The sequence below is a fragment of the Oncorhynchus tshawytscha genome, linkage group LG08 (assembly GCF_018296145.1).
Source record: "Oncorhynchus tshawytscha isolate Ot180627B linkage group LG08, Otsh_v2.0, whole genome shotgun sequence".
NCBI classification, from domain to species: domain Eukaryota; kingdom Metazoa; phylum Chordata; class Actinopteri; order Salmoniformes; family Salmonidae; genus Oncorhynchus; species Oncorhynchus tshawytscha.
The window spans coordinates 6,923,667-7,067,845 of NC_056436.1; the positions used below are offsets into that span (position 1 = coordinate 6,923,667).

General features: G+C 45.3%; 7 protein-coding genes across 14 annotated transcripts in view; 2 read left to right on the forward strand and 5 right to left on the reverse strand.

The window, feature by feature from the left end:
• Positions 1 to 14,297, forward strand: part of LOC112247870 (atlastin-1) — a 20,891-nt gene extending 6,594 nt beyond the window's left edge. Inside the window, exons 3-15 of one of the 2 annotated variants that reach the window (XM_024416678.2) lie at positions 217 to 351; positions 1,678 to 1,782; positions 2,684 to 2,734; positions 2,914 to 2,970; positions 3,492 to 3,584; positions 4,748 to 4,886; positions 6,199 to 6,326; positions 6,590 to 6,646; positions 6,730 to 6,801; positions 7,203 to 7,355; positions 11,098 to 11,376; positions 11,917 to 11,931; positions 12,600 to 14,297. In XM_024416678.2, coding sequence (XP_024272446.1) covers positions 217 to 351; positions 1,678 to 1,782; positions 2,684 to 2,734; positions 2,914 to 2,970; positions 3,492 to 3,584; positions 4,748 to 4,886; positions 6,199 to 6,326; positions 6,590 to 6,646; positions 6,730 to 6,801; positions 7,203 to 7,355; positions 11,098 to 11,376; positions 11,917 to 11,931; positions 12,600 to 12,725 — 1,410 coding nt within the window. In that variant the 3' untranslated portion in view covers positions 12,726 to 14,297. The remainder of the gene's footprint in view (positions 1 to 216; positions 352 to 1,677; positions 1,783 to 2,683; positions 2,735 to 2,913; positions 2,971 to 3,491; positions 3,585 to 4,747; positions 4,887 to 6,198; positions 6,327 to 6,589; positions 6,647 to 6,729; positions 6,802 to 7,202; positions 7,356 to 11,097; positions 11,377 to 11,916; positions 11,932 to 12,599) is intronic. The other variant, XM_024416680.2, reaches the window with a different exon arrangement.
• A 7,681-nt stretch (positions 14,298 to 21,978) lies between these two features.
• LOC112247872 (protein salvador homolog 1) lies at positions 21,979 to 36,424 on the reverse strand. 2 transcript variants are annotated; one of them, XR_006083857.1, is made up of 6 exons: positions 35,872 to 36,424; positions 34,822 to 35,331; positions 24,595 to 24,865; positions 23,894 to 24,049; positions 22,381 to 23,129; positions 21,979 to 22,082 (listed from the first exon to the last, which is right to left on the reverse strand). XR_006083857.1 is itself a non-coding variant. In XM_024416681.2 (5 exons), the coding sequence occupies exons 1-5, from the start codon at positions 35,963 to 35,965 to the stop codon at positions 22,907 to 22,909; spliced, it is 1,254 nt and encodes a 417-aa protein (XP_024272449.1). In that variant the 5' UTR covers positions 35,966 to 36,424; the 3' UTR covers positions 21,979 to 22,906. The 2 variants fall into 2 exon arrangements, 1 of the variants encoding a protein (XP_024272449.1); XM_024416681.2 differs by having other exon boundaries at positions 21,979 to 23,129.
• A 786-nt stretch (positions 36,425 to 37,210) lies between these two features.
• On the reverse strand, positions 37,211 to 39,663 carry LOC112247869 (extensin-1-like). Its single transcript, XM_042326228.1, has 2 exons — positions 39,637 to 39,663; positions 37,211 to 38,167 (listed from the first exon to the last, which is right to left on the reverse strand). The coding sequence occupies exons 1-2, from the start codon at positions 39,661 to 39,663 to the stop codon at positions 37,211 to 37,213; spliced, it is 984 nt and encodes a 327-aa protein (XP_042182162.1).
• Positions 39,252 to 94,907, reverse strand: LOC112247868 (ninein-like). 3 transcript variants are annotated; one of them, XM_042325153.1, is made up of 30 exons: positions 94,890 to 94,907; positions 82,441 to 82,650; positions 78,867 to 78,966; positions 75,700 to 75,866; positions 72,853 to 72,898; positions 72,466 to 72,641; positions 71,800 to 71,946; positions 71,260 to 71,418; positions 70,698 to 70,834; positions 68,774 to 68,914; positions 67,670 to 67,832; positions 64,754 to 64,864; positions 64,454 to 64,543; positions 63,831 to 63,969; positions 63,210 to 63,334; positions 60,251 to 60,487; positions 59,647 to 60,096; positions 58,904 to 59,604; positions 58,280 to 58,378; positions 56,623 to 56,692; positions 55,582 to 55,770; positions 54,465 to 54,581; positions 54,101 to 54,214; positions 53,394 to 53,540; positions 51,447 to 51,605; positions 51,136 to 51,267; positions 50,779 to 50,871; positions 47,999 to 48,097; positions 41,299 to 41,415; positions 39,252 to 40,791 (listed from the first exon to the last, which is right to left on the reverse strand). In XM_042325153.1, exons 2-30 carry the CDS (start codon positions 82,627 to 82,629, stop codon positions 40,564 to 40,566), a joined length of 4,842 nt encoding a protein of 1,613 aa, XP_042181087.1. In that variant the 5' UTR covers positions 82,630 to 82,650; positions 94,890 to 94,907; the 3' UTR covers positions 39,252 to 40,563. The 3 variants fall into 3 exon arrangements, with proteins under 3 accessions (XP_042181087.1, XP_042181086.1, XP_042181089.1); XM_042325152.1 differs by having other exon boundaries at positions 58,904 to 60,096; XM_042325155.1 differs by lacking the exons at positions 39,252 to 40,791; positions 41,299 to 41,415 and adding an exon at positions 44,442 to 45,801 and having other exon boundaries at positions 58,904 to 60,096.
• An 8,391-nt stretch (positions 94,908 to 103,298) lies between these two features.
• On the reverse strand, positions 103,299 to 126,852 carry LOC112247874 (glycogen phosphorylase, liver form). 3 transcript variants are annotated; one of them, XM_024416683.2, is made up of 21 exons: positions 126,542 to 126,851; positions 123,259 to 123,360; positions 122,660 to 122,738; positions 121,568 to 121,671; positions 118,438 to 118,569; positions 117,868 to 117,979; positions 116,388 to 116,470; positions 115,529 to 115,666; positions 115,355 to 115,447; positions 114,435 to 114,581; positions 113,423 to 113,586; positions 112,931 to 113,045; positions 112,708 to 112,809; positions 111,318 to 111,465; positions 111,087 to 111,145; positions 110,394 to 110,535; positions 106,268 to 106,475; positions 105,687 to 105,821; positions 105,277 to 105,343; positions 103,762 to 103,946; positions 103,299 to 103,455 (listed from the first exon to the last, which is right to left on the reverse strand). In XM_024416683.2, exons 1-21 carry the CDS (start codon positions 126,782 to 126,784, stop codon positions 103,350 to 103,352), a joined length of 2,664 nt encoding a protein of 887 aa, XP_024272451.1. In that variant the 5' UTR covers positions 126,785 to 126,851; the 3' UTR covers positions 103,299 to 103,349. The 3 variants fall into 3 exon arrangements, 2 of the variants coding, with proteins under 2 accessions (XP_024272451.1, XP_042181090.1); XM_042325156.1 differs by having other exon boundaries at positions 103,299 to 103,946; positions 126,542 to 126,849; XR_002953144.2 differs by lacking the exons at positions 103,299 to 103,455; positions 103,762 to 103,946; positions 105,277 to 105,343 and having other exon boundaries at positions 106,212 to 106,475; positions 126,542 to 126,852.
• A 9,437-nt stretch (positions 126,853 to 136,289) lies between these two features.
• LOC121846984 (vegetative cell wall protein gp1-like) lies at positions 136,290 to 137,526 on the forward strand (the record flags this gene model as incomplete). The annotated part of the gene is made up of 3 exons (XM_042326229.1): positions 136,290 to 136,566; positions 136,810 to 137,043; positions 137,330 to 137,526. Coding segments are annotated over 3 exons (708 nt in total), but the record flags the coding sequence as incomplete, so codon positions are not given.
• Positions 137,527 to 138,574: 1,048 nt separating this feature from the next.
• The window catches only part of LOC112247873 (E3 ubiquitin-protein ligase TRIM9), an 88,133-nt gene continuing 82,528 nt past the window's right edge, over positions 138,575 to 144,179 (reverse strand). For both annotated transcript variants that reach the window (XM_042325158.1, XM_042325157.1), the window contains 2 exons: positions 142,093 to 142,255; positions 138,575 to 139,585 (listed from right to left, as the gene is read on the reverse strand). In XM_042325158.1, the coding sequence (XP_042181092.1) occupies positions 139,508 to 139,585; positions 142,093 to 142,255 (241 nt within the window). In that variant the 3' untranslated portion in view covers positions 138,575 to 139,507. The remainder of the gene's footprint in view (positions 139,586 to 142,092; positions 142,256 to 144,179) is intronic.

Genomic DNA, 144,179 nt, shown 5'->3' on the forward strand with positions numbered 1-144,179 from the left:
CCCGGCTGTGACCCATCCCTCAGCATGTAAGAGACGGTCTGTAATTAAACGGTGCGACACTGTTGCTGCATTGACATAATGTGATTAAGGTTATGATGCGTCTTACTGTTGTAAAGTTTGTGACTAATATGGTAGCAGCAGGATTGGTCCAAGAAGCTTTGATCTGTGTTGTATTTCTCTCCTGAATTAGTCTGTATCTAATCTAATGGTCCCCAGGCGTCTGAAGAGTGGTTGGGGGAGGCAGAGGCGCCTCTGATAGGGTTCTCCTGGAGGGGTGGATCTGAGAGGGAGACCACCGGCATTCAGATCTGGAGCGAAGTGTTCCTGGTGGACAAGCCAGATGGACGCAAGGTATCAGATCCTCACCTTTGACCTGTATTCAAGGGTGTGCGTCCCAAATGGGCCCCTATTTCCTACATAGTGCACTACTTTAGACCCTATCCCCTACATAGTGCACTACGTTAGACCCTATTCCATACATAGTGCACTACTTTAGACCCTATTCCCTATATAGTGCACTACTTTAGTCCCTATATAGTGCACTACTTTAGAACCTATTCCCTATATAGTGCACTACTTTAGACCCTATTCCCTATATAGTGCACTACTGTAGACCCTATTCCCTATATAGTGCACTACTGTAGACCCTATTCCCTATATAGTGCACTACTGTAGACCCTATTCCCTATATAGTGCACTACTTTAGACCCTATTCCCTATATAGTGCACTACTTTAGACCCTATTCCCTATATAGTGCACTACTTTAGACCCTATTCCCTACATAGTGCACTACTTTAGACCCTAATCCCTACATAGTGCACTACTTTAGACCCTAATCCCTACATAGTGCACTACTTTAGACCCTAACCCCTACATAGTGCACTACTTTAGACCCTAACCCCTACATAGTGCACTACTTTAGACCCTAATCCCTACATAGTGCACTACTTTAGACACTATTCCCTACATAGTGCACTACTTTAGACACTATTCCCTACATAGTGCACTACTTTAGACACTATTCCCTACATAGTGCACTACTTTAGACACTATTCCCTACATAGTGCACTACTTTAGACACTATTCCCTACATAGTGCACTACTTTAGACACTATTCCCTACATAGTGCACTACTTTAGACACTATTCCCTACATAGTGCACTACTTTAGACACTATTCCCTACATAGTGCACTACTTTAGACACTATTCCCTACATAGTGCACTACTTTTGACTCAGAGCCCCATGGGTAGATTCTGTATAACGACTACAGTTAGAGACCCAATCTGTGATATTTACAGATGTTTGTTGGTCCATCTTAATCGGGGATGAGCCCACTCAGCAGAACTCAGTCGGGGTCTGAACTTACTGTTGTGAGTTATAATAGTAGAAAACACCAGGTGTAATTTCTAAATGTGGTTGTGCATCAGCAGGTTTTCTCTTGTTATGTCAGTTACTTAATTAGCTCGTATCATCAACATGTTTTTGATTGGTAAATTAATCTAGCGGCCAGCTATCTAAACCTGTAGTAATTATGCAAATATTTCTCTCCACCCCATGGCAAAATGTGTAGAATGGCAGGAAATTAACTTGTTAATCTTCAGTTTTGTCTCTCCAGTTAAACTGTAATATCATTAACACGGATGAAGAGTTCTGTTCTCCCGTCTCGTCCTTCAGGTGGCTGTTCTACTGATGGACACCCAGGGAACGTTCGACAGCCAGTCAACGTTGAGGGATTCAGCTACTGTGTTTGCACTAAGCACTATGATCAGCTCCATGCAGGTACAAAACAGTGGCTTTGGCCCCTAACGACCCCACTGTCTTAACAGATACAGTGGCTTTGGCCCCTAACGACCCCACTGTCTTAACAGATACAGTGGCTTTGGCCCCTAACGACCCCACTGTCTTAACAGATACAGTGGCTTTGGCCCCTAACGACCCCACTGTCTTAACAGATACAGTGGCTTTGGCCCCTAACGACCCCACTGTCTTAACAGATACAGTGGCTTTGGCCCCTAACGACCTGTCTTAACAGATACTGTCTTAACAGAACAGATACAGTGGCAGTGTCTTAACAGATACAGTGGCTTGGCCCCTAACGACCCCACTGTCTTAACAGATACAGTGGCTTTGGCCCCTAACGACCCCACTGTCTTAACAGATACAGTGGCTTTGGCCCCTAACGACCCCACTGTCTTAACAGATACAGTGGCTTTGGCCCCTAACGACCCCACTGTCTTAACAGATACAGTGGCTTTGGCCCCTAACGACCCCTGTCTTAACTGTCTTAACAGATACAGTGGCTTTGGCCCCTAACGACCCCACTGTCTTAACAGATACAGTGGCTTTGGCCCCTAACGACCCCACTGTCTTAACAGATACAGTGGCTTTGGCCCCTAACGACCCCACTGTCTTAACAGATACAGTGGCTTTGGCCCCTAACGACCCCACTGTCTTAACAGATACAGTGGCTTTGGCCCCCCCTAACGACCCCACTGTCTTAACAGATACAGTGGCTTTGGCCCCTAACGACCCCACTGTCTTAACAGATACAGTGGCTTTGGCCCCTAACGACCCCACTGTCTTTGAACATGAATAATGACATTGTTTAGAGACCTCGACAACGGTAGATCTTCTGTGCCGAAAACATGTTGGAGTAGAAAAGTTGAATCTCGTTTCGCAGGTGTACAACATCTCCCAGAATGTCCAGGAGGATGATCTTCAACACTTGCAGGTACAGTAGAGATTACATCACCTACAATATCACTGAGGTCTTTCCCTGTGGAGACATTCAGATAGATGACGACTCTAAAAATGTGCTGTTTTTCTTCACACTTTTAAAACTCCTGATTGTGATCAATGTTGATTTTGTTGTTGTTCTCTTTCTTCTCCTCTGTCTTTGTTGTTTTGTAGCTCTTCACTGAGTATGGCAGACTTGCTATGGAGGAAACGTTCCTTAAACCATTCCAGGTAGGACGTTCTCTCCTTCCTGTTATTCAGTTTTAGAGGCTTGTGCTTCCAGACTGACCACTGTTATTCAGTTTTAGAGGCTTGTGCATCCAGACTGACCACTGCGCTGACGTTCGTGAAACAGAATGTGAGCTCGCGAGATCAGGGTGGTTTACCGAGGCCGATTCAGTTTACCAGAAGGCTGGTTTAACAAGATGATTCAGTTTACCAGAAGACTGGTTTACCAAGATGATTCAGTTTACCAGAAGGCTGGTTTAACAAGAGGATTCAGTTACCAGAAGGCCGGTTTACCTCAGACTGGTTTACCAAGATGATTCAGTTTACCTCAGGCTGGTTTAACAAGATGATTCAGTTTACCAGAAGGCCGGTTTACCTCAGGCTGGTTTAACAAGGCTGATTCACCAGAGCAGGAATGATTTAGGTCCTATTTACTTTGGTAGCTTCTTGCTGTCAGAGACTTTCCTTGCTAATGCTTTGCCACTGCGCCGTAACTTAGTGAAGCCATGTCTGTACTGTTCCAGTCCATGATATTCCTGGTCCGGGACTGGAGTTTTCCCTACGAGTTCGGCTACGGGCAGGAAGGAGGCATGAAGTTCCTGGAGAAAAGACTCAAGGTCAGAGGTCACTGATGAACAATGATTATAGTGGTTCACATAAAGATAACAACAACAAGAGTTATGTTTACACCGTGTCATTACCAGAAACTAAAAGGCTGCTATTTATGCGACATGATCATGTCAGTTATAATAATGATAATGGTGATAATGGTAATGATGATAATACCGATACTGATAATAATGATACTGATAATACCGATTATGGTAATAATGACAATGGTAATGATGATAATACTGATACCGATAATAATGATACTGATAATACCGATGGTGATAATGGTAATGATGATAATACCGATACTGATAATAATGATACTGATAATACCGATGGTGATAATGGTAATGATGATAATACCGATAATGATAATGGTGATACTGGTCATGATAATACCGATAATGATAATGGTGATAATGTAAACGATGATAATACCGATACTGATAATAATGATACTGATAATACCGATAATGATAATGGTGCTAATGGTAATGATGATAATACCTATACCGATAATGATAGTGGTGATAATGGTAATGATGATAATACCGATACCGATAATAATGATACTGATAATACCGATGGTGATAATGGTAATGATAATAATGATACTGATAATAATGATACTGATAATACCGATAATGATAATGTTGATAATGGTAATGATGATACCTATTATGGTAATAATGGTAATGATGATAATACTGATACTGATAATGATACTGATAATACCGATAATGGCAATAATGATAATGGTAATGATGATAATACTGGTAATGATAATGGTAATGATGACAATAATAATAATGATGACAATAATGGTAATGATGACAATAATAATGATAATGATGCTAATAATGATAATAATGATGATAATAATGATGATGATCATAATAGAAATAAAGATGATTATTATAATAATGATGATAAAATTAATAACGATTATAATAACAATGATTATAATGATTTAAATGATAATGATAATAGTAATATAAGAAGACACTTTAATCCAAACAAACATACAGATCCCTCTAATCCTCTGCAGGAATTGAACCCATGACCTTGGATGTGGTAGCAGTACCCTATTACCAACTGAGCTTGTGTTTGTGGTTATGTGGTTGTGTGTCTGTGGTTGACTGTTTGTGTCTGTGGTTCTGTGTTGTAGATCTCAGAGAACCAACATGAGGAGCTGCAGAACGTCCGTAAACACATCCACTCCTGCTTCACCAACATCTCCTGCTTCCTGATGCCCCACCCCGGACTCAAAGTGGCCACCAACCCCAACTTCGACGGCAGACTCAAAGGTACAATACATATGTTGTCATCTTGGTGGTCTTCAAACAAACACAACACACTTTGTGATGACAAAACAACAGACTAATCCCATTGATGAATTTAAACACAACAGACTAATCCCATTGATGCATTTAAACACAACAGACTAATCCCATTGATGCATTTAAACACAACAGACTAATCCCATTGATGAATTTAAACACAACAGACTAATCCCATTGATGCATTTAAACACAACAGACTAATCCCATTGATGCATTTAAACACAACAGACTAATCCCATTGATGAATTAAAACACAACAGACTAATCCCATTGATGAATTAAAACACAACTGTAATGCCCGGGGTGTAGTGGAGGAAGGAGTCAGACGCAGGAGACAGAGAGTTCAGAGTAGCGCTACTTCTTTATACACCGACCAGGTGAAAACAGACGTCACTCAAAACAAATACCCCAAAACACAGGGGATTAAAAACAACTCCAAAACACAGGGGATTAAAAACAACTCCAAAACACAGGGGATTAAAAACAAAACCCCAAAACACAGGGGATTAAAAACAACCCCAAAACACAGGGGATTAAAAACAACCCCAAAACACAGGGGATTAAAAACAACCCCAAAACACAGGGGATTAAAAACAACCGTGACATACATGCGTGTACACATAAAACGATCCCGCACACCCAGCAGGCGGGCCGGCTGGCTAATAAAACCCAACTAATAAACCTAATTAACAACAGGTGTAACTAATAAACAGACAAGGAGGGGTAGGAAAAGATCAGTGGCAGCTAGTAGGCCGATGACGACGACGACCGCCGAGCGCCACCCGAACGGGAAGGGGAGCCACCTTCGGTAGGAGTCGTGACGACAACAGACTAATCCCATTGATGAATTTAATGCACACAGCACACTATAGTTTGAGGCGGCAGGTAGCCTAGTGCTTAAAGCGTTGTGCCACTAACCGAAAGGTTGTTGGATCGAATCCCTGAGCTGACAAGGTAAAAATCTGTCGTTCTGCCCCTGAACAAGGCTATTAACCCACTGTTCCCCGGCTAGGCCGTCATTGTAAATATGAATTTGTTCTTCTCTAACTTGCCTAGTTAAACAAAGGTAAATAATAATTAAAGTTCATTTGATGCGATTTCATTTTACAGGAACATGACTGAAATTGTCACATGACAGGAAGTGTGTTTTTGTTTAGTCCTCCTACTTGGTTAATGCAAAGGGTCGCTGGTTCAAGCCCAGCTCGAGGCAGGCAACATGGTTACGTACCTACCCTACCCCTTTTCCTAATCTCACTTCTCCCTAACCCGTGTGCAGAGATCGACCGTGAGTTCATCAACAACCTGCAGATCCTGGTCCCGTGGCTGCTGAGTCCCAAGAACCTGGATGTCAAGGAGATCAACGGCAGCAACATCACCTGCAGAGGCCTGCTGGAGTACTTCAAGGTCCTGGGGGGTCTTCGATTTTTAGCCTGGTCCCAGATCTGTTTGTAAGTCCTCTGGTTGTTGTCAGAAGTTAACAAGACAGCACAAACAGATCTGGGACCAGGCTACTCAAATTTGGTACGGTTAAACAATGTGCATCAACCAATATTCACAATGGAGTGAATGCTTCAACCAACCAGTGAAAATAATGATATTGAAATTGTTGTTAAGTAATGTAGGTGTTTGTTGATGACGATTTCCCCCCTCCCACCACCACCACCCAGGCATACATCAAAATCTACCAGGGGGAGGAGCTGCCACACCCGAAATCCATGCTGCAGGTACCAATGTCTTGTGTTGTATCTTCCTTCCATCATTATAATGCGTTATTACCTGATGAATATAACCGTGTGGTGTTCCTCAGGCCACAGCAGAGGCCAACAACCTGGCAGCAGTGGCCGCAGCCAGGGACCTGTACAACAAGAAGATGGAGCAGGTGACAAGGCAGGACTTATCTGGGCTTATCTCCGATTATAATGCTGCTGAGACCTGCTGTTGTCCTGAGACCTGCTGTTGTCCTGAGACCTGCTGTTGTCCTGAGACCTGCTGTTGTCCTGAGACCTGCTGTTGTCCTGAGACCTGCTGTTGTCCTGAGACCTGCTGTTGTCCTGAGACCTGCTGTTGTCCTGAGACCTACTGTTGTCCACCCCTCCCCCGACCAATAGTCATTCTCCTGAAGAGTGAATTCTCAATTTCCCCCCTTCCTCCTCCTCTCTCCCATCCATTCCTCCTCCTCTCTCCCATTCATCCTCCTCTTCCTCTTTCTCCTCCTCCTCCTCTCTCCCCTCCATTCCTCCTCCTCCTCTCTCCCCTCCATTTCTCCTCCTCTCTCCCCAGGTGTGTGGTGGGGACCGGCCCTTCCTGGCCCCAGCAGAGCTCCAGGCCAGACACAGTGACATCAGAGAGGAAGCCCTCCAGGTGTTTCGGGGGGTCAAGAAGATGGGAGGGGAGGAGTTCAGCCGACGGTACCTGCTACAGCTGGAGGGAGAGGTATGTCACAGGAAGCACAGGTGGGATCTGAACCCCCTGTCTCTCTCTCGGGAAACCAACATCTTTCTTATAACCATTAACCCAATAGGAAATTCCCACTTTGGTGGTCTGTCACAGGTGGAATCTGAATCCCTGTCTTCCGTTTGGGTTGTTGGGATAGCTCTCTACCTACTTTCCTCACCTTTGACCATTTGTTTTTTAACAAAACTGTTCAAGCTCGTTCAAGTTCCTGGCAGAGCGTTGATGGACAGCAATCTTCAAGTCACGCAATATCTAAGTAATTTATTCCTTAGCCACTCCACTGTAGCTTTGACCGTGTGCTTCGTTGTCATGCTGAAAGGTGAACTTCCGGCCCCGTCTCAACTTTCTCGCAGAGAGGGCAGCAGCTTTTCCTCAAGGACTTTTCTATACATTGCTACATTCATTTCCTGTTCTATCCTGATCAGAAACTTCTCCATAACATGGTGTTGCCACCACCATGCTTCACAGTAGGGATGGTGTTCATTGAGTGATGTGCCATGTTGGATTTGCACCAAACGTGACGCTTTGCATTTAGGCCAAAAGGTTCAGTTCTTGTTTCTTCATACCACTAAACTTTTTGCCATATAGCTAAAGTGTTGTTTTTTAAATTTTAGTTTCATCCTTCAAACAGGATTCAAGGTAGGCTTTCTTGAGTAATGGCTTTCTTCTGGCCACGCTACTATAATTGGCAGACATTGTTGTCACGTGCACACTGTGACCAGTCGTGGAAATAAAAGCCTGGCCTTAACACAACGCAACACAACACAACTTTGTCCTGGAATTCTTTTGAACGCTCCTTGGTGCTCATGGTTGAAGTGTTTGCTTTGCAATTCACTACCCAGCAGAGGGAACCTTCTTCTTCTTTGGTATTATGGCGGTCAGCAAGCAAACAAGATGTTATAACCCTGTTTCCCATTAGAACTTCCCCACTAATAGAAGGGAACCTACAGGAACTGCTGAATATATCCTGAAATCATGTAAATCACTCAAATGTAATACAGATGGATGGTAATTCACTTGGTGTGTGAAGGTGATTGGTAAAAGTGATTGGTGAAGGTGATTGGTAAAGGTGATTGGTGAAGGTGATTGGTGAAGGTGATTGGTGAAGGTGATTGGTGAAGGTGATTGGTGAAGGTGATTGGTGAAGGTGATTGGTGAAGGTGATTGGTGAAGGTGAGGGTGATTGGTGAAGGTGAGGGTGATTGGTGAAGGTGAGGGTGATTGGTGAAGGTGAGGGTGATTGGTAAAAGTGATTGGTGAAGGTGATTGGTGAAGGTGAGGGTGATTGGTGAAGGTGAGGGTGATTGGTGAAGGTGAGGTGATTGGTGAAGGTGAGGGTGATTGGTGAGGGTGATTGGTGAATTGGTGAGGGTGATTGGTGAGGGTGATTGGTGAATTGGTGAGGGTGATTGGTGAAGGTGATTGGTGAAGGTGATTGGTGAAGGTGATTGATGATTGGTGAAGGTGATTGGTGAAGGTGATTGGTGAAGGTGATTGGTGAAGGTGATTGGTGAAGGTGATTGGTGAAGGTGATTGGTAAAAGTGATTGGTGAAGGTGATTTGGTAAAAGTGATTGGTAAAAGATTGGTGAGGTGAGGGTGATTGGTGAATTGGTAAAAGTGATTGGTGAAGGTGATTGGTGAAGGTGATTGGTAAAAGTGATTGGTGAAGGTGATTGGTGAAGGTGATGGTGATTGGTGAAGGTGATTGGTGAAGGTGATTGGTGAAGGTGATTGGTGAAGGTGATTGGTGAAGGTGATTGGTGAAGGTGATTGGTTACACCCAAGCTAATTTAGGACTGCTATTACAATATTACAAGGGGGTGGACACTTATCCAACCAAGGTATTTATGTTTGTTTTTTATTGATATAAATAAATCTGAATATGTTTTTCACTTGGAAGTTGTCGGGCAGGATGTGTAGATCAATGACAAAAATAATATATTTTAATGCATTTCAATTTTGGTCTGTAAACCAACAAAAGGGGGAATATTTAGAAAATGGGTGTAGACCTTGGATAGGCGCTGGAAACATTCGGGGCAGTTCGCTGGAAACAGATTAAGTTTATCTTGGACTATAAAGCATTTTTAAATGGAGATTCTCTAGAGTTATCTTTTTCGTCTGGGTTTAGGGCTCGATTCAATCTGTAGCGCTGAAGAGCCGTGCTTACAGTGCGATTTAGAAATTTTAAAGGCGGAGTCTGTGTACAAACACCTGTAACAGTCATCAATATGCAGATGACACTGTTTTGTATGCTATTGGCCCTACGGCTGACCAGGCTGGGCTTCTGGATCAACAATAAATGTATGTTTTAAGTTCGTTAAGAAGCTAAGAGTTACGGTAGGCTTATTCTATAGAAATAGATCCTTCCCTAAACAGCAGGAAGTAGATTGTAAGTCAACCTTCCTTGCCAGTTCTTTACGATGGTGACATCATTAATGGGAATGCAGCAGTCACTCGTCTTAAACTGATGGATGCCATCAACCATAACACAATCTTTTTTCATCACAAGGGACAGTTTTAATACTCCTCACTGCTTCCTGTATGAGAACGTTTGTCTGGTTCTCATTAATGTCCTGTCGATCACTTCATTACGCCTTCTTTGTTTACAAAGCTCTACAGCACAAGCTTCCGACTTAACCCCACTACGTTGTTGAAGTATAAATACACGAATTACCAAACACTTTCACAGGGTTGGTTTGAACTCTCGAGGTTCCTCAGGTCTCCACTGAATTGTGTAGATACCGTCAATGGGATTTATCTGTTAATTGAATGATTTGAATATTCTTTCAGTTTTGAAGTGGGCCCACTTCTGGAACAATCTACAGATCTCATTAAAATGGGATGTTCTGGTGCCGCACAGGTAGTTAAAGTGTTTGAGAACCTAGTAGCTGAGAAATGTAACTTCTTTTTTTTTTGTGTGTATATTTCAACATGTGTAGTTTTAAATGTGTAGATATTGTATGTGTATTGTGTTTCACAGGGCTCACCTGGAAATGAGACCCTCTGTCTCAATGTTGACTTCCTGTTGAAATAAAAGGTCTAATATGTAAATAAAATAAAGACTACGGGTCAATCGGAAATGACCTTTTTTTAAAATTAGAATTCTGCTGTAGCGCGGATCTTCAGAACAGATTGAATGGACCCTGTCACGAGAATTTTCAATCCCGATGATGATAACTCAACAATCACAATAGCTTTGACAAATTCCCAGAGGTTGTAAGGCCCTGGTTAATATAATAATTAAGACAACATCCCAGTCTGCAATAGATCAATACGTTATATCAGAGAGTACTCTGACTTCATAATGAGAACACAATCCTTTTTATCACACACACACACACACACACACTCACATCAGTAGAAACTCTACCTTTCTTTAGGTGGGCTGTATTTTCTTCACAATACTAACACATAGTTTCTCATTATCTTCTGCAAGCCTAGCCATTCCTAACAGTTACTCCCCTACCTAGATCACAAGTCGACAGTTCAGTTGGCCTTGACTGTCTCAACTATACCCAGCTCATATTGCGAAATAGTAACACAATGGCCTAGTCACACACATTATTAAACTATGACTCTAACACATTTCATACAATTATGATTTCAGGGTGGAATACTTTAGTCATTACTTTAAACATATAAATTCCTTCATCAGACCCCCCCCCCTTATTTCTAGAGTAACACAGTGGTAAATCCCCATATAACCAACTCTGTTCCAGGTGGACGAGGTGTTCAACCAGTACATCAAGCACAACGACTCCAAGAACATCTTCCACGCCGCCCGCACCCCGGCCACGCTGTTCGTGGTGATCTTCATCATGTACGTGGCGGCGGGGATCACTGGCTTCGTGGGGGTTGACATCATCGCCAGCGTGTGTAATATGATACTGGGCCTGACGTTGATCACCCTGTGTACTTGGGCCTACATACGCTACTCTGGGGAGTACCGAGAGCTGGGTCAGGTCATCGACCAGGTGGCTGGAGCACTCTGGGACCAGGTAAGTCCCCACACCTGGGCTATGCCCAAATTCTAAATTTGTATTTTATTCAATATTTTAGTGAATAGCCAGGGGTATGGTGTCCATTTTTAGGATATCCTCAGTCTCATACCTCACCACATCCATTGTGTTAAATCTCACTCCTTCTTGAAGGAATTGACTCAAAGGAGGAAAAGGAATGACTCAAGGAAGGTTTGAGGCTGAGGATGTCCTAAAATGGACATGGTACATGCGCTCTATGACAATGTGCGTTATCATATCGATGTGTGTACCATAAAGTGATTCAAAGTTTATGGACTCCTAAACCAGAAGGATCCTCACAGTTTTAACTAGAGATGTTGTGTATAAGTAAGTGTGAGAGCATCTAAACCACTAGGTGGCGACATAACACATTTTACTGTGTTGAACAATCTGGAAATAATTGCAACGTGTTGTCTTTAAGAGTTTGAGCTGAAGACAACATTTCAAACATGTAAATATTTTATATTACATTTAATTTGTCTAAGACCTGTGTTTTTGTTTTTCTATGTTCTGCACCAGGGAAGCACAAATGAGGTGAGTGGGGAGTTGTGTTCTCAATCAGTCAGCGTTAGGCCATAGAGATAAAAAGAGAACTCCAGATGGATAGAACTAGTTTATCCATAATGGCACAGATACTAAGATAAGTCCTCTTTCTTCTCCAACTCTATGGTATAGGCTCACTGAATGTATCAGTCCATCTCTATGGTGTAGGCCTACTGGATGTATCAGTCCATCTCTATGGTGTAGGCCTACTGGATGTATCAGTCCATCTCTATGGTGTAGGCCTACTGGATGTATCAGTCCATCTCTATGGTGTAGGCCTACTGGATGTATCAGTCCATCTCTATGGTATAGGCCTACTGGATGTATCAGTCCATCTCTATGGTATAGGCCTACTGGATGTATCAGTCCATCTCTATGGTATAGGCCTACTGGATGTATCAGTCCATCTCTATGGTGTAGGCCTACTGGATGTATCAATAACTATATCCATCTTGAGCATTCCAATATTGGTTAGTCTGAAATGCACCCTCTTCCTCTCCTGTTGTTCGCAGGTTCTGTAGAAGGCTAAATGTTGCCTAGGAAGTACTGTTTCTGTATCTAGACACATTTTGGACCAACGATCTTGAGCATTCAGACAATGATTTATTTAAATGCCCTCTCTTCTTGGCCAGTTACGATCCCTCTTCTCATTTCTCCAGGCGCTGTATAAGCTGTATAACGCTGCAGCCAATCACGGGCACCTGTACCACCATGCGTTCTCTGGTCCCCAGGCCCGCGAAGAGGGGGCGGAGGCCCCCGAGAAACCCACCAGGATGAGGAACTGACTGGGTGACCTGATTGGCTAGAGCACAGCAGGGACTGCTGGGTACCTCCTTAAGTAGCATGATGGACAGAGAGGAGGCGGCGTGGGAAGCATCCTCATCCGCAGGGCACTCTTTTACTATGGTATTGGCTGGAACAGTCCAGCGACGCGTTCACTATTTTAAATCCAAATGTGGACAATTGTAATGACCCAGAGGCAGTGGCACAAGCTCCCTTTGAACTGGGGTTGATGCCCTATCAACAATGGGGATTTTCACTTATCATTGTCCTTCATTTGGAGAACATAGGGTGGCAGTAGAGTCATTTTATAGTTTACGGCACATTTAATTGTCTTGCGTCAGATTGCGTGCCGAACGGCTGTCTGCAACTTGGTAGTTTGGCGACGCGTTCCCCTTTTAGAAAAACGATGCCATCTGTCGTCTGAAGACAATCCTGTTGATTTTCACGAATAGGAGTTCACCTGATTATGCCGTTTTTGAGGAGAGAGGTTTAATCGAAGTTGACCTCTGACCTCTGTCCTTGTAACTGACTGGTGGTCCATGTATATTGATGTTTGATCGAGTTTAGTGTTTTTATCTAAGAAACGTCCCAAATGAGGTGGCAGGTAGCCTAGTGGTTAGAGCGTTGGACTAGTAACTGGAAGGTTGCAAGTTCAAACCCCCGAGCTGACAAGGTACAGATCTGTCATTCTGCCCCTGAACAGGCAGTTAACCCACTGTTCCTAGGCCGTCATTGAAAATAAGAATTTGTTCTTAACTGACTTGCCTAGTTAAATAAAGATAAAAAATAAAAGGAATAGGGTCCCTTTTGGTTAAGCATCTTTGCGTAAAATATACACATTTTCATCCGCATGGTAAATCGTTAGTGTCTACCATTTTAGGCTCTCCAGTCTCATCTCCAGTCTGGTATATTTGTCACATGTTTAGGGCTTGTACTTACTTATCCTGGCACTTTAAAAGGAAAACTCCACCCAAAGACTAATCTTTTGGTATCCGTTTCATTAGTTCACTGTTGACATAGTCCTAAAAAAAATGTTTTGCTTATCAACGATCACATTTTCAAAATATATAACTTTAAAAACACAGGGATGATATCTGTATTTCATCATACGGGGGATGTTTGTTTGTTAGTTATTGAATCTATGGGTACTGTGTGCCAATATAGTGCATCTACAGTTTCGTGCAGCCATTGTCTTCCTTCGTATGTGGCTGCCACTAGTTTACATGACGTCAGAGCGTCATACTGTGCACACAGAATTAAATATATGTTATTGTATCTCAAAATGGTCACAAATTTAGACTGGAAAGGAATTCACTGGCGGGGGACATGATAGTTGTAATTTAAGTAGTGGAAATACTCCCCAACATTGAGTTAGTTACGGGAGAGTTCAGTAGACATGAACCAGAGTGTAATTTGTGATGTGTTCAAAGAGCCTTCAAGTAATGCCACAGGTAGAGAATGATTCTCAACAGTTCAAAGTTCACACTATCTATTATATGTATCTATCACTTCATATTGGTCTGCTTCCTGCTCAGTTTTGGTAAATAAATACATTTCAAAAAACAGAAATTGTATGATCCTTTGAATTGGTGTGTGACCTTTTTTTTTGTGGGTGGAGGGATGGCTGGGGAAAACAGATGTTTGTCCATTGTACAGAAGAGAGAGAGAGACCATTGTTGTTGGTACACATGGACTGTTCTAGCAAAGCACTGGAACACACAGAATCCGTTCTAGAATGAGTTTACTGGTCATTTGTCTAGGAAGCCTGGTTATGAAATATCTTCATGGTTTGTACAGTCTTGCCAACTCCTGTAGTCCTCGTCATGCCGCTGTGACCATTGTGTCGTCTTGCCAACTACTAACGTTTGGGATAGACGTCCATACATCTCCCCTCTATACTTCTTTAGGCGATCTGTCTGTCTGGACTACTGCATGGTAAAGATAAAAGGAAGCTGCCCTAGAGGGGGTAAACCCACAACACAGGTTGTTGATAACTGTTGATTTTCTGATTTCATTAGATTCTCCAGTACTTTAGTATACTTTATAGCCCAGTAGTTCTGAAAAGTAGAGCCCACGAGCCAAAAGTACTGTCACCCTAACCCTTTATAGCCCAGTAGTTCTGAAAAGCAGAGCCCACGAGCCAAAAGTACTGTCACCCTAACCCTTTATAGCCCAGTAGTACTTTTGGCTCGTGGGCTCTGCTTTCAGAACTACTGGGCTATAAAGGGTTAGGGGTGACAGTGGGCTCGTGGGTTTCTGCTTTCAGAACTACTGGGCTATAAAAGGGTTAGGGTGACAGTACTTTTGGCTCGTGGGCTCTGCTTTTCAGAACTGTCACCCTAACCCTTTATAGCCCAGTAGTTCTGAAAAGTAGAGCCCACGAGCCAAAAGTGCTGTCACCCTAACCCTTTATAGCCCAGTAGTTCTGAAAAGTAGAGCCCACGAGCCAAAAGTACTGTCACCCTAACCCTTTATAGCCCAGTAGTTCTGAAAAGTAGAGCCCACGAGCCAAAAGTACATTGTCATGTACAGTATGTGCACCACGTCATTGCCCTCTCTTTCTCGCTAAGTCCACTGAGCTGTTGGGCCCGCCCTGCAACCTCATTGGATATACCTCAGGGCAGGCCTCTAGCTAGGGGGTCACTCAAATACGAGGGGCTCATTGGCTAGAACTCTAATTGCTATGGGGCTGGCCCTTCGTGGTGGGGGGAAATGTAGGGAAAATGTCACCGCACAGCTTTAAGAAAAGTTGCTTTCAAACTAGGGATTTTTGTAGCTAATTGAGGTTAAAGTTATTCTGCAAGTATAAATTATACTTTCACTTATCCAGTGGGAGGTACAAAAAAAAACTTAGTCGCCAAAGTACCGGAGCATGTCTTAAGAAAGCTAAACCTGTTTTGGTTTAGTCCATTTAGATCATGCTCATTTAAAGCTCATATTTCTTAAAAAAATAAAAATAATTCAAAATGTTTTGGCAATTTAGCGGGCTAACTCTGATCCTGTTGGGTAGTACACCTTTCTGATGAGCTAAACCTCTGTCTCCCAAACGGCTTGGGCCTGTTAACCAGTGGTTGTTATTGGTCGGAAAACGCTTTTCAGGTTTAAAAACAATGTCAGTGGACTGTTACATTTGTAGATTGTATTGCGTAGAATTTGAGAACAAGTACAGTACTAGTCAAATGTTTGGACACCTACTTACTCAAGGGTTTTTATTTTTTACTATTTTCTACATTGTAGAATAATAGTGAAGACAAACTATGGAATCACGTAGTAACCAAAAAGTGTTAAACAAATGAAAGTATATTTTAGATTCTTCAAAGTAGTCACCCTTTGCCTTGTCAGCTTTGCACACTTAGCATTCTCTCAACCAGCTTCACCTGGCATGCTTTTCCAACAGTCTTGAAGGAGTTCCCACATATGCTGAGCCCTTCTTGGCTGCTTTTCCTTCACTCTGGTCAAACTCATCCCAAAACATCTCAATTGGGTTGAGGTCGGGGTGATTGGAGGCTAGGTCATCTGATGCAGCACTCCATCACTCTCCCTTCTTGGTCAAATGGCCCTTTCAACAGGACACCTCCAGGCTGTGTAAAACAAATGATCGTCCCACTAAGCGCAATGCACCATCACACCTCCTCCTCCATGCTCCATGGTGGGAACCACACATGCAGAGATCATCTGTTCACATACTCAGATGAAAAAGACTGGTGGAAATCTGTCCAATGTCCATTGCTCATGTTTCATGGCCCAAGAAAGTCCATTTGTTCTTTAGTAGTGATTCATTTGCAGCAATTTGACCACGAAGGCCTGATTCACTCGATGTTGAGATGTCTGTTACTTGAACTCTATGAAGCATTTTACTTGGGTTGCAATCTCAGGTGCAGTTAACTCTAATGAACTTATCCTCTGCAGCAGAGGTAACTCTGGGTCTTCCTTTCCTGTGGCGGTCCTCATGAGAGCCAGTTTCATCACAGTGCTTGATGGTTTTTACGACTGCACTTGAAGAAACATTGACTGACCTTCATGTCTTAACGTAATGATGGACTGTCGTTTCCGTATGCTTATTTGAGCTGTTCTTTTACCAAATAGGTCTATCTTCTGTATACCCCCCCCTACCTTGTCACAACACAACCGATTGGCTCAAACGCATTAAGGAAATTCGACAAATTAACTTTCAACAAGGCACACCTGTTAATTTAAATGCATTCCAGGTGACTACCTCATGAAGCTGGTTGAGAGAATGCCAAGAGTGCAAAGCTGTCATCAAGGCAAAGAGTGGCTACTTTGAAGAATCTCAAACATTTGTTTAATGCTTTTTTGGGGGGCTACTACATGATTCCATGTGTTATTTCATAGTTTTGATGTCTAAACTATTCTTCTACAATGTAGAAAATAGTAAAAATAAAGAAAAACCCTTGAATGAGTAGGTGTGTCCACTGGTACTGTATATTAATACATTAAGGATCATGGATCAAAGCCATTGAACATTTTTTGGGGGCCATTTTGTTCTATGTTAATTTACATGTCAGGTTGTTATGGTTATAAGAGGTTTGTATTGTAACAAGAGTTCCGAGTCCCGAATGGAACCCCCTTCCCCCTATATAGTGCACTACTTCTCTGGTCAGAAATAGTGCACCATATAAGAATCAGGAAGCCATTTGGAATCACACAGACAAATACATAGCAGCACGGTGATTTGTTCTTCGTCTTCCACACTACAAGGCTTCAGCATCATCGATCTTTAACATAGTGATTTAATATCTAAAAAAAGGAGATCATCACTTCCATCTGTGTCGTCGTTCATTAGGAACCAAACGGAAAGATAACAGGGACTGGGAGGCTACCAGTAGACTGCACTCCAATACTAAACGCTCACTAGTTTTTCCACCCCCCCGAACACCACCTCCGTGTCGACTTGTTAAAAAAAACAATGTTGGTCAGATTTTGTAAGTTTCTGCCAGAATGGTGTTACAAATATGAAACAAGAATTTAAAAAAATAAACTCAATAGGTTTAAATAATTTATTGATAGTTGCTTTTTCAAAAAGACAATAGTTACAATTACAGATTAAAGAAATTGACTGTACATAAGAGGATTGTGTATTACTTGAGTGCATCGTTTGGGGTTTTGAATGAAAAACAGGCATCGGTTGGAGGAAAAAGACAGACTAACTGTTTAGTCTCCCCCCCACTTCCTTTTCCACAGGCTTGAGAAAAATTGTTTTCGCAGCAAACTATTGCTTTTGTCCTGCATCTGCACCCCATGAGGTTAAGCATCATCTGTATGGCGACATCATTAAGAACAGATGGGTCGTAACGAGCTGTATGGTGTTATAAAGAACAGATGGGTCGTAACTAGCTGGGTCGCTGTATGGCGACATTAAGAACAGATGGGTCGTAACTAGCTGTATGGTGTTATAAAGAACAGATGGGTCGTAACTAGCTGTATGGTGACAATAAGAACAGATGGGTCGTAACTAGCTGTATTGGTGACAATAAGAAGAGGTGGGTCGTAACTAGCTGTAAGGTGACAATAAGAAGAGGTGGGTCGTAACTAGCTGTATGGTGACAATAAGAAGAGTTGGGTCGTAACTAGCTGTAAGGTGACAATAAGAAGAGTTGGGTCGTAACTAGCTGTAAGGTGACAATAAGAAGAGTTGGGTCGTAACTAGCTGTAAGGTGACAATAAGAAGAGGTGGGTCGTAACTAGCTGTATGGTGACAATAAGAAGAGGTGGGTCGTAACTAGCTGTAAGGTGACAATAAGAAGAGGTGGGTCGTAACTAGCTGTAAGGTGACAATAAGAAGAGGTGGGTCGTAACTAGCTGTATGGTGACAATAAGAAGGATGGGTCGTAACTAGCTGTATGGTGACAATAAGAAGATGTGGGTCGTAACTAGCTGTAAGGTGACAATAAGAAGATGTGGGTCGTAACTAGCTGTATGGCGACATCATTAAGAACAGGTGGGTCGTAACTAGCTGTACGGCGACAACATTCTGAACAGGTGGGTCGTAACTAGCTGTACGGCGACATCATTAAGAACAGGTGGGTCGTAACTAGCTGTAAGGTGACAATAAGAAGAGGTGGGTCGTAACTAGCTGTACGGTGACAATAAGAACAGGTGGGTCGTAACTAGCTGTATGGTGACATCATAAGAACAGGTGGGTCGTAACTAGCTGTACGGCGACATCATTCTGAACAGGTGGGTCGTAACTAGCTGTATGGCGACATCATTAAGAACAGGTGGGTCGTAACTAGCTGTATGGCGACATCATTCTGAACAGGTGGGTCGTAACTAGCTGTATGGCGACATCATTCTGAACAGGTGGGTCGTAACTAGCTGTATGGTGACACCATTCTGAACAGATGGGTCGTAACTAGCTGTATGGCGACACCATTCTGAACAGATGGGTGTAACTAGCTGTATGGCGACACCATTCTGAACAGATGGGTCGTAACTAGCTGTATGGTGACATTAAGAACAGATGGGTCGTAACTAGCTGTATGGTGACATTAAGAACAGATGGGTCGTAACTAGCTGTATGGTGACACCATTCTGAACAGATGGGTCGTAACTAGCTGTATGGCGACACCATTCTGAACAGATGGGTCGTAACTAGCTGTATGGTGACATTAAGAACAGATGGGTCGTAACTAGCTGTATGGTGTTATAAAGAACAGATGGGTCGTAACTAGCTGTATGGTGACACCATTCTGAACAGATGGGTCGTAACTAGCTGTATGGTGACACCATTCTGAACAGATGGGTCGTAACTAGCTGTATGGTAACATTAAGAACAGATGGGTCGTAACTAGCTGTATGGTGACATTAAGAACAGGTGGGTCGTAACTAGCTGTATGGTGACATTAAGAACAGGTGGGTCGTAACTAGCTGTATGGTGACATTAAGAACAGGTGGGTCGTAACTAGCTGTATGGTGACATTAAGAACAGGTGGGTCGTAACTAGCTGTATGGTGACATTAAGAACAGGTGGGTCGTAACTAGCTGTATGGTGACATTAAGAACAGGTGGGTCGTAACTAGCTGTATGGCGACATTAGGAACAGGTGGGTCGTAACTAGCTGTATGGTGACATTAAGAACAGATGGGTCGTAACTAGCTGTATGGTGACATCATTCTGAACAGATGGGTCGTAACTAGCTGTATGGCGACACCATTAAGAACAGATGGGTCGTAACTAGCAGTTACTGCATAGCTTGGTAGCGGTGGTCTCTCCCAGAACAGAGCTGAGACAGTCACCATCACTCCATTACAACATAATAAGGCATTACAAAACCCACATCCGGAAAATAACCAATTATCAGAGGCGACTTCCCAAACGGCACCCTATTCTCATAGTGCAATACGTTTGACCAGAGGCCATAGGTCTAAAGTAGTGCACTATATAGGGAATAGGGCTCTGGTCTAAAGTAGTGCACTATAAAGGGAATAGGGGGCCATTTGGGATCCAGCCAGAGTACATTCAAATACAGAAGATCATCAGGAAATGCACTTCAGATGTTTGTTTTGGCAAAGCTAAGGCATCTTGGGACATCTGAACCATTAGTGTTATATAGGTAGTGCCCCAAATGGCATCCTATCCCCCCTCCAGTACCCCCAAACCCTGGTCCTCCAGTACCCCCAACCCCGGTCCTCCAGTACCCCCAACCCCGGACCTCCAGTACCCCCAACCCCGGACCAGGGTTGGTGTACTGTTGAGGGTACTGGAGGACATACTGCCCTATGTAGTGCACTACTTTTGACCAGGGCTCATAGGGAATAGGGTGTAATTTGGGCTTCAGATATGTTTCTATAATACACAGGTCATATTATAATAAGGATATTGTGATTTAATTCATTAATGATGATGTATAGTTGATGCACAGAGCCAAGTTCCTGACACGTAACGCTGTAGTGTATCCTACAAAGCGTCAGGTCTTCATGAAGACCTATTCCATACCAGAATTTCAAATTCTTCTGTTAAGACAATTACATACGTTTTAGATGATTGTGTCAACAAAAGGAAGTATTGATGACAATTACAATATATATATATATCACATTAAAATTGTTAAAAAGTTCAATAATATCCTTTCTGTTTAATATGGGGCGAGATACAATTACAAAAACATTCGTGAAGCAGAATTCATATGGAAACGAGTTCCTAAGGCAACACTGCTGGTCCTGCTCTCCTTAAATGGAATTGTTTTAATATAATTTTACAAAGCATAAAAAATAAATAACAAGCAAGTGCTGCCATTGATGAAAAGGCACAATCTCAACCTGTCATCTTATTATAGTCATTTATGGACATTCAAACAAGCAGATCTGTCAGCCTGTAATCTTCCTGCCTTTAGAAAACAGAGCCAGAGGAGGACTGTAGAAACCTACCGCTGCCAGTCCCCTTCCTACAAACCTCAGGGGACAAGGACAAAACCTCGGAGGAGGACTGTAGAAACCTACTGCTGTCCGTCCCTCCCTACAAACCTCAGGAGGAGGAGATCTCTGTGCTGTAGTAACCTCAGGAGGAGGAGATCTCTGTGCTGTAGTAACCTCAGGAAGAGGAGATCTCTGTGCTGTAGTAACCTCAGGAAGAGGAGATCTCTGTGCTGTAGTAACCTCAGGAGGAGATCTCTGTGCTGTAGTAACCTCAGGAGGAGGAGATCTCTGTGCTGTAGTAACCTCAGGAGGAGGAGATCTCTGTGCTGTAGTAACCTCAGGAAGAGGAGATCTCTGTGCTGTAGTAACCTCAGGAGGAGGAGATCTCTGTGCTGTAGTAACCTCAGGAGGAGGAGATCTCTGTGCTGTAGTAACCTCAGGAGGAGGAGATCTCTGTGCTGTAGTAACCTCAGGAGGAGGAGATCTCTGTGCTGTAGTAACCTCAGGAGGAGGAGATCTCTGTGCTGTAGTAACCTCAGGAGGAGAACTCTGTGCTGTAGTAACCTCAGGAGGAGATCTCTGTGCTGTAGTAACCTCAGGAGGAGATCTCTGTGCTGTAGTAACCTCAGGAGGAGATCTCTGTGCTGTAGTAACCTCAGGAGGAGATCTCTGTGCTGTAGTAACCTCAGGAGGAGATCTCTGTGCTGTAGTAACCTCAGGAGGAGATCTCTGTGCTGTAGTAACCTCAGGAGGAGATCTCTGTGCTGTAGTAACCTCAGGAGGAGATCTCTGTGCTGTAGTAACCTCAGGAGGAGATCTCTGTGCTGTAGTAACCTCAGGAGGAGATCTCTGTGCTGTAGTAACCTCAGGAGGAGATCTCTGTGCTGTAGTAACCTCAGGAGGAGATCTCTGTGCCGTAGTAACCTCAGGAGGAGATCTCTGTGCCGTAGTAACCTCAGGAGGAGATCTCTGTGCCGTAGTAACCTCAGGAGGAGATCTGTGCCGTAGTAACCTCAGGAGGAGAGATCTGTGCCGTAGTAACCTCAGGAGGAGAGATCTGTGCCGTAGTAACCTCAGGAGGAGAGATCTGTGCCGTAGTAACCTCAGGAGGAGAGATCTGTGCCGTAGTAACCTCAGGAGGAGATCTCTGTGCCGTAGTAACCTCAGGAGGAGATCTCTGTGCCGTAGTAAACTCAGGAGGAGATCTCTGTGCCGTAGTAAACTCAGGAGGAGATCTCTGTGCCGTAGTAACCTCAGGAGGAGATCTCTGTGCCGTAGTAACCTCAGGAGGAGATCTCTGTGCCGTAGTAACCTCAGGAGGAGAGATCTGTGCCGTAGTAACCTCAGGAGGAGAGATCTGTGCCGTAGTAACCTCAGGAGGAGAGATCTGTGCCGTAGTAACCTCAGGAGGAGAGATCTGTGCCGTAGTAACCTCAGGAGGAGATCTCTGTGCCGTAGTAACCTCAGGAGGAGAGATCTGTGCCGTAGTAACCTCAGGAGGAGAGACCTGTGCTGTAGTAACCTCAGGAGGAGAGATCTGTGCTGTAGTAACCTCAGGAGGAGAGATCTGTGCTGCAGGGGTGGGACAACAGTTCACCAGGGCTGAATTCCGTATGAACAGTGAGTCATTGAAGTCCAATGTTGAGCACAGAGTCCATTCCTCCGTCCAGTCAATTTGGGGTTGTATTCATTAGTGCACACCGTAGCAAACTGTTTAGCAACAACCAACTGGTTTATTATTGGACAAATTCAGGTAGGTCCTTCTTTGTTTTCTCCCCGTTTGCTTCCTAGTGAATTTACGACCCAGTTCACATGTTCCCTGTGAAGTTCTTGCCCGACTGCTGCTGGGCCTGAGTGTACCACTGCTGCCTCGGTTTCCTTTGGTCCACCTCAGACAGCAGGGCCTGACGGTAGGCCTCGTAGGACTTGACGATGCGCTCCAGTTCCTTCATGAAGAGCAGCTTCAACATGCCCTGGTACGTGTCCAGATCCACCAGCTGGAACAGCTCCCACTTCAGGATGTGGTCATACCTGGTGGAAGAGAGAGGTAAGCACCTGAACATCCTGTCTGTCCATATCCTTATACCTGAACATCCTGTCTGCCTCCTCACGGTCTACATCCTTATACCTGAACATTCTGACTGTCTACATCCTTATACCTGAACATCCTGTCTGCCTCCATCCTTATACCTGAACATCCTGTCTGTCTACATCCTTATACCTGAACATCCTGTCTGTCTACATCCTTATACCTGAACATTCTGACTGTCTACATCCTTATACCTGAACATTCTGACTGTCTACATCCTTATACCTGAACATCCTGTCTGTCTACATCCTTATACCTGAACATCCTGTCTGTCTACATCCTTATACCTGAACATCCTGTCTGTCTACATCCTTATACCTGAACATCCTGTCTGCCGCCTGAAAGTCCACATCACAGGGAAGTGTAATCATAATACATAGGATTTTAATAATGCTTGTTTAAAACCCAAAGTCCCTTTTACAGTAACGCAGCCACGGTAAAATCCCTTTTACAGTAACGCAGCCACGGTAAAATCCCTTTTACAGTAACGCAGCGACCGGTAAAAGGTGACGAGAACCTCTAACGTAGCCATCACTAAATCAATAAACACGAAAACCTGTTCCAGGATATTTATGCAAGTTGTTAAGTTATGAGAAAGAGTACAGTATCGAGCCCCAGGCTTTCCCCACTGCCTCAGCCATGGAAACAAGTACGGGGGTAAATCCCCACAGATATATGGGAGGAAAACCAGGTGGCCGTTACTCACTTGAGCGGGGCGCGGGCATACACCTGTAGCCAGTCAGGGATCTCTGCCGTGTGGTACGGGTTGGCTGGTACCAGTACCGGATGGTTCCTCTCCGAGGGGCGAGGCTGGTACACTACCGGAGGGGGCAGGGGAGGGGGCTGGTCATAACGAGGCACGCTGGAGCAGATGGAGAGGGGGGGTTGGACAGTAAGTATGGACAAAGGCAAGGAGTTGAGTTTATCATCATGTGAAAAACAAAATGGTTGAAAAAAATAGAACAAAGAAGAAGTCTACATTTCCTCCCCTACCTAGGAGCACAGGGGTGGAGTCTGTCTGTCTACCTAGGAGCACAGGGGTGGAGTCTGTCTGTCTACCTAGGAGCACAGGGGTGGAGTCTGTCTGTCTACCTAGGAGCACAGGGGTGGAGTCTGTCTGTCTACCTAGGAGCACAGGGGTGGAGTCTGTCTGTCTACCTAGGAGCACAGGGGTGGAGTCTGTCTGTCTACCTAGGAGCACAGGGGTGGAGTCTGTCTGTCTACCTAGGAGCACAGGGGTGGAGTCTGTCTGTCTACCTAGGAGCACAGGGGTGGAGTCTGTCTGTCTACCTAGGAGCACAGGGGTGGAGTCTGTCTGTCTACCTAGGAGCACAGGGGTGGAGTCTGTCTGTCTCTACAGCCTACCTAGGAGCACAGGGGTGGAGTCTGTCTGTCTCTACAGCCTACCTAGGAGCACAGGGGTGTCTATACTGAGCCCTCTTGTTGAGGTGGTCCACGTAGTAGGTCCCAAACTCAGCTGACTCCACCTTCTCCCAGCCAGGGGGCAGACCCTCTCTCTCCAGGGGGTGGGACCAGTGGGTGGTGTTGGTGTTGTGGTCGATGTAGTACTTCCTGCCTCGGATGGTCCAGTCTACCGTCCAACCACGGGGCAGGGGGAGGTCCTCGCCGCTCGGACTGGACAGGTTCCCCAGAGACTTAGCCTGCATCCGACCAATACCTGGGGACCCAGAGAGGAGGAGAGCAGAGGAGGGAGAAGAGGAGAACAGTTAGGCTGTGTCCCACTCCCAAATGACCCCCTATTACGAGGGTTTCCCAAACTCAGTCCTGGGGCCCACTGGGTGCACGTTAAGGGTTTTTGCCGTAGCACTACACAGCCGATTCAAATAACCAACTGATCATCATCAAGCTTTATTTATTTGAATCAGCTGTGTTGTGCTAAAAATTCTAATAGTTCGCCTAATTTCAGTTTGTGACAAAACAAGCAAAATATAGTGTAGAGAATCATTGTACCATCCACACCACTGAGAAATATGGTTGACCGATTAATTAGGGCCGATTTCAAGTTTTCATAACAATCGGAAATCTGTATTTTTTGGGGCGCCGATTTGCAGATTTAAATGTTTTATTTTTTATACCTAGGCAAGTCAGTTAAGAACACATCCTTATTTTCATTGACGGCCTAGGAAAGGTGGGTTAACTGCCTTGTTCAGGGGCAGAACGACAGATTTGTACCTTGTCAGCTCGGGGGTTTGAACTTGCAACCTTCCAGTGACTAGTCCAACGCTCTAACCACTAGGCTACCCTGCCGCCCCATTTGGGACGTTTCTTAGATAAAAACACTAATCCAATCTTGCAAACTTACAGTTAACTAGTCCAACGCAATAACGACCTGCCTCTCTCTCGTTGCACTCCACAAGGAGACTGCCTGTTATACGAATGCAGTAAGCCAAGGTAAGTTGCTAGCTTGCATTAAACTTATCTTATAAAAAACAATCAATCATAATCACTAGTTAACTACACATGGTTGATGATATTACTAGATATTATCTAGTGTGTCCTGCGTTGCATATAATCTGACTAAGCATACAAGTATCTAAGTATCTGACTGAGCGGTAGTAGGCGGAAGCAGGCCCGTAAACATTCATTCACACAGCACTTTCGGGCGTTTTGCCAGCAGCTCTTCGTTGTGTGTCAAGCATTGCGCTGTTTATGACTCCAAGCCTATCAACTACCAAGATGAGGCTGGTGTAACCGAAGTGAAATGGCTGGCTAGTTAGTGCGCGCTAATAGCGTTTCAAACGTCACTCGCTCTGAGCCTGTGGTTGTTCCCCTTGCTCTGCATGGGTAACGCTGCTTCGATGGTGGCTGTTGTCGTTATGTTGCTGGTTCGAGCCCAGGTAGGAGCGAGGAGAGGGACGGAAGCTATACTGTTACACTGGCATTACTAAAGTGCCTATAAGAACATCCAATAGTCAAAGGTTAATGAAATAAAAATGGTATAGAGGGAAATAGTCCTATATTAACTACAACCTAAAACTTCTTACCTGGGAATATTGAAGACTCATGTTAAAAGGAACCACCAGCTTTCATATGTTCTCATGTTCTGAGCAAGAAACTTAAACGTTAGCTTTCTTACATAGCACATATTGCACTTTTACTTTCTTCTCCAACACTTTTTTTTGTGCATTATTTTAACCAAATTGAACATGTTTCATTATTAATTCGAGGCATTATATTAAGTTAAAAGTCTTCATTCAGTATCGTTGTAATTGTCATTATTACAAATAAATAAAATATATATATAAAAAATTAAAAAAATTGGCCGATTAAATCGGTATCGCTGTTGAAAAATCATAATCGGTTGGCCTCTAATCAAAACCATTGTATTTTCAGCTGGTGTACAAAACCGAAAGTAAAAAGACGCAAATAAACTAAACTTAACAGAAACGGGACCCCTAGAAATACATTAATGACAATTACCACAAATATCTTGGAAATTGTCAGGTTACTCAGCAAAGGTACATATTGCAGCGCATACTCTAAAAATGTATTTAAAAAATAGCCTTAGTGTAATTTAAAAAAATATTCTAATGTTACTGTCACCACTACAAAAAAAAACCCATTTTATTTTGTTCTTTAACATTTAATTGAAATACTGTATAACTAATTCCATTCATTCCTATGAAGGATCACTCCGACAAAAGCCTCTCAGTGGCCAATACATAGCATCAGCAATCCAGGGGTTTACGCACACACACCATTGGTTGGTGCTCATGGGTCCGTTAACATGGAAATTAAATCAAATAAAATTGTACAAATGAGAACTGTAGCATCAAAAAGATAGAGAGCAGATATTTTCAGCACATTTGGCAGCTGGAATCTGATCAATTCTGCCTGGGAGTGATGGACGACGACACGATTACTGCTCTTAGCCAGCTCGTGAGTGAAGGACTGGAATGTGCACGCGTTCCACAGAAACACACTCCTCTGTCCACAGAGAGGGAAACATTGGTTCAGTCTGTTACAGAGCATTGTCTGAGAGGAGAAATTAACTGGGACAACTACTAAATCCCCAAAAAGCTTCAATCTGTACTAGTAACAGCACTGGGAGTAGCCGGCCACCTAGAAAAAGGAGACAGTCCAGACCTTCAAAACATTTTTCCAAACTATCAATATTTTTGGTGGCCTCTGGTACATTCTAATGACTCGATTCCATCCAAAATACACAGCAAAACTATTAAATACTTCATTAAAAAAATGTTTTTTTACCTCCACAGATTAGAAACATTAGTTGTGTTATTGAGTGTAAAATGACTAGACTTTACCATTTAAAACGACTGAAAATGTATGAATTCTGTCAATTTAAAACAAAAAGGTAGGGGAGTGTATCAGAAAACCAGTCAGTATCTGGTGTGACCACCATTTGCCTCATGCAGCGCGACACATCTCCTTCTCACAGAGTTGATCAGGCTGTTGATTGTGGCCTGTGGAATGTTGTCCCACTCCTCTTCATTGGCTGTGTGAAGTTGCTGGATGTTGGCGGGAACTGGAACACTCAGTCATACACGTCGATCCAGAGCATCCCAAACAGGCTCTATGGGATTCTCTGCTGAGTCACTGGCTTACTGGAGCTCTTTCATGCCGTTCCTAGGAGGGGTGCGTCACTTGAGTGGGTTGAGTCACTGACGTGATCTTCCTGTCCGGGTTGGCGCCCCCATCGGGTTTGTGCCGTGGGGAGATCATCGTGGGCTATACTTGGGCCTTGTCTCAGGGTAGTAAGTTGGTGGTTTGAAGATATCCCTCTAGTGGGGTGGGGGCTGTGCTTTGGCAAAGTGGGTGGGGTTCCTATCCTGCCTGGGGGTAAAGTTGATTTATATGGTGAGTATGCAGGCCATGGAAGAACTGAGACATTTTCAGCTTCCAGGAATTGTGTACAGATCCTTGCGACATGGGGCCGTGCATTATGCTGAAACATGAGGCGATGGCGGCAGATGAATGGCACGACAATGGGCCTCAGGATCTCGTCATGGTATCTCTGTGTATTCAAATTGACATAAACAAAATGCAATTGTGTCCGTAGTTTATTCCTGCTCATACCATAACCCCACCATGGGGCACTCTGTTCACAACGTTGACATCAGCAAACCGCTCGCCCACACAACGCCATACACGTGGTTTACGGTTGGTTAGACATACTGACAAATTCTTTAAAACGACTTGAGGCGGCTTATGGTAGAGAAATGAACATTAAATGCTCTGGTGGACATTCCTGCAGTCAGAATGCCAATTGCATGCTCCCTCAAAACTTGACATCTGTGGCATTGTGGCCTTATTGTCCCCAGCACAAGGCGCACCTATGTAATGATCATGCGGTTTAATCAGCTTCTTGATATGCCACACCTGTCAGGTGGATGCATTATCTTGGTAAAGTAAAAATGCTCACTAACAGGGATGTAAACAAACGTGTGCTCAACATTTGAGAGAAATAAGCTTTGTGTGTGTAAAATACATTTGTGGGATGTTTCATTTTAGCTCATGAAACAGACAAACACTTTACATGTAGAGTTTTGATGGATTCTGAGTTCTGACTCCTAACCTTGGAATAGTGTTAATTATTATTATTTTATTTAACTAGGCAAGTTAAATTATCATGTTATCCAATTGAAATATTGAGTGCCATAGTCTGGTTTCTACACCAGAAGTGAATGGGTATGTGCACGAGGAATGTATATGATGGAGGCAATTAAACTGGAATGTACTGAGTGAAGGAAAGATAATCCCATGGTTGGCAGGCACTGATAAGGGTGGAGAGATGTGGGTTAGTGAGGAATGGAGATCCGGTCCGGTCACATTAAGGGAGAAGGAACAGTTTATTGCCCGCGTCACTTAATTTCTTGCCTAGTAATAAATATGTAATGTTTAGAGAGAAGGAATATATATATATATATTACCACTGGTGGAACTGTGTCTTTCTGTGCAGCTGTATGGCCTAATCAGTGAATTAAACTTGGTTTGAGCTTTACTAAATCGTCTGTGAAATTTTATAAAAGGTTCATTTAGAACCTAACAGTTTATATTTGTGTTCAGTGTAGTTGCTCCACAATACTAACCTAATTGACAGTGTAAAATGAGGGAAGCCTGAACAGATTACCAATATTCCAACAACAAAAAATGCATCCTGTTTGCAACAAGGCACTAAAGTAATACTTGCAAAAAATGTGGCAAAGCCATTAACTTTTTGTCCTGAAAACAAAGTGTTGTTGGATTTCCCCAAATATACAATATATTGAGTACCACTCTCCATATTTTCAAGCAGAGTGGTGGCTGCATCATGTTATGGGTATGCTTGTAATCGTTAAGGACTTGGGGAGTTTCAGCATAGAAGCGGAATAGAGCTAAGCACTGGCAAAATCGTAGAGGAAAACCTGGATCAGTCTGCTTTCCACCAGACACAGGGTGATTAATTCACCTTTCAGCAGGACAATAACCTAAACCACATGGCCAAATCTACACTGGAGTTGCTTACCCAGAAGACAACAGTGAACGTTCCAGAGGGACCAAGTTTGGACTTAAATCTATAGCAATACTTGAAAATGGTTGTCTAGCAATGATCAACAACCAAATTGGACAGAGCTTGAAGAATAAAACAATTAAGTTTTTAAAATGGGCAAATGTTGCACAATCCAGGTGTGAAAAGCTCTTCGATATTTACCCAGAAAGACTCTCAGCTGTAATCGCTGCCAAAGGTGCTTCTAACATGTAGTCTCAGGTAAATGAGATATTTCTGTATTTCACTCTAAATAAAATGTGCAAACAATTATAAAAAATAAAATAAGATTTTCACTGCCATTATGGGGTATTTATTATGGGGTAACGTGGAATTTTTATTTTAACCTTTATTTAACTAGGCAAGTCAGTTAAGAACAAATTCTTATTTTCAATGACGGCCTAGGAACAGTGGGTTAACTGCCTTGTTCAGGGGCAGAACGACAGATTGGTACATTGTCGGCTCGGGGGTTTGAACTTGCAACCTTCCGGTTACTAGTCCAACGCTCTAACCACTAGGCTACCCTGCCGCCCCGGAATAAGTTACGGGGTCTGAAAACTTTCTGGAGGCAAAAAGTATTCATACTTCAGGAAAGTATTCAGACCCCTTGACCATTTCCACATTTTGGGAAGTTACAGCTTTATTCTAAAATTGTTTTAGAAATTGCTAATGTACAAAAAAAAAAAAAAAAAAAAAGGAAATATCAACTTTTACATAAGTACCGTGCTTCTACTTAGTACTTTGTTGAAGAACAATTGGCAGCGATCACAGCCAAGTCTTCTTTGGTGTGACGCTACAAGCTTGGCACACCTGTATTTGGGGAGTTCCTCCCATTCTTCTCTGCAGATCCTCTCAAGCTCTGTCAGGTTGGATGGGGAGTGTTGCTGCACAGATATTCTCAATGTCTCTCGAGAGATGTTTGGTCGGGTTCAAGTCCAGGCTCCGGCTGGACCACTCAAGGACATTCAAGACTTCCCCACAGCATGATGCGGCCACCACGCTTTCCCGTAGGGATGGTGCCAGGTTTCCTCCAAATGTGACGCTTGCCATTCAGCTCTAGGAAGAGTCTTGGTGGTTCAAAAATGATTCCATTTAAAAATTATGGAGGCCACGGTGTTCTTGGGGACCTTCAATGCTGCAGAAATGTTTTGGTACCCTTCCTCAGATCTGTGCCGACACAGTCATGTTTCGGAGCTCTACGGACAATTCCTTCGACCTCATGGCTTGGTTTTTGCTCTGACATGCACTGTCAACTGTGGAACATTATATAGACAGGTGTGTGCTTTTCCAAATCATGTCCAATCAATTAAAAATTAACCACAGGTGGACTCCAATCAAGTTGTAGAAACATCCCAAGGATGATCAATGGAAACAGGAAGCACCTGAGCTCAATTGAGTATTATAGCAAAGGGTCTGAATACATAAGGCATGTTTTTTTTATTTGTAATAAATTTGCAAAAATATCCAAATACCTGTTTTCGCTTTATCATTATGGGGTATTGTCTAGATTTAAATTTTATTTTAGAATAACAAAAGGTGTCTTGTCACAAGACAACTGGATTGGCTCAAACGCATTAAGGAGGAAAGAAATTACACAAATTAAAAAGAAACACCTGTTAATTAAAATGCATTCCAAGTGACTACCTCATGAAGCTGGTTGAGAGAATGCCAAGAGTGTGCAAAGATGTCATCAAGGCAAAGGGTGGCTACTTTAAAAAACCTCATTATCTAAAATATATTTTGATTTGTTTAACACTTTTTTGGTTACTACATGATTCCATATGTGTTATTTCATAGTTTTGATGTCTTCACTGTTATGCTACAATGTAGAAAATAGTAAAAATAAAGAAAAAGCCTTGGATGAGTAGGTGTGTCCAAACTTGACTGGTACAACGTCAATTATTTTACACATATTTAACCACTGTTGTTGCTGTTGTGTTGGCACAAAACTACTAAACATACTCCCAAACATGTTTAAAACTGGTACCGGGTTACCTTAAAAAACAGAACACCATTTGTGTTTGTGAGAGTCTCCCCTTCCCACAGTAGGGTCATATTAGTTTGTAGCCCGAACAGTTTTGGCTACAGACAGAAGTTGACACGTCGATGGTAGCGACTTCAGACAGGTCCTATGGCGCTTGTGGAGGGGAGGGGGGGGTCGTATACGTTACACATGTTTGTGAGAAGACCAATTTTCAGGATGTCTCCTGGTCTGACATACAGAGCCATAAAAGCTCTGCCATTTTACACTGCGGATGGGAAGACAGACAAAAAAGGCAGACAGACGAAAAAGGCAGATGCGATGTATTGAGACGACACGAACAGTGCGTCAAATCGACTCTTAAGGATTACTGTACACACAGAGAAAGACTCGTAGAGTAAAACATTTGAAACGAAGCAGTCTGGGATTGAGGTATTTGACTTGGGGCGGGCGGTCCCACTCAGTCTGCAAATTACTAGTTTGCAGCCAGACTACATTTTGAAGATCCAAACAGTGAGGTTTAACTGAACCGGCACCACCCCTTTCTCTTAAGGCTTTATCCAAACAACAAAAAAACAAGGATCTGCTAGCTGAGTACCCGGAAGAACGGTATAGCAGCTAAGACAGACTTCTACACCTGTTTATAAGCTGTGTCAACTAGTTACAATAAAGCTTCATGGCCAATGCATTCATGCTCATACAGAAGACTGGCAGTCCAGGAATTAACCATTGAATATTTTTTATTTTATTTTACCTTTAACTAGGCAAGTCAGTTAAAGAACAAATTCTTTTTTTTTTTCAATGACGGCCTAGGAACAGTGGGTTAACTGCCTGTTCAGGGGCAGAACGACGTACCTTGTCAGCTCTGGGATTTGAACTTGCAACCTTCCGGTTACTAGTCCAGCGCTCTAACCACTAGGCTACCCTGCCGGTTACTAGCCTACTCGCCACATCCAATGAGCAGCCTACTGAGCAGCCTACTCGCCACATCCAATGAGCAGCCTACTGAGCAAAGCAATGTCAACATATTACTTCCCATATCATAGCGGACACAAGGCTGTTTGGCTCATCTCAGTCACAAAGAAAAATTACTTTGCAGCTGTTTCTGAATAATAAACAAACGCGTGCTGGAGGTTGGTAAACATTAAAATAAAACCCAGTCCTAAAACGAAAACCTAAAATAATTTGTATGTCATATCATAGGAATCACAGATTTGTAGTGGGCAGTTCAGATGTGTCACTTCAAGCCCAAATACATGATACTTGACTAAAATGATGACTTAAATCGGTGTACAACCTCATGGCTAAAGCCCTGGCCATTGTCTTTCAGCTGGGAAAACGTGGCGTTTTACTGCTGTGTGCATTTAAGGCCTCAATCATAATTTTCTTCTTGTTGACTAAACTGCAATACTGAGTCATAGCTTTCATTAAATATGTATCAAATTTCAAAAAGGTGTATGGTAACAGTTGAATAAGTTGAGAGAGGAAAAAAATAAACCCGCACACTGCTCTGGCTAGTGTCACTGCTCTGGCTAGTGTCACTGCTCTGGCTAGTGTCACTGCTCTGGCTAGTGTCACTGCTCTGGCTAGTGTCACTGCTCTGGCTAGTGTCACTGCTCTGGCTAGTGTCACTGCTCTGGCTAGTGTCACTGCTCTGGCTAGTGTCACTGCTCTGGCTAGTGTCACTGCTCTGGCTAGTGTCACTGCTCTGGCTAGTGTCACTGCTCTGGCTAGTAGTGTCACTGCTCTGGCTAGTGTCACTGCTCTGGCTAGTAGTCACTGCTCTGGCTAGTAGTCACTGCTCTGGCTAGTGTCACTGCTCTGGCTAGTGTCACTGCTCTGGCTAGTAGTCACTGCTCTGGCTAGTAGTCACTGCTCTGGCTAGTGTCACTGCTCTGGCTAGTGTCACTGCTCTGGCTAGTGTCACTCACTGCTCTGGCTAGTGTCACTCACTGCTCTGGCTAGTGTCACTCACTGCTCTGGCTAGTGTCACTCACTGCTCTGGCTAGTGTCACTGCTCTGGCTAGTGTCACTGCTCTGGCTAGTGTCACTGCTCTGGCTAGTGTCACTGCTCTGGCTAGTGTCACTGCTCTGGCTAGTGTCACTGCTCTGGCTAGTGTCACTGCTCTGGCTAGTGTCACTGCTCTGGCTAGTGTCACTGCTCTGGCTAGTGTCACTGCTCTGGCTAGTGTCACTGCTCTGGCTAGTGTCACTGCTCTGGCTAGTATCACTGCACTGCTGGCTAGTATCATCACTGCTCTGGCTAGTGTCACTGCTGCCCTGGCTAGTATCACTGCTCTGGCTAGTATCACTGCTCTGGCTAGTGTCACTGCTCTGGCTAGTATCACTGCTCTGGCTAGTGTCACTGCTGCCCTGGCTAGTATCACTGCTCTGGCTAGTATCACTGCTCTGGCTAGTGTCACTGCTCTGGCTAGTGTCACTGCTCTGGCTAGTGTCACTGCTCTGGCTAGTGTCACTGCTCTGGCTAGTGTCACTGCTCTGGCTAGTAGTATCACTCACTGCCCTGGCTAGTAGTATCACTCACTGCCCTGGCTAGTAGTATCACTCACTGCCCTGGCTAGTAGTATCACTCACTGCCCTGGCTAGTAGTATCACTCACTGCCCTGGCTAGTAGTATCACTCACTGCCCTGGCTAGTAGTATCACTCACTGCCCTGGCTAGTAGTATCACTCACTGCCCTGGCTAGTAGTGTCACTGCTCTGGCTAGTAGTATCACTGCCCTGGCTAGTAGTATCACTGCTCTGGCTAGTAGTATCACTGCTCTGGCTAGTAGTATCACTGCTCTGGCTAGTAGTATCACTGCTCTTTAAGCTTTACGTATCATCCTCAAGGCCTTCCTCAGGTCTTTTCAAAGACAAAAAGAAAGAAAAAAGCTCTGACTAAGGCCGATACGTAAAGCTTAATAATGAGCAGTGATACTAGCAAGAGCAGTGTACGGGTTTCTTATTCCCCCTCATCATATTGTATCCAATTGAAATGGGTTCAACTGATAAAAAAAAAAAAGTATTAGGTAAGACTTATTTGGGGTGGTTTCTGGGATAGTTTAGATGTATTTAAAAAAAAATTAAAAAAATCCAGGACTAAGATTAATTTATGTCTGGGGAAACCACCACTTTATGCTTACCTGTTGGCGGTCTGTTTGGGGTCGGCGAAGTGTGTTGTGGTGGTGGTAGTCTTTGGAAGTTTGGATGTTCGTTGTGTTCATAGTATCTATAGTCCTCATGGAAGCGTTCAGGTGCTCTGGGCTGCTGGGGCCTGGGCTGAGGCCGTCTCTGCTGCTGCTGGCTGTCGTAGTAAGGTTCTGGAGGCGGGGGGTAGTAGTAGCGTCCAGCGTCACCGTTCTCAGCCACGGCACTCACGTCCGTGAGGAAGGACTGTGAGGAGCCTCCGTACTCGTGGGTTATATCCCCCAGGCTACGTGGTAGGTACGGAGGGGCTGACATCCTATGGCTCTCCCTCCGAGCCACCTCGTGGGGTGGTCTCTGCACAGGGGCGCGCAGGAAGCTCTTGTTGCGGACCACCACAGGTTCAGGGCTGGTTCCCACAGGGTAGGCTGAGGGACCAGGCTCCGGCAGAGGGACCTCGGTGCGTCTGGGAATAGTGGGTCCATGTCTGATGAATGAGGGCATGAGATCTGAAACAGACCAACAGGTGTATGTGTCAAAAACATTAGGGAGGGGAGACGGACTACAAGCTTGAAAAAGTTGGGTATTCGACAATAAATTTACCAATCCACTGAATCGTATCATTGACACAAAGACCCCTGGAATCAGTCTCTACATTCTGAACATTCAGATTAGAGTTCTGACTCGTCCGCGCTCTACCAACATCTTTAGTTAGTAACTAAAGCCTTTCACTCAACAAAATCATGTTTGGAAATCAACAATGGATGTATTAATGTAACGTTCGGGACCAGAGCTAGCTAACAAGTTAGCTGAATAGCGCTTGGGACCAGAGCTAGCTAACTAGTTAGCCGCATATAGAAATCAACCTTTGGCAAACGCTGGCAAGCTAGCTACTAGTTAGACATGCAGAAGACACAGTAACTATTAAATATTACGTTTACCAAACTTCTTATGATTGGGTATCAACATATGACCAAAAACTCGCGACTTGTAAAAAGTGAACGAAGAGACATTGCTAACCTAGGTAGCTAGTTAGCCAACCAACTTACTTCTCAGGACTGGTGAAGTCTCCTTCTTCACATATTTCCCGTGTACTTCCGCTGGTTTCGACGCCTCGCTTTTACTTTTCTTTCTTGAAAGCATAACTCAAAAAGGAGACATCAATGCAATGTAATAAACTCGTGGAAAGTTCCCCAAAAACTACGAGCGTCCCTTCCAATCTGTAGTGTGTACATTTTAGCTAACTAAAGTTAGCTAGCTAGCTAGGCTAATTAAACTACAGACTTGGCTAACGTTAGTTACCTTACGCATACCTTTTGCTAATAATTCTGGCAATTTAGACAATCAGCCAAAATAGAACGATTGCTTGTATCAATTAATTCTAGCCAGTTTTGCTGAAGTAAACTATTTTCGCCCGGGTTAAATCACAGTTTTTCTTCTCCAAGCCAGTTGAAGTCGAAGTAGCTTTTCCATTCAGTGGAGTTCTCCAGCCCATGTCATCAGCTCCACACAAACTGCTCACCGCCTCCTCACTTCATTCCAGCCCGCGGAGGGTTGTGGGATACCACAGTGAAGTCATACCGTAGCTACATATGCTCACAGTTTAAAATACAATAGGGAGGGAAAAAAAGGGGGGTAAAAAATAGGGAGGAAAAAGGGGGGTAAGAATAGGGAGGTAAAAGGGGGGTATTTTTTATTTTTTTAAATACAAAAATTAACTTATATTTTATTAACTTTTTTTTTTGTTTTTTTTTTTGTAGTTTGAAGGATAGCACTTGTTTGTAGCCAAATAGACCACTGCACCATCCCAAGTAGCCTCTTGTCAAAGTCTGTTTTGAAGGGATGGCCCAACTGAATAAATACCTACAAATATCCTCACATCCCATATGAGAATGGGTTGTCATTCCTTATCAGGAATGTTCTCTGGTACAGTGGTTTAGTATCATGGTAAAAAAATATAAAAAACTTCGCTCATCGTCAGTGACAACTTTTGTGATCAACTTAACATTCTTTGAGACAAACAATTATTATTGGATACAAATAAGTTATATGCAACATATTTCCTAATATTATATTGAAAGATGAATGAAAAACCTTCAAACAAAAAGGTACTGTATTCTAGAGGTAGGTATGTGACATACACTACAATGTGTAAATATGTAAATAACTGACAGTAAGTGAACGTCAGAATAACCCTCAGAGCTGTCCCGTAGCTAGTACGATGAGAATGAATTAAAATGCTCCAAAACTGGAGATTAAATTAAAAGTTAACTTGATATGCATGGAAGCTGCTATGTAAGCACGAGTTTTCCACTATAAAACAACAGCACTTTGAAACGTTTCTAAATGTCATAATTCAAATAAAAACATCTGCAATGTTTTCATACTTTAAAAGACTAAGAAGATGCGGGCTGGTGTTGGACTGGTGTTGGACTGGTGTTGGACTGGTGTTGGACTGGTGTTGGACTGGTGGTGGACTGGGGGTCGACTGGGGGTGGACTGGTGTTGGACTGGTGTTGGACTGGTGTTGGACTGGGGGTGAACTGGGGGTGGACTGATGGTGGACTGGTGTTGGACTGGTGTTGGACTGGGGGTGGACTGGTGGGGTAATACTAGTTGGACTGGTGGTGGGCTGGTGTTGGACTGGTGTTGGACTGGGGGTGGACTGGTGGTGGACTGGTGGTGGACTGGGGTGGACTGGTGTTGGACTGGTGGTGGACTGGTGTTGGACTGGTGTTGGACTGGTGGTGGACTGGTGGTGGACTGGTGTTGGACTGGTGTTGGACTGGTGGTGGACTGGTGTTGGACTGGTGTTGGACTGGGGGTGGACTGGGGGTGAACTGGTGGTGGACTGGGGGTGGACTGGTGGTGGACTGGTGTTGGACTGGCGTTGGACTGGCGGTGGACTGGCGTTGGGCTGGCGTTGGGCTGGCGGTGGACTGGCGGTGGACTGGCGGTGGACTGGCGGTGGACTGGCGTTGGACTGGTGGTGGACTGGCGTTGGACTGGTGGTGGACTGGTGTTGGGCTGGTGTTGGGCTGGTGGTGGACTGGTGGTGGACTGGTGTTGGACTGGTGTTGGACTGGCGGTGGACTGGTGTTGGACTGGTGTTGGACTGGCGGTGGACTGGTTTTGGACTGGTGGTGGACTGGCGTTGAACTGGTGGTGGACTGGTGTTGGACTGGCGGTGGCTGGTGTTGGACTGGTGTTGGGCTGGTGTTGGACTGGTTTTGGACTGGCGGTGGACTGGTGTTGGACTGGTGGTGAACTGGTGGTGAACTGGTGGTGGACTGGTGTTGGACTGGTGGTGGACTGGCGGTGGACTGGTGTTGGACTGGCGGTGGACTGGTGAGAACAGGACCACTACAAAGCAGGATCAAAGTGTCAGATTGCTAAGTTGCCTAAATATTCTATTATGACGTTTTATTTTGTAACAAAGATGAGCTTGAAAATGGGCATGGCCTCATTTATTTAAAAAACAAAAAAATACATTTATAGGTTTATCTTTCTCTTTTTTTAATCAACCATAAAATCAACAGTTATTTCTGGTTGCTTATCAAAGTTAGACGGCGAACTCAAAGATCCTGCTTTGTAGTATATCGCTCCGAGTAGATGATAATGCTGTAATGTACAAGTATTGGGCCTTGGGTATGCCAGTAGGTGGAGTGGTAGTGTAATGCTGTAGTTCCGTCCAAAGACACACATGGTTCCATCCATGTTCAGCTCACACCTGTCTCGCGCACACACCTGTCTCGCGCACACACCTGTCTCGCGCACACACCTGTCTCGCGCACACACCTGTCTCGCGCACACACCTGTCTCGCGCACACACCTGTCTCGCGCACACACCTGTCTCGCACACACCTGTCTCGCGCACACACCTGTCTCGCGCACACACCTGTCTCGCGCACACACCTGTCTCGCGCACACACCTGTCTCGCGCACACACCTGTCTCGCGCACACAACTGTCTCGCGCACACACCTGTCTCGCGCACACACCTGTCTCGCGCACACACCTGTCTCGCGCACACACCTGTCTCGCGCACACACCTGTCTCGCGCACACACCTGTCTCGCGCACACACCTGTCTCGCGCACACACCTGTCTCGCGCACACACCTGTCTCGCGCACACACCTGTCTCGCGCACACACCTGTCTCGCGCACACACCTGTCTCGCGCACACACCTGTCTCGCGCACACACCTGTCTCGCGCACACACTGTCTCGCGCACACACCTGTCTCGCGCACACACCTGTCTCGCGCACACACCTGTCTCGCGCACACACCTGTCTCGCGCACACACCTGTCTCGCGCACACACCTGTCTCGCGCACACACCTGTCTCGCGCGCACACACCTGTCTCGCACACACCTGTCTCGCACACACCTGTCTCGCACACACCTGGCTGCTACATTAGGACCAGTTGATAGGTAATAAATCAAATTTTATTGGTCACATACACATGGTAAGCAGATGTTATTACGATTGTAGCGAAATGCTAGGGGACTGGAGGTAGGGCACAGGTAGGGCGTAGGTGGGCTCAGGTAGGGCACAGGTGGGCTCAGGTAGAGTGTAGTCTTTGGCGGCCACTCCATCCTACTGTCCTTCTGGACCCCTCACTTTCTCCCCCCAACAAATAGGTTTGCAAAAAAAAAAAAAAAAAAATTCACCTGAGAAACATGTTCTCTCCAAACCTGCTGGTTACCTCCCTCGTCACCTACCGACTCGATGACTGCAATGCCCTCCTTGATGGTCTCCCCTCAAAAAGCATCCACAGGATGCAGATTGTGCAGAACAGTGTCACACAGGAACCTGGAGATCTGCCCCCATCACCCCCATTCTAGCCTCCACTGGCTACCCACCCAATTTAAAACCAACTTCAAAACCCGCCTGTTACTCTTCAAAAACCCTCAATGCCTCTGGTCCCTAATAACTCAGTGAACTCCTCAGCCTCAAACAGTCTTCAGGTTCACTCCGGTCAAATGCTCAAAGACTCCTTTGCAGTCCCAAAGAAACGCAGAGAAACACTTCTTCAAACGGTGTTTCAGTTTATGTCATCTATGTTGTGTTGTCTGTTTCAAGTTGTATGGTTCCGTCCTTGTGGCCTCCTTTACTATTCCGTGTGTCTTGTGTATGATGAGATAGATGTTGTTCTTCTTTGTTTTCATATCTCGCTGTAATACTGGGTTCAACCGTGTTGGATCGTGCCTGGCCATCTTGTTTCAAGAGGACCACAATGGAAATAAGTCCCACACTTTATTGTGTGTTACTCTCCATGATTTAACTCCTGTGCATGTATGGCTTTTTTCATGTTGTGTGTGTGCTTGTTTTTTTTGTTGTGTTTTTTTATTTTTTTTAAATTTAAAATGGTTGAATTAATAAAGTAAAGCATCTTAACTTCTCACCTAATGTTTTTAGTCCTTTCACTAAAGCTTTTTTTCTTTGAATGATTTCTCTGTAAAGAGCTTTGGGATTTACGTCTGGAAATGAACAGCGCTCTACAAAATGTAATGTGTTATTATAGGAAAGGGTCAAGTGGTAGGGAACTGGGGGTAGGGGATTAGGTGTAGGGGTGAGGGGACTGGGTGTAGGGGTGAGGTATAGTCTTAGGGACCGGTCAAGTGGTAGGGCATTGTGGGTAGGGGATTAGGTGTAGGGGTGAGGGGACTGGGTGTAGGGGTGAGGTATAGTCTTAGGGACCGGTCAAGTGGTAGGGCATTGTGGGTAGGTGTGAGGGGCTCAGGTGGAGTGTGAGGAACAGGTGAAATGGTAGGGCATTGTGGGTAGGGGTGAGGGGCTCAGGTCTCTGACTATCTTGTTGAGGCTGGAGATCTTCTCATCCAGTAGATAGTTCTTCTTCTCTGCTACTTTCTGTCTCCGCTCGGTCATCTCCAAGGCCTTCAGCAGCTGGGTGTTCTCCACGTACAGGTCCTTGATCAACGTATCAGCTTTTCCGTTCTTGTGGTGCTAGAGACAGAACAGAGTGAGAACATCAACCAACCGCATTTATTTTAAAAAGCCCTTTTTACAACAGCAACTGTCACAACAGCAAGTGTCTAACCTTGATACTGTGTCATCAAACATTTACACTGCATCGATTCCATACATGTATTTTATAACAACTTGTCAGAGGGCTCAATAAAACAACTCACGTGACATTATCCAAGTCCCAATGCTAGGTAACCTCACTCAGTAAAAACCAATATAGAAAAAGTGATAACAGATCCTGAGATAACATAGTAAAGAGACCACTGACTGAGGGCTTTAACAGGGGCAGCAGTAGCAGAAAGGTTGTGGGCCAGTAGCAGAAAGGTTGCTGGTTCAGAGCAGACAAGGTGAAAAATCTGTTGACGTGCCCTTGAGCAAGGCACCTAACCTTAATCGCGCCTTTAAAAGTTGTTTAGGATAAAAGCCTGCTAAATGACTATAATGTTAATAGTAAATCCTATATTTGGCCTATAGATTAAACTGTACCTGCTCTTTCAGTTGAGAGACCTTCTCTTTGAGGAGCAGCTTGACGTTATGCAGCGACAGTTCGATTTCCCTCATACGCTCCTCCATCTTCATCATTGTCATCATCGACCTCTCATCCTGGTGATGGAGAAGAGGTATACAGATGTTTAACCATCAGTATGTAACATCTGGCATGTTGAACCATCTTTATGTACCATCTGGCATGTTTAACCATCTTTATGTACCATCTGATATGTTTAACCATCTGTATGTACCATCTGGCATGTTTAACCATCTGTATGTACCATCTGGCATGTTTAGCCATCTTTATGTACCATCTGGCATGTTTAACCATCTGTATGTACCATCTGGCATGTTTAACCATCTGTATGTACCATCTGGCATGTTTAACCATCTGTATGTACCACCTGGCATGTTTAGCCATCTTTATGTACCATCTGACAAGTTTAGCCATATGCATGTACCATCTGGCATGTTTAATCATAGTTTAGCCATATGCATGTACCATCTGGCATGTTTAATCATGTTTATGTACCATCTGGCATGTTTAATAATCTTTATGTACCATACGGCATGTTTAACCATCTTTATGTAACATCGTTATGTACCATCTGACGTGTTTAACCATATTTATGCATCATCTGACATGTTTAACCATCTGTATTTACCATCTGGCATGTTTAACCATCTGTATGCACCATCTGGCATGTTTAACCATCTGTATGCACCATCTGGCATGTTTAACCATCTTTATGCATCATCTAGCATGTTTAACCATCTGGCATGTTTAACCATCTTTATGTACCATCTGGCATGTTTAACCATCTGTATGTACCATCTGGCATGTTTAACCATCTGTATGTACCATCTGGCATGTTTAACCATCTGGCATGTTTAACCATATTTATGTACCATGTTTATGTACCATATGACGTGTTTCACCATATTTATGCATCATCTGGCATGTTGAACCATCTGGCATGTTGAACCATCTGTATGTACCATCTGGCATGTTTAACCATCTGTATGTACGATCTGGCGTGTTTAACCATCTGTATGTACCATCTGGCATGTTTAACCATCTGTATGTACCATCTGGCATGTTTAACCATCTGTATGTACCATCTGGCATGTTTAACCATCTGTACCATCTGGCATGTTTAACCATCTGTATGTACCGTCTGGCATGTTTAACCATCTGTATGTACCATCTGGCATGTTTAACCATCTGTATGTACCATCTGGCGTGTTTAACCATCTGGCATGTTTAACCATCTGTATGCACCATCTGGCATGTTTAACCATCTGTATGTACCATCTGGCATGTTTAACCATCTGTATGTACCATCTGGCGTGTTTAACCATCTGGCATGTTTAACCATCCGGCATGTTTAACCATCCGTATGTACCATCTGGCATGTTTAACCATCTGTATGTACCATCTGGCATGTTTAAGTACCATATGACGTGTTTAACCATATTTATGCATCATCTGGCATGTTGAACCATCTGGCATGTTGAACCATCTGTATGTGCCATCTGGCATGTTTAACCATCTGTATGTACGATCTGGCGTGTTTAACCATCTGTATTCACCATCTGGCATGTTTAACCATCTGGCATGTTTAACCATCTGTATGTATCATCTGGCGTGTTTAACCATCTGTATGCACCATCTGGCATGTTTAACCATCTGGCATGTTTAACCATCTTTATGCATCATCTGGCATGTTTAACCATCTGTATGCATCATCTGGCATGTTTAACCATCTGTATGCATCATCTGGCATGTTTAACCATCTGTATGCATCATCTGGCATGTTTAACCATCTGTATGTACCATCTGGCATGTTAAAAATGAAAAGAAAAATAAACACGTATGGTTTAAAAATCACAAGTAAATAATTAGGAGTACTGTACTGCATGTCTGGCTTTAAGCAACTGGGTGGGTCTAATCCTGAATGCGGATTGGTTAAAAGCGCATCACCAGCATGTGTCTATTGCACAAATTGCCACCAGCTAAGTCTTTGGACGTTAATAAAATATTTACTCTGTTCCATTTGCCTGCGCTATCCACTGTCTCATCAGCCCAGGCAGGGAAGATCAACTTGATCTCCACAATAAAAGCATCTAGACATCCAATTTATTTTTAGACTAGCATTTAGTTTTCAACAGTGGAAATTTGCATAAACCGTATGGCCTCAGATATTTGCAACATTGTTTCAATATTCTAATTCAATCTCCAACTCCAACAAATGCATCTACTGTTGTTATTCTGGCTGCACTGTTTGACGTGACTGTAAATTAGCCGTCTTTGGCTAGCTAGCGAGCAAGGAATAATAACGTTTCCTTCCAGTATGGCAATGGAATACTTAAAACGACTGGGTCGCGTCCGTAGATACAGAACATAAGACTGAACGACTGGGTCGCGTCCGTAGATACAGAACATAAGACTGAACGACTGGGTCGCGTCCGTAGATACAGAACATAAGACTGAACCGTAGATACAGAACATAAGACTGAACGACTGGGTCGCGTCCGTAGATACAGAACATAAAGACTGAACGACTGGGTCGCGTCCGTAGATACAGAACATAAGACTGAACGACTGGGTCGCGTCCGTAGATACAGAACATAAGACTGAACGACTGGGTCGCGTCCGTAGATACAGAACATAAAGACTGAACGACTGGGTCGCATCTCTGGCAACGGAAAGGAACCTAGGAATAACCAGACGGCTTGGGTAGCAACCATAGATTTGTTTCGGGACTACATCTTGTGGAAGGATGAAATGCTATGAATAAATTTATCAAAATAACATTAATGAAAATCGGTAAATCATTATTTGAATATGTTGGTAACCCGTTGTCTAAAAGTAATGCCCTCGAAGCCAGTGTTTGGCGGATATATTGGCACGGTTTGCTGGCTCTGCACTTCCTCTCGGGCCTAACACCCGTGCCATTTAGTACCTACAAACTACGGCTTCTTGCTCATAGCTGGCAAATAAGTGTAGAAAACTGATTGGTCTTCTATGTGGTAATATATTCATACAATAGCAAAGATGTGTTTCAACAGGACAATCAGAGAGGAAACTGTCAGAACATGTGATATAACGCCAAGAAAGGCAGCCACGGAACAAAAAATAAATAAAAAACTAAATGCTTTATTTCTCTTGCTTCTTTCCAGTGAAATACATCGTAGTGCATTTATTGAAAAAGTGACATCACAGCTAAATAAAATGGATAAAAACAAATTAATAAATATTAAATTATATTTTCCAACTTGTTGGATCCAGAAACGTAAAAAAAAAAAAAAAACATTCTACAAAAAGTGAAATACAATACGCGAATTTAAATTAAAAAATTAACTAAAAAACAGAAGCACACAGAGCAATAGAGAATAAAACTGGTTTGACATTATCTAGAAGACCCTGATACCACCGGGATCTTATTATTCTGAGTTCAGTCTGGACTATCAAAGATCCCGAAGAACCACAGTGACAATACTAACATGGTTGCTACATGAATCAAAGCACTCTGATAAATATCATGAAAAAATATATACATTTGTTTTACAAATCAAAATACATTTGAAATGTCTTCTTTTTGAACTTGTGGAATGTTTACTATTCATTTTTGTTGACCTATTTCACTTGCTTTGGTAATGTAAACAAATGCTTCCCATGCCAATAAAGCCCCTTAAATTTAAATTGATGGAGAGAAAGAAAAAGAGGGGGAGGATAAGAGAGAGAGAGAGAAAGAACGAGACAGAGACAAAAAGAGAGCAATAATATGACGTTTGAAATATACCCGTACCTGTAGTGAGAGGTGAACATGTTCACCAACAAAAGTTTATTAAAATCCTATGTGACAAAGATAAACAAAAATCAAAAAAATCAGTTGATATTGGTGATGTGGGTTTAAGTGCAAAAAAATATCAATATGAAATACCGCGAAAAATATTTCACATAATACATTGTTGGAACAAGGAATCTACTGCAATCAGAGCATATTTCATGAACCTTTGACTCAACAGTTCACCTACTGTTAAGAGCTTAAGAAAGCACTTTGATTTGAGGAAACTAACAAAAGACTAGCCTGTTTTACTCTCATACGCCACCTAGTGGATGCATACACTCATTACACTGAGCTGTATCTAACACCCCATTCAGATCACTGGTCATCTCCTATAAGGACGGAAGGCAGAGTAACAAACGAAGTGGGATATGGGGAAATTCAGGGAATTCCTGGAGGATTAGGTTGGGCTGGGGTTAGGTGAGGAGGACAGGTTTGGAGGGAGTTAGAAACTACCAGGTAAGGGGAATTAAGGAGAGATGAGTCTTGGAGAATCAGGTGGGGCTGGAGTTAGGTGAGGAGGACAGACGGAAAGTAAGGAAACCAGAATAGGGGATGTTTGAAACTGCCAAGCTGCTGTCAGTCAGAGTCCACCGATCCTCCGGTAGCTGTCTGCATGAGCGGCCCTCTGTTCTGGCATTGCAGCACCCTGGAGAGAGAAGGCAGGTACACTTCACCAGGGCTCCCCCATTTGTTAAGGAACCAATTTTTTTTTTTTTTGCCTATTCCCTCAACACTCGCTCTCTTCACACAAAACATGTAAGCATGGCGACGCCGGACCGACAGCCCATCATAACCACGTCAATAAATTAGAACAAAAGCCGAACGTCGTAACACTTGACAGCAAAATGGATGTGGATGACGTGAACATACTGGAAAATGGGCGAACGCTCCGGAGGGGGAAGTCAGATCTGTGGAAGACAATCGACTTAAGTTCATGAAACTACTGGTGATCAAGTGAACAGAGGGTAGAGGAGGAAGCGTTGTGTGAGTATTTGTGTGCCAAACAGTTGCTGTTTAGATTACAATATTTTCTCTGACCATCTGGTCCATTGTAAACACTAAGAGAACTTCTATTTGTGACGCTTGACGCGTTGCAAGTCCCGCCTCTACCATCTCATTGGTTTTTAGGAGCATATACCCACGTGGGTGATTGAACCGAGGTCCACACTCCAACCTGCGTGTCCTCATCGCGTCTGATGTGGGTGAACAAACTCAACATGCGTACGATGGCGGACGCGCGAGCGGTCTGGGCAGGATGTTAGACTGATTGATTCTAGAACAAATTAAAATTGTGATTCTCTCTCCTCAATTTTTTTTGACAATTCGGCTAAGGGCTGATTCCTCGTGTCCGCTGCTGCCGCCTCCTGTTCTCAATCCCAACATGCTGCTTAACATGGCAACAAAGGGAAAGTCGTCAATTTTACGGCGCACTGAATATTATGTTCCAGAAACACGGACAGCGAGAGGGAGAGAGAGCACATGTGTTATAAAAATAATATTATTTATTAGTGTTGCACCATTATTTTTTTTGACATAATATAACCATATACAATTTCTTAGAGTGATGGACTGTACCATCCCAGTGGCCTTCGCAATGGATTATTCCACAGGTGTTTGGTGCACCATGAAAACAAAAAATATATTGCGACTGCTCGACGAAAGAATCTCGGTTGACCAACAGCCTATCAACCAGTCGACTAAATGGGGTCAGCCCTACTACAAAACACACACTAGAAAACACACTACTACAAAACACACACTATAAAACATGAAGATGGCAAGGCAGTGGGTGTGGTGATGAAACCAGGACAAAATGTCACAGCTACAGAACCCCCCCCCCCAAAAGCGGCATTTCAATCCTCACTTCTATTTTCAAACATTTATATTCCCCAAAGTGAAAATGGAGGGACATTTTCTAAGGTGTCTGTGGTTCAGTTCCTATAATAATGTAATCAAGGTGTCTGTGTTTCAGTTCCTATAATAATGTAATCAAGGTGTCTGTGGTTCAGATCCTATAATAATGTAATCAAGGTGGCTGTGGTTCAGTTCCTATAATAATGTAATCAAGGTGTCTGTGGTTCAGTTCCTATAATAATGTAATCAAGGTGTCTGTGTTTCAGTTCCTATAATAATGTAATCAAGGTGTCTGTGTTTCAGTTCCTATAATAATGTAATCAAGGCGTCTGTGGTTCAGTTCCTATAATAATGTAATCAAGGTGTCTGTGTTTCAGTTCCTATAATAATGTAATCAAGGTGTCTGTGTTTCAGTTCCTATAATAATGTAATCAAGGCGTCTGTGGTTCAGTTCCTATAATAATGTAATCAAGGCGTCTGTGGTTCAGTTCCTATAATAATGTAATCAAGGCGTCTGTGGTTCAGTTCCTATAATAATGTAATCAAGGCAGATCAGAGGAGTCAGGTATTCCCATAATCAACAGGATATGATGAAGAGCTGTAGAATAGACAGTGTATAAAGTGTGACAGTAGCAGTAAATAGCTGTTGAACACCGTGAGGGTGAAGATACTGTATACTAAGTGCTAGATTGTAGATCACCAGATATGCCAGCTGCATTGATTGATTCAAAGAACTAGAAGAAGATCTGAGGATAGATTTCCAGTTAGAGGTGTGATTAGCCTGCTACAGGAGGTGATTAGCCTGCTACAGGAGGTGATTAGCCTGCTACAGGAGGTGATTAGCCTGCTACAGGAGGTGATTAGCCTGCTACAGGAGGTGATTAGCCTGCTACAGGAGGTGATTAGCCTGCTACAGGAGGTGATTAGCCTGCTACAGGAGGTGATTAGCCTGCTACAGGAGCTGATGGGGTAGCCCTGATCTCTCCTACCTGTATGTTCTCTGGGTTGTGGTCGTTCTCGCAGTGTTGTCCTCTCCACTCACCAGGCATCCTGCGAGGGGAGGGGGGCAGCAGACCACCCAGCTGGGCCTAGAGAGACAAGGATGATTGTTAGGAGAAGAAGAGATAATGAGGAGTCAGGAGAGAGAGGAGCGACAGACAGGACAGATACAGTCAAGGAAAGAGATGGAGGATTTGATAGGATCTCATTAGCGACAACTAGTCTTATTTGGGTCCGACACAACGAAAAAGACAGACAAGACTTGACAATTTACATAGTGGTTAAAAAAGTATTTAGTCAGCCACCAGTTGTGCAAGTTCTCCCACTTAAAAAGATAACCTGTAATTTTCATCATAGGTACACTTCAACTATGACAGACAAAATGAGAATTTAAAAAATCCAGAAAATCACATTGTAGGATTTTTAATTAATTTATTTGCAATGGTGGAAAATAAGTATTTGGTCACCTACAAACAAGCAAGATTTGGCTCTCACAGACCTGTAACTTCTTTAAGAGGCTCCTCTGTCCTCCATTCGTTTTTTATTTCACCTTTATTTAACCAGGTAGGCTAGTTGAGAACAAGTTCTCATTTACAACTGCGACCTGGTCAAGATAAATGTAATCTACAGTACCCCCCCCTCCCTGTCGTTACCTGTATTAATGGCACCAGTTTGAACTTGTTATCAGTATAAAAGACACCTGTCCACAACCTCAGTCACCGTTCTTGTACCTTTCTCATGGTCTGGGAGTCCTTTAGGGTGCTTTTGACAAACTCCAAGCATATCATCGTATGCCATTTATTGAAGAGTGTCTTCCGTCTGGCCACTCTACCATAAAGGCCTGATTGGTGGAGTGCTGCAGAGATGGTTGTCCTTCTAGAAGGTTCACCCATCTCCACAGAGGAACTCTAGAGCTCTGTCAGAGTGACCATCAGGTTGTTGGTCACCTCCCTGACCAAAGTCCTTCTCCCCCTATTGCTCAGTTTGGACGGGCAGCCAGCTCTAGGAAGAGTCTTGGTGGTTCCAAACTTCTTCCATTTAAGAATAATGGAGGCCACTGTGGTCTTTGGGAACCTTCAATGACTCATAATGTTTCTGGTGCCCTTCCTCAGAGCTCTACGGACAATTCCATCTTCCTCATGGCATTGTTTTTGCTCTGACTGTACTGTCAACTGTGGGACCTTATATAGACCTCCTCCTTTCCAAATCATGTCCAATCAAATTAATTTACCACAGATGAACTCCAATCAAGTTGTAGAAACATCAAGGATGACCAATGGAAACAGGATGCACCGGGGCTCAATTTCCAGTCTCATAGCAAAGGGTTAGAATACTTATGTAAATAAGGTATTTGTTTTATAAATATGCAACATTTTCTAAAAACCTGTTTTTACTTTGTCATTATGGGGTATTGTGTGTAAATTTTTGGAATAAGGCTGTAACCATAAAATGTGGAAAAGGGGAAGGGGTCTGAATATTTTCCGCCTATACTGATTATTGATTTCATGAACCTTATTTCTAAGGCTACATATATTAATTTGGGCTATTTTTTTTAGACCTTTCCTGGGTAGCTGATCAGAAACCAAATGGAAAAGAACAAACAAGGCAATAGAAAAAACATACATTAAACAATTGGTGTGTGTGTGTGTGCGCACTGCGGGATTGAAGCCATAGGCTTGGTTCTCTCATTCCTTCCAGGCTTCTGGGAGGTCGGGTGGACAATGAGTCTGTCATAGAGGGTGTAAGTAATGTCTCCATTGGCAGCTTTCATGTCTGGGATCAGTTCTTTCCTCTTCTGGCGCACAGCTTCAGGATAGTCCTCGTTGAGGAAGATGTACGTTCCTCTCAAGTTGTCGTCTCTTTCCAGAACAGCTACCTTGTCCTTGAACCTCAGGAACTTGACCACTATTGGCCTGGGCCTGCCACCTGGGCCTGCCACCTGGGCCTGCCACCTGGGCCTGCGGTGGGTTTTCCAGTCCTGTCAGACCTCCTCAATCTTCCTGTGGTCCACCTTCAGTGTCTCCAAGATCATTTCCCTCACTTTGTTCTCAGACTCCGTCCAGGTCTCATGTGGAGATTCTGCAATTCTGTCCACAACCATGTTGTTCTGCCTTGATTGTCCCTCGAGATAAAAATTGGATTTCTCTGTCATTGTTGTCATGGATTCACATACAGAACTGATGTCCTCTCTCAATGACTTACATATTACTGTCATCCTGTTTAAACTCATCGAGCTGACCCTGGGAGAACTAGAAACTGTTCTTCACGTCCTGGACCTCTCTGATCAGGACATCCATTCGTATATTAGTTGAATCCACCAGTATCTGGACAACTCTTGAAGCTATTTTCTTGTTGTTGTAACAACTGCTTGTGGAACTATTTTTAGTTTGAGAGTGACAGTCGGGGGAGAGAGACGGAGGGAGGAGAGCGAGTCGGGAGAGAGACATGAGAGAAAAAAGAGATTGGGAGAGAGTAGAGACAGGGGACATAATGTAGGGTGGGAGGGATAGACAGAGAGGGATAGCCCTCCTGGATAGAGGCTGTGTTAGAGGGGACAGGAGGCACCAGTGCTCGGAAAACTTTTATAGTGTTTCTGGAAAATTGTTGGTGTTAAAAACATTTATTTTTACTGTTTATATAAGAGATTACAGAACAGTAAGGAAAAGGGAGAAAGGTGACATTTAAAAAAAGAGGACAGGTGTTTGACAGGTAGACTAAAGTCCAGAGTACAAGTGAGAGAGAAGTTAGGGAAGGTTGGCAGAGAACTGACCTCCAGAAGCCAGGCCTGTAGTGGAGCCTGTTGAGTCTTCAGCCCCTCATTCTCCTGACGTAGACTGTCCAGCTCTCGCTGAACCTCACACACCTGTAAACCACACCATCACGCCGGGCACACAAGACCATCAGATAACAAGGAAAGACGCATCCTTTACAAACAGACAAATGTCAAAAGCTGACTGCTTCAGGAATACAAGTTTCTTGGGAATTATATGTGGAGGTAGGCTTTCCTTTTCTCCACAGGTTGATACTATTGATGGAGAGGGAAAATGTAACTCAACCAATACAATCAGCTAGCTAGCTAGCCAACCAATCAGAGCAGGTGTCAGAGTAGCTCCTCCTATTAGATGACCTTGTTCTGAGCAGAGAGTAGCTCCTGATGCATCACGTCCAGCTCTCTCTTCAGAGCAGTCTTCTCCTGTTCCACAGTCTTCCCCACGCTGGACTGGCCCTGCTGCTTCACGGTTAAGATGGCTGCCTCCAGCTGTGAGAAGATGATACAGGGTTTGAAAGAGTTATTCATACGCAGGGTGTACCGCTCTCCTCTAAGCCTCAAACTTAAAAAGATCTTGAGACATCAAGTCAGATCTGATTATGTTGATATTTTGTCAAATGGATGAATGAGTCTGTCACATCTATCCATCCCTTCCTCTGTAATCTCACCTTTTCCCTGGTGTGGTGGAGCTCCATGGTCAGCCTCTCGTTCTCCTGCCTCAGCTGCTGCTGTTCCTGTTCCACCAGCCTGGCCAGCTCATCCTGGTACAGCTTCTTTTGCTGGCTCTGGTATCCGCTGGAGTGCAGGGCCATCTCCAGAACCTGGTTCTGATTCAGGAAAACCCATCAGACGTCACAATAACAAATCAGCTGAGAGACTTGAGCATTCTCTGACCCATAGAAATATACTATAAGGGACCAAGCTGCTCAGACCGCATCAATTTGACTGGATGGCCGTTTTAGTATTTCTATAGCAACCGAACCAGCATTCGTTATAGTGATTAGAGAAATAGAATGATTAGAACTGACCAACCTGAAGCCAGCCAGCCAATCAACCAACCTGAAGCCAGCCAGCCAACTAACCAATCAACCAACCTGAAGCCAGCCAGCCAACTAACCAATAAACCAACCTGAAGCCAGCCAACTAACCAATCAGCCAACCTGAAGCCAGCCAACCTGAAGCCAGCCAGCCAGCCAGCCAGCCTGAAACCAGCCAGCCAGCCAACCAGCCCGAAACCAGCCAGCCAGCCAACCAGCCCGAAACCAGCCAGCCAGCCAACCAACCCGAAACCAGCCAGCCAGCCAACCAACCCGAAACCAGCCAGCCAGCCAACCAACCCGAAACCAGCCAGCCAGCCAACCAACCCGAAACCAGCCAGCCAGCCAACCAACCCGAAACCAGCCAGCCAGCCAACCCGAAACCAGCCAGCCAGCCAACCCAAAACCAGCCAGCCAGCCAGCCAACCCGAAACCAGCCAGCCAGCCAGCCAACCCGAAACCAGCCAGCCAGCCAGCCAACCCGAAACCAGCCAGCCAGCCAACCAACCCGAAACCAGCCAGCCAGCCAACCAACCCGAAACCAGCCAGCCAGCCAACCCGAAACCAGCCAGCCAGCCAGCCAGCCAGCCAACCAACCAACCAGCCAACCAGCCAGCCAGCCAACCCGAAACCAGCCAGCCAGCCAGCCAGCCAACCCGAAACCAGCCAGCCAGCCAGCCAACCAGAAACCAGCCAGCCAGCCAACCAGAAACCAGCCAGCCAGCCAGCCAACCAGAAACCAGCCAGCCAGCCAGAAACCAGCCAGCCAGCCAACCAGAAACCAGCCAACCAGAAACCAGCCAACCAGAAGCTAGCCAGCCAGCCAACCTGAAGCCAGCCAGCCCGAAACCAGCCAGCCAGCCAACCAACCCGAAACCAGCCAGCCAGCCAACCAACCCGAAACCAGCCAGCCAACCAACCCGAAACCAGCCAGCCAGCCAACCAACCAACCAGAAACCAGCCAGCCAGCCAACCAGAAACCAGCCAGCCAGCCAACCAGAAACCAGCCAGCCAGCCAGAAACCAGCCAGCCAGCCAGCCAACCAGAAACCAGCCAGCCAGCCAACCAGAAACCAGCCAGCCAACCAACCTGAAACCAGCCAGCCAACCAACCTGAAACCAGCCAGCCAACCAACCTGAAACCAGCCAGCCAACCAACCTGAAACCAGCCAGCCAACCAACCTGAAACCAGCCAGCCAACCAACCTGAAACCAGCCAGCCAACCAACCTGAAACCAGCCAGCCAACCAACCAACCTGAAACCAGCCAGCCAGCCAACCAACCTGAAACCAGCCAGCCAGCCAACCAACCTGAAACCAGCCAGCCAGCCAACCAACCTGAAACCAGCCAGCCAACCAACCTGAAACCAGCCAGCCAACCAACCTGAAACCAGCCAGCCAACCAACCTGAAACCAGCCAGCCAACCTGAAACCAGCCAGCCAACCTGAAACCAGCCAGCCAACCTGAAACCAGCCAGCCAACCTGAAACCAGCCAGCCAACCTGAAACCAGCCAGCCAACCTGAAACCAGCCAGCCAACCTGAAACCAGCCAGCCAACGTGTCATCATAGTAGGCCTCACCTTGTCGTTGCCGTTCTGCAGCTGTTTGTGCAGTGACATCACTTCCTGTTTGAGGGCGTCCTTCTCTTGCTGTGACACGCGGAGGTCTGACTTGAGACGGGCGCTCTGGAGGTCAACAGACTGCAGGCTTTCCTCCAAAACCTGGTTCTAAAAGAAACCACCTTGGTCAAAATTCCCCTAACTTTCCTTTAAATTCCCCTAACTTCCCTTTAAATTCCCCTAACTTCCCTTTAAATTCCCCTAACTTCCCTTTTAAATTCCCCGTTTTTCCAGAAATCCTGGTTGGAGGAGGAGTCCGGATTTCCTGATTATTCCCTTGTGGTTCAGGAATCTTCCAACCAGGATTTCTTGGAAACTTGGGAACTTTACATGAATACTGGCTGACACTGCAAAGCATATTGACTAAACACACAAATCAACAGGAGTCATAAAATTAGTGAATTTATGCATAATTAATTAGAAATACTTAAATTGTCCTTGCAATGTTGAAGTGTGTCTTTGGCTTGACACACGCAGAATATACTGTACGTTATAAATGATGATGATATTGAATGAAAGTAGTAACTATTTTAATTGTAGATCATTACTGTGTCATAAGTGGTTGAAGAGGGTATGTCCCAAAAGACACCCTCTATTCCCTATAACAGTGCACTACTATTGGCCAGGCAGTGTAAAAGGTTGCCCCGACTGAACCAGAGCACCCTTACCCTCTCCTGAGACTTGGCTAGCTGGTTACGTAATCCCTGGGTTTGTTTTTCCAAAGCCTTGCGCTCTTGCAGGAGGGAGGAGAGCCGGCACTCTACAGCCCCCATCTTAGCTACCTACAGGTGGACACAGTGAAGAAGAGTGTGGTTTTATGTACCGTATAACCACTTTAACCATAATGTACCGAAACCCCTGCATCCATGTGTAACATACTGTATATAATACAGAAACTGCAAGTAGGTCATTCTTGCAAAATACTAAACTAACCTGGATAAATAAAAGTTTAATACAAATTTAAAAAATAGTGAGTTAAATTATTATATTCGATTTTTACTACATAATGTTTATCATCTGCTCACATCTCACCTTATCTCTGAGGGTATTGAGTTGTAGCACCAGCTGGGCCTTGCCCTCCTCTAGTAGTACAGTCCCTTCCACAGCGTTGGTTAGCTCCGCCTCCAGGGCAGTCACACACACTGCCATCTGATACAGGAGAACAAGTCGTTAGCCAATAGTAGTACAGTCCCTTCCACAGCATTGGTTAGCTCCGCCTCCAGGGCAGTCACACACACTGCCATCTGATACAGGAGAACAAGTCGTTAGCCAATAGTAGTACAGTCCCTTCCACAGCGTTGTTAGCTCCGCCTCCAGGGCAGTCACACACACTGCCATCTGATACAGGAGAACAAGTCGTTAGCCAATAGTAGTACAGTCCCTTCCACAGCATTGGTTAGCTCCGCCTCCAGGGCAGTCACACACACTGCCATCTGATACAGGAGAACAAGTCGTTAGCCAATAGTAGTACAGTCCCTTCCACAGCGTTGGTTAGCTCCGCCTCCAGGGCAGTCACACACACTGCCATCTGATACAGGAGAACAAGTCGTTAGAGAACAAGCGATTGGGGTCCTATTTATCCAGTCCTCTATCCTCATTTCCTCCTTAAAACGGATCGGAGAGGAAAACCAGAGAGCAGGGAAATGTTGTAATCTTGTCCAACAAATTTTTTGAGGAAGAAGAACAAGGAGGAATCGAGCAAAGATGAATTAAGAAACAGGACGTGATGACAATCAAAAGCCTTAAAGGGATAGTTTGGGGATCTTGTCAATAAAGTACTTGATCAACTTCACCAGAGTGAGATGGACTCGTGCCATTTTTTACTCTAGATAAGCATTTGCTTGTTAACCTACTTCTAACTTCTACTGGACTCAGACATCACTCCTCGCATCAGACCCCCGGAGCCAACCGTCAGACCCCGGAGCCAACCGTCAGACCCCCGGAACCGCCCCCCCGGAAACCGCCCCCCCGGAGCCACCCCCCCCCGGAGTCAGACCCCGGAGCCAGACCCCCCACCCGGTGCCAACCGTCAGCCCCCCCCCCACCCGGGACTGCCCCCGGGTTTTTTGCCACAACTTCACCCGACTCTGGGAAGTTGATAAGGGCTTCACTACAAAAATCCTGAACCATCCACCTACTCATCATTTACCTTCATCCTCTCATCCTCTGGTACGGTACGTTGCTGGTCTCTGACAGCTTCCTGTCTCTCACTCTGTCTGAGCAGTTCCCCCAGCTGCTGGCTCAACCCCTCCACTCCTGCTGCATTCTGGGCGTTCTTCTCCGACAGCAGTCCGTTCTCATCCTCCAGCTGCTGACTGCGGAGACGAAGCACTGAGATCTACGGGGGGGGGTGGTGGTGGTGCAGATTTAGGGGTCGTCCCAAATGGAACCCTATATAGCACCCTATTCCCTGGTCAAAAGTAGTTCACTATAGAGAAAAATGGCATGTTTCTGACACTGATCTAGACTTATTAGAGTTGCCGTGTATTGGCCGTGTTCGCACAAAGGAACAACGGTCTTAAGTGCAATGCACAGCCCCTAGAACCAAGACAAAGGTGAACATTAATATCGCTAATAAAGTCAGTTGGTTTACTCCCGTCCTACCCGTCTCGTGAGACTCCCGCCCTACCCGTCTCGTGAGACTCCCGCCCTACCCGTCTCGTGAGACTCCGCTCTACCAGTCTCGTCTCGTGAGACTCCCGCTCTACCTCGTGAGTCTCGTCTCGAGACTCCCGCTCTACCCTCCCGCTCTACCAGTCTCGTGAGACTCCCGCCTACCAGTCTCGTGAGACTCCCGCTCTACCAGTCTCGTGAGACTCCGTCTCGTGAGACTCCCGCCCCTCGTACTCCCGTCTACCCGTCTCTTGAGACTCCCGCCCCCGTCTCTTGAAACTCCCGCTCTCCCGTCTCTTGAAACTCCCGCTCTACCCGTCTCTTGAGACTCCCTCTACCCGCTCTTGAAACTCCCGCTCTACCCGTCTCTTGAGACTCCCGCCCTACCCGTCTCTTGAGACTCCCGCCCTACCCGTCTCTTGAAACTCCCCCCTACCCGTCTCTTGAAACTCCCGCCCTACCCGTCTCTTGAAACTCCCGTCTCTTGAAACTCCCGCCCTACCCGTCTCTTGAAACTCCCGTCCTACCCGTCTCTTGAAACTCCCGTCCTACCTGGCTCTTGAAACTCCCGTCCTACCTGTCTCTTGAAACGCTCTGCCATCTTTTGCGCAGAAATCTTCTCCTTCCTGAAATGCTCCAGTTTGAAGCTAAGATAGGGGGAGAAGAAAAGTGCAAGTTCAACGACCCAATGAAATGTAAAATATAAATTGCACCATACTACGGGGCTTCGATACTCTACAACAGTGTTTCAGTCCTGGTCCTGGGGACTTAGTGGTACACATTTGAGTTTTTGCCCTAGCACTAACACACCTGCTCATTCCACTAATCAAAGGCTTGATAAGCTGATTAGTTGAATCAGGTGTGTAAGTGCTAGCAGTGATGTAGTGGTTAACCTCACTAGGGTAGGGGGCAGTATTTTCACCTCCGGATGAAAAGCGTGTCCTAAACTGCCTGCTACTCAGGCCCAGAAGCTAGGATATGAATATAATAAGTAGATTTGGATAGAAAACACTCCAAAGTTTCTAAAACTGTTAAAATAATGTCTGAGTATATCAGAACTGAAATTGCAGTCAAAAAAACCTGAGAGAAAATGTTTTTTGTTTCTAGTTTTCCATTGCCTGTCTATACGGATTCCATTGACTTAGGATTCAAATTGTACTTCCTATGGCTTCCACTAGATGTCAACAGTCTTTAGAAATTGTTTCAGGCTTGTATTCTGAACAATGAGGGAGTAAGCCTTTGTTTTCCTTTTATATTGACAAAGCTTTTAGTCCGGTTGAAATATTATTGATATTATTGATTATTATGACTAAAAACAACCTGAGGATTGATTATAAACATCGTTTGACATGTTTCTACGAACTTTACTGATACTTTTCAGATTTTTCATCTGCCTATTTTGACTACCTTTGAGCCTGTGAATTACTGATCAAAACGCGAACAGAGGTTTTTTGAAGGGACTTTATCAAACAAAACAAACATTTCAACGGGAGTCTTGTGAGTGCAACCATATGAAGATCATCAAAGTGATACATTTTATTGCTATTTCTGACTTGAGTAACTCCTCTACTTAGCTGGTAACTGTTTGTAATGGGAGCGGCAGGGTAGCCTAGTGGTTAGAGCGTTGGACTAGTAACCGGAAGGTTGCAAGTTCAAACCCCCGAGCTGACAAGGTACCAATCTGTCGTTCTGCCCCTGAACAGGCAGTTAACCCACTGTTCCTAGGCCGTCTTTGAAAATAAGAATTTGTTCTTAACTGACTTGCCTAGTTAAATAAAGGTAAAATATATATTTTTTTAAGTAATGATTTGTCCGCTGGGCGCTGTTCAGATAACCGCTTTCGCCATAAAGCCTTTTTGAAATCTGACACTGTGGTTGGATTAACAAGAAGTTAATCTTTAAACCGATGTATAACACTTATATGTTTTAAGAATTTTTATAAAGAGTATTTCTGTTTTTGAATTTGGCACTCTGCAATTTCACTGGATGTTGGCCAGGTGGGATGCTACGGTCCCACACACATTTTTTATTTATTTTAAAGTGGATAAACCCTGATCGGCAGTTAGTGAAGAAAGTTGTGCTCCCTATACTTTCAATGCATTTTTTTGGGGCAAAAGGTGAGTAACCTGCATTTACTTGCGTTTAACCTCCACTACACCAGGGAAGATTGTTAGGGTAATTAAAATTAAAATGGTCCCCAGGAGCAGGAAACTGATGTCCATGAGGTTTCTTACAGCATCTCCTTCTGGCTGTCTTTCAGGTACTCTTCCTTCAGCGTTGACATCTTCTGTGTGAGTAAAAGGTTCTCCTCTACTAGGCGACCCACCTCACGCCTACAGCCAACAGAGGAAAACAAAGTCAGGAACAGAAGATCTGTACTATGAAACAAAGTAAAAAGCTGTGGAGCTTAAAGGAAATTTGGAGCAAAAAGGCAAACTCAGCACCATGTTTCATTACAAAACCCACTGATATTGCAAACTACTTTAATGATATAGATATAGATATATATAGATATATATATATATATATATCCTGGCGAAGCGGTTTCATACGCTGACTAAATGGAAGCTGACAATGACCTTTTTACATCGTTTGTCTCAGGAAGAAATGACTAGTCCACACTGTCCGAGACCAAGCCAAGTACAAATGTATCCGACACAGAGACAAGACCGAGACACTCACTATGTGGTCTCCAGACAGGTCTCTACTACTACAACACTGACATGAAGTAAACATGCTTAAGGTTTTTTATCAAGAATGCAGGTTTGTAATGGACAAATAGTCAATGCTGGGACATAAACCCTAAACAATGTAACAAAGGAAATTGTTTATAAGCCGATTCAATTAGACAGTCTTACCTCTTCTCAGCGATGTCCTCCCGCAGTTTATCCAGTAGACTGCTGAGCTGTTCCCTCTCCTCATGGTGTTTGGCACTCAGTTCCTGCATGGCCCATCTGTGGGCCTCCTTTAGGCTCTGTCTCTCCTCCTGCAGCCGCTCCTGAAACACCCCCTCATATTCCTCCTCCAGCTGGAGTCTCTCCCTGTCCCAGTCTTCCCTCAGCCTCCTCTCAGTCTCCTCCTGCTGCTTCAGGTGCTCCTCGGCTAACCTGGTGAGGAGAGCCGCCTCACGACACTGCTGAAGCCGAGCTCGTTCCAGCTCCCACTGCTCAGTGAGCCTGGCCTCCCTGTTCTGCTGCTCCTTGACTAGTCGTAACATCGCCTCCTCTAACATGGTCTGCAACGACTCGTTACTCTGCTTGTTCAACTGAGCCTTCTCCCTCTCCCACTCCTCCATGAGTCTCATCTCCACCTCCTCTATCCCAGCCTTCACTGTCTCCTCGTGGCTCTGCTGCAACTCCAGCTTCTCCCTCTCCCACTCCTCCAACAGCCTCATCTCCACCTCCGCTCTCTCCGCCTGTAGCTTCCCCCGCTCTTCTTCCATCCTGGTCAAAAGGATCTCTTTGTGCTCCTCGTCCAGCTTGTTGAGTTCCGCGGCATGTAGTTTCCTTAGCTCCTGCATCTCTGTGTCCAGGCCCAACTCACCTTTCGCCTGTTGTGCCTCTAGGAGCTGCTCCTCCAAGGAGGCAGCCTGGGTGTGGGCCTCTAGGAGCTGCTCCTCCAAGGAGGCAGCCTGGGTGTGGGCCTCTAGGAGCTGCTCCTCCAAGGAGGCAGCCTGGGTGTGGGCCTCTAGGAGCTGCTCCTCCAAGGAGGCAGCCTGGGTGTGGGCCTCTAGGAGCTGCTCCTCCAAGGAGGCAGCCTGGGTGTGGGCCTCTAGGAGCTGCTCCTCCAGGGAGGCAGCCTGGGTGTGGGCCTCTAGGAGCTGCTCCTCCAGGGAGGCAGCCTGGGTGCGGGCCTCTAGGAGCTGCTCCTCCAAGGAGGCAGCCTGGGTGCGGGCCTCTAGGAGCTGCTCCTCCAAGGAGGCAGCCTGGGTGCGGGCCTCTAGGAGCTGCTCCTCCAGGGAGGCAGCCTGGGTGCGGGCCTCTAGGAGCTGCTCCTCCAGGGAGGCAGCCTGGGTGCGGGCCTCTAGGAGCTGCTCCCCGAGGCTGCTCACCTAATATAATCAAATAATGGAATATACGCCATTTACCAGACTTATCACTGAGCGCATACATTTTTGTATGGGTGGCCCCAGCAAGAATCGAACCCATGATTCCCCCCGCAAGTGCCATGCTTTAACCAACTGGGTCACACAGTCCTCTACTCACTTCTTCCTCTTGCTGTTGTTCCAGCTCTTCCATCTCCCCAGCCTGCCTCTGCTCCAAGCCAGCCCGCTCCTCCTCTGCCTGCTCTAGCTGGGCCTGGAGCTCCAGGGCTCTGTTCTGGCTGCTGGACATCTCACCGTGTAGAGCCTGGATCTCCTCCATGTAGTGCAGAGACAAGGCTGCCTTCTGGGTCTCCAGGTCCATCTTCTGCTCCTCCACCTTCTGGTCAAATTCAATCACCTGTAATGGCACGGGGATAAGTCAAAGGGGAGACACCCTGGACCCAAACTGTTACAGACCTATATCCATCCTGCCCTGCCTATCTAAGGTCTTCGAAAGCCAAGTCAACAAACAGGTCACTGACCATCTCGAATCCCACCGTACCTTCTCCGCTGTGCAATCTGGCTTCCGAGCCGGTCACGGGTGCACCTCAGCCACACTCAAGGTACTAAACGATATCATAACCGCCATCGATAAAAGACAGTACTGTGCAGCCGTCTTCATCGACCTTGCCAAGGCTTTCGACTCTGTCAATCACCATATTCTCATCGGCAGACTCAGTAGCCTCGGTTTTTCGGATGACTGCCTTGCCTGGTTCACCAATTACTTTGCAGACAGAGTTCAGTGTGTCAAATCGGAGGGCATGCTGTCCGGTCCTCTGGCAGTCTCTATGGGGGTACCACAGGGTTCAATTCTCGGGCCGACTCTTTTCTCTGTGTATATCAATGATGTTGCTCTTGCTGCGGGCGATTCCCTGATCCACCTCTACGCAGACGACACCATTCTATATACTTTCGGCCCGTCATTGGACACTGTGCTATCTAACCTCCAAACAAGCTTCAATGCCATACAACACTCCTTCCGTGGCCTCCAACTCCTCTTAAACGCTAGTAAAACCAAATGCATGCTTTTCAACCGATCGCTGCCTGCACCCGCATGCCCGACTAGCATCACCACCCTGGATGGTTCCGACCTTGAATATGTGGACATCTATAAGTACCTAGGTGTCTGGCTAGACTGCAAACTCTCCTTCCAGACTCATATCAAACACCTCCAATCAAAAATCAAATCAAGAGTCGGCTTTCTATTCCGCAACAAAGCCTCCTTCACTCACGCCGCCAAGCTTACCCTAGTAAAACTGACTATCCTACCAATCCTCGACTTCGGCGATGTCATCTACAAAATGGCTTCCAACACTCTACTCAGCAAACTGGATGCAGTATATCACAGTGCCATCCGTTTTGTCACTAAAGCACCTTATACCACCCACCACTGCGACTTGTATGCTCTAGTCGGCTGGCCCTCTCTACATATTCGTCGCCAGACCCACTGGCTCCAGGTCATCTACAAGTCCATGCTAGGTAAAGCTCCGCCTTATCTCAGTTCACTGGTCACGATGGCAACACCCATCCGTAGCACGCGCTCCAGCAGGTGTATCTCACTGATCATCCCTAAAGCCAACACCTCATTTGGCCGCCTTTCGTTCCAGTACTCTGCTGCCTGTGACTGGAACGAATTGCAAAAATCGCTGAAGTTGGAGACTTTTATCTCCCTCACCAACTTCAAACATCAGCTATCTGAGCAGCTAACCGATCGCTGCAGCTGTACATAGTCTATTGGTAAATAGCCCACCCATTTTCACCTACCTCATCCCCATACTGTTTTTATTTATTTACTTTTCTGCTCTTTTGCACACCAATATCTCTACCTGTACATGACCATCCGATCATATATCACTCCAGTGTTAATCTGCAAAATTGTAACTATTCGTCTACCTCCTCATGCCTTTTGCACACATTGTACATTGTATATAGACTCCCCCTTTGTTTTCTACTGTGTTATTGACTTGTTAATTTGTTTATTCCATGTGTAACTCTGTGTTGTCTGCTCACACTGCTATGCTTTATCTTGGCCAGGTCGCAGTTGTAAATGAGAACTTGTTCTCAACTAGCCTACCTGGTTAAATAAAGGTGAAATAAAAAAATAAAAATAAAAATAAATCATATTCAGCTGTAACAGAACAAAACAATGCAGTGTGGTCTGTGTGGCCCAGGTTTGTGGTTAGAGCCGCTGAACCTGGCGTACACACACCTAGCTATACCCAATCTGTCTCCGATAAAGGAGTGGGGACTGCCCCATCTAGCTACACCCAATCTGTCTCCGATAAAGGAGTGGGGACTGCCCCATCTAGCTACACCCAATCTGTCTCCGATAAAGGAGTGGGGACTGCCCCATCTAGCTACACCCAATCTGTCTCCGATAAAGGAGTGGGGACTGCCCCATCTAGCTACACCCAATCTGTCTCCGATAAAGGAGTGGGGACTGCCCCATCTAGCGACACCCAATCTGTCTCCGATAAAGGAGTGGGGACTGCCTAATCTAGCTACACCCAATCTGTCTCCGATAAAGGAGTGGGGACTGCCCCATCTAGCTATACCCAATCTGTCTCAGATAAAGGAGTGGGGACTGCCCCATCTAGCTACACCCAATCTGTCTCCGATAAAGGAGTGGGGACTGCCCAATCTAGCTACACCCAATCTGTCTCCGATAAAGGAGTGGGGACTGCCCCATCTAGCTATACCCAATCTGTCTCAGATAAAGGAGTGGGGACTGCCCCATCTAGCTACACCCAATCTGTCTCCGATAAAGGAGTGGGGACTGCCCCATCTAGCTACACCCAATCTGTCTCCGATAAAGGAGTGGGGACTGCCCCATCTAGCGACACCCAATCTGTCTCCGATAAAGGAGTGGGGACTGCCCCATCTAGCTATACCCAATCTGTCTCCGATAAAGGAGTGGGGACTGCCCCATCTAGCTACACCCAATCTGTCTCCGATAAAGGAGTGGGGACTGCCCCATCTAGCTACACCCAAACTGTCTATGATAAAGTAAACATGGCACAGTGAAATATGGATTGCTTTAGGAAATTCTGTTGAAGCGCAGCTAGATATTTAAGTGTCACCTTGCTCTCCAGCTGAGCCTGTAGCTCCTCCATCTCTCGGAGGTGCTTCTCTTTCAGCCTCTCCAGCATCATCTCTGCCTCCAGACTCATGTTGAACAATGGCTGGCCCTCCTCCAAGCCCAGGCCTGAGGACAATCAAATGCATTTTTTCTCCCCATCAGCAGTTGTAGTTTTTTTTTTTATTATTTTTTTTTTTTTACAGATACCCAGCATAAAACCTCAAACAAGCAACGCAGGATGTACAGGGGCCAGGATAAACTCCCTCGAAGGAAGGAAACCTAGAGGGGAACCAGGCTCAGAGGGATGGCCAGTCCTCTTCTGGCAAACAGACAGGTGAGGAAGGAACTACTAACAAGCTCTCATGTTCTTTAGCTAATCAATGTGTTTGACTACATAGCTGTTGTTCTGGGCAAAATCACTGATCAAAAAAAAACATCTTGCCTCAACATCTTGCCTTGCTCAAGCAGCATCTCTATGACCTTCAGATACCCTGCAAACGTCTACTCTGACAGTCCCCTATGACCTTCAGAGTATCTAAAAAAGGATCTATAGACGTGCACTACATAGGAAATAAGGTGCCATTTGCCCCCCCCCCCAAACCCACGTTCTGCTTCAATGTACCTGGGTCTGACTCCATGCCAGGACTCGTACTCCCCAGCTCCTCGGAGAGCGAGGGTTTGAGACAGGGCTGAGAGGTTCGGCCCAAGTTGTGGTACTCCTGCAGTTCTGCTTGAAGCTCGTCAATACGATCCTGTAGCTCCTGTCTCAAAACACATCCACAATAAATATCAGTCAAAATAAATATTAGTATTATTTTATTTTTTTAATAAATAGGCAACCTACCTCTGAAGTAGTATGTTCACAGTTAATTGATGGATCGACTGATAGTTTTAATGATTAATTGGTTCCAGCGTGCCCCTGCCTGCCCCAGCGTGCCCCTGCCTGCCCCAGCGTGCCCCTGCCTGCCCCAGCGTGCCCCTGCCTGCCCCAGCGTGCCCCTGCCTGCCCCAGCGTGCCCCTGCCTGCCCCAGCGTGCCCCTGCCCCCCAGCGTGCCCCTGCCCCCAGCGTGCCCCTGCCTGCCCCAGCGTGCCCCTGCCTGCCCCAGCGTGCCCCTGCCTGCCCCAGCGTGCCCCTGCCTGCCCCAGCGTGCCCCTGCCTGCCCCAGCGTGCCCCTGCCTGCCCCAGCGTGCCCCTGCCTGCCCCAGCGTGCCCCTGCCTGCCCCTGCCTGCCCCTGCCTCTTACCCGGCACTGTTCTTCATAGCTGCTGCGGAGCCGTCCGAGACGCTCCTCCTGTAGGAAGAACTCTGCACTGCTCGGTTCCAGATCCCCAAACTGAGGAAAACAGAACCAGAACTTCTTACAGACAGATACTTCAGAATAGATAGTCTCATTCCATTAGGAAGAACTGAAAAATGTGTGACAGATTACTATGGACATCTACTACAGTAACATGTATATTATTGAAATGGGTCCCTTTGCGACTGCTATCCCCAAAAGCAGTTAATGTCAATACACAATACTGCAGGAGAGAAAGGTCTTTACCTTCTCCTTCAGGATGTTATCCAGGTTCTTCTGCAGTTCGCTGACTTGGCTTTCTGCCACCAACAGTTTCTCAGTGCTGACCAGCAGCTCCATCTCCAGACACCTACTTTCCTGAAGTTAGAGTGAGGGTTAACCGTGAGGAGTGAGGGTTAACCGTGAGGAGTGAGGGTTAAGTGTGTGGGTTCAAATAAAATGTGTATATTTGTTATCACATATTTAGCAAACAACAAGTGTAGACTAAGAGTGAAATGCTTACTTACGGGTGATTTGCCAATGATGGAAAGTTTTAAAACAATGCCACGGCTATATACAGGAAGTACCGAGTAATGCCACGGCTATATACAGGAAGTACCAAGTAAATGCCACGGCTATATACAGGAAGTACCAGCTAATGCCACGGCTATATACAGGAAGTACCAAGTAATGCCACGGCTATATACAGGAAGTACCAGCTAATGCCACGGCTATATACAGGAAGTACCAGCTAATGCCACGGCCAGCTAATATATATACAGGAAGTACCAGCTAATGCCACGGCTATATACAGGAAGTACCAGCTAATGCCACGGCTATATACAGGAAGTACCAGCTAATGCCACGGCTATATACAGGAAGTACCAGCTAATGCCACGGCTATATACAGGAAGTACCAGCTAATGCCACGGCTATATACAGGAAGTACCAGCTAATGTCACGGCTATATACAGGAAGTACCAGCATTGAGTTGATGTGCAGGGGTACGCGGTAATTGAGGTGGATATGTACAGTTGAATTTGGAAGTTTACATACACTTAGGTTGGCGTCATTAAAACTGTTTTTTCAACCCCTCCAAACACTATAGTTTTGGCTAGTCGGTTAGGACATCTACTTTGTGCATGAAAAGTAATTTTTCCAACAATTGTTTACAGACAGATTATTTAACTTATCTTTCACTGTATCACAATTCCAGTGGGTCAGAAGTTTACATACACTAAGTTGACTGTGGCTTTAAACAGCTTGGAAAATTCCAGAAAATTATGTCATGGCTTTAGAAGCTTCTGATAGGCTAATTGACATCATTTGAGTCAATTGGAGGTGAACCTGTGGATGTATTTCAAGGCCTACCTTCAAACTCGGGGCCTCTTTGCTTGACATCATGGGAAAATCAAAAGAAATCAGCCAAGACCTCAGGAAAAATTTTTGTTCATCCTTGGGAGCAATTTCCAAACGCCTGAAGGTACCACGTTCATCTGTACAAACAATAGTACGCAAGTATAAACACCATGGGACCACGCAGCCGTCATACCGCTCAGGAAGGAGACGCGCTCTGTCTCCTAGAGATGAATGTACTTTGATGCGAAAAGTGCAAATCAATCTCAGAACAGCAAAGGACCTTGTGAAGATGCTGGAGGAAACAGGTACAAAAGTATCTATACCCACAGTAAAAACGATTCCTATATCGACATAACCTGAAAGGCCGCTCAGCAAGGAAGAAGCCACTGCTCCAAAACCGTCATAAAAACAGCCAGACTACGGTTTGCAACTGCACATGGGGACAAAGATGGTACTTTTTGGAGAACGGTCCTCTGGTCTGATGAAACAAAAATAGAACTGTTAGGCCATAATGACCATTGTTATGTTTGGAGGAAAAAGTGGGAGGTTTGCAAGCCAAAGAACACCATCCCATCCGTGAAGCATAGGGGTGGGAGCATGTTGTCGGGGTGCTTTGCTGCAGGAGGGACTGGTGAACTTCACAAAATAGATAGCATCATGAGGAAAATTGTGGATATATTGAAGCAACATCTCAAGACATCAGTCAGGAAGTTAAAGCTTGGTCGCAAATGGGTCTTCCAAATGGACAATGACCCCAAGCATACTTCCAAAGTTGTGGCAAAATGGCTTACGGACAACAAAGTCAAGGTATTGGAGTGGCCATCACAAAGCCCTGACCTCAATCTTATAGAACATTTGTGGGCAGAACTGAAAAAGCAAGGAGGCCCACAAACCTGACTCAGTTACACCAGACCCAAGTTAAACAATTTAAAGGAATGCTACCAAATACTAATTGAGTGTATGTAAACTTCTGACCTACTGGCAATGTGATGAAAGTAATAAAAGCTGAAATAAATCCCTCTCTCTCCTATGATTCTGACATTTCACATTCTTAAAATAAAGTGGGGATCCTAACTAAATTAAGACAGGGAATTTTTACTATAATTAAATGTCAGGAATAGTGAAAAAAAAGGAGTTTGAATGTATTTGGCTAAGGTGAGTGTAAACTTCTGACTTCAACTGTATAGGTAGGGGTGAAGTGACTAGGCAACAGGATAGACAGAGCAGCAGCAGCAACAACAACGTGTGTGGTAAATGTGGCGTCAGTATGCATGTATGGGATATGTTACGTTGAGTGAGTGTATTGGGGTGTCATTGTAGCAGTGTCATGGCTTGGGTGTAGAAGGTGTTCAGGGTCCTGTTGGTTCCAGACAGTAGCACGGAGAACAGTCTATTTATTGGGTGGCTGGAGTCTGAATTAGTTTGTACCTTCCTCTGACACCCCCTGGTATAGAGGTCTTAGATGGCATGGGAACTCAGGCCCCAGTGATGTACTGGGTCATGATCACCATCTGTCGTGCCTTGCCGTGGGCTGCTTTTCAGTTGCCGTACCAGGCGGTGATGCAGCCAGTCAAAATGGTGCAGCTGTTGAACTCTATGAGGATTTAAGGGGCCGTGCCAAATCTTTTCAGCCTCCTGACGGGGAATAGGTGCTGTCGTGCTCTCATCACGAGTATGTTTGTGTGTTTTTGACCATGATAGATCCTTATTGATGTTAGTTACAGTGAGTGAGAGGTGGTCTGTGTTAGTTACCGTGACAGTGAGTGAGAGGTGGTCTGTGTTAGTTACTGTGACCGTGAGTGGAAGGTGGTCTGTGTTGGTTACCTTGACAGTGAGTGAGAGGTGGTCTCTGAGGAAGGTCTCGTCGTCTCTGATCTTCTCCATCTCTGCCTCCAGTTTCTCTTTCTGCTGCTGAATCTGGTCCATCTCTTTAATGAGCTCTGACCTGACAGACACCAGCTTCTCCCTGTGTTCCTGCTCCAGCTTCCTGCAGAACAAACACAGGGGGAGGGGAAAACATTCAATTTGATCCCATTTCATTTGACTCCATTCCTTAGATTCATCCCAATTTATTTTGCTGTCATTTCTACCCCCTTTTCGTGATTACGATCTTGTCTCATCGCTGCAACTCGCCAACGGGCTCCGGAGAGGCGAAGGTCGAGTCATACATCCTCCGAAACATAAACACCCGCTCGCTTAACCCGGAAGCCAGATGCACCAAGGTTGTCGGAGGAAACACCGTTCAACTGATGACCGCTGTCAGCCTGCAGGCGCCCGGCCCGCCACAAGGAGTCGCCAGAGCGCGATGAGCAAAGTAAAGCCCCCCCCAAACCCATCCCCTAACGACGCTGGGCCAATGGGACTCCCGGTCACGTCCGGTAATGACGCCATAACACTTCGATGCTGTGCCTTAGACCGCTGTGCCACTCGGGAGGCCCCATTCGATTCAACTTTATGTACAAAATCTTCAATTATCCCCTCAGGGACATTCAAGAAAGACATTGCCAGGTTACAAGTACCATACATACAATACAAATTAAAACAACAGCCATCAATGAATGAATGGGTCGAAGAGGTCACGGAACGCTAACAGAGGTTGAGGTCACGGAACGCTAACAGAGGTTGGGGTCACGGAACGCTAACCGAGGTTGAGGTCACGGAACGCTAACAGAGGTTGAGGTCACGGAACGCTAACAGAGGTTGAGGTCACGGAACGCTAACCGAGGTTGAGGTCACGGAACGCTAACCGAGGTTGAGGTCACGGAACGCTAACCGAGGTTGAGGTCACGGAACGCTAACAGAGGTTGAGGTCACGGAACGCTAACAGAGGTTGAGGTCACGGAACGCTAACCGAGGTTGAGGTCACGGAACGCTAACCAAGGTTGAGGTCACGGAACGCTAACCAAGGTTGAGGTCACGGAACATTACCTGAGGTTGAGGTCATTCATGCGTTCGATGGCAGAGTGATGCTCGTCCACCTCAGCAGCCAGCTGGGTTTTTAACTTCTCGGCTTTGTCCAGGTCAGAGCGAATCTTCTCTTTCTCTCTGCGTTCATGATCAACACGCTCGCTGGGGGGGAGACACGGAAGCTAATCAAAACACGATTCAACCATTTAGAATGTTACAAAACCTAGTGTTACGTCATAACTGATCCCGAGGACACCTTCTCCCTGAAAAACAAAAATCGGCAAGTTAATCAAAAGATCTAACTCCAACACTGATCTACTATTTTGAATGATATGAACCTAGGAGACAGAGAAACTGTCTTTATATTCCACTCAGATTAGGAGCCGTGTAGATTTCTACTGGTCACAGTAAGCGTCTGATTATGTTGCATCTGTGTGGACATGTGTATTCCAGTATGTCTATTGTTTATGAGCAATAAGGGCTGCAAAATCAACCATTAAAAATATTATTACTGCATTGTTGGAGCTAGAAACACAAGCATTTAGTTAGATACTACTGCACTGTTGGAGCTAGGAACACAAGCATTTAGTTAGATACTACTGCACTGTTGGAGCTGGGAACACAAGCATTTAGTTAGATACTACTGCACTGTTGGAGCTAGAAACACAAGCATTTAGTTAGATACTACTGCACTGTTGGAGCTAGGAACACAAGCATTTAGTTAGATACTACTGCACTGTTGGAGCTAGGAACACAAGCATTTAGTTAGATACTACTGCACTGTTGGAGCTAGAAACACAAGCATTTAGTTAGATACTACTGCACTGTTGGAGCTAGGAACACAAGCATTTAGTTAGATACTACTGCACTGTTGGAGCTAGGAACACAAGCATTTAGTTAGATACTACTGCACTGTTGGAGCTAGGAACACAAGCATTTAGTTAGATACTACTGCACTGTTGGAGCTAGGAACACAAGCATTTAGTTAGATACTACTGCACTGTTGGAGCTGGGAACACAAGCATTTAGTTAGATACTACTGCACTGTTGGAGCTGGGAACACAAGCATTTAGTTAGATACTACTGCACTGTTGGAGCTGGGAACACAAGCATTTAGTTAGATACTACTGCAATGTTGGAGCTGGGAACACAAGCATTTAGTTAGATACTACTGCAATGTTGGAGCTGGGAACACAAGCATTTAGTTAGATACTACTGCACTGTTGGAGCTGGGAACACAAGCATTTAGTTAGATACAACTGCACTGTTGGAGCTGGGAACACAAGCATTTAGTTAGATAGTACTGCAATGTTGGAGCTGGGAACATAAGCATTTAGTTAGATACTACTGCACTGTTGGAGCTAGGAACACAAGCATTTAGTTAGATACTACTGCACTGTTGGAGCTGGGAACACAAGCATTTCACTACACCTGCGATAACATCTGCAGAAATAGGTGTACGCGACCAATACACTTTGATTTGAAAATCCTGGTAGTTTTCCCAAAATTAACATGATTTCCAGAAATCGTTGGAGGATTTCCTGCCTTTCCCCTCCTGATTATGGGAATTTTCCACATCGGCATTTCTGGAAAACCAGGACATTTTGGGGACGTTACTGCAAACCTACACACCAGTGTAAAAATCTCCTCATACTCACAGTAGGTATCTGATCTCAGCCTTAAAGCTGGCCAGTAGGTGTCTGATCTCAGCCTTAAAGCTGGCCAGTAGGTGTCTGATCTCAGCCTTAAAGCTGGCCAGTAGGTGTCTGATCTCAGCCTTAAAGCTGGCCAGTAGGTGTCTGATCTCAGCCTTAAAGCTGGCCAGTAGGTGTCTGATCTCAGCCTTAAAGCTGGCCAGTAGGTGTCTGATCTCAGCCTTAAAGCTGGCCAGTAGGTGTCTGATCTCAGCCTTAAAGCTGGCCGGTAGGTTTCTCCTCATACTCACAGTAGGTATCTGATCTCAGCCTTAAAGCTGGCCAGTGCAGCCTGATGGATCCCATTCTTAGTGACGAGGAGCTCGTTCTCCAGAGCCACAGTCAGCTCCCGGAGGTTCACTTTTCCCTCCAGGTCAAAATCCAAGGCCTACAGAACAGACATAACTCAGTGTCAACATATCAAGCCCTCGAAATAGGGGATAAAAATAAATACACTCAAGTGTAAAAAAAACAACAACTTTGACTCAAGTGTGAGAGTTACAGTGTGTATTGGGAAGGAGACTGGACACCATTATGTTCCAAACAGAGCATTATGGGTACTGTAGTATATCATACAGACCAGGCAACAGTAAACCCCGCCCATCCAACTCCGTAAGAATGTAAGAATGTACATATTTTCCCATTAATAAAAACGATATCTTAACATCCAATATATTTCAACATTTTTTAAAAACACATCAAGACTCCAAACCAAGTTAAAAAAAAACATTTTTAGACTTAAGAAAACACTCAAAGTATCTGAACACACTCTTTCAACAGAGGTCTGATAGGCTAAAATTAAAATGGTGTGACCTGTAGTATCTCAGGGCTGTTCTCTATGCCTTCCTCCATCCAGGCATCCAGGACATCCTCGGCAGGAGTGGACCCTGTCCCATCGTCCAGAGTGGAGAACAGACACATCCTGATGGAGCTGGTCATACAGCTGGTCCTACGGCCCGTCTCATCAAACGGCTGTCAGGATGGACAGAAGGGGAAGGTCAAATTGTCTAATAAATATATTGACTCGGTCATTTGTGTGTTCGTTCATGAGTGACTCAAAAACAGGAAATTGTAATATGATTTCCTCCACAAAACATTTTTTAAAGTAGACAAGAGTAGACAAATCCCCAAACCATGTTAACCAGAGGCAAGTGTATCTATATCCATATGGCTTTGATGGTACAGTAGCCATGTCAGGGCACAACATGGATTAGAAGGTGAGGCACGCCCTTATAAAAACATAGTTTATTATACTGCAGATCCATGGTTAAAAACATAGTGATGTTTCGGTCAGAGAAGTTCAGAACGGAGGCCACAAAATGGGAATTAGACCCGAGATGGGTTTCACTGTACCTGTGAGGAGTGTAGTCTTTTGAGCTGTCTGTAAGGTGTGGAGGCAGACGGGGTGGGGGGCTTGGCTTGGTTCAGAACCCAGGAAGTAAACGCCTGAACGCTCATGACCTCATCACCACTTAGAAACTGGAGGACATCTTCCGTCACCTGGAAACAAAAATAAACAACCATGAGAAATATTTCCCAGCGTCTACTCAAACCTCCACTTGGGATATGTCCAAAATAGCACCCTATTCCGTTATAGAGAATAGGATGCCCTTTAATACCCTTTCCCCTTGAGGCTCCACCATATTACTTCTACCTTACAGATCTGCTAACATGGAAGGGGTTTAGGGGCCAAGAGGAAGGGGTTTAGGGGCCAAGAGGAAGGGGTTTAGGGGCCAAGAGGAAGGGGTTTAGGGGCCAAGAGGAAGGGGTTTAGGGGCCAAGAGGAAGGGGTTTAGGGGCCAAGAGGAAGGGGTTTAGGGGCCAAGAGGAAGGGGTTTAGGGGCCAAGAGGAAGGGGTTTAGGGGCCAAGAGGAAGGGGTTTAGGGGCCAAGAGGAAGGGTTAGGGAGTGAATTGAGTCCTCCAAAGCAAAACAGGTTGAATCCAAATGCCACCCCATTCCCCATCTAATGCACTATAAGAAATGGGGGGGGGGCATTTGACACACACTCTTTCCTCACCTCCAGGCCCAGGTGGTCACAGAGAGCCAGTAGCTCATGGTGGCTGGCACATCCATCCCAGGGCATAGCCAGCTCCTCACAGGCCTGTCGTAACCTCTCCTCCAGGCGATCTGACAGGGGCACTGTGGAGCCCCGCGGGGTGGAGGGGTCATCAGGGTTCCACAGGTGCAGCTGGCCTACAGACAGACACAGATATTTTAAGATTGTTTTACTATGGTCAGACTTGCCTTAAGACCTTGACTCCTGTAAGGAACAGAGGCCCTTGACAAAATGTCCTCCGCCTCTCTCCTATGATCAGTAATGTAGTCAATTCTACTTGAAATTGACCCCAAACCTGACTTTCTGGGCATCTATTGAAGATAATAAGTATCACAGCTTTCCACTCACCATCTGCCTCGTACTCGTCCGTACTGCTTTCATGAGCGTTCCAGCGCTGTGGAAGAAACATAACGTTACGCAAATGACTCAAACTCAGAAAAATCAACACAACTTAAAAACATACAGACAAGACAACCCACTTTCTCATGTGCAGGTCAGGTTGAGACAAGATGGGTGGGGGTTGCAGCTGGGTGGGGTTAGGGTGTGTGTGTGTCCAACGAAAAGGACAACAGAGCTATTGTGACGGCACGGACCCCTCTGAAGGTCAAAGGTGAGCCCAAAGATGGCGATCATATCAGAGAATTAAAGAGAGAACGATCCATGTTGACAGAGCCAATTCAAACCTTCACTTCTCCAACTGTCTCGCTCTCTTTTAGGTCCTTTCAGTCATTCTATTTGTATATAAAAAAGTGAGCCAACACTACCAAAAAAGACCTTAGAAATGTATAAATAGCAGGACACTTTAAAGCAAAATAATTTAATTTTGTTATAATACACATGATAAACAGAATAATAATTTCCTCGTTTCATAATTAGTGTCTTGTCCTAAGTGTGAGATAGATCACTATGCTCCGATAACCTGTTTCCTATTGTGTTGCAGCCCAGGCCAGTACACAAGGGTCTATTGTCTGGGAGGGAACCACAGTGAAGGAATTTAGAACAGATGGGTCTCTACAACTCTTTATTCTATCACTGGGGGGGGGGTCATTGTTCCTCTGTCAGAACCCCCCCCAAAAAACTCCCAAATCAGGCAGAGCCCCCTGACCCGTCCTCTGGTGCACCAGGCTGGAGGATGGAGAGTATTCAATACAACCCAGGCTGTTTCCCGAAAGGCACCCTATTTCCTGTCAAATCAAACTTTATTAGTCACACGCGCCGAAAACAACAAGTGTAGACCTTACCGTGAAATACTTACTTTACATGTCCTTAACAGTGCAGAAAGAGTTACAAAATAAATATAAATAAATAAAATAACAATAACGAGGCTATATACAGGGAGTACCGGTACAGAGTCAATGTGGAGGCTATATACAGGGGGTACCGGTACAGAGTCAATGTGGAGGCTATATACAGGGGGTACCGGTACAGAGTCAATGTGGAGGCTATATACAGGGGGTACCGGTACAGAGTCAATGTGGAGGCTATATACAGGGGGTACCGGTACAGAGTCAATGTGGAGGCTATATACAGGGAGTAACGGTACAGAGTCAATGTGGAGGCTATATACAGGGGGTACCGGTACAGAGTCAATGTGGAGGCTATATACAGGGGGTACCGGTACAGAGTCAATGTGGAGGCTATATACAGGGGGTACCGGTACAGAGTTAGTGTGGAGGCTATATACAGGGGGTACCGGTACCGAGTTAGTTGAGGTAATTGAGGTAATATGTACATGTAGTTCGGGGTAAAGTGACTGTTTTGATAAATAAAAAGTGAGTAGCAGCAGCATAAGAAAGGGGGTGGGGGAGAGGGGGGATAAATCAATGCAAATAGTCTGGGTAGCCATTTGATTAGGTGTTCAAGAGTCTTATGGCTTGAGGGGTAGAAGCTGTTAAGAAGCCTTTTGGACCTAGACTTGGCGTTCTGGTACCGCTTGTCGTGCGATAGCAGAGAGAACTGTCTATGACTAAGAGTGGCTGGAGACTGATAATTTCTTTCCTATGACACCGCCTGGTATAGAGGTCCTGGGTGGCAGGAAGCTTGGCCCCAGGGATGTACTGGGCTGTACGCACTACCCTCTGTAGTGCCTTGCGGGCGGAGGCCCGAGCAGTTGTCATACCAGGCAGTGATGCAACCAGTCAGGATGCTCTCAATGGTGCAGCTATGGAACTTTTTGAGGATCTGAGGGCCCATGCCAAATCTTTTCAGTCTTGAAGGCACGACAACACCTCTTCCCCCTCATGACTGTCTTGGTGTGTTTGGACCATGATAGTTTGTGGACACCAACTTGAAGCTCTCAACGCGCGCCACTACAGCCCCATCTATGAGAATGGGGCGTGCTCGGTCCTCCTTTTCCTGTAGTCCACGATCAGCTCCTTTGTTCTGATCACATTGAGGGAGAGGTTGGTGTCCTGGCACCACACTGCCAGGTCTCTGACCTCCTCCCTATAGGCTGTCTCATCATTGTCGGTGATCAGGCCAACGACTGTTGTGTCGTCAGCAAACATGATGGTGTTGGAGTTGTGTTTATCCAAACAGTCATGGGTGAACATGGAGTACAGGAGGGGACTAATCACGCACCCCTGGGGAGCTCCAATGTTGAGGATCAGTGTGGTAGATGTGTTGTTGCCTATCCTTACCACCTGGGGGTGCCAAGTCCAGGATCCAGTTTCAGAGGGAGGTGTTTAGTCCCAGGGTCCTTAGCTTAGTGATGAGCTTTGTGGGCACTATGGTGTTGAACGTTGAGCTGTAACCAATGAACAGCATTTTCACATAGGTGTTCCTTTTGTCCAGGTGGGAATGGGCAGTGTGGAGTGCAATAGAGATTGCATCATCTGCAGATCTGTTGGTGCGGTATGCAAATTGGAGTGGGTCTAAGGGTTTCTGGGATGATGGTGATGTGAACCATGACCAGCCTTTCAAAGCACTTCATGGCTACAGACGTGAGTGCTACGGGTCGGAAGTCATTAAGGCAGGTTACCTTGGTGTTCTTGGGCACAGGCACTATGGTGGTCATGTAGGTATTACAGACTCAGACAGGGACAGGTTGAAAATGTCAGTGAAGACGCTTGCTAGTTGGTCAGCGCATGCTCGCAGTACACGTCCTGGTAATTTGTCTGGCCCTGCGGCCTTGTGAATGTTGACCTGTTCAAAGGTCTCATAATCGGCTGTCAATCTCAATTGTCAAGTTTTTACCTCACGTTTCCTCGGTACGGTGGAGTCATGGTCCTCTGGCTCCTGCTGCCCTGTAGCCTCTGAGCTCACCACCTCTGAGAAGTCTGCGATGGTCTCGATGAACTCTGGTGTAGAGCGCCGGCCATAGCGTTTACTACCCCGCACAAACTTAGCTTGGACTGGTGAGTCTGTTGAGAAGGAGAAGATGAATAAAATCAAAATTATAAAATGTCAACAAAAAAAACTAGCGATTGTCACTTCTCCAGAAGTAATTCAATAATAAAATAATTTGCGCACATTTGGAACGAAAATCCTGATTGGAAAACTGAGCAGTGTTAATTTTATACTTCGTTTTAAACTTTTGTTTTAAACTTTAAACTTCGTTTTCAACTTAAATCGGAGTCAGTTAATAACTAAACTATCAGTTGACAAAAATACTGGACAATATGTGTTTAAGTAATTTTAGTCCGTGCATTTTTCCCCTTACTTTCATCATGTGCTCCTTCAGATTCACTTGCCCAACTAGGCCTGCTATCCCCTTATATACCATGGCAGGCAACATGAATTAACCATATAGGATAGAAAACCTACAGCTAAACAATGTAGTTCTGATTTTCTCCTCATCAGAACTGTGTGTGTGTGTGTGTGTGTGTGTGTGTGTAACAAAATAACCGGAATTAGAAACAACTGAAGTGTCCTGGCTGCGCATCAGTTCAAAAAAGAGACAGAGACGAGTGATTGAAGTGACCAGGAGCTGTGTGTACGCGAGAGCGCGCCAGATCAACCCAACCGCAGCGCAACAGAAAGACGTATTTATTTATTTTTTTAAACGGCCAATGAGGATGAAATATTCTGCATGCGTGCTTATGATTGGACAAAACAGATTTTAAAAAAAATGCGCTTCATGTCAAATTGAACGTCCATTAGTCTCATGTAGATTATTCGAATTTAAATTACGTCATTTGTTTTTTTTTCCCACGACGTCTCATGTATTTTGTCAGAGTTAATATTGACGAAATTAACACTGAAACACGAGGTGAATGTTCTCACTTTCATTCGGACGCCAACTGTGACTCATCAGAACACATTGGCTCAATGGACAGGAATTTGAAGCGCAGTCATATTTTAAAAAAGGTAAGAACGATTACCTGGTCCAAAACGTTGACAAGGACCGACTGATCTCAAACTCTTTGGCACTGACAGTGCCTTCAGAAGTATTCACACCCCATGACATTTTCCACATTTTGTTGTGTTACAGCTTGAATTTTAAATGGATTAAATTGAGATTTTGGATCCCTGGCCTACACACACACACACACACACACACACACACACACACACACCCCTAATGTCAAAGTGGAATTGTGTTTTCAGAGTTTCTTTACAAATGAATTACAATTCAAAAGCTGAAATGTCTTGAATCAGGTCTTTATAACATACAGTGCCTTCAGAAAGTAGTCACACCCCTTGCCTTTTCCCATGTTGTTGTTTTAAGGTGTCACACCCCATAATGTCAAAGTGGAAGCATATTTTTTTTTTTAAACAATTTTACAAACTCATTAAAAATGAAAAGTTGAAATGTCTTGAGTCAATAAGTATTCAAGCCCTTCGTGAAGCCTAAAACCTTTGCTGAACCAGTCAAATAATAAGTTGCAATAATAGTGTTTAACATGATTACATTATCTGTAAGGTCCCTCAGTCAAGCAGTGAAATTCAAACACAGATTCAACCACAAAGGTAGTTTTCCAATTACTCAGTCAGTTGGTAGTTTATGACCCATGAGGCATTTGGCTTTGTGCCTCAGTATGTTGGATCTACTACTGATGCTCGTCCCGGTTGGTATGGCATTGAACCCTCATCGTGGTTAGTATGGTAGTATGGTATAGAAATTCAACTGTATTCATTCCTTACCCACGAAGCATTTGGTTATTGAGCCTCAGTTTGTTGGGTCTACTACTGATGCCAATTGTTTTATTTAACTAGGCAAGTCAGTTAAGAACAAATTCTTATTTTCAATGACGACCTAGGAACAGTGGGTTAACTGCCTGTTCAGGGGCAGAATGACAGATTTGTACCTTGTCAGCTCGGGGGTTCGATCTAGCAACCGTCCGGTTACTAGTCGAACACTCTAACCACTAGGCTACCCTGCCGCCTCTACACTCTAACCACTAGGCTACCCTGCCGCCTCTACACTCTAACCACTAGGCTACCCTGCCGCCCCTACACTCTAACCACTAGGCTACCCTGCCGCCCCTCCACTCTAACCACTAGGCTACCCTGCCGCCCCTCCACTCTAACCACTAGGCTACCTGCCGCCCCTCCACTCTAACCACTAGGCTACCTGCCACCTCTACACTCTAACCACTAGGCTACCTGCCGCCCCTCCACTCTAACCACTAGGCTACCTGCCACCTCTACACTCTAACCACTAGGCTACCCTGCCACCTCTACACTCTAACCACTAGGCTACCCTGCCGCCTCTACACTCTAACCACTAGGCTACCCTGCACTCTAACCACTAGGCTACCCTGCCGCCTCTACACTCTAACCACTAGGCTACCCTGCCGCCCCTACACTCTAACCACTAGGCTACCCTGCCACCTCTACACTCTAACCACTAGGCTACCCTGCCACCTCTACACTCTAACCACTAGGCTACCCTGCCGCCCCTACACTCTAACCACTAGGCTACCCTGCCGCCCCTACACTCTAACCACTAGGCTACCCTGCCACCTAACCACTAGGCTACCCTGCCACCTCTAAACCACTAGGCTACCCTGCCACCTCTACACTCTAACCACTAGGCTACCCTGCCACCTCTACACTCTAACCACTAGGCTACCTGCCACCCTTCCACTCTAACCACTAGGCTACCTGCCGCCCCTACACTCTAACCACTAGGCTACCTGCCGCCTCTACACTCTAACCACTAGTCTACCCTGCCGCCCCCGTCCAGCTGACATGGCAAGTATTGTAAATAGTGTTCATTACATTGCTACTCTTTACAGAAATACAACCATCAAATTGGATTAGTAACCTCGCTCCTCAGCTTGAAATGCCTCCATCAAAGTAGTAGCTTATCTAGCTAAGACATTAGAGGTGACAAGAGGTAATAACAGTAAAGGTTTATGAGTGAGGAAGCTATACTGTTGATTGTTGACGTCGGTCACATTTCACTCCTTCCTTACCCGGTTGTGGCGGTGCACATGTCTCCTGACTGGACGTTGCTACTGCTGTCGTCGTTGACAACACCAGAATTAAAGCATTCTTGAACTGGTCAAAATCAACCTGAAACAAAAAATACACACACACACACACACACACACACACACACACACACACACACACACAATTGTAAATGAGAACTTGTTCTCAACTTGCCTACCTGGTTAAATAAAGGTAAAATAAAATAAATAAAAATAAATAAATAAATAAGGGTCAAATCCTAAACGTCCACTTCAGTGGTTGAGTATTACTTAGTCGTGATGTCAACGGGACACCGACCATGTGAACATGTGACGTAAGATGAAGGTAAGTGGAATCCCTAATGGCAACAAGATGGATGCTCAACAAGTAGAAACTTTACTCGGATAATAAATTAATGGTCTGGAAATTCCTAACATTGAATTGAATCCTGGATGACATGTCTCGAGGGAGCTGTTCAACTGTTCTGCCTTATTATTATTGGACCATGCTGGTCATTTATGAACATTTGAACATCTTGGCCATGTTCTGTTATAATCTCCGACCCGGCACAGCCAGAAGAGGACTGGCCACCCCACATAGCCAGGTTTCTTCCTAGGTTTTGGCCTTTCTAGGGAGATTTTCCTAGCCACCGTGCTTCTACACCTGCATTGCTTGCTGTTTGGGGTTTTAGGCTGGGTTTCTGTACAGCACTTTGAGATATCAGCTGATGTACGAAGGGCTATATAAATACATTTGATTTGATTTTTTTGATTTGAGGAGGGGGGCATGGGGGGGTGGAACGAGGAGGACACACGTCTGAAACAGCAGCTGCTGGCCCTGTGCCAATAGATATGGAGATTCTCTTTGTGCTCTGTTGCCAGGCGGATGACTGCTGGCTAAGGTCGGGGTTCCCTTCCTGGCTTTATTGTTGGGGGGGGTACCCTGGTCCTTTATTGTTGGGGGGCACCCTGGTCCTTTATTGTTGGGGGGGGGGTACCCTGGTCCTTTATTGTTCGGGGGCACCCTGGTCCTTTATTGTTGGGGGGGGCACCCTGGTCCTTTATTGTTGGGCGGGGGGCACCCTGGTGTTTGGGTCAGCCATCATCGCTTCCCTGCTTCTGCTGACCCCCCCTTCAGTCCCCACATGCTTACCAACACACTGCCATTGGCCACCCTTCCATTCATACCAGGAAAATCATTGGTTAGATTTGGGTAGGTGGTTATGAGTAATGTAGGTTTATTTTGATGGATCCGCCCACAGATGCATAGAAACGTCTGGGTTTGAAGGCCAGATGTTGTTGAGCCGATACAGTACATGCAGTAAAGTACCATACAAATAATTGGAGGAATAATCATGAAGGCTTGTTTTATTTTGATCAGACATGAAGAATATGAGATAACAAACAACAAAAAAACGCACTAAAAAGACATTTATCTAGATTTAAAGGCCCAGTGTCGTCAAAAACTTGATTTCCCTGTGTTTCATATGTATGCATTTCTACACTATGACCTTGGAATAATAAGACAATAACAGCTATTTTTCCCCCATCCCCACTCCTAGACAGGCTAGCAAATGTTTTGTTTGAAAAATCTCTTTGCTAAGATTGTTTTCAATCTAAAAAATCACAGTAAAATATTTAAATTGTTACCCAGAAATGAAAAACAGCTGCATGAGATCTTGGCCTTCTTACTTCAGCCTTAAAGCAAGAGGGCCATTTTCCTCATCAAGCACCCTCTCAAACTCACACACTTCAATTGAGAATGTTGATTGGCCTGGTTGTCATGACAACAGACACCTGGGATGAGGAGGTCAATGACAGGCTCTAATTTCTAAAACAGGACAGCTAACAAAGCACAAGGAAAGCCCTGGCTGGCTGGCTGGCTCCCTGGCTGGCTCCCTGGCTGGCTCCCTGGCTGGCTCCCTGGCTGGCTCCCTGGCTGGCTCCCTGGCTGGCTGGCTCCTGGCTGGCTCCCTGGCTGGCTCCTGGCTGGCTGGCTCCCTGGCTGGCTCCCTGGCTGGCTCCTGGCTGGCTCCCTGGCTGGCTCCCTGGCTGGCTCCCTGGCAGGCTCCCTGGCAGGCTCCCTGGCAGGCTCCCTGGCAGGCTCCCTGGCAGGCTCGCTCCCTGGCTCGCTGAACAAAGACCTGAGAGCTGGAGGCTGCATAAAGAGTTCAGAGCTGCTCTCTGATGACAGGAAACAGCAGAGGGAACACCCCCCTATCCACATCGATGAAACAGTAGTGGAGAGGGTAGTAAAGTTTTAAGTTCCTCGGCGTACACATCACAGACAAACTGAATTGGTCCACCCACACAGACAGCATCGTGAAGAAGGCGCCGCAGCGCCTCTTCAACCTCAGGAGGCTGAAGAAATTCGGCTTGTCACCAAAAGCACTCACAAACTTCTACAGATGCACAATCGAGAGCATCCTGGCGGGCTGTATCACCGCCTGGTACGGCAACTGCTCCGCCCTCAACCGTAAGGCTCTCCAGAGGGTAGTGAGGTCTGCACAACGCATCACCGGGGGCAAACTACCTGCCCTCCAGGACACCTACACCACCCGATGTTACAGGAAGGCCATAAAGATCATCAAGGACATCAACCACCCGAGCCACTGCCTGTTCACCACGCTATCATCCAGAAGGCGAGGTCAGTTCAGGTGCATCAAAGCTGGGACCGAGAGACTGAAAAACAGCTTCTATCTCAAGGCCATCAGACTGTTAAACAGCCACCACTAACATTGAGTGGCTGCTGCCAACACACTGACTCAACTCCAGCCACTTTAATAATGGGAATTGATGGGAAATGTAAAATATATCACGAGCCACTTTAAACAATGCTACCTTATATAATGTTTACATACCCTACATTATTCATCTCATATGTATATGTATATACTGTACTCTATATCATCTACTGCATCTTTATGTAATACATGTATCACTAGCCACTTTAACTATGCCACTTTGTTTACATACTCATCTCATATGTATATACTGCACTCAATACCATCTACTGTATCTTGCCTATGCCGCTCTGTACCATCACTCATTCATATATCCTTATGTACATATTCTTTATCCCCTTACACTGTGTATAAGACAGTAGTTTTGGAATTGTTAGTTAGATTACTTGTTGGTTATTACTGCATTGTCGGAACTAGAAGCACAAGCATTTCGCTACACTCGCATTAACATCTGCTAACCATGTGTATGTGACAAATAAAATTTGATTTGGTTTGAGAATAGAGCCTGTATCCCACTAAAAACACAAGAGATAAATAAAACTAATTCACCTCATATGCCCCCTGTACTTTAGGCTTGTGATAAGGAAAAGAAACACTGTGTCTACCTCACTCTCCATCCAACAGGTAGATTACCCTGAGCTGTGGCTGGTGCAGGGGGCTGACCCTGCCAGTAAAACACTAACTTAAGGCTGAGAATATCCAGAGTTCCCAGGTTCTGTTCATGAGTGAACACAATAGCGTTTCTTATTGGACACTTCGTGGTAGTACCTCCTTGTTTCAGTCCGTTTTCTTCAGTTTGGTGCCTAATGAACAGGCCCAGGTGTTGGGCTTACCCTGTCAGTGAGTGGATCCTGGTTCTGCAGCAGGGCATGTAGCAGTGTTGGGGTGGCATCCTCCAGGTGCAGGGCCTGGCACAGGCTGGATAGCTCCTCGGGGCACAGCAACCCGGCTCCACTGGTGTCGAAAGTCTCAAATACCTCCTTCAGACGCTCCTCGTACTGATCCTGCTGGCCGTCATCCATCCCATAGGACAGCACCCTGCCCTGGACAGACAGGTAAAGATAGAGACAGGGTTAGAACAGACAGCACCCTGCCCTGGACACAAAGACTGCTACTACGTTGATCTTATTTCCAGACGACCAGGGCTGTTCCAAACAGAACCCCCCTCCACCAGGACTAAACAGAACCCCCCTCCTCCACCAGTACTAAAACAGAACCCTCCCCTCCCACCAAGTCCAAACCAGAACCCTCCCCTCCCACCAAGTCCAAACCAGAACCCTCCCCTCCCACCAAGTCCAAACCAGAACCCTCCCCTCCCACCAAGTCCAAACCAGAACCCTCCCCTCCCACCAAGTCCAAACCAGAACCCTCCCCTCCCACCAAGTCCAAACAGAACCCTCCCCTCCCACCAAGTCCAAACAGAACCCTCCCCTCCCACCAAGTCCAAACAGAACCCTCCCCTCCCACCAAGTCCAAACAGAACCCTCCCCTCCCACCAAGTCCAAACAGAACCCTCCCCTCCAGCCTCTCCAGCCTGTACCTGCTTCTAGGATGTTGATCCTTACTGGATGGCCAAAACCAGGGCTGCAACCCAAATTACATCCTATCCATTACACAAGTATATATTTTTTAAACCTGCATATTTAGTTAATATTGCCTGCTAACATGAATTTCTTTTAACTTGGGAAATTGTGTCACTTTTCTTGCGTTCTTGCGTTCTCTGCAAGCAGAGTCAGGGTATATGCAACAGTTTGGGCCGCCTGGCTCGTTGCAAACTAATTTGCCAGAATTTTCCATAATTATGACATAACATTGAAGGTTGTACAATGTAACAGCAATATTTAGACTTAGGGATGCCACCCCTTTGATAAAATACTGAACGGTTCCGTATTTCACTGAAATAAACGTTTTCTTTTGGAAATGCTAGTTTTCGGATTCGACCATATTAATGACCAAAGGCTCGTATTTCTGTGTTTATTATATTGAAGTCTATGATTTGATAGAGCAGTCTGACTGAGCGGTGGTAGGCAGCAGCAGGCTCGTAAGCATTCATTCAAACAGCACTTTCCTGCGTTTGCCAGCAGCTCTTCGCTGTGCTTCAAGCATCGACTTCAAGTCTATCAACTCCCGAGATTAGGCTGGTGTAACCGATGTGAAATGGCTAGCTAGTTAGCGGGGTGGCGCTAATAGCATTTCAAACGTCACTCGCTCTGAGACTTGGAGTGGTTGTTCCCCTTGCTCTGCATGGGTAACGCTGCTTCGAGGGTGGCTGTTGTCGATGTGTTCCTGGTTCGAGCCCAGGTAGGGGCGAGGAGAGGGACAGAAGCTATACTGTTACACTTGCAATACTAAAGTTCCTATAAGAACATCTAACAGTCAAAAGGTATATAAAATCCAAATGGTATATAGAGAGAGATAGTCCTATAACTACAACCTAAAACTTTATACCTGGGAATATTGAAGACTCATGTTAAAAAGGAACCACCAGCTTTCATATGTTCTCATGTTCTGAGCAAGGAACTGAAACGTTAGCTTTCTTACATAGCACATATTGCACTTTTACTTTCTCCAACACTTTGTTTTTACATTATTTAAACCAAATTATTTATTTGAGGCTAAATGGATTTTTATTGATGCATTATATTAAGTAAAAATAAATGTTCATTTAGTATTGTTGTAATTATCATTATTACAAATAAATAAAAATTGGCCGATTAATCGGTATCGTCGTTGAAAAATCATAGTCTGTCAACCTCTAGTACAAACCATTACGATCACCTTCCTAATATTGAGTTTGGCCTCAGAACAGCCTCAATTCGTCGGGGCGTGGGACTCTACAAGGGTGTCCACAGAGATGCTGGCCCATGTTGACTCCAATGCTTCACACTGTTGTTTCAAGTTGGCTGGATGTCCTTTGGGTGGGTGGGTGGACCATTCTTGATACACACGGGAAACTGTTGAGGGTGGAAAAGCCCAGCAGCGTTGCAGTTCTTAACACATTAATACCGGTGCGCCTGGCCCCTACCCTGTTTAAAAGGCGCTTCAATACTTTGTCTTGCCCCTTCACTCAATTGTCTCAAGGCTTTAAAAGTATTCTTGGACCCGTCTCCTTCCCTTCCTTCATCTACAATGACTTTAGTGGGTTTAACAAGTGACATTAATAAGGGAGCTTTCACCTGGATTCACCTGGATAGTTTGTTGTGGAAAGAGCAGGTGTTCCACTGTATTTTTAAAATTAATTTATGAGAACGAACAATCACCAAATTAAAAAGCTAAGCTCGTCAGGGAAAATGTAATGAATTTAGCATAACACAGCATTAGCCATGGGTAAAAAAAAAAGAAGAAATGTAGGAAATGTCCTTTAAAATAGCAACACTCTCTCAGGTCCACGGAGAAAACTGTAGAACTGCAGTAAATTGGCTTGAAAATATACATTCTCTACACAGCCAATATGGGGCCACCTGCCATGAAACCATCTAAGGCCCTTGTTTATCCAGAAACAAAACAACCACCGGCCCACGCTCGACAGGACCAATGGCAGACCGGCCCACGCTCGATGGGGGCTCGACAGGACCAATGGCAGACCGGCCCACGCTCGATGGGGGCTCGACAGGACCAATGGCAGACCGGCCCACGCTCGATGGGGACTCGACAGGACCAATGGCAGAGACCGGCCCACGCTCGATGGGGGTTCGACAGGACCAATGGCAGACCGGCCCACGCTCGATGGGGGTTCGACAGGACCACTGGCAGACCGGCCCACGCTCGATGGGGGTTCGACAGGACCACTGGCAGACCGGCCCACGCTCGATGGGGGTTCGACAGGACCACTGGCAGACCGGCCCACGCTCGATGGGGACTCGACAGGACCAATGGCAGAGACCGGCCCACGCTCGATGGGGGTTCGACAGGACCACTGGCAGACCGGCCCACGCTCGATGGGGGTTCGACAGGACCAATGGCAGAGACCGGCCCACGCTCGATGGGGGTTCGACAGGACCACTGGCAGACCGGCCCACGCTCGATGGGGTTCGACAGGACCACTGGCAGACCGGCCCACGCTCGATGGGGGCTCGACAGGACCACTGGCAGACCGGCCCACGCTCGATGGGGGTTCGACAGGACCACTGGCAGACCGGCCCACGCTCGATGGGGTTCGACAGGACCAATGGCAGACCGGCCCACGCTCGATGGGGGCTCGACAGGACCAATGGCAGACCGGCCCACGCTCGATGGGGGTTCGACAGGACCAATGGCAGAGACCGGCCCACCCTCGATGGGGGTTCGACAGGACCAATGGCAGACCGGCCCACCCTCGATGGGGGTTCGACAGGACCAATGGCAGAGACATGGTCAGTGATCCTGCAGAGGAGGGGCAATGCCTCGCTGAGGGAGGACACCTATTGGTATATTTAAAAAAGCAGACATTAAATAAACCTTTGAGCATGATGGTTATTAATTACACTTTGGATGGTGAATCAATACACCCAGTCACTACAAAGATACAGGCGTCCTTCCTAACTCAGTTGACGGAGGAAGGAACCCGCTCAGGGATTTCACCTTAAGGCCAATGGTAACTATAAAACAGTAACAGAGTTTAATGGCTGTGATGGGAGAAAACTGAGGATGGATCAACACATTTTTGTTACTCCACAATACTAACCTAAATGACAGAGGGGAAAGAATGAAGCCCATACAGAATAACAAATATTCCTAAAGATGCTTCCTGTTTGCAACAAGGCACTAAAGTCAGACTGAAAATAAATTGGCAAAGCGATTACACTTTTGTCCTGAATACAAAGTGTTAAGTTTGGGGAAAATCCAATACAACACATTACTGAGTACCACGCTCCATATTTTCAAGTATAGTGGTGGCTGCATCATGTTATGGGCAAGTTATACAACAATAAAATAAAAAATGAGTCTGATTTTCAACAGATGTCTCTATAACAATACAGATAATTGACTTATGTCACAAAAATCTGACCAAGTCCATTTCAATCATGTCAAACAAAGGAAGGAAAGCATCACACACACACACACACACACACACACACACACACACACACAGTGTAGATAGACTCCCACCATAACCAGCTGCTCGTTGTCATAGTGACAACATTATGGTACTTCATATAAAGTCTGTATCAGCCAGGTGTCCCCTCCTCCTAGACCGGGGCTAGCCACCCATTCAAATCAAGACAATGGGCTGTCCAAACCCATAATCAGTATTCAGCAAGTCTCAGTAGCGAATCTCATTCAAGTGAACCATGCTGTCAGCCTTAGATTAGCATTACGGACAGAAGATATCACATTAATCCCATACCCCAGCTAGTCAGCTACCCCCATAACATCACAGTAAAAACACAAAGACAAAGACCAGGGGCCTGTATCCACGAAGTGTCCCAGAGTAAGAGTGCTGATCTAGGATCTGTCCATATAACCTCATTCATTCTGATCTAGGATCTGTCCATATACCCTCATTCATTCTGATCTAGAATCTGTCCATATACCCTCATCCATTCTGATCTAGAATCTGTCCATATACCCTCATTCATTCTGATCTAAAGGCTAAACTGATCCTAGATCAGCACTTCTACTCTGACACTTTGTGGATACGGACCCAGACTTGACACTTTCCTTCTCAATGGATTCCTTTACAACCTCAACAACTACTGTCTTTAGATTTTTCTAGTAGGCACCAAGAGGTCAGTAAAATAGACTCGTCGCTCAATAAGGTCCTTGTTGGATCCCTGCAGTGGGTCATTGTGGCTGTAGATTGCCAGAATCCGGACCAAGGCAGAGCAGACTGGAGATGGGGAAATCATAAGACAAGAGGTTAATCTCCCTTGCGGGGGGCTACAAAGCCCTCAAGCTGAAACAGGAATCACCCGTGGTAAGAACTGTTCAACATTGGTCTGACCTTTCAGAATCCGTGCTTCAGGTCTGTTTTGATCAAGCAGACTGGGAAATGTTCCGAGTCACCTCTGGGAATAGTTTTGACTAGTTTATCAGGAAGTGGATAAGAGGATGTTGTTACTACTATGACGATTAGAACTCACCAAAACCAAAAAAAACGTGGATAGATGGAGATATTCACGAAGAAATTGAAAGTGCAAACCACAGCATTTAACCAGGGCAAGGTGACTATGAACATGGACATTTAAGCTTAATGTTTGATGCCTCAAGAGGGTGCCAGAGATCTAGATAACCTAATTCTCCTCTCCTGAAGTTTCCGGTAATAGACTACAAGAGAAGACGGTAACCTTTCATCGTACTAGTTCTACCACTCTGCATGCCAGTTATCGTTTTCATATGCACAGTTTCATATAATAAATGTCTTCATATCTGAAATCATTGCCATGTGGTAAATCTAAATTAAAATGATAAACCTAAGAAAAGTAACTTCTATTGCCAATGTAACAGTATAACTTTTGACCGTCCCCTCGCCCATACCCGGGCGCGAACCAGGGACCCTCTGCACACGTCAACAGTCACCCACGAAGCATCGTTACCCATCGCTCCACAAAAGCCGCAGCTCTTGCAGAGCAAGGGGAACCACTACTTCAAGGTCTCAGAGCAAGTGACGTCACCGATTGAAACGCTATTTAGCGCGCACCACCGCTAACTAGCTAGCTATTCCACATCCGTTACACCAACTATGTAAAAATAGCCTACATAAAGCCAACAAATAAAAACATTGCAGCCTGCAGGTAGAAAATACCCTGATAAATTTAAAAAAAAAAATCCTATAAAATCAATCACATTGGCTACACATGGCCTGTCTGCAACGAACTTGAAACACTATCAACTATTAATTTAGTGCAGGCCTGAAGCTGGTGCTAGCAAACTTGCAACATTGTATCAAATATTCCGTGCCCTCAGAGTTTCCCATGCCAGTGAGCTCGGGACAGACACAGCTGTAGGTTATTTGAGCAAGTGCTTGACTTGGGCAGGAGCTCACCGGGGCTGAGTACCGGCACCTCAAAGTTCCTACTGCTTGAGTTCCTGTTCCTCTTATAGAATATTAGCTCAAATATTGTGGAGCTCCTGCACCTACATATAAACAGCACCAAAAATGAGTACCGGAAGCTATTTCAATCCAAGTCAAGCACTGATAGATAAGAAGCCTATTTTATGACGTTTCCTCTGGATCAGAGCATGACATTTGTCCCCTTTCACGCAGAGTGGTTATCGAAAGAGAGAGCTGGAAAGATCTTTCAAATACATTGAGGAACTATTGTAATTCTCAATAGATGTAAAAAACAGTGAAGAAAACATTACTTTGAGGAGCTCCACAGGTCATTGGTGGCGGTGCGTTAAGCCACTCAGAAATACCATCAGACCCCCAAACAGGCACATTTATGTAACTACATTTGCACGAAGGACCGGTAGCCCATAGGTCTACTTCTATGCATAATCAGGCCAGGTAGCCCATAGGTCTACTTCTATGCATAATCAGGCCAGGTAGCCCATAGGTCTACTTCTATGCATAATCAGGCCAGGTAGCCCATAGGTCTACTTCTATGCATAATCAGGCCAGGTAGCCCATAGGTCTACTTCTATGCATAATCAGGCCAGGTAGCCCATAGGTCTACTTCTATGCATAATCAGGCCAGGTAGCCCATAGGTCTACTTCTATGCATAATCAGGCCAGGTAGCCCATAGGTCTACTTCTATGCATAATCAGGCCAGGTAGCCCATAGGTCTACTTCTATGCATAATCAGGCCAGGTAGCCCATAGGTCTACTTCTATGCATAATCAGGCCAGGTAGCCCATAGGTCTACTTCTATGCATAATCAGGCCAGGTAGCCCATAGGTCTACTTCTATGCATAATCAGGCCAGGTAGCCCATAGGTCTACTTCTATGCATAATCAGGCCAGGTAGCCCATAGGTCTACTTCTATGCATAATCAGGCCAGGTAGCCCATAGGTCTACTTCTATGCATAATCAGGCCAGGTAGCCCATAGGTCTACTTCTATGCATAATCAGGCCAGGTAGCCCATAGGTCTACTTCTATGCATAATCAGGCCAGGTAGCCCATAGGTCTACTTCTATGCATAATCAGGCCAGGTAGCCCATAGGTCTACTTCTATGCATAATCAGGCCAGGTAGCCCATAGGTCTACTTCTATGCATAATCAGGCCAGGTAGCCCATAGGTCTACTTCTATGCATAATCAGGCCAGGTAGCCCATAGGTCTACTTCTATGCATAATCAGGCCAGGTAGCCCATAGGTCTACTTCTATGCATAATCAGGCCAGGTAGCCCATAGGTCTACTTCTATGCATAATCAGGCCAGGTAGCCCATAGGTCTACTTCTATGCATAATCAGGCCAGGTAGCCTATAGGTCTACTTCTATGCATAATCAGGTCAGGTAGACTATAGGTCTACTTCTATGCCTGCATGTCCTTACACAACATTGAAAGGAGCGCTCCAAAATAAATACAATTCTAAAATTGACAGAACTTAAATTAAATAAACCCAAACGTTTTTCTCACAAGTATAACATTAGGTTGTGCACGCTGCAAACAATGTGTCCACTCCGACAATGAGAACAGGATGAATGGAATAATAATATTGAATGCATTAAAAGAAAATACTATAAACAAAGTAACAAACACTGTCAATAAAAAAAAAATGTAATGGGGAACCACTGTACACTAACAATCAAACGCAAACAATTCACACAATTAAGTTATGAAACAATGAATGTGCACAAAATTCTGGAGAGAGCCGCGCATTCTGGAGAGAGCCGCGCATTCTGGAGAGAGTCGCGCATTCTGGAGAGAGTCGCGCATTCTGGAGAGAGTCGCGCATTCTGGAGAGAGCCGCGCATTCTGGAGAGAGCCGCGCATTCTGGTGAGAGCCGCGCATTCTGGAGAGAGCCGCGCATTCTGGAGAGAGCCGCGCATTCTGCATCTGCTTCGAGAGCCCGACGCGCATTCTGCAGCATTTACAGTGATACGCCTCTGCAGAATTCTGGACAAGAACGTCTGCAGAATTCTGGACAAGAACGTCTGCAGAAGTCTGGACAAGAACGTCTGCAGCATTCTGGACAAGAACGTCTGCAGCATTCTGGACAAGAACGCCCTCTGCAGAAGTCTGGACAAGAACGCCTCTGCAGATTCTGGACAAGAACGCCTCTGCAGAATTCTGGACAAGAACGCCTCTGCATTCTGGACAAGAACGGCCTCTGCAGAAGTCTGGACAAGAACGCCTCTGCATGTCTGGACAAGAACGGCCTCTGCAGCATTCTGGACAAGAAGTCTGCAGAATTCTGGACAAGAACGGCCTCTGCAGAATTCTGGACAAGAACGCCTCTGCAGAATTCTGGACAAGAACGCCTCTGCAGAAGTCAGTGCATCTGCAGATGTCAGGACAAGAACGGCCTCTGCAGAAGTCTGCAAGAACGGCCATGCAGATTTCAGTGAACGCCTCTGCAGAAGTCAGGACAAGAACGGCCTCTGCAGAAGTCAGGACAAGAACGGCCTCTGCAGAAGTCAGGACAAGAACGGCCTCTGCAGAAGTCAGGACAAGAACGGCCTCTGCAGAAGTCAGGACATTCATACTTCTGGCATCTGTTGTCAAGGAAGTGAGTTTGTGTTTACAGGATGTACCACCCCACCTACCATCAACCAATCATGTCAATGATACACAGAGCCCTCCGCATTGTTACAACATTTGGGAGGGGTATGGCGATGCGGTACAGAGCTGGATTTGGCCTCCGGAGGCTCTGCAATTGTGTCACACCCTACATATGGAGCCTCAGACCACATTTCCAGATAAAGCATAACATTGGCTTTTAGTCTAGGCTTCCACAATGGATGACTAATTGGGGTCAACCCCAATCAGATGCTCAACATGTTCTGCTCACACCTAGTGTAAATGGTCCGAGCCTAAGCCACACGAAAACTCCAGACAATCATGGATTATAAAAGGGAAAGCCATGTTGTGGACACCAGCACCTCAAACTAAAACATATTTGCCCGCTTCGAGGTAAAGACGAGCCGCCAACGTGATGGTTCAGAATCACCACGTCAGAGATTCCGGCGATGGTTCAGAATCACCACAGGGCCCATAGGTTGTCCAATACATAATATGGAGAAGTGCACCATTTGTGACCCAGAGTAACAGTTGCACATAAACTTATTTAAGCATGCGTTATCGTTTCAGATACGTCTAACCAAGTAGACACACACCTCTCACAAAAGGTCTACTAGTATCATTTCAATGTGAATGATTTACATTGTCACCAGGGCAGTCTTCATTAAACAACGTCGGTGTGTTGAGTCAACATATCCATGGCAACAGGCAGAACAAGCCCTCAGCACAAAACAACAGGCAGAACAAGCCCTCAGCACAAAACAACAGGCAGAACAAGCCCTCAGCACAAAACAACAGGCAGAACAAGCCCTCAGCACAAAACAACAGGCAGAACAAGCCCTCAGCACAAAACAACAGGCAGAACAAGCCCTCAGCACAAAACAACAGGCAGAACAAGCCCTCAGCACAAAACAACAGGCAGAACAAGCCCTCAGCACAAAACAACAGGCAGAACAAGCCCTCAGCACAAAACAACAGGCAGAACAAGCCCTCAGCACAAAACAACAGGCAGAACAAGCCCTCAGCACAAAACAACAGGCAGAACAAGCCCTCAGCACAAAACAACAGGCAGAACAAGCCCTCAGCACAAAACAACAGGCAGAACAAGCCCTCAGCACAAAACAACAGGCAGAACAAGCCCTCAGCACAATGTCAGCACAAAACAACAGGCAGAACAAGCCCTCAGCACAATGTCAGCACAAAACAACAGGCAGAACAAGCCCTCAGCACAATGTCAGCACAAAACAGGCAGAACAAGCCCTCAGCACAATGTCAGCACAAAACAACAGGCAGAACAAGCCCTCAGCACAATGTCAGCACAAAACAACAGGCAGAACAAGCCCTCAGCACAATGTCAGCACAAAACAACAGGCAGAACAAGGTCAGTACAGACAGATGCATAACAGCCAATAATGCAACCTAGAGCATAATACCCAAGTAATTCAATGGAAGAAATGACTGTTTCATAGGTTTACCATGGGGCGGCAGGTAGCCTAGCGGTTAGAGCGCTGGACTAGCGCTCTGTTTATGACTTCAATCCTATCAACTCCTGAGATTAGGCTGGCAATACTAAAGTACCTATTAGAACATCCAATAGTCAAAGGTAAATGAAATACAAATGGTATAGAGAGAAATAGTCCTATAATAAATACAACCTCAAACTTCTTACCTGGGAATATTGAAGACTCATGCTAAAAAGGAACCAGCAGCTTTCATATGTTCTCATGTTCTGAGCAAGGAACTGAAACGTTAGCTTTTTTTACATGGCACATATTGCACTTTTACTTTCTTCTCCAACACTTTGTTTTTGCATTATTTAAACCAAATTGAACATGTTTCATTATTTATTTGAAATTAAATAGATTTTATTGTGCATTATATTAAGTTAAAATAAGTGTTCATTAAAAAAATAAAAAATAAATGATATATATATATATAAATACAAATTAAAATTGGCAGATAAATCTGTTTCGGCTTGTTTTGGTCCTCCAATAATCGGTAACAGCGTTAAATCATAATCGGTCGACCTCTAGTTGAGGTCAGGGCTCTGTTGCAGGCCAGTCAAGTTCTTCCACATCAATCTCTACAAACCATTTCTGTATGGACCTCGTTTTTGTGCACGGCGGCATTCTCATGCTGAAAACAGGAAAATGCCTTCCCCAAACTGTTTCAACAAAGCACAGAATTGTCTACATTGTCACTGTATGCTGTTGTCATTAAGATTTCCCTTCACTGGAACTAAAGGGCCTAGCCCGAACCATGAAAAACATCCCCAGACCATTATTACTCCACCAAACTTTACAGTTGGCACTATGCATTGGGGCAGGTAGCGTTCTCCTGGCATCCACCTAACCCAAATTCCTCCGTCAGACTGCCAGATAGGTGAAGTGTGATTCATCACTCCAGAGAACACGTTTCCACTACTCCAGAGTCCAATGGCAGCAAGGTTTACACCAAACCAGCAGACACTTGGCATTTTTATTTTACCTTTATTTAACCAGGTAGGCTTGTTGAGAACAAGTTCTCATTTGCAACTGTGACCTGGCCAAGATAAAGCGTAGCAGTTTGACACTTACAACAACAGAGTTACACATGGAATAAACAAACACACAGTCAATAATACAGTAGAACAAAAGAAAACAAAAAGTCTATATACAGTGAGTGCAAATGAGGTAAGATAAGGAAATAAATAGGCCATGGTGGCGAAGTAATTACAATATAGCAATTAAACACAAACATTGCGTATGGTGCATCAAAGCAGGGACCAAGAGACTGAAAAATAGCTTCCATCTCAAGGCCATCAGACTGTTAAACAGCCATCACTAACACAGAGAGGCTGCTGCCTACATAGACATGAAATCATTGGCCACTAATAAATGGATCACTAGTCACTTTGATAAATATTTACATATCTTGTATTTTATACCATCTATTGCATCTTGCCTACGCTGCTCGGCCATCCATATATTGATATGTATATATTGTTATTCCATCCCTTTACTTATATTTGGGGTTATTAGGTAGTTGTGGAATTGTTAGATTACTTCAGTACGCTAAAATGCATCCTGCTGCCTCTCCAGATTTTGATCTCAACCCTGATTCGGTCATTGGTACAATCTCAATCGGACGTCATTGGTACAATCTCAACCAATCGTAACCATGAACCCTTTCTGGTCATTGGAACAATCTCAATCGGAAATGATTCAGTCATTGGTACAATCTCAATCGGACATGATTCAGTCATTGGTACAATCTCAATCGTAAATGATTCAGTCATTGGTACAATCTCAATCGGACATGATTCAGTCATTGGTACAATCTCAATCGTAAATGATTCGGTCATTGGTACAATCTCAATCGGACATGATTCAGTCATTGGAACAATCTCAATCGGACATGATTCAGTCATTGGTACAATCTCAATCGGAACTGATTCAGTCATTGGTAGAATCTCAACAATTCAGTCATTGGAAATCTCAATGGACATGATTCAGTCATTGTTCAATCTCAATCGGATTGGAACATGATTCAGTCATTGGCAGAATCTCAATCGGATATGATTCAGTCATTGGGATTTGAATCTCAATCGGATGATTGATCTTGATTCAGTCATTGGGAGAATCTCAATCGGATATGATTCAGTCATTTTTTTTTAAATTGATCTACAAACTTACCCACAGCAACTCCACTGGGAGAATCTCAATCGGATATGATTCAGTCATTGGGAGAATCTCAATCGGATATGATTCAGTCATTGGGATCTCAATCGGATATGATCAGTCACTGCTGTCTGCCTCTCCCTTTCAATGGGAGAATCTCAATCGGACATGATTCAGTCATTGGAACAATCTCAATCGGACATGATTCAGTCATTGGTACAATCTCAATCGGAACTGATTCAGTCATTGGTAGAATCTCAATCCGATGTGATTCAGTCATTGGGAGAATCTCAATCGATTTGATTCAGTCATTGGGAGAATCTCAATTGACGACTCTTTGCGTCCTCTCTCATCTCAATGAAATCCAAAGGCTTTATTGGCATGTGAAACCAAAACCCGTTAAATAGATAATAAACAAAGTGAAATAAACAATTTAAAAAAGGGTACAGTAAACATTACAAAAAAAGTTTCAAAGGGATAGAGACATTGCAAATGTCATATTATGGCTATGTTGAGTGTTGTAATGGTGTGTATAAATAGGTCTCGCCCCTCTGACATTCTCCTCCAATGGGTTTTGAGAAGGAGAGAGGAGAGAGTATTCGAGGAGTATCCAAGCATCCAAAGGCGCACCAGCCAAAGTATCCAAGTATGGGGGCCGGGACCATTTGATATTCAAAAATTCCTCTTCAAGGCCAATGCATCTGTTTAAAACTGTCATTGAATCAAAATAACTTTTATGTCATATATATATATATATATATATATGGAGATTCCGGAATGTATATATGGAGATTCCGGAATGTATATATGGAGATTCCGGAATGTATATATGGAGATTCTGGAATGTATATATGGAGATTCCGGAATGTATATATGGAGATTCCGGAATGTATATATGGAGATTCTGGAGATTCCGGAATGTATATATGGAGATTCCGGAATGTATATATGGAGATTCTGGAGATTCCGGAATGTATATATGGAGATTCCGGAATGTATATATGGAGATTCCGGAATGTATATATGGAGATTCTGGAGATTCCGGAATGTATATATGGAGATTCTGGAGACTCCCATCTCCCTCACTAGCTTTAAGAATCAGCTGTCAGAGCAGCTCACAGATCACTGCACCTGTTCATAGCCCATCTGTATACAGCCCATCCAACTACCTCATCCCCATATTGTATTTATTTATCTTGCTCCTTTGCACCCCAGTATCTCTACTTGCACATCCATCTTCTGCACATCTACCACTCCAGTGTTTAATTTCCATATTGTAATTACTTCACCACCATGGCCTATTTATTGCCTTACCTCCCTTATTTGACCTTATTTGCACTCACTGTATATAGACTTTGTTTTCTTTCTACTGTATTATTGACTATGTTTTGTTCATTCCATGTGTAACTCTGTGTTGTTGTATGTGTCGAACTGCTTTGCTTTATCTTGGCCAGGTCACAGTTGCAAATGAGAACTTGTTCTCAACTAGCCTACCTGGTTAAATAATGGTGAAAAAAAAAATATATATATATACACACACACACATCATCCGTTGCAAATAAATGATTAAACATGACAAATAAGTCATGGGTTGAAATAAAACATGCTTTCATTCATAACATTGAAAACTTAATTTAACAAAAGTTACTTTAATTATGGCATGATAATTTAATCAGATTTGCATAATAAGTCTACACAGATAAGGGCGAGACAGTGACATGAATAGCTGACTGTCATTCCCTTTCCTTGACATAATGATAATAATAACATTTTTAATTTTACCTTTATTTAACTATGCAAAGTCAGTTAAGAACAAATTCTTATTTTCAATGACGGCCTTGGAACAGTGGGTTAACTGCCTTGTTCAGGGGCAGAACGACAGATTTGTACCTTGTCAGCTCGGGGATTTGAACTTGAAACTTTTCGGTTACTAGTCCAACGCTCTAACCATTGACTGCCCTCCCCTCTGTAGCCTACAGAACTCATATTATATATCTGTGTGTGTGTGTGTGTGTGTGTGTGTGTGTTTAGCCTAATCAACATGTTGACCTTTTTATAACTTTTGTGAGCCAATCATAATATTGCTTCCTATTGCACATAGACCACCCTTCACCTCAAATTTCACAATCCTTCATGTCATCAGGAAGTACACCTACGCGTTCTCTCCTATGTCTGGCCCAAAGTCAAGATCTCTGCAGTTTACACTTCAAAATTAGGAAAAGAGATACTGAAAATGAAACCAAGGTCATTGCCTTTGCTATCCTCATCCCCCATGCTCAGCGTTGCCATAGCTAACCTCATCCCCCAGGCTCAGCGTTGCCATAGCTAACCTCATCCCCAAGGCTCAGCGTTGTCATAGCTATCCTCATCCCCCAGGCTCAGCGTTGCCATAGCTAACCTCATCCCCCAGGCTCAGCGTTGCCATAGCTAACCTCATCCCCCAGGCTCAGCGTTGCCATAGCTAACCTCATCCCCCAGGCTCAGCGTTGCCATAGCTATCCTCATCCCCCAGGCTCAGCGTTGCCTTTGCTATCCTCATCCCCCATGCTCAGCGTTGCCATAGCTAACCTCATCCCCCAGGCTCAGCGTTGTCATAGCTATCCTCATCCCCCAGGCTCAGCGTTGCCTTTGCTATCCTCATCCCCCATGCTCAGCGTTGCCATAGCTAACCTCATCCCCCAGGCTCAGCATTGCCATAGCTAACCTCATCCCCAAGGCTCAGAGTTGTCATAGCTATCCTCATCCCCCAGGCTCAGCGTTGCCATAGCTAACCTCATCCCCCAGGCTCAGCGTTGCCATAGCTAACCTCATCCCCCAGGCTCAGCGTTGCCATAGCTAACCTCATCCCCCAGGCTCAGCGTTGCCATAGCTAACCTCATCCCCCAGGCTCAGCGTTGCCATAGCTAACCTCATCCCCCAGGCTCAGCGTTGCCATAGCTAACCTCATCCCCCAGGCTCAATAGAATGGAAAGCCAGTCTGCTGGTGGACTACATTATGACATCACAGCCTACCAGTAATTCATCTACGTATGAGTATATATAGATGTGTCACATCTTTGTCAATTAAAATACACAGCACTAGGCTGCAATTGTTTTGGCCTATTAAAAGGCCTCTCTTGTATGTTCAGAACATTCCCAACTGCCTCATTATACCCCGATAAAGTCTGAAAGAATGAGTCATATTTGATTTTTTTTCTCTGTAAACCAGAGACCCATTTCTATTTTTTTGTGTAATCCTATTGGACAACACAGTGTTCTTATCTTATCTCTGTTAGTTCTCAGGGGCTGTCCAGACAGAAGAAAGGGACCTTATTTCTGTGTATCGTCTACATACCTGTCATTCTCTGCCCGTTTCCACGGATACATGTTGTCTACTCCCACTGGTGTGAGTCGACGAGGTCAGCCTGATCCAATTGATTGATATGGAGCATATTATACAATGACTGTCAGGAAGCAAAACAACTGTATATACACATATATTGGCCATTACCAGACTTAGATGTGTCACAGCATCCTGTAAGACTTAGGGATGGGTCGTCAAGGGACATTTGACAACAATACAAATGCATTCTCAGAAGTCTATAGGACTTCATCTGGTAGGAACTGTAACTCATCTGGTTGGAACTGTAGCTCAAATTGCCATTACCGATGCTGGCAATAAGACTGCACTCAACGAGCTGTATGTTACATGTGCAACCAGGTGGGAAAAAAACTCTAGACCACCTTTTCTCCACACACAGAGAGGAGTACAAAGCTCTCCCTCACCCTCCATTTGGCAAATCTGACCGTTACTCTATCCTCCTGATTCCTGCTTACAAGCAAAAACTAAAGCAGGAAGTACCAATGACTCGCTCAATACGGAAGTGGTCAGATGACAATAAAGGGAAGCACAGCCGTGAGCTTCCCAGTGACACAAGCTTACCAGACGAGCAACATTACTTCTATGCGCACTTCGAGACAAGCAACTCTGAAGCATGCATGAGAGCACCAGCTGTTCCGGACGACTGTGAGATCACGGTCTCAGTAGCTGATGTGAGTAAGATCTTTAAACAGGTCAACAGACGGATTACCAGGACGTGTACTCCGAGCATGCACTGACCAACTGGCAAGTGCTTTCACTTACATTTTCAACCTGTTCCTGACAGAGTCTGTAATACCAACATGTTTTAAGCAGACCACAATAGTCCCTGTGCCCAAGAACACTAAAGTAACCTGCCTAAATGACTTTCGACCCGTAGCACTCACGTCTGTAGTCATGAAGTGCTTTGAAAGGCTGGTCATGGCTCACATCAACACCATTATCCCAGACACCCTTAGACCCACTCCAATTTGCATACAGTCCCAACAGATGACGCAATCTCTATTGCACTCCACACTTCCCTTTCCCACCTGGACAAAAGGAACACCTACGTGAGAATCCTGTTCATTGACTACAGCTCAGCGTTCAACACCATAGTGCCCACAAAGCTCATCACTAAGCTAAGGACCCTGGGACTAAACATCTACCTCTGAAACTGGATCCTGGACTTCCTGATGGGCCGTCCCCAGGTGGTAAGGGTAGGTAGCAACACATCCGCCATGCTGATCCTCAACACAGGGGCCCCTCAGGGGTGTACGCTCAACCTCGCCCTCATCATGATCAAGAAAAAGGAGATGATCATGGACTACACGAAAATGGGGGCAGAGCACGCCCCCAATCTCATCGCCGGGGCTGTAGTGGAGCAGGTTGAGAGCTTCAAGTTCCCTGGTTTCCACATCACCAACAAACTGTCACGGTTCAAACACACCAAGACAGTCGTGAAGAAGGCACGACAAAATCTATTCCCCCTCAGGAGACTGAAACATCGAGAGCATCACCACCTGGTTGCATCACCACCTGGTATGACAACTGCTCGGCCTCCGATGGGAAGCGGTACTGGAGCACCAAGTCTAGGTCCAAAAGGCTTCTTAACAGCTTCTACACCCAAGCCATAAGACTCCTGAATAGCTAACCAAATGGCTACCTGGACTATTTGCATTGACCCCCCCCCTTCCTATCTACATGTACATATTACCTCGACTAACTTATTTTATTGTTGCTCTTTAATTATTTGTTATTTTTCTATTTCTTCTTCTTACATTTATTGTTTACTTCAGTTTATTTAGGAAATACTTTAACACTTATTTTTTTCTTAAAACTGCATTGTTTGGTTAAGGGCTTGCAAGTCAGCATTTCACTGTATTTTGGCGCACGTGACACATTTGGTTTGGTGGAAACTCCCTCTATTCCATGCCTCCATCAACCCAATGAGTTTAGATTTGTGGGAACAATCTGAAGTAGTGAACAAATGTAGACTTCAGGAGAAAGGAGTTTGTGTTTGAAGATTTTGGTTTCATTCTAGACTCTTTTTCTCAAAATGGAGGAGATGTGTGTACTCTCTATGGAGGGTGGTGACCAATGATGCTGTGAAGATACAGGAGCAAGGGGAGTTCCTGCCTCCAGACAGTTCCAACACCAATCTAATATGTTTTTAAATCCGCGACGGGGACTTTGGTAAAAGTGTGGAGAATCGGGAAATATAGACATAACGTCAATGATTTCTCACATCCTCTCTCTCCTCTCCTTCTCAAAACCCATTGGATGAGGTCAGAGGTCCCTTCACTCAAACCTTCTCCCCCAATGGGTTTTGAGGAGGCGACACAAGGAATCAAGGAAATGCATTGAGATTCTCCCATGCATATTAGTCATATTCTGATATTGGTGATGAACAGAAGTCTGTAGCGCCACCCAGTGGTCAACATTAAATAAGTCTGTAGTGTCCCTAGTGGTCAACATTAGCAAATGAGCAGACAGTAATATGAGTTTTAACCTTCACATTTAGCCTTGTAATGATTTTTGATTTCTCAACTAGCCATAATTTCTTATATTCAACTGATTTATGGTGCACTAAATTATTTTTCCTGCTGTTTTTAATGTCTGTGAGTGGTACCAGTCTGTCTGTCAGATAGGCCAAGCTTTTCACATATTGTCATGCCAAACAGTCTGGCCGTGAGGTCAGTGATGGAACATAACATTAATAATGGATCTATGACCGAAATGTTTGTCATGACATATTTCCATGTTTGGCTTGACAGCGAAGGAGAGAGGGAAAAAGCAAAAGCAAGAGATCATCATCTGAAGGAGAGAGGGAAAATATCAAAAGCAAGAGATCATCATCTTTTATATATGAGAGAGAGACAAGAGACACCAGAATACCTCCATGTTGGTGTGTGGAGCCAAAATTGCACCATCAACAGCAACCTGGTTCCAGGCTATGAGGCTGGAAAGTATTCAGGCTTTTGTTATGCTTATTCTAAAATGAATTAATCATTTTTTTACATCAATCTACACACGATGACAAAGTGCAACAAACAAAAAAAAAATCACATTTATATAAGTATTCAGATCCTTTACTCAGTACTTAGTTGAAGCACCTTTGGCAGCGATTACAGCCTCAAGTCTTGGGTATGATGCTACAAGCTTGGAACACCTGTATTTTAGGAGTTTCTCCCATTCTTTTCTGCAGATCCTCTCAATCTCTGTCAGATTGGATGGGGAGCGTTGCTACACAGCAATTTTCAGGTCTCTCCAGAGATGTTCGATGGGGTTCAAGTCCGGGCTCTGGCTGGGACACTCAAGGGCATTCAGAGACTTGTCCTGTCGTCTTTCTCTCGATCCTGGCTAGTCTCCCAGTCCCTGCAGCTGAAAAACATCCCTACAGCATGATGCTGCCACCAACGTGCTTCACCGTAGGGATGGTGCCAGGTTCCCTTCAGATGTGACGCTTGGCATTCAGGCCAGAGTTTAATCTTGGTTTTATCATTCCAGAGAATCTTGTTTCAAATGGTCTTTAGGTGGTTTTTGGAAAACTCCAAGGTGCCTTTTATTGGGGAGTGGCTTCCATCTGTCCACTCTACCATAAAGGCCTGATTGGTAGAGTGCTGCTGAGATGGTTGTCCTTCTGGAAGGTTCTCCCATCTCCACAGAGGAACTCAAGAGCTCTAGCAGAGTTCTTGGTCACCCTTCTCCCCCGATTGCTCAGTTTGGCCGGGCGGTCAGCTCTAGGAAGAGTCTTAGTGGTTTCAAACTTCTTCCATTTAACAATGATGGAGGCCACTGTGTTCTTGGGGACCTTCAATGCTGCAGACATTTTTTGGTACCCTTCCCCAGATCTGTGCCTCAACACAATCCTGTCACGGAGCTCTACGGAATTGTTTTTCAACCACATGGCTTGGTTTTTGCTCTGACATGCACGGTTAACTGTGCAACCTTATATAGACAGTTGTGTGCCTTTCCAAATCATGTCCAATTAATTCAATTTACCACAGGTTGACTCCAATCAAGTTGTAGAAACATCTCACCGGAGCTAAATTGAGTCACAAAGCAAAGGGTCTGAATACTTATGTAAATGTGTTTATTTTTAATGCATTTCCAAAAATGTATTAAAAACCTGGTTCTCTCTTTGTCATTATTGGGTAGTGTGTAGATTGCTGAGAATTATATTTAATACATTTTAGAATAAGGCTGTAACGTAACAAAATGCAGGAAGAGTCAAGGGGGCTGAATACTTTCCGAAGGCACTGTACAGTGTGACAGAAAATGAGAAGAAAAAAAAAATCCAGAAAATCACATTGTAGGATTTTTAATGAATTTGCAAATTATGGTGGAAAATAAGTATTTGGTCACCTACAAACAAGCAAGATTTCTGGCTCTCACAGACCTGTAACTTCTTTAAGAGGCTCCTCTGTCCTCCACTCGTTACCTGTATTAATGGCACCTGGATTTTTCTCATTTTGTCTGTCATAGTTGAAGTGTACCTATGATGAAAATTACAGGCCTCTCATATTCTTAAGTGGGACAACTTGCACAATTGGTGGCTGACTAAATACTTTTTTGCCCCACTGTATATAAAAATAAAAAAAACACACTACCGGTCAAAAGTTTTAGAACACCTACTTATTCAAGGGTTTTTCTTTATTTGTACTTTTTTCCCTACATTGTAACTATGAAATAACACATGGAATCATGTACCAAAAAAAAGTGTTATACTGATCGAAGTATATTTGAGATTCTTCAAAGTAGTCACCCTTTGCCTTGATGACAGCTTTGCACACTCTTGGCATTCTCTCAACCAGCTTCAGCTGGAATGCTTTTCGAACGGCCTTGAACGTGTTCCCACATATGCTGAGCACTTTTTGGCTGCTTTTGTCCGGTGGCTAAGCGTACCAACAGGACGGAACATAGTCTGTTCATTGTCATGTCCTTTGTCCTCACTGGAACTTTCATGGCAGCGTGTCCATGTTCTGAGTCAGATTTTGTATTGTACTAGTCTTTCTCATACTTGTCTGTAACCATGTTCATAATGTTACTATTAGTTGAAAAATAAAACAGTAAAATACATCAGATCAGAGACGATTAGATTTATTTTTAAGTAACAATACAGAATATTAGAAAAATTAAGGGTCATGATAAACTTTTTTTGATAACTTCACTTTCAAGTACAGTATGAGCCAGTTGGCAACTGAAAGACATGGTAAGAATCTGGTAGCAACAGTGTAGCACCTAGAAGACGGGGTCAGAAAAATAGAACACTGTTTGTTTATGCTGAAAGTATGTAACAGACTGTTATTAAGTAGTCAACTTCTTTACATAAAGAGCTCTGTTTAATTGAGTTACATATTTTTAAAATTTTCCCTTTAAATAACAGCAGGCAATCTGGGGTGAAGTTTTCCCTAGGTACAGGTCAAGGATTAGCTTCCCCATCTCCCAATCCTAACCTTAACCATTAGTGTGGACTGGATGCTAAACTGACTAGAACAGCATCTAGGGGTAACTTCACCCTGGTCACACCACACCAGGCAGCCTCACTTCTCCCGCAGCGCCCTGGCCGTCTCGTCGAGGGCCTCGCGTGGCTCATTGGGGGGTGGGATCTTCAGATCTGTAGGCTCCACCCCCCACACCTCCGTGGCGTAGTCGGTGATGGTGCGGTCGCTAGAGAACTTCCCAGACGCAGCGATGTTCTTGATCACCATCTTGGTCCACTCCCTCGGGTTCTAAGGGGGAAAAAACAGGATATATAGATATAAATATAATGCCACTTTACTTTTACATTTTGGTCATTCAGCTATTTTTTTTAATACAAACACACACACACACTTGTCTGAAAAGACTTGCAGTAGTGAGTGCAAACATGTTTATGGTAGCATGTAAACCCTGTGGGAATTGAACCTACAACGTTGGTACAGCTAACACCACTGTCTTACCTACTGTGCCACCAAGGACCACCTTAGAATGGTAATTGTGCCCAGACGTACCTTTTCTGCAGGATGATCCGTATCAGGCTCTACTGTAATCTGGTCACAAAGATGATCCGTATCAGGCTCTATTGTAATCTATTCAGCAGGGTGATCCGTATCAGGCTCTACTGTAATCTATTCAGCAGGATGGTCCGTATCAGGCTCTACTGTAATCTATTCAGCAGGATGGTCCGTATCAGGCTCTACTGTAATCTATTCAGCAGGATGGTCCTCTACTGTATCAGGCTCTACTGTAATCTATTCAATCTATTCAGCAGGGTGATCCGTATCAGGCTCTACTGTAATCTATTCAGCAGGGTGATCCGTATCAGGCTCTACTGTAATCTATTCAGCAGGGTGATCCGTATCAGGCTCTACTGTAATCTATTCAGCAGGATGATCCGTATCAGGCTCTACTGTAATCTATTCAGCAGGATGATCCGTATCAGGCTCTACTGTAATCTATTCAGCAGGATGATCCGTATCAGGCTCTACTGTAATCAGGCTTCCGCAGCATTCCACCCTGCATCCCACTGCTGGCTTGCCTCTGAAGCTACACAGGGTTGGTCCTGGTCAGTCCCCTGGATGGGAGACTACATGCTACTGGAAGTGGTGTTGGAGGGCCAGTAGGAGGCACTCTTTCCTCTGGTCTAAAAAAAAATTCCCCAATGCCCCAGGGCAGTGATTTGGGACATTGCCCTGTGTAGGGTGCCATTTTTCACATGGGATGTTCAAACGGTTGTGTGGACTCTGTGGTCACTAAAGATACCATGGCACTTATTGTTAGAGTAGGGGTGTTCACCCTGGTGTCCTGGCTAAAGTCCCAACCTGGCCTTCATACCATCAAGACCATCTAATCATCCCCAGCTTCTAACTGGCTCATTCATTTCCCCTGTAACTATTCCCCAGGTCGTTGCTGTAAATGAGAATGTGTTCTCAGTCAACTTACCACGCTATTAGCTAGAGGTACATGGGGAATAATGATTACCTGATATAGTCATTATTAACTAGAGGTACATGGGGGAATAATGATGATTACCTGATAGTTATTATTAACTAGAGGTACATGGAGGATAATGATGATTACCTGATATAGTTCGTTGACTTTCTCCTGGCACGTTATGTAGTCCTCATAGTCTGCAAACACCTTGAAGCTGAAGACAGAGACAGTCAATGCCAAGACTCAGGAAGGACCACAGCAGCCAACAGTACTGTAGCCATAGAAATACAATTACTGGAATCAACATTCCCATTCAAATCAATGTTCGATGGGTGTTGCAGTCAAATTGACTGGAGAGGCGTTCCTCGACCCTTCTGGTAATTCTATGTCTGCATCCCAAAATGGCATCCAATTCCTTTTACAGTTGACTACTTTCGACCAGGGCCTGGTCAAAAGGAGTGCACTATATAGGGAATAGGGTGCCATAGGGCCTGGTCAAAAGTAGTGCACTATATAGGGAATAGGGTACCATTTTGGGGTTCACAGCCACTACCTACCGGTCATGGTTGAAAAGCATATTGGTGACATCTTTGAAGAGCTCTGGTTGTTTGGGACAGAAGAATCCACTGTTGATCTGATCAATGGCTTGCTTCAGTTCTGGAATCTTCTGGTAATACGTCATGGCATCGTAGCTTAGGAGGAGAGAACAGGAGGAGTAGCAACATTTCTCACAACAAGACATCATAGTCACATCTCTACATTACAAGTTTTACAAAAGAGCAACATCCCTTTCAACCAAAACGGGTCAACAATGTGTTCAGGGATTACTTCCTCAGTAAATCACACGAGTCAAGTTTCTTATTGAGTTAAGCATCGCATAACTTTGTGGCGCGGTCAATGTGGCGCGGTCAATGTGGCGCGGTCAATGTGGCGCGGTCAATGTGGCGCGGTCAATGTGGCGCGGTCAATGTGGCGCGGTCAATGTGGCATTGCATAAAGTATGACTCTTAGATTAGTATTAGATATATTTTGGGAAAACAAACCCTACCCTCTATGTCCCCCTGTGTGTGTGTGTGTGTTACCCCTGTACGTCCATCTGTGTGTGTGTTCCCCCTCTACGTCCATCTGTGTGTGTTACCCCTGTACGTCCATCTCTGCCACGTCCTCCACCCTCATGCCGAAGATGAACATGTTCTCCTCTCCAGCCTCCTCGGCCATCTCTACGTTGGCTCCGTCCATGGTGCCGATGGTGAGCGCTCCGTTCAGCATGAACTTCATGTTGCCAGTGCCGGACGCCTCCGTGCCAGCTGTGGAGATCTGCTCAGACAGGTCCGTGGCTGGGATGACTGTAGGGGGACATAGATTACTGTAGGGGGATAGATTACAACAGGGGGAAATAGATGACTGTAGGGGGATAGATGACTGTAGGGGGATAGATGACTGTAGGGGGATAGATGACTGTAGGGGGATAGATGACTGTAGGGGGATAGATGACTGTAGGGGGATAGATGACTGTAGGGGGATAGATGACTGTAGGGGGATAGATGACTGTAGGGGGATAGATGACTGTAGGGGGATAGATGACTGTAGGGGGATAGATGACTGTAGGGGGGTAGATGACTGTAGGGGGGGTTGATTACAACAGGGGGAAATAGATTACAGTAGGGGGACATAGAAAAGGGGAAAATAGATATAGAAAAACCGATCCATCTCTAATACAGGATACAGTTTATAGTGCACTAGTTCTGACCAGGGCCCGATTTACATTTACATTGCTCATGTTAGTCATTTAGCAGACTCTCTGATCCAGAGAGACTTGCCGTAGCGAGTCATTTAGCAGACTCTCTGATCCAGAGAGACTTGCCGTAGCGAGTCATTTAGCAGACTCTCTGATCCAGAGAGACTTGCCGTAGCGAGTCATTTAGCAGACTCTCTGATCCAGAGAGACTTACAGTAGTGAGTCATTTAGCAGACTCTCTGATCCAGAGAGACTGACAGTAGTGAGTCATTTAGCAGACTCTCTGATCCAGAGAGACTTACAGTAGGGAGTCATTTAACAGACTCTCTGATCCAGAGAGACTTACAGTAGGGAGTCATTTAACAGACTCTCTGATCCAGAGAGACTTACAGTAGTGAGTCATTTAGCAGACTCTCTGATCCAGAGAGACTTACAGTAGTCATTTAGCAGACTCTCTGATCCAGAGAGACTTACAGTAGTGAGTCATTTAGCAGACTCTCTTATCCAGAGAGACTGACAGTAGGGAGTCATTTAGCAGACTCTCTTATTGACAGTAGGGAGTCATTTAGCAGACTCTCTTATCCAGAGAGACTTACAGTAGTGAGTCATTTAGCAGACTCTCTGATCCAGAGAGACTTACAGTAGTGAGTCATTTAGCAGACTCTCTGATCCAGAGGGACTTACAGTAGTGAGTCATTTAGCAGACTCTCTGATCCAGAGGGACTTACAGTAGTGAGTCATTTAGCAGACTCTCTGATCCAGAGGGACTTACAGTAGTGAGTCATTTAGCAGACTCTCTGATCCAGAGAGACTTGCCGTAGCGAGTCATTTAGCAGACTCTGATCCAGAGAGACTTGCCGTAGCGAGTCATTTAGCAGACTCTCTGATCCAGAGAGACTTACAGTAGTGAGTCATTTAGCAGACTCTCTGATCCAGAGAGACTTGCCGTAGCGAGTCATTTAGCAGACTCTCTTATCCAGAGAGACTTGCCGTAGCGAGTCATTTAGCAGACTCTCTGATCCAGAGAGACTTGCCGTAGCGAGTCATTTAGCAGACTCTCTGATCCAGAGAGACTTGCCGTAGCGAGTCATTTAGCAGACTCTCTGATCCAGAGAGACTTGCCGTAGCGAGTCATTTAGCAGACTCTCTGATCCAGAGAGACTTGCCGTAGCGAGTCATTTAGCAGACTCTCTGATCCAGATAAACCTAATTGTTCCTGTAAGTCTAAGTTCATTGCTCAAGGGCAGACACTTTTTTTTTTACCTAGCCGGCTTGGGGATTCAAACCAGCAACCTTTCAGTTATTGGCCCAATGTTCTTAACCGCTAGGCTACCTGGCACATTTGGAACACACGTTTAGCGCTACCTGTATCTAATAGAGTAACTGCCAAAATAAAGGAAACACTTGAGTAAATGAAGGACAAAGTAAACTGAAAGCAGAGGCTTCCACACAGGTGTAGTTCCTGGGCGAATTAAACAATTAACATCCCATCATGCTTAGGGTCACATAAAAATGTTGGGCAGGCCATCATTTTGGCTACGCCCCCACAGGATGACAATTCCCTCATTCACAGGGCACGAGTGGTCACAATGGTTTGATGAGCATGAAAACGATGTAAACCATATGCCGTGGCCGTCTCAGTCACCAGATCTCAACCAATTGAACACTTATGGGAGACTCTGGAGCGACGCCTGAGACAGCATTTTCCACCATCATTAACACACAACAACCAAAAAAACCCCCACAGAATTATGTCATTTTTCGTGGAAGAATGTTGTCGGATCCCTCCGATAGAGTTCCAGACATTTGTAGAATCTATGCCGAGGTGCATTGAAGCTGTTCTGGCTCACAGTGACCCAAAACCCCTTTTTAAGACGCTTTATATGTTGACGGTTTCCTTTATTTTGGCAGTTACCTGGACGTCACTAATACTCCAAGGATAATGGTGATGCTTTTCCCCTGAAAAGGTAAGTATTATGTTGGCAGCATCATGTTATGGGTATGCTAGTCACTGGCAGGGACTGGGGAGTTTGTCAAGATCAAAATAAACATGAAAAAAAAAGAGCAAAGCCCATGACTTTCACTAGCAACTGTAGATATATACACAGTACCTTTCTCAGCCAGAGATAGACAGTACCTTTCTCAGCCAGAGATAGACAGTACCTTTCTCAGCCAGAGATAGACAGTACCTTTCTCAGCCAGAGAGACTGTAGTTCTCCAGAGATAGACAGTACCTTTCTCAGCCAGAGACTCTGTAGTTCTCCAGAGATAGACAGTACCTTTCTCAGCCAGAGACTCTGTAGTTCTCCAGAGATAGACAGTACCTTTCTCAGCCAGAGACTCTGTAGTTCTCCAGAGATAGACAGTACCTTTCTCAGCCAGAGACTCTGTAGTTCTCCAGAGATAGACAGTACCTTTCTCAGCCAGAGAGACTCTGTAGTTCTCCAGATAGAGACATTACCTTTCTCAGCCAGAGACTCTGTAGTTCTCCAGAGATAGACAGTACCTTTCTCAGCCAGAGATAGACAGTACCTTTCTCAGCCAGAGAGACTCTGTAGTTCTCCAGATAGAGACATTACCTTTCTCAGCCAGAGACTCTGTAGTTCTCCAGAGATAGACAGTACCTCTCAGCCAGAGAGACTCTGTAGTTCTCCAGAGATAGACAGTACCTTTCTCAGCCAGAGATAGACAGTACCTTTCTCAGCCAGAGAGACTCTGTAGTTCTCCAGATAGAGACATTACCTTTCTCAGCCAGAGACTCTGTAGTTCTCCAGAGATAGACAGTACCTTTCTCAGCCAGAGAGACTCTGTAGTTCTCCAGATAGAGACAGTACCTTTCTCAGCCAGAGATAGACATTACCTTTCTCAGCCAGAGAGACTCTGTATTTCTCCAGAGATAGACAGTACCTTTCTCAGCCAGAGACTCTGTAGTTCTCCAGATAGAGACATTACCTTTCTCAGCCAGAGACTCTGTAGTTCTCCAGAGATAGACAGTACCTTTCTCAGCCAGAGATAGACAGTACCTTTCTCAGCCAGAGAGACTCTGTAGTTCTCCAGATAGAGACATTACCTTTCTCAGCCAGAGACTCTGTAGTTCTCCAGAGATAGACAGTACCTTTCTCAGCCAGAGAGACTGTATTTCTCCAGATATAGACAGTACCTTTCTCAGCCAGAGATAGACAGTACCTTTCTCAGCCAGAGAGAGACAGTACCTTTCTCAGCCAGAGATAGACAGTACCTTTCTCAGCCAGAGATAGACAGTACCTTTCTCAGCCAGAGATAGACAGTACCTTTCTCAGCCAGATAGAGACAGTACCTTTCTCAGCCAGAGACTCTGTAGTTCTCCAGATAGAGACATTACCTTTCTCAGCCAGAGACTCTGTAGTTCTCCAGAGATAGACAGTACCTTTCTCAGCCAGAGAGACTCTGTAGTTCTCCAGATAGAGACATTACCTTTCTCAGCCAGAGAGACTCTGTAGTTCTCCAGATAGAGACAGTACCTTTCTCAGCCAGATAGAGACAGTACCTTTCTCAGCCAGAGAGACTCTGTAGTTCTCCAGGTAGATGACCTTCAGCTTGCTGCCCACCACAGGATCTTTGTTGACCACCTCTCCCACAGCCGTGATCAGCTTGATGATCATCTTGGCCATGTGGTACCCTGGCGCAGCCTGTAGAGGGAGACAAAGGATCCTTCTCAAATGTCGCTTTCCTCCATTCATGGGGTTGCATCCAAAAAAAGGGTACCATTTTCCCTATATTTAGTGCACTACTTTTAACCAGGGCCCCTAGTGCCTTTGACCGGGGTAGGGTAGTAGGTTCCAGGCGCACCGGTTTGTATCAAGAACTGCAACGCCACTGGGTTTGTCACTACTTTTTTTTACCAGGGGCCCCCTAGGGTCATGATAGTGCACTACTTTTTACCAGGGGCCCCCTAGGGTGTCAATTTCACTAGGGTGTCCCCTCTCCTCACTTCCTTCTCAAAATACATCTGAAGTAGAAGAGCCACAGTCCCTCCCCGTCGAGCCTTTTCCTCCAATAGATTATGAAAACGAGGGGAGAGGGTGTAAGGAATACATGAAAGACACAGGGAGAATCTCAATTGCATTTCCTTGATTCCTCGTGTCCGCTTTCCTCAAAACCCCATTGGATGAGAAAGTCAGGAGGTCATTCTCTCTTTTCCGATATTGAGAGAAAGAGTTGAAGGTAGTTTGATACGTACCTTGCCACCAATGATCACAGTCCGGGGAACAAAAGGTGCTTTTGGGTTCTTCCTGATGCCTTTAAAAAAAAAAGAAAATATTTGATCAGATTTTAAACAATAAAGTGTTACTTATCATAACCCTTTATGAAAAGGCCTTCGTAGAAGCTTCACAGATCATATATAACCAAGGGTCATCATAAGGCAGGGAGGCGAGGATCCCAAAGGTCACCCTATACACACACGACGTACGGTTGTACATGGTGACGATGTGAAGGCAGTTGAGGAGCTGGCGCTTGTACTCGTGAATCCTCTTGACGTGAACATCAAACATGGAGGACGGGTTGATTTCCACCATGTACTCTTTCTCCAGGTACTGGGAAAACTTCTCCTTGTTATCCTGGGCACAAAGACATGACTTGATACACATGGCATTCTAATCCCTTGTAGTGAATGAACTCCCTCTGACCAGGGGCCCTAACACTTCTGACGAGGGGGGCCCTAACACTTCTGACCAGGGGGGGCCCTAACACTTCTGACCAGGGGGCCCTAACACTTCTGACCAGGGGGCCCTAACACTTCTGACCAGGGGGCCCTAACACTTCTGACCAGGGGGGCCCTAACACTTCTGACCAGGGGGGCCCTAACACTTCTGACCAGGGGCCATAGGGCTCGCCACAAGCAGTCAATGGGGTAGAGTAGTACTTTAAAGTATTTTTTACTTAAGTAGTTTTTTGGGGCATCTGTACTTAACTATTTATATTTTTCACTACTTTCCTAAAGAAAATGTGGTACTTTTTACTCCATTAATTTTCTGACACCCAAAAGTACTCGTTACATTTTGAATGCTTAGCAGGACAGGAAAATGGTCAAATTTAGTCACTTATCAAGAGAACATCCCTGGTCATCTACTGCCTCTGGTCTGGAGGACTCACTAAACCCAAATGCTTTGTTTGTAAATTATGTCTGAGTGTGACCCTGGCTATCCGTAAATAAAACCAAAAGAAAGAAAATTGTGCCGTCTGGTTTTCTTAATATATATTAAAAATTTAAATCAAATAATTTCACTTGTACTTTTTCTTAAGTATGTTTCTGCAAATACATTTACTTATGATACTTAAGAATATTTAAACCCCAAACTTTTTTATTTATTTTTTACTCAAGTTGGATTTTACTGTGACTTTTACTTGAGTTATTTTCCACTAAAGGTATCTTTACTACAGTATGACATGCTACTTGTACCACCGCAGGAAGTAGAACACTAAGGTTCCATTTTGGGGCGTAACCCTGTTGAACCAATGGGATCAGTTGGAAAGGATGATCTTATGAAATAGTAACATCAACAAGCCCCAACACGTGTACCTAGGAACAAAACCCAATTATATATGGTCAACTTCCTGTCTACGCCGAGTTAGCATGGAATTAGGAGTTCCACACTGACGTGTACTCAGTGTATTTATTCAGTTGGTTGGATTGTTTGCTTGGCTGGGACATTGTTTTTATCCATGGGGGGGGTCATTTTCTGCCAATATTACTATTGGGAAATGGCATGGTTCTTCAGAACAGTAAACAAATATGCCCCATGATGCATTATAGGCCATGCATGTTGACTGTTGTTAATGAAGGGGTGGGGAGACTTTACCTGCTTGACTTTAGACACATCTCTAATGAAGGTATCATCGTCTACCAGCTCATTGAGTTTCTGTAACTGGCTGAGGTCCTTCACATATTCCTCCCCAATGGCCTAGTAACATGTAGACAAAGTACATGAAGGTGACATAGCAGATTAACAAAGAAAATTGCATTCAAAAGATACAGGAATATCAAAAGAGATAAAAACGGACAATCAAAGATGCCAATCAAACCTCAGCAATGAGCTCAGCCAATCCCGGGTTACAGAGGAGGAGCCAGCGTCTAGGAGTGATGCCATTGGTCTTGTTCTGGAACTTCTCCGGTTCTAATTCGCTGAAGTCTCGGAACCTTTCAGAACAAAAAAATAAATATATTTTAGATTCTAGAAGGACGCTACTAGAAGACGGTAGAATCGTGTTCAATAAGGCCCACCGTAGCAAAATAGTTGTTCAGAAGGTTATATTTAAAAAATATTTTGACGGCCTACCGGGGAACACTGCCTTGTTCAGGGACAAAACGACAGACTTTAATCTTTCGGTTACCGCCCCTACACTCCAACCACTAGGCTACCTGCCGCCCCTACACTCCAACCACTAGGCTACCTGCCACCCCTGGTTTCAGACAGTTGGGAGTTTCTCTTACACAACCTAGAGAAGCCCCATCGGACACATCTGAGAGAAAGCTGTTACTATCAGGGAGAATACAGTAGAGATGAACCATCTTACACGTCAGTCTTGATGATGTTGGAGTGTATCTCAGCGACTCCGTTGACGGCGTGAGATCCCACGATGCACAGGTGAGCCATGTTGACCCGCTTTCCCCCGTCCTCCTCGATCAGAGACATCCTGCGTATCCGATCCATGTCCTCTGGGAAGAGAGCTGAAATCTCCTGGAGCAACACCAGAAACACAGTCAGCTGGTCCCAATCCGCTCCATATCCCTCCTAAAAATCACATGATTCTGCCAATCTGAACAGTCCGGTTATTGACACAGTACAAGCAGCATGTCTATGGGTGAATTAGGGCCAAGAAGAGGAGTAGGGAGCGGATGGGGACCAGATGAGTGTCCATGAGTCTTGTAAGGGGGATACATTTCAAGTCATTCAGTATCAATGTATTCATACGCTTAGCAGGGAGCACAGCCCAGTCTATACAGTACGTACATCAGAATACCACCCACTGACCCCAGTCTATATAGTGGTACATCAGAATACCACCCACTGACCCCAGTCTATATAGTGGTACATCAGAATACCACCCACTGACCCCAGTCTATATAGTGGTACATCAGAATACCACCCACTGACCCCAGTCTATATAGTGGTACATCAGAATACCACCCACTGACCCCAGTCTATATAGTGGTACATCAGAATACCACCCACTGACCCCAGTCTATATAGTGGTACATCAGAATACCACCCACTGACCCCAGTCTATATAGTGGTACATCAGAATACCACCCACTGACCCCAGTCTATATAGTGGTACATCAGAATACCACCCACTGACCCCAGTCTATATAGTGGTACATCAGAATACCACCCACTGACCCCAGTCTATATAGTGGTACATCAGAATACCACCCACTGACCCCAGTCTATATAGTGGTACATCAGAATACCACCCACTGACCCCAGTCTATATAGTGGTACATCAGAATACCACCCACTGACCCCAGTCTATATAGTGGTACATCAGAATACCACCCACTGAACCCAGTCTATACAGTACGTACGTCTAGGTGTCCCTGGTTGATCCTGTAGATGATCTGGAGGTGTCTGGGTAGCAGGGTCTCCAGCAGTCCAATGGGCCAGCGCTCCAGAGCCTCGGGAAGCACCGTGTGATTGGTGTACGCAAAGGTCCGCTTGGTGATGGCCCACGCCTGATAGGAAAGAGCAATGGTTCTAATAGCGCAGTACACACTGAATGACGTAGCCTGGTCACTTTAAATTATGTTTACATACTGCTTTACTCCCCTCATATGTCTATTCTGATATATTTTAGTCAACACCACTACAACATTGCTCATCCAAATATTTATACATTTCTTAATTCCATTACTTTTAGATGTGCGTATTGTTAGATACTGCTGCACTGTTGGAGCTGGGAACACAAGCATTTAGTTAGATACTACTGCACTGTTGGAATTAGGAACACAAGCATTTCTCTATACCCGCAATAACATCTGCTAAATATGTGTATGTGACCAATAACATTTGATTTGATGGCCCCAGATCTGTTTTGTGCCCTTTAGCCAACTTCTGTGGATATACCAGGCTACAACAGACGAGGCACTTGTTCTATGACAAAGGTGCTGCGCTGCATGGCTTTAGGGTTCAAGGTGCTGCGCTGCATGGCTTTAGGGTTCAAGGTGCTGCGCTGCATGGCTTTAGGGTTCAAGGTGCTGCGCTGCATGGCTTTAGGGTTCAAGGTGCTGCGCTGCATGGCTTTAGGGTTCAAGGTGCTGCGCTGCATGGCTTTAGGGTTCAAGGTGCTGCGCTGCATGGCTTTAGGGTTCAAGGTGCTGCATGGCTTTTCACTCATCTACCCAACACACCACACAAAGACTTATTATGCAAGTTTAGACAAAGTTAGTGTTTTTATTTTCATACAATAAATAAATCAGTTTCATCCTCTCCCTCTCTTAAAACGCACCGTGTCCCAGTCGAGTTTCTCAATGTCCACAAAGACCCTCATGAGCTCTGGGATGGCCATGGCAGGATGAGTGTCATTCAGCTGGATGGCCACCTGTCAACAAAAAAGAACAACCAACTGTATTTGTTGTTGTTAGGATTCAGTGGAGTCGTGATAAATCAATAAGTAACCTACTTTCTCTGGGAAGCTGTCGAAGGAGACCGGGCCGGAGAAGCCCTTCTTGGAGTTCTTGAAGCGTCGGATAATGTCCTGGAGGGTAGCAGCCACCACAAAGTACTCCTGCTTCAGCCGCAGCTCCTTCCCTTCAAAGAACTACAACAAATCAAATAAAATGTTATTTGTCACATACACATGGTTAGCAGATGTTATTGGTCACATACACATGGTTAGCAGATGTTAATGCGAGTGTAGCGAAATGCTTGTGCTTCTAGTTCCGACAATGCAGTAATAACCAACAAGTAATCTAGCTAACAATTCCAAAACTACTACCTTATACACAGTGTAAGGGGATAAAGAATATGTACATAAGAATATATGAATGAGTGATGGTACAGAGCGGCATAGGCAAGATGCAGTAGATGGTATTGAGTGCAGTATATACATATGAGATGAGTATGTGGAGGAATCAAGGTGTGCGTGCCGAAATGGCACCCTATACGTTATAGTGCACTACTGTATACCAGGACCTATAGGGTAGTGCACTACAATAGACAAGGGCTCATAGGGTAGTACACTACTTTAGACCAGGGCCTATCGGGAAACATCCACAAATACGAGGGGGAAGTCAAGAGGTGCCAAGCGAGAATTTAAAAACACACACACACAGTTGGTAGAGCATGGTGGTTGCAACACCAGGGTTGTGGGATCAATTCCCAGGAGGGGACCAGTGTGTGAAAAATCATTGAATATGTATGCGCACTCAATATTGTAAGTCGCTCTGGGTAAGAGCGTCTGCTAAACGACGCGAAAGAGAGCCGGAGGGAGACAAAATGTACTAACATCTAAGTGGTCAATGTACCAATCTAGAACTTACGTTATCGTTGGGGTAAAGCACACGAGAAATATTCTCCGCCAGATTCCTGTCCAGAACAGCTTGGATGTAATCTCCAACATTGACTGAGGAGACATAGAAGTGATTTAACAGGGACCTTAATGGGAGAGGACATAAGTTATTTTTATTTATTTTACCTTTAACTAGGCAAGTCAGTTAAGAACAAATTCTTATTTTCAATGACGGCCTAGGAACAGCGGGTTAACTGCCTTGTTCAGGGGCAGAACTACAGATTTGTACCTTGTCAGCTCGGGGATATGTTTTGGAGAATGTGTAAACGGTCGGTGGAGAAGCTAGCTACGATCCGGCTCGTTTTGTTTGTTTGTGAAAGACAATACAGCCAGCCACATTACCATAACTCTGTTTATACAGGAGCCTCCGTTATGAGGTTTGCATCTAATTATTGTATCAAATGAATGAGTAAAGATTAAACTATTTCTGAAATTATATAATGTGATTTTAAACCGTTAATGTGAGAAAATTGTAACTAAGTCATTGGCCCCGCCCCCATAAACACAGACATGATCTGACATCATTGGACAGCCCTTTTCTACTGTTCCGAATAAAACCCCCACCAGAGGAAATCTTCGAGACCATGAGTACCTCGATCACCGAGGGGGCGAAGGTTTGAGTAGAGACCACAAAAACCTCAGTATAAGCTAAGGTTGTAATGGTTGTAGAATTCCTAACCAAATCACGTGGATCATTGGCTACACAGGTGGAAATGGTTCAACTCTGAGACTGTCGACCAGACAGAATAAGAGCAGATCTTAGATACTACTTACTAGTCTGCAGCTAGAAATTGTCAACCTGAAAATGCGAGGAACGACAAAACATCTATCTATAAGAACATTTCTGAATGGTATTCCGAAGTAACCATTCTAACCACGAGAGAAGATCAGATGAACTTTCCAACAGAAAGACAGACGATTCCCCACCCACTTCCCAGTCCCCACCCACTTCCCAGTCCCCACCCACTTCCCAGTCCCCACCCACTTCCCACCCACTTCCCTTTGTCCACCAAGCCGTCATATTGGCTTAGACCACTAGGGAACCTCCCCTATCATTTCCTTGTAACCATATCTACTGTTTGTTTATGCCTTTCTGTGATTATTTAGTTAGTTTAGTAAATAAATGATTAAGACAATTGATGTATGGATGACATAGTGAAGTCTGGGTTCGTGCAGATAACCAACAATTTACGACGTTTGGAATGAGATTAACGTGAGGTAAAGAATCATTCATTAATAGAAGACTAATTGATCAGATATTAAAATATCTGAAGAGTTATATTAGAAAAATTATAACTTTATAATCTGAAGATTTTTCTTGGTACCCTGACTTCCTAGTTAATTACATGTACATAATTTGTTTAATCACGTAATAATAATAATAACAGAGAATTGATTTGATAAATGAACAGTCTTCAATTTAGTGATACCAAAGACACGACACCACTTACAGTCCATCAGGTTGAAGTCGTTGGGAGCTCTGGCAGACCACAGCCTCATGGTGTTGACTGTGTTGTTCATATACCCAGGGATGGGTGTGTCATAAGGCATAGCAAGGACCACCTATCGAGGCAAGGCATTGGGGGGGGAAATAAGATTAGGTTGAAGATGAAGATGTAAGACTCATTCATCATCTTAAAACTTCCTTCCAAATAAGATTAAGGGTCAATTCAAGACGATAAATTTTAAAAATACCAAACTCAATAAAATCATAGATATGCAGGTACTGTACATAGTGAGTCAACCTGTGGGAAGAATTGGGAACACTTGAATTTAACATTAGAAATATCAGTAACACTTTTAGCAAAGTTGAATAATGACCAAAACAATCTTTAACACCACAATGACCCTTAGTTGCTGTTATACCTGTGTAATAACACAAGTGACAATGTAAGTACATTAGAAAATGCATCTCAAATCCCCATCAGATATGCAGGTACTAAGTGGTACAACTTAGCACTATTATCAGCATGTTACAAATTTAAAAAAAAGGTAGTATTCATTATCATGACTTTAAGTACCTGTGTGTCCACCCATTTGGCCCCTTCCTTAGACTCCTCCACTCTGCCGTAGAAGTGCACTGGTAGCATGTACTCAGGGCGGGCCTTCTCCCAAGGGTTACCATGACGCAGCCAATCGTCTGCTTCTTCCACCTAGGAGCAAGCCAATCACAAGCCAACATACTAAATCGAAGTGTGACTAAGCAAAACTTGAATGGGTGAATATGTTTAATAGAACCATAGCCTGGTCTCAGATCAGTGTGTGTTCTTGCCAACTCCAGCGCTCATTGTCAAGCCAATGGCATGACAACACAAACAGAGTGGTAGTCAGGCTAATAAAGCCGTAGATGGTCCATGTACAGCAGTAGTAGAAGTACAGTACAGCATGGGTACATTATAGTTACAGTACACATACAGATAGACAGTACAGGATATAAGCCGCCTCCAACGTCATTTTAGAGAATTTGGCAGTAGGTCCAAACGGCCTCACAGCCGCAGACCATGTGTATCCACGACAGCCCAGGACCTCCACATCAGACTTCTTTACCTGTGGGATCGTCTGAGACCAGCCACCCAGACAGCTGATGAAACTGTGGGATCGTCTGAGACCAGCCACCCAGACAGCTGATGAAACTGTGGGATCGTCTGAGACCAGCCACCTGGACAGCTGATGAAACTGTGGGATCGTCTGAGACCAGCCACCCAGACAGCTGATGAAACTGTGGGATCGTCTGAGAACAGGCACCCGGTCAGCTGATGAAACTGCGGGATCGTCTGAGACCAGCCACCCAGACAGCTGATGAAACTGTGGGATCGTCTGAGACCAGCCACCCAGACAGCTGATGAAACTGTGGGATCGTCTGAGACCAGCCACCCAGACAGCTGATGAAACTGTGGGATCGTCTGAGACCAGCCACCTGGACAGCTGATGAAACTGTGGGATCGTCTGAGACCAGCCACCCAGACAGCTGATGAAACTGTGGGATCGTCTGAGACCAGCCACCTGATGAAACTGTGGGATCGTCTGAGACCAGCCACCTGGACAGCTGATGAAACTGTGGGTTTGCACAACCAAAGAATTTCTGCATAAACTGTCAGAAAACGTCTCAGGGAAGCTCATCTGTGTGCTCGTCGTCCTCACCAGGGTCTTGACCCGACTGCAGTTCAGCGTTGTAACCGACTTCAGTGGGGAAATGATCACCTTCGATGGCCACTGGCACGTTGGAGAAGTGTGCTCATCACGGATGAATCCTGGTCTCAACTGTACCGGGCAGATGGCGTGTATGGTGTCGGTGGGGTTACGGTACGGGGAGGCATAAGCTACGGACAATTGAACACAATTGCATTTTTAAATCAACGGCCATTTAAATGCACAGCGATATCGTGACGTGATCCTGAGGCCCATTGTCGTGCCATTCATCCACCACCATCACCTCATGTTTCAGCATGATAATGCATGGCCCCATGTCGCAAGGATCTGTACACAATCCCTGGAAGCTGAAAATGTCCCAGTTCTTCAATGGCCTGCATACTCACCAGACATGTCACCCACTGAGCATGTTTGGGATGCTCTGGATCTACGTGTACAACAGCGTGTTTCAGTTCCCTCCAATATCAAACAACTTCCCACAGCCATTGAAGAGGAGTGAGACAACATTCCACAGGCCACAATCAACAGCCTGATCAACTCTATGAGAAGGAGATGTGGCGCTGTATGAGGCAAATGGTGGTCAGAAAATATAAATTGACACATTTTACTGAGTTAGTTTGTCTAAACGAAATAAATTCATTAGGCCCTAATCTATGAATTTCACATAAAATACTTCTGTTTCATAAACTGCCTCAGATGAAGAAGCCGGATGTAGAGGTCCTGGGCTGGCGTGGTTACATGTGGTCTGCGGTTGGGAGGCTTCTCTAAAACGATGTTGGAGGTGGCTTATGGTAGATAAATGAACATTCAATTCTGGCAACAGCCCTTGTGGACATTCCTGCAATCAGCATGCCAATTGCACGCTCCCTCAAAACTTGAGACATCTGCGGCATTGTGTTGTGACAAAACGGCACATTTTAAAGTGGCCTTTTATTGTCCTTTTATTGTCCTTACTTAAAATATCTTACATGTACGCTTTTAATTTCAGAATAAAAATAAACACAATAGGCCATACATAATTATTATGAACACATTTTTGTCATAATATTATATATATATAATATTATTTATTTTTTTAAATCAGTGGAAATCCACCCCTGTCACACTGTTGCAATCCAGGCTGGAGCCATAGAGAGGAAGGACGTGGGTCACCACAGTGTTGCAGACCTGGAACCTTTCAAAAATACATTTTAGCGTTTGCTCGAATCTGATTGGACTCTCAGGTGTCAGATGGGCAGGATTATTCGATTGGTTCCACTGCATCAAAACAAGCCCAGATAAAGTATTAGAAATGATTTTGAATAGCATTTGAACCCAGGTCTGCGGTGTCGGTCAATCATTTAACAGAAAGAGGTTCACTGCTGCCTGTCTCCACTCTCTTTTGAAGTGGTGAAAACACTGGCTTTTATCCCAAATAGCACCCTATTCCCTATATAGTGCACATCTTATGAACAGAGCCCTACGGCCCCTGGTCCAAAGTAGTACACTACATAGGGAATAGGGTGCCATTTGGGACCAGTGCCTGTTGCGATAGCCTTCTCAACCTCTGAGCCAACCAATCGACGTGTTGTTGCCCTTGTTTGGATTCTGATAACAACCTACAGTACAATACACACCAGAGGGGATTTGCCCTTTTGAATTTGGGCTGTGTGTTTGCAGTGCAATGCACTTTTGAACGCTGAACTAGACTGTTTTGATTATTCATTGACTGAAGTGGAGAGGCATGCATGAAACCTGTCCTCTACATACCGAATAGTGTTGTAGAAATTACACTCTACTGCAAAGAATGAAATCCTTGTGGTTTGTCATTGTTAAAATAAGTGTATATCTATATATCTAATAGGGTAAGACAGTTTAAATAAGCTCATGATGCATTTATTAATTATATTCTCCAAGAATCAAATGATACATCTCAATAATTTAGTCAAAAACCTGGATGTATCCAATCCCAGATTGCCCCTTTAAAATGCAGTGGAATAAAGCAGAGAAGAGGGTTGTTACCTGCCAGCCGTTCTTGATCTTCTGATTGAAGATCCCATACTCATAACGGATGCCATAACCGTACGCTGCCAGACCCAGGGTGGCCATCGAGTCCAGGAAACATGCTGGTCAGGGAATTTAAATTAATTACCAGTCGATGTTTCAAAAATACTAAACCGATGAAGTTTAAAGACACAGTGGATGCAAAGAAAACCTGTATGGCGTAGGGGGGTAGAGTATAGCTTAAAGTATGGTGTAAAGTATGGCATAATGTATGGCGTAGGGGGGTAGAGTATAGCTTAAAGTATAGCTTAAAGTATGGCATAATGTATGGCGTAGGGGGTAGAGTATAGCTTAAAGTATGTTGTAAGGTGTAAAGTATGGTGTAGGGGGTAAAGTATGGCGTAGGGGGTAGAGTATAGCTTAAAATATGGTGTAAGGTGTACAGTATGGCGTAGGGGGTAAAGTATGGCGTAGGGGGTAAAGTATAGCTTAAAGTATGGTGTAAGGTGTAAAGTATGGCATAATGTATGGCGTAGGGGGTAAAGTATGGCATAGTATTTCTTAGTATCTGTTCTGGAATATTCCTATGGAGGTTAGTTATAGCGACTATAGGAGTTGGCTTATTAGAACAAACAGATCTGGGACCAGGCTACAGAGAGGTTGATAATGTCCTTCGTGGAATGAAGATCTGCTCTCATGTCAAAAAGGCTGCGTTTACACAGGGAGCCCAATTCTGATCTTTTCCCACTAATTGGTCTTCTGACCAAATCAGACCAGCTGTTTTTTTTGAGAATTGAGCTGCCTGTGTAAACACAGCCAAACTATAGAAGGGACATGCAGCCATCCAAACAGCCTCCTACGGTTGGTTAAACTTCCTGTTTTGGCCAGCCAACAACAGCCTCATAGTGTTAGGTAAACTTCCTGTTCTGGCTTGCAGACAGGAGAGGTTTGCTGTAGTTTTCCACCCGATGACGACCCAGTGTATTCTGTGCTACATTAAATAGAACCCTGTAGCCCGGTCCCATTGGTTCGGTGTAGCCAACTTCTTTGGTCATGAACCACCATAGAAGTTAGCAAGGACACACACCTAACACTTGGTCCGTACTGTACCTGCCAGTCTGCCCAGGCCTCCGTTCCCCAGCCCTGCATCTTCCTCCATCTCTTCCAGATCCTCCATGTCCAAACCCAGCTACACAACAAACAGACACTTCAATTCAACTTGTTCAGGCAATACAACAACATAAAAGGGGACAGTCCCATATTAGTGTTTAATAATGTAGGAGTGTCCAAACTCAGCTACACAACAAACAGACACTTCAATTCAACTTGTTCAGGCAATACAACAAGCCCCATATTAGTGTTTAATAATGTAGAAGCTGATGCATCACATGATCACGCTTAACCTGCACGACCAAGGTGTGGCAATCGCGCTTAACCTGCTCGACTAAGGTGTTAATCACGCTTAACCTGCTCGACTAAGGTGTTAATCACGCTTAACCTGCTCGACTAAGGTGTTTTAATCACGCTTAACCTGCTCGACTACGGTGTTAATCACGCTTAACCTGCACGACTAAGGTGTGGCAATCACGCTTTCACAGTTGTTGAGAAATTCTGTCTCTTGTAACAGATGTTTTAGTCTCTGGCTCCAGTGGTTCCTGCCTGTAGACATGCCATTGGTGTGCTCCAGACATCTCTCAGTTCTGTCTCACCTGGTAGATGGCCTCGTCACAGGCGTTCTGCAGCCCCAGGTTAATCATGGTGTTCTGGAGGGTTCTGCCCATGTAGAACTCCAGGGAGAGGTAGTACACCCGCTGGTCAAGGAGAACAGGGGTGTATTCATTAGGGGGCAGACCATAATCAAAAAAAATAATACATTTTGCAACGCAAACCCGTTTATTCCAATTAGAAAACATTTTGCATTAAAAAAAGAGAGAGTTTGTATTGAACAACGTCAGGTAAGTCAATCCCAGCTTTAGTTCTGTTCTCTGTGTGCTTCCTAGTGATGAACACATCCCAGGAACATGCAACATTCAGTACTAATACAACACTGGCACGTTTCAAAAAAAAAAAAAAAAAAAGAAGAAGTTCTCAGAGTAGGAGTGTAATCCTTTTCATTATGATGTGAAAGTCAAAACTGATCCGAGATCAGCTCTCCTACTCTCAGATTCTTCCGGAATACAACCGGGCCATTGAAACTATGATTTCATGAGAGTCCTATAGCTTCATGGTAAGGCTAAATATAGTCTTCATCAGAATTTCTCTCTCCTTCCTCCCAAAGTGTACAGTTGTTTAACTCCCTTCACTAAAAGGAAAATGGCTGGTATAAGAAATGGTGGAAACGCCCACTAACCTATGGTCTCCACCAATCCAACGCCATTAGAAATAAATGGTGGAAACGCCCACTAACCTATGGTCTCCACCAATCCAACGCCATTAGAAATAAATGGTGGAAACGCCCACTAACCTATGGTCTCCACCAATCCAACGCCATTAGAAATAAATGGTGGAAACGCCCACTAACCTATGGTCTCCACCAATCCAACGCCATTAGAAATAAATGGTGGAAACGCCCACTAACCTATGGTCTCCACCAATCCAACGCCATTAGAAATAAATGGTGGAAACGCCCACTAACCTATGGTCTCCACCAATCCAACGCTATTAGAAATAAATGGTGGAAACGCCCACTAACCTATGGTCTCCACCAATCCAGCGCTATTAGAAATAAATGGTGGAAACGCCCACTAACCTATGGTCTCCACCAATCCAGCGCTATTAGAAATAAATGGTGGAAACGCCCACTAACCTATGGATTGGTGGAGACCAACGCTATTAGAAATAAATGGTGGAAACGCCCACTAACCTATGGTCTCCACCAATCCAACGCTATTAGAAATAAATGGTGGAAACGCCCACTAACCTATGGTCTCCACCAATCCAACGCTATTAGAAATAAATGGTGGAAACGCCCACTAACCTATGGTCTCCACCAATCCAACGCTATTAGAAATAAATGGTGGAAACGCCCACTAACCTATGGTCTCCACCAATCCAGCGCTATTAGAAATAAATGGTGGAAACGCCCACTAACCTATGGATTGGTGGAGACCAACGCTATTAGAAATAAATGGTGGAAACGCCCACTAACCTATGGTCTCCACCAATCCAACGCTATTAGAAATAAATGGTGGAAACGCCCACTAACCTATGGTCTCCACCAATCCAACGCCATTAGAAATAAATGGTGGAAACGCCCACTAACCTATGGTCTCCACCAATCCAACGCTATTAGAAATAAATGGTGGAAACGCCCACTAACCTATGGTCTCCACCAATCCAACGCCATTAGAAATAAATGGTGGAAACGCCCACTAACCTATGGATTGGTGGAGACCAACGCTATTAGAAATAAATGGTGGAAACACCCACTAACCTATGGTCTCCACCAATCCAACGCTATTAGAAATAAATGGTGGAAACGCCCACTAACCTATGGTCTCCACCAATCCAACGCTATTAGAAATAAATGGTGGAAACGCCCACTAACCTATGGTCTCCACCAATCCAACGCTATTAGAAATAAATGGTGGAAACGCCCACTAACCTATGGTCTCCACCAATCCAACGCCATTAGAAATAAATGGTGGAAACACCCCTATGGTCTCCACCAATCCAACCTATTAGAAATAAATGGTCTCTCCACCAATCCAACGCTATTAGAAATAAATGGTGGAAACGCCCACTAACCTATGGTCTCCACCAATCCAACGCTATTAGAAATAAATGGTGGAAACACCCACTAACCTATGGTCTCCACCAATCCAACGCCATTAGAAATAAATGGTGGAAACGCCCACTAACCTATGGTCTCCACCAATCCAACGCTATTAGAAATAAATGGTGGAAACGCCCACTAACCTATGGTCTCCACCAATCCAACGCTATTAGAAATAAATGGTGGAAACACCCACTAACCTATGGTCTCCACCAATCCAACGCCATTAGAAATAAATGGTGGAAACGCCCACTAACCTATGGTCTCCACCAATCCAACGCTATTAGAAATAAATGGTGGAAACACCCACTAACCTATGGTCTCCACCAATCCAACGCCATTAGAAATAAATGGTGGAAACGCCCACTAACCTATGGTCTCCACCAATCCAACGCTATTAGAAATAAATGGTGGAAACGCCCACTAACCTATGGTCTCCACCAATCCAACGCTATTAGAAATAAATGGTGGAAACGCCCACTAACCTATGGTCTCCACCAATCCAGCGCTATTAGAAATAAATGGTGGAAACGCCCACTAACCTAGAAGGAGATATTATCAGGAAGCATCCAGAGGGTGCAGATTGATGATAATGATGACGAGGGGCAGCAGACGGAAACATGTATTAGAAAGGGAGGCGGGGCTGTGACTAGTGATGGTCATTCCGAGTCTTTTCGGAGAGCCACATTATTTGGCTCCGTTGACATAAAAAAATAAAAAATAAGAGACGCGTAAATTGGGTCCCAAACAGCTCTTTATTCCAAACTCTTGAAAATCGACCTTGAATTTTTTTTTTTCCAATTGCAAATCTCAAATGTAATCCAAAAAGTAGGGTCCCATGTCAGATCGTGATATGCACGTTCAGATACATATTTACATAACCACACTTTTTTGGGGGGAGGGGGGAGCGCAGTGCAAAAACGAGCGTGGACCGGATCGATATGCTCTCTCCACTATGCATTATTTGTTTGCAGTGACGATTCACCATCTTCTGATAATTATTTTGTAATTTATTAGCAGATAATCGTTGTTTGAAACTCAAAAAAAAGGTGTTAGTAGACGCAGTATGCAAAGTTCACCAAAAAGAGCCATTTGAACGACCCATCACTAGCTAATACTGGACCAAATAAGGACAGCACAAGACAGGCAAGTAAAGCCAGGATAAATTCTCCAAAACAAAAGTACAGCATGATATTTGGAAAAGCCAACAACTTTACCTTGGGATCGGTCTCGTAGTAGAACTGCTGGGTTCTGATCCATCTTCCCACCAGGTGATCTCGAACCGTGTGCGCGAGGGCGAAGTAATAATCTCGCGGCGTCGCTACATTCCTGTCTTTGACCAAAGTGAAGTGGAGGTGTCGGTTAAAACCTTTCTTCAACTCGGCGACGTTCTCCACCCCGACAATTCCTCTGATACTGATCTGTTTACGCTTCTCCTGGTCAGTGAGAGGAGCCGCCATGCTGCTGAACAAAACGGCTGCTGGCAGTCATTCAATTTCAACTCTTAAAGTGGAGAAATTAAGTTTAGGTAGTTGCTTTTCTGTAGCGTCAGTCTCCTCCTCTTTCATGTCCATTGGTGCATGGAGGAGGAGGTGTGTCGTGTTCCCAACCTCTCAACCTCTCAACCTCTGGCAGAGGAGCGCAGAGAAAAATATTGGAAAAATCTTTTTTGGACACTTATCATTTTATTGAATATTCACAGAAAACACCAAGAGAGATCAGTAATAATAGCAACACTTCCAAATATAGTAATAACAATAATCATAACAATAGCAACAGTTGTCTTTATTGACATATAAGTAAGCAGACTATATGTAAAGTATAACCCATGTTTAAGGACATTGGACTTTTTGTATAACCCGCCAAGCAGAGCTTCGATTTTATTACTTTATATTTCCGACGCACATTGCTTAAGCGCGCATTATATACATTGAGAGAACTGCCTACTGTATGTCGCCCAGCGACCGTATGTAAATTCTAGAATGCTAAATTATGCTAAATTAGGAGAGTAAAGAAAGGTTGTCTTGAGGGACTGCAGGACGCATTTTGTTTTTGATACCACCACTACCCACGTGGGTTTCCTGTGCTCAAACTTGTATTTCATTCAACTCACATCTTCTTGGATAGGCACCTTAAATGACTTAAATGATCAGACAACATGGTCGATACAGCAGGTTTAGAGAAACTACAATGAGTATGGATAAATTACACCAATAGTTCAACATCAACCTTCCAGTACCGACGGTATCTACACATTTGTATTTGGTTGAATCAAATATAAATTCAGTCTCAAAATTGCTTAAAAACTAGTTTACAAAAGAATGCTAATTTAATTTGTATCCTGGAATAGTTATATAACATTGGGATAATGACCATCTTTGTCTTAATTTGGCCTAGATCAGAGATGACCCTCCCCCTCTCTGTGCCCAACCCCTCTCTGTCTTCCTCGCTCTCTCTGTCTCCCCCCCTCCTCGCTCTCTCTCCCCCACTCTGTCTTCCTGCCCCTCGTTCTGTCTCCCTCGCCCCCCCCTCTCTCTCTCTCTCTCTCTCTTAATCTGTCTCCCTCGACCCTCTCTCTGTCTCCCTCTCTCTGTCTCCCTCGCCCCTCTCTCTGTCTCCCTCACCCCTCTCTCTGTCTCCCTCCCCCTCTCTCTGTCTCCCTCGCCCCTCTCTCTGTCTCCCTCCCCCTCTCTCTGTCTCCCTCCCCTGTCTCTCTCTGTCTCAGTCCCCCTCCGTCTACCTGTTACTCGCTCTCTCTCTCTCACAAACACACACACACACACACACACACACACACACACACACACACACACACACACGTGTCCAGTGACCTCCTCAGTGCTGGGCCTGTGTAGATATTTTTGGGCAGTGTGGGAAAGAGTCTGTCTAGTAGTCTGCATAATGACTCAACAAAGAGGCAAACAGAAAAAACAACTACGTGTTTAGAGAGTTGGCAATGGCATTAATGAGTTCCAGGGTGAAATGTCCTCTAGATACAGATCTAGGATCATCTACCTCTTCTCCAATCCACAACCTTAACCAACCATGAGGAATATGCAAAACTGGCCCAAGATCAGTATCTAGGAGAAAACTTCAATCCTGTCTCAGAGCTCTACTCTAATTGTCCGTAGAGCTCTGAGACAGGATTGTGTCGAGGCACAGATCTGGGGGAAGGGTACCAAAAAAATGTCTGCAGCATTGAAGGTCTCCAAGAACACAGTGGTCTCCATCAGTCTTAAATGCAGAAGTTTGGAACCACCAAGACTCTTCCTAGAGCTTGCCGACCGGCCAAACTGAGCAATTGGTGGAGAATGGCCTTGGTCAGGGAGGTGACCAAGAACCCCGATGGTCACTTTGACAGAGCTCCAGAGTTCCTCTGTGGAGATGGGAGAACCTTCCAGAAGGACAACCATCTCTGCAGCACTCTACCAATCAGGCCTTTAGAGGGGCCAGACGGGAGCCACTCCTCAGTAAAAGGCACATGACAGCCTGCTTGGAGTTTGCCAAAAGGCACCTAAAAGACTCTCAGACCATGATGGTCTGATGAAACCAATATTGAACTCTTTGGCCTGAATGCCAAGAGTCACGCTTGGAGGAAACCTGGCACCACTGGAGTAAAGTACAGAGAGATCCTTGATGAAAACCTGCTCCAGAGCGCTCAGGACCTCAAACTGGGGTGATGGTTCACCTTCCAACAGGACAACGACCCTAAGGACACAGCCAAGACAACGCAGGAGTGGCTTCGGGACAAGTCTTTGAATGTCCTTGAGTGGCCCAGCCAGAGCCCGGACTTGAAACCGATTGAACATCTCTGAAGAGACCTGAAAACAGCTGTGCAGTGACGTTCCTCATCCAACCTGACAGAGCTTGAGAGGATCTGCAGAGAAGTGAGAAACTCCCCAAATACAGGTGTGCCAAGCTTGTAGCGTCATACCCAAGAAGACTCTAGGCTGTAATCTCCATAGGTCTACCAACATCCCAATATATCTCCATAGGCCGACCAACACCCCAATATATCTCCATAGGCCGACCAACACCCCAATATATCTCCATAGGTCTACCAACACCCCAATATATCTCCATAGGCCGACCAACACCCCAATATATCTCCATAGGTCTACCAACACCCCAATATATCTCCATAGGCCGACCAACACTCCAATATATCTCCATAGATCTACCAACACCCCAATATATCTCCATAGGCCGACCAACACCCCAATATATCTCCATAGGTCTACCAACACCCCAATATATCTCCATAGGTCTACCAACACCCCAATATATCTCCATAGATCTACCAACACCCCAAATAACCATCACCCCAAATAACCATCACCCCAAATAACCATCACCCCAAATAACCATCACCCCAAATAACCAACACCCCAAATAACCAACACCCCAAATAACCATCACCCCAAATAACCAACACCCCAAATAACCAACACCCCAAATAACCATCACTCCAAATAACCAACACCCCAAATAACCATCACCCCAAATAACCATCACCCCAAATAACCATCACCCCAAATAACCAACACCCCAAATAACCAACACCCCAAATAACCAACACCCCAAATAACCAAAAAAGATGCCTCAAGACATAAATCCTCTGTAGTTAGTTAGCCCATTTTGAATGGATTTTAAAGGGATAATTTCAGGGTGAATGCCAAGTGTCACTGATCTCACTGCCTGTGTCCCAAATGGGACCCTATTCGCTATATAGTTCACTACTTTTGACGAGAGACCTATGGGCCCAGGTCAAATGTATTGCCCTAAATAGGGAATTGGTTGCCATTTGGGACACAGACACTGTGTGCTGAAGTAAACACTCCAGTAGGTCTAGAGTTGTTTGAGAGTTGTTTGAGAGTTGTTTTATAGTTGTTTTAGAGTTGTTTTAGAGTTGTTTGAGAGTTGTTTGAGAGTTGTTTGAGAGTTGTTCGAGAGTTGTCCGAGAGTTGTCCGAGAGTTGCTCTAGGTGAAGCATCCTGTCTTTGTTTTTTGAAGGTTTTGTAGCCCATCAACCACTAGCGCTAGCCTGGGTAACCACTAGCGCTAGCCTGGGTAACCACTAGCGCTAGCCTGGGTAACCACTAGCGCTAGCCTGGGTAACCACTAGCGCTAGCCTGGGTAACCACTAGCGCTAGCCTGGGTAACAGTATGATTGTGCTATCATTCTACTTCTTGCCACTCCCTGTCAACAGTCCTGCTTGTAGACAACCAGGAAACAGCCCTGCTTGTAGACAACCAGGAAACAGCCCTGCTTGTAGACAACCAGGAAACAGCACTGCTTGTAGACAACCAGGAAACAGCCCTGCTTGTAGACAACCAGGAAACAGCCCTGCTTGTAGACAACCAGGAAACAGCCCTGCTTGTAGACAACCAGGAAACAGCCCTGCTTGTAGACAACCAGGAAACAGCACTGCTTGTAGACAACCAGGAAACAGCCCTGCTTTTAGACAACCAGGAAACAGCCCTGCTTGTAGACAACCAGGAAACAGCCCTGCTTGTAGACAACCAGGAAACAGACTTGCTTGTAGACAACCAGGAAACAGCCCTGCTTGTAGACAACCAGGAAACAGCACTGCTTGTAGACAACCAGGAAACAGCCCTGCTTGTAGACAACCAGGAAACAGCCCTGCTTGTAGACAACCAGGAAACAGCCCTGCTTGTAGACAACCAGGAAACAGCCCTGCTTGTAGACAACCAGGAAACAGCACTGCTTGTAGACAACCAGGAAACAGCCCTGCTTGTAGACAACCAGGAAACAGCACTGCTTGTAGACAACCAGGAAACAGCCCTGCTTGTAGACAACCAGGAAACAGACTTGCTTGTAGACAACCAGGAAACAGCCCTGCTTGTAGACAACCAGGAAACAGCACTGCTTGTAGACAACCAGGAAACAGCCCTGCTTGTAGACAACCAGGAAACAGCCCTGCTTGTAGACAACCAGGAAACAGCCCTGCTTGTAGACAACCAGGAAACAGCCTTGCTTGTAGACAACCAGGAAACAGCACTGCTTGTAGACAACCAGGAAACAGCACTGCTTGTAGACAACCAGGAAACAGCCCTGCTTATAGACAACCAGGAAACACCACTGCTTGTAGACAACCAGGAAACAGCCCTGCTTGTAGACAACCAGGAAACAGCCCTGCTTGTAGACAACCAGGAAACAGCCCTGCTTGTAGACAACCAGGAAACAGCACTGCTTGTAGACAACCAGGAAACAGCCCTGCTTGTAGACAACCAGGAAACAGCCCTGCTTGTAGACAACCAGGAAACAGCACTGCTTGTAGACAACCAGGAAACAGCCCTGCTTATAGACAACCAGGAAACACCACTGCTTGTAGACAACCAGGAAACAGCCCTGCTTGTAGACAACCAGGAAACAGCCCTGCTTATAGACAACCAGGAAACAGCACTGCTTGTAGACAACCAGGAAACAGCCTTGCTTGTAGACAGCTAATACCTTCATGGGATATTCCATTCATCATTAAATTCATATATTAAGTTTTAAAAAAAAGAAAGAACAACAATGTTAAATGAAAAATCAAAGATACTCTGTCTAAACATCAACAATCAATCCATCTATACATCTCCTTCACATAAAAAGCATTTTCAAGAACAATAGTACATAAAACTATGTAGATATAAACTATGTAGACACTTAGATAAGGGGTTCTCAAACTCCTAATCAGAACACAACTCGAGTGAGATAAAAATACAAGGACTTCTGCTATGACGTTGGCATAGCACCACCTTGGCCGGACGAACCAAGTCTTTGGTGTCGGGGAAGGAACGTTTTAAAGACCCATCTCCTTGGCAACGAGAAAATGTTGCCGAATTTTCTGCAATTCTACTCATTTTGCCACGAGGCAGAAAGAAATCATTGCCATTTTGAAGCTTAAATTACAGTGCATTTGTTTGTAAAAAATATAATATTTTGGGGGGGTAATTGAGTTGAAAAATGTACAATTGGTGGAGTACTGTGGATACCAATATCCCTGTAAGCCACCCAGGCGCAGGGTTGAGGACAGAAAAGTGGAGATTAATAAAATTACATTGTATTTTATTGTATTACACTCTCTTAACTTATTCCACGGATCCCTTTGCCAAAATTATTTTAATCTGTTGTTGTTATTAATATTGACTATATGTAAAAAATAAAATAAAAAGTATGTGGACACCCCTTCAAATTAGTGGATTCAGCTATTTCAGCAACACCCGTTTGCTGACAGGTGTATAAAATCGAGCACACAGACATGCAATCTCCATAGACAAACATTGGCAGTAGAAGGGCCCTAACTGAAGAGCTCAGTGACTTTCAAATGTGGCACCGTCATAGGATGCCACTTTTCCTACAAGTCAGTCAGTTCGTGAAATTTCTGCCCTGCCAGAGCTGCCCCGGTCAACTGTAAGTGCTGTTATTGTGAAGTGGAAACGTCTAGGAGCAACAACGGCTCAGCCGCAAAGTGGTAGGCCACACAAGCTCACAGAACGGGACCACCGTGTTTTTCATGGTTCAGGCTAGGTCCCTTAGTTCTAGTGAAGGGAAATCTTAACGCTACAGCATACAATGACATTCTAGACGATTCTGTGCTTCCAACTTGGTGGCAACAGTTTGGGGAAGGCCCTTTCCTGTTTCAGCATGACAATGCCCCCGTGCACAAAGCGAGGTCCGTACAGAAATAGTTTGTCGAGAACGGTGTTGAAGAACTCGACTGGCCTGCACAGAGCCCTGACCTCAACCCCATCGAACACCTTTGGAATGAATTAGAACGCCGACTTCGGGCCAGGCCTAATAGCCCAACATCAGTGCGGCTGAATGGAAGCAAGTCCCCGCAGCAATTTTCCATCATCTACAGGAAAGCCTTCCCAGAAGAGTGGAGGCTGTTACAGCAGCAAAAAGGGGACAAACTTCATATTAATGCCCATGATTTTGGAATGAGATATTTGACGAGTAGGTGTCCACATACTTTTGGTCATGAAGTGTATATATTGAGATCTACTAAAACGGATACCCTACAGTACCCCACTTTGAGAACCGCTGCCCTAGTTAGTGCACTACTTTTGACCAGAGCCCTATGGCCACTGGTGTAAAGTAGTTCACTCTATAGGGTATAGGGTGCTATATGGGACCCTAGGATTCAGTCAGCTACAGGAAGAGCATTAGTACGCTGCGTTGCAGTACTTATTTCAAAACAGACAGGAGTGAAACATCAAGCATTATAAAAACGTGTTCTTAACTGACTTGTCTAGTTCAATAAAGGTTCAATAAAGGTTCAATAAAAAATATAAATACATTATCCCCATCACCTCCACCTCCAACACCATCACCTCCACCATCACCTCCACCCCCATCCACCTCCACCCATCACCTCCACCATCACCTCCACCTCCAACACCATCACCTCCACCATCACCATCACCTCCACCCCCAACACCATCACCTCCACCCCCCCACCATCACCTCCACCCCCAACACCATCACCTCCACCATCACCTCCACCCCAACACCATCACCTCCACCCCCCCATCACCTCACCTCCACCCCCAACACCATCACCTCCACCATCACCTCCACCCCCAACACCATCACCTCCACCATCACCTCCACCCCCAACGCCATCACCTCCACCCCCAACACCATCACCTCCACCATCACCTCCACCCCCAACACCATCACCTCCCATCACCCCCACCCCCAACACCATCACCTCCACCCCACCACCATCACCTCCCCATCACCTCCACCTCCAACACCATCACCTCCACCATCACCTCCACCTCCACCTCCCCATCACCTCCACCATCACCCCCAACACCATCCACCTCCACCCCCAACACCATCACCTCCACCACCACCACCATCACCTCCACCCCCAACACCATCACCTCCACCATCCACCTCCATCCCCAACACCATCACCTCCACCATCACCTCCAACACCATCACCTCCACCATCACCTCCACCCCCACCACCATCACCTCCACCCCCACCACCATCACCTCCACCCCCCATCACCTCCACCCCCACCCCTCCACCATCACCTCCACCCCCAACACCTCCCCACCACCACCCCCCAACACCATCACCTCCACCATCACCTCCACCCCCAACACCTCCCCACCAACACCATCACCTCCACCATCACCTCCACCCCCACACCATCACCTCCACCATCACCCCCAACACCATCACCTCCACCACCACCTCCACCACCACCTCAACTATCACCTCCACCCCCAACACCATCACCACCACCATCACCTCCACCCCACAACACCATCACCTCCACCCCAACACCATCACCTCCCCATCACCTCCACCTCCAACACCATCACCTCCTCCTCCAACACCATCACCATCCACCACCACCTCACCATCACCCCCAACACCATCACCTCCACCATCACCTCCACCCCCAACACCATCACCTCCACCCCCAACACCATCACCTCCACCCCCAACACCATCAGCTCCACCCCCAACACCATCACCTCCACCATCACCTCCACCCCAACACCATCACCTCCACCATCACCTCCACCATCACCTCCACACCATCACCTCCACCATCACCTCCACCCCCACCACCCCACTCACCTCCACCCCCATCACCTCCACCATCACCTCCACCCCCACCCCTCCACCACCACCCACCACCCCCAACACCTCCCCACCTCCACCACCACCTCCACCCCAACACCATCACCTCCACCATCACCTCCACCCCCAACACCTCCCCACCAACACCACCACCTCCACCACCACCTCCACCCCAACACCATCACCTCCACCATCACCTCCACCCCAACACTACCACCACCTCCACCATCACCTCCACCCCCAACACCATCACCTCCACCATCACCCCCAACACCATCACCTCCAACACCACCTCCAACCCCAACACTACCACCACCTCAACCATCACCTCCACCCCCACCACCATCACCTCCACCATCACCACCTCCACCACCACCCCCACCTCCACCATCCCTCCACCCCCAACACCATCACCTCCACCCCAAACACTACCACCACCTCCACCATCACCTCCACCATCACCTCCACCCCCACCCCCATCACCTCCACCCCCAACACTACCACCACCCCCACCACCTCCACCACCACACTACCACAACCTCCCCACCACCTCCACCACCACCTCCACCATCACCTCCACCACCACCCCCACCTCCACCATCACCTCCACCAACCACCTCCACCATCACCTCCACCCCACCTCCCCATCACCTCCACCACCACACCATCCACCACCATCACCTCCACCCCCACCATCACCTCCATCATCACCCCCACCCCCAACACCATCACCTCCACCCCCAACACCATCACCTCCCCACACCTCCACCTCCAACACCATCACCTCCACCATCACCTCCACCTCCAACACCATCACCTCCACCATCACCCCCAACACCATCACCTCCACCCCCAACACCATCACCTCCACCCCCAACACCATCACCTCCACCCCCAACACCATCACCTCCACCATCACCTCCACCCCCAACACCATCACCTCCACCATCACCTCCAACACCATCACCTCCACCCCCACCACCATCACCTCCACCCCCACCACCATCACCTCCACCCCCCATCACCTCCACCCCCACCCCTCCACCATCACCTCCACCCCCACACCTCCCCACCTCCACCCCACACCATCACCTCCACCAACACCTCCCCACCACCCATCACCTCCACCATCACCTCCACCCCCACCCACACACCATCACCCACCAACACCATCACCTCCAACACCACCTCCAACCCCACACTACCACCACCTCCACCATCACCTCCACCCCCAACACCATCACCTCCACCATCACCTCCACCCCCAACACCATCACCTCCACCCCCACCACACCTCCCCATCACCTCCACCTCCAACACCATCACCTCCACCATCACCTCCCCAACACCATCACCTCCACCATCACCACCATCACCCCCAACACCATCACCTCCACCATCACCTCCACCCCCAACACCATCACCTCCACCCCCAACACCATCACCTCCACCCCCACCACCATCAGCTCCACCCCCAACACCATCACCTCCACCATCACCTCCACCCCCAACACCATCACCTCCACCATCACCTCCACCATCACCTCCAACACCATCACCTCCACCATCACCTCCACCCCCACCACCATCACCTCCACCCCCACCACCATCACCTCCACCCCCCATCACCTCCACCATCACCTCCACCACCAACCTCCACCATCACCTCCACCCCCAACACCTCCCCACCTCCACCACCACCTCCACCCCCCAACACCATCACCTCCACCACACCTCCACCCCCAACACCTCCCCACCAACACCACCACCTCCACCACCACCTCCACCCCAACACCATCACCTCCACCATCACCTCCACCCCAACACTACCACCACCTCCACCATCACACCCCCAACACCATCACCTCCACCATCACCCCCAACACCATCACCTCCAACACCACCTCCAACCCCAACACTACCACCACCTCAACCATCACCTCCACCCCCAACACCATCACCTCCACCATCACCACCTCCACCACCACCCCACCCTCCACCATCACCTCCACCCCCAACACCATCACCTCCACCCCAAACACTACCACCACCTCCACCATCACCTCCACCATCACCTCCACCCCCATCACCTCCACCCCCAACACTACCACCTCACCTCCACCACCAACACTACCACAACCTCCCCACCACCTCCACCACCACCTCCCACCTCCACCACCACCCCCACCTCCACCATCACCTCCACCAACCACCTCCACCATCACCTCCACCCCCACCCCCACCACCACCCCTCCACCCCCACCACCAACACTACCACCAACCTCCCCATCACCTCCACCACCACCACCACCCCCACCACCATCACCTCCACCATCACCCCCAACGCCATCACCTCTCACCCCCAGATGTCTCCACCATCACCTCCAGAAACCACCCCCAGGACCATCACCTCCACCATCACCCCCACCCCCAACACCAGAACCATTCATTTCACCCCCAACGCCATCATGTCCACCCCCAACACCAATCCCAATAACCACCTCTTCTTGGTAGAATACCATAACCCCCAACACCACCTCCACCACAAACTACGGATGAAATTCAAAAAACAAAGCCTCTGGTAGCGTCTAATTTACATAATACAATAGAAATACAGTCCATGTCTACAGTCCGTCCCACATGGCAGTCCGTCCCACATGGCAGTCCGTCCCACATGGCAGTCCGTCCCACATGGCAGTCCGTCCCACATGGCAGTCCGTCCCACATGGCAGTCCCAGTTCCACTATGGCAGTCCGTCCCTACATGGCAGTCCGTCCCACATGGCAGTCCGTCCCACATGGCACCCAGTTCTCTATGTGGGGCTCTACATTTGACCAGAACCCTACGGGCCAGTTTGAGAGCAGCAAACAACTATGTGCCCTGGTCAACAGTAGTGCACTACCCTATAGGCCCTGGTCTAAAGTAGTGCACTACAAAGAGAGTAGGGTGCTATTTGGAACTCACCCTATTGCTTTCTGTCAGGGATCATTACATCCGTCAGCCAGTCCTCCCCCACTGGGAACAGACATCAGTTCAATGTCTAGTTTTGATATACATTTGGTTGACTTGTCAACTAACGTGAAATCAACAAAAAAATGTCAGCATGTCATTAGATTGAAGTTACATGTTTGGTGAAAGAAATGACAGAATTCCCTTACGTTGATTTTACTCTGTTTCAAATCCAATCAGTTTTTCGCGTTGATTCAACTTCATCACATTTAATTTTTGTGGTTGAAATGGCGTGGAAACAACGTCGACTCAACCAGTTTTGGCCCAGCGGGCCTCTTCAGCAGGTAGATGAGTGTCCTCTTCTGTTCCTCCTGGCTGTCATCAAGGGTAATCCACTCCTGTTCCATTCTGCAGTCTCATGTATGTGTGTTTGGTTGGACAAGGATTCTGTTGAAATGTTAGTGTGGAGAAGTGGTTTGTACAGACTATGGTAACAGGGTCGTTGTGTGTGTGTGTGTGGCTGAGAGAGAGACAGAGAGAGAGACAAAGACAGAGAGAGAGCGAGAGACAGAGAGAGACAGAGAGACAGAGAGAGAGAGAGAGAAACAAAGACAGAGAGAGAGCGAGAGACAGAGAGACAGAGAGAGAGAGAGAGACAGAGACAAAGACAGAGAGAGAGCGAGAGACAGAGAGAGAGAGAGAGAGAGAGACAGAGACAAAGACAGAGAGAGACAAAGACAGAGAGAGACACAGAGAATGTCTAAAGTTAAAGGTTCTATGATGACATATTATGTTGTCTTCTTCAGAGATCTAGAACCAGAACTAACAGGGCAGGGTTCTAGGGTCTAGAGGGGTTCTAGAGTATGGTGATGAGCAGTAAGTAATCTTCTTGGATTGGTTAGATGGATGAATCTAGTTCACTTTTCAACCAATCATAATAATTAAGCCAAATCAGAGTTCCATTTCAGTTGAGAGTTGGGTGTTGATGGCCAGTAAGTTTGTACAGTAACTGTATGGCTGGGTATTGAGAGTTGGGTGTTGATGGCTCAGTAAGTATGTACAGTAACTGTATGACTGGGTATTGAGACTATCTTGTACTGTACAGTCAAGCTTATGGGTCCGGACCGTCCAGTGGTCTGTAGAGGGCAGGAGCATTGTCTTGCGTCAGACTCTGACGTCACTCCAACCCAACGCTGGTCCTGCGATCAACAGGCGACGGTTGCGCTGTCTGACGCCTGACAATGGGCCTGGTTGGTCTATAGAAGCTAGGGAATAGGGATGTGGTGATGTGTACATGGCTGTGAGTTGAACGAGCACTAAACTGAACCCTATTCCTTATATAGCAGACTACTTTTAGCATGAGTCTAGCTAAGAGTAGTGCACTATACAGGGAATAGGGTGCCATTTGGGATCCACACTTAGACAGCCCAGAAGGTGAGCAGCTTGTTGCCATTTTCTGAGTCCCAAATGGCACCCTATTCCCTATATAGTGCACTACGTTTGACCAGAGCTCTATGAGCCCTGTGCACTATGAAGAGAATAGGGTGCGCTATAGTGTGCCATTTGGGACGTAGCCCCTTGTCTTGTCTTGCTTCACTGCAGTGCTGAGTCAACTCCTTAACACACTGAGCCAGACAGGTCTGCTTCCCCTGGAGTGTAGAAGTCAGGAATGGGCAGGCCGGTGTGCAGGGTCACCTACAGAACAAACAAAAATCACAATCTTCCTCCTCCTTCCTCCTCCTCCTCCTCCTCCTCCTCATATCCTAGCAGCAGAAAATAATAGTTCTCGAAGCAGATCGAACAACTATCTGTAGATGTCATTGCAGGTATTGAACAGCAGGTGGAGTTGTTGAACTAATGTGAAATAGACTGAGCTATTGTATCGCTGCATGAGGTGTTAGCAAGCACTGCATTACCAATAGAGCCACAATACCCATAAAACCTAGCAGTCAAACAGTTCCAATCGTTTTTTCACCATTCATTTTTTCTGTAGGAGATTTTACAAATACTTTTTTTATTTGACCTTTATTTAACCAGGCAAGTCAGTTAAGAACAAATCCTTATTTTCAATGACAGCCTAGGAACAGTGGGTTAACTGGTCTAGGAACAGTGGGTTAACTGGTCTAGGAACAGTGGGTTAACTGGTCTAGGAACAGTGGGTTAACTGGTCTAGGAACAGTGGGTTAACTGGTCTAGGAACAGTGGGTTAACTGGTCTAGGAACAGTGGGGTTAACTGGTCTAGGAACAGTGGGTTAACTGGTCTAGGAACAGTGGGTTAACTGGTCTAGGAACAGTGGGTTAACTGGAACAGTGGGTTAACTGGTCTAGTGGGTTAACTGGTCTAGGAACAGTGGGTTAACTGGTCTAGGAACTGGTCTAGGAACAGTGGGTTAACTGGTCTAGGAACAGTGGGTTAACTGGTAGGAACAGTGGGTTAACTGGTCTAGGAACAGTGGGTTAACTGTTAGGAACTGGGTTAACTGGTCTAGGAACAGTGGGTTAACTGGTCTAGGAACAGTGGGTTAACTGGTCTAGGAACAGTGGGTTAACTGGGTTAACTGGTCTAGGAACAGTGGGTTAACTGGTCTAGGAACAGTGGGTTAACTGGTCTAGGAACAGTGGGTTAACTGGTCTAGGAACAGTGGGTTAACTGGTCTAGGAACAGTGGGTTAACTGGTCTAGGAACAGTGGGTTAACTGGCCTAGGAACAGTGGGTTAACTGGTCTAGGAACAGTGGGTTAACTGGTCTAGGAACAGTGGGTTAACTGGTCTAGGAACAGTGGGTTAACTGGTCTAGGAACAGTGGGTTAACTGGTCTAGGAACAGTGGGTTAACTGCCTTGTTTAGGGCCAGAACGACAGCTCAGGGATTCGATCTTGCAACCTTTCGGTTGCTAGTCTACCGCTCTAACCACTAGGCTACCTGCCGCCCCAACTACATATGAGGGCTGTGTTTAGTGGAGGCTTACGTCTGGCGTTCCGTTTTGACAACCGTGTAAATCTCTCTAGGACAAGGTGACTTTTATCAATATATTCTCCTGTGTTTACACCTGTCTTCCCAAAAAAAATGGAATGCTAATTAGTTGCTAATGTGGCTATCATACAGAACTACAAATTACTGTCTCAAGCTGGGGTGGCAGTGTAGCCTAGTGGTTAGAGTGTTGGACTAGAAACTGTAAGGTTCTATGTTGGGGCTATAACGGTGTTTCTACGTTGGGGCTATAGCGTTGTTTCTATGTTGGGGCTATAACGTTGTTTCTACGTTGGGGCTATAGCGTTGTTTCTATGTTGGGGCTATAACGTTGTTTCTACGTTGGGGCTATAACGTTGTTTCTACGTTGGGGCTATAGCGTTGTTTCTACTTTGGGGCTATAGCGTTGTTTCTACGTTGGGGCTATGGCGTTGTTTCTACATTGGAGCTATAGCGTTGTTTCTACGTTGGGGCTATAGTGTTGGTTCTACGTTGGGGCTATAACGTTGTTTCTACGTTGGGGCTATAGCGTTGTTTCTACGTTGGGGCTATAGCGTTGTTTCTACGTTGGGGCTATAACGTTGTTTCTACGTTGGGGCCATAACCTTGTTTCTACGTTGGGGCTATAGCGCTGTTTCTACGTTTGGGCTATAACGTTGTTTCTACGTTGGGGCTATAACGTTGTTTCTATGTTGGGGCTATAATGTTGTTTCTACATTGGGGCTATAACGTTGTTTCCACGTTCGGGCTATAGCATTGTTTCTACGTTGGGGCTATAATGTTGTTTCTACGTTGGGGCTATAATGTTGTTTCTACGTTGGGGCTATAACATTGTTTCTACATTGGGGCTATAACGTTGTTTCTACGTTGGAGCTATAGCGTTGTTTCTATGTTGGGGCTATAGCGCTGTTTCTACGTTGGGGCTATAACGTTGTTTCTACGTTGGGGCTATAACGTTGTTTCTACATTGGGGCTATAGCGTTGTTTCTACGTTGGGGCTATAACGTTGTTTCTACTTTGGGGGTATAGCGTTGTTTCTACGTTGGGGTTATAATGTTGTTTCTACGTTGGGGCTATAGCGTTGTTTCTACGTGGGGCTATGACGTTGTTTCTACTTTGGGGGTATAGCGTTGTTTCTACGTTGGGGCTATAATGTTGTTTCTACGTTGGGGCTATAGCGTTGTTTCTACATTGGGGCTATAACGTTGTTTCTATGTTGTTTATATGTTACCTGTACGTTTCGGTTGAGGCTGATAGCAGGGTAGTAGAGCCCCTCGATGCCTTCGAAGGCCACAGGACCCTGCTGTTCGTCGTTGATGAGGAAGATGAGGACCCTTCTGGTGAAGTCTAACAACACTCCTACTGTAGCCCCTTTACTGACGCCCCCGTCCGTCCTGAAGAGACACACAGAATGTCAAATACATACAGTATGCATAGTATACAGTATTCAGACCCCTTCCCTTTGACCACATTTTGTTACGTTACAACCTTATTCTACAATTGATCAAATAATATAAAATTCTCATCAATCTACACGCAAAACCCCATAATGACAAAGTGAATTACAGGTTTTCCTGAAATTTTAGCAAATGTATAAAAAAAACAGAAATACCTTATTTACATAAGTATTCAGACCCTTTGCTATGACACTAGAAATTGAGCTCAGGTGCATCCTGTTTCCATTGTTCATCCTTGAGATGTTTCTACAACTTTATTGGAGTCCACCTGTGGTAAATTCAATTGATTGGACATGATTTGGAAAGGCACACACCTGTCTATATAAGGTCCGATAGTTGACAGTGCATGTCAGAGCAAAAACCATGCCATGAGGTCGAAGGAATTGGCCGTAGAGCTCAGAGACAGAATTGTGTCGAGTCACAGATCTGGGGAAGTTTACCAAAAATTGTCTGCAGCATTGAAGGTCCCCAAGAACACAGTGGCCTCCATTATTCTTAAATGGAAGAAGTTTGGAACCATAAATACTCTTCCTAGAGCTGTCCGCCGGGCCAAACTGAGCAATCTGGAGAGAAGGGCCTTGATTAGGGAGGTGAACAAAAACCCGATGGTCACTCTGAGAGACCTCCGGAGTTCCTCTGTGGAGATGGGAGACCCTTCCAGAAGGACAACCATCTCTGTAGCACTCCACCCAAATCGAAAAACCTGTTTTTGCTTTGTCATTATGGGGTATTTTGATGTCATTATGGGGTATTGTGATGTCATTATGGGGTATTGTGATGTCATTATGGGGTATTGTGATGGCATTATGGGGTATTGTGATGGCATTATGGGGTATTGTGATGGTATTATGGGGTATTTTGATGTCATTATGGGGTATTTTGATGTCATTATGGGGTATTTTGATGTCATTATGGGGTATTTTGATGTCATTATGGGGTATTTTGATGTCATTATGGGGTATTTTGATGTCATTATGGGGTATTGTGATGTCATTATGGGGTATTGTGATGTCATTATGGGGTATTGTGATGTCATTATGGGGTATTTTGATGTCATTATGGGGTATTTTGATGTCATTATGGGGTATTTTGATGTCATTATGGGGTATTGTGATGTCATTATGGGGTATTGTGATGTCATTATGGGGTATTGTGATGGCATTATGGGGTATTGTGATGGCATTATGGGGTATTGTGATGGTATTATGGGGTATTGTGATGTCATTATGGGGTATTGTGATGTCATTATGGGGTATTGTGATGGCATTATGGGGTATTGTGATGGTATTATGGGGTATTGTGATGTCATTATGGGGTATTGTGATGTCATTATGGGGTATTGTGATGGCATTATGGGGTATTGTGATGTCATTATGGGGTATTGTGATGTCATTATGGGGTATTGGGTCTGAATACTTTCCAAATGCACTGTTTGACATAGAAACACCGGATTTTCGTCATAAAAAAAATACAAAAAAATCTAACAATGATTAATAATATTAATAATGACAAAGAGAACGCATGTTTACATTTTTACAAAAAATAAATAAATTAAATATCTAATTTACATAAGTATTCCCACCCTTGAGTCAACACTTTGGTGAGAAAAAAGATCTATTTAATCACTTTATAACGCAACAAAATGTGGAATAGGTAAAAGGGTGTGAATACTTTCTGAAAGCTCTGTAAATACCTACAGTCCTTTTTCTTCCTTCTTAAGAAAAATAAAAACTTGCATCGTTGGAAAAGGACCGTAAGCATTTCACTATGTCTACACCTGTTGTTTATCAAGCATGTGACAAATACAAGTAGATTTGATTTGAGTCCTACTGACACATCTTAAGCATACAGGTAAAAGAAG

Coding starts and splice junctions, on each gene's coding strand:
- LOC112247869 (XM_042326228.1), bottom strand. CDS start 39,663: ATGGGGGTGATGGGGGCAGATCTCCAG. Junction 38,168..39,636: donor TGATGGGGGCAGATCTCCAG/GTTCCTGTGTGA, acceptor TGTTCTCACCAG/TCCACCGCCAGTCCAACACC.
- LOC112247872 (XM_024416681.2), bottom strand. CDS start 35,965: ATGCTTTCAAGAAAGAAAAGTAAAAGCGAGGCGTCGAAACCAGCGGAA. Junction 24,866..34,821: donor CCCAAACAGACCGCCAACAG/GTAAGCATAAAG, acceptor CTGGGTCCCCAG/GTATTGGTCGGATGCAGGCT. Junction 23,130..23,893: donor TATGCCCGCGCCCCGCTCAA/GTGAGTAACGGC, acceptor CTCTTCCACCAG/GTATGACCACATCCTGAAGT.
- LOC112247868 (XM_042325152.1), bottom strand. CDS start 82,629: ATGGATGACGGCCAGCAGGATCAGTACGAGGAGCGTCTGAAGGAGGTA. Junction 56,693..58,279: donor GACAGCCAGAAGGAGATGCT/GTAAGAAACCTC, acceptor CCCCTATCTTAG/CTTCAAACTGGAGCATTTCA. Junction 54,582..55,581: donor CAGAGGATGAGAGGATGAAG/GTAAATGATGAG, acceptor CTCCTGTATCAG/ATGGCAGTGTGTGTGACTGC.
- LOC112247874 (XM_024416683.2), bottom strand. CDS start 126,784: ATGGCGGCTCCTCTCACTGACCAGGAGAAGCGTAAACAGATCAGTATC. Junction 113,046..113,422: donor AACATCATCAAGACTGACGT/GTAAGATGGTTC, acceptor TTGTTCTGAAAG/GTTCCGAGACTTCAGCGAAT. Junction 105,822..106,267: donor GCAGAGATGGACGTACAGGG/GTAACACACACA, acceptor TCTCCTCCTAAG/CTACGATGCCATGACGTATT.